Here is a 144179-nt window from a genome sequence, read left to right on the forward strand (position 1 = left end):
ATCACTAGTCTATAGTTATCGTCACTAACGTAATTTCTGCTGTTGAGGGTTTGTACAAGACTCATTTCTCTGAGACTGACTCCGAGCTTGCCTCAACAATTCCCATACACCATTCCATCTAGAGATTCAATGACCTTGTGATCTCGAGTCACTGAAATCAGTAAAGATCCACATCCCAAGGAGTTGACTGGCAGAGATGTGTACAATCTGCCAGAACTCAAGAGTTGTAGCAGGGTCATTTAAAATAATTTTGACTATATGAGAAGTAGATGTATGGAAGGCAGTCGTATCTCCTTCCTCACTATGTAAGCTGCTACTTTTTTGGGCTAACTGACACTTAAGCTCTTCCTTATGTTCCAAATCTTTGTGCGTAAGATAACAGGAATTAATCTGTTTCTGATGTATGGCACTTAATGCTGTTTCAGAAAATGAATCATCTTTCCTTATGCCCAGTGAAGGATTCACTTCCTGACTTGCCAACTGAACAACATCCTTAAAAAAAAAAAATCAGAAGAATGATTATGTACATTTACTGAGTATAGAGAACAATAAAGACTGCAAGTTGCTAACTCATAAATACGCAATTCTACATTCAGAAGAATTATAGAGGAGATAAATATAGCTTAATTCAGAGCTTGATCACACAATCTCACTATTCCTAAGCTAGAAATAAAGATACTTCTTTGTTTCAGAGTGATGCATTCTCAAGTAACTATGACATTTCTCCTTTCTGTCTAATTCATCTAACTAATTCATCTACCTAACTACAATTGCATCAGAAAACATTTATTGATTGATTACCTCATCAAACCAGTGTTATTTACAACTGAAAAGTTATTAGGGTTTCGTAGATGAGTATATTTTATTTAGAGTTTAGCTCATCAAATTCATACGAGGGCAGCTCCAAAAGTGATGCCTCCTACGTTACTCGTTGACACACAACATCAGAGGTGGATTGTGATGGTGTGGCAGTAGAGGTTGAACCTTCTCACTAATGTCCCATTACATTGTGTGGCCATGTGAGAAAGAATGGCATCTGACATGGAAGTGTGAATGAAGCAAAGGGGTGGAACTGAATTCCTCCACACAGAAAAAAATGGCACCCATTGACATTATCAAGGATTGCTGAACGTTGATGGAGACCAAACAGTGGATGTGAGCACAGTGAGGGCTGGGTGGTACATTTCAGTAGTGGTGACAATGACATGAAAGACAAGCCATATTCTGGATGGTCATGCACAGCTGTCATACCACAAAATAATAAACGTCTCAATCAGCTCATCTGCATGTATCAGCTCATGGACTATGTCGAAAAACAGTAATTTGTCACTGAAAATATGCTCCATAAAATAGTACTATTGTGCCCTTTGTGTCTTCTGTAGCTCCCATGGAAATAAATAGGAGACATTACTTTCTGAGCAACCTACGTAATTAAGAACGTCAAAATCAAATTCTATGGAGCCCTAAAACACACAGAATGGCAAAGGTAGCCTCTAACTCCAACTGTTAGTGAATGGGAGTCCTTTAGAAATCCTAAACATTAAGAACTGGGGAAAAATATACTTGCTAAAAGCCATGAGCTCATTTTTACGTAGCAAATGATGAAAACAATGTCACCCCTCAGATTTCAAACGTTTTCACCCCAAAGCAGTAAAATAAGCCTCCAAACACAAATTTCTGTGGAAAACACTCCAATTTGTCTCACTCTGCTGACTTTCTCAATCAAATCAAGCTAAGCCAATCAAATAAAACTCATAGCTTAGTGCTGGCCATAACATGGAAGCTATTAGAAATGAAATCAGCATAATCCATAAGAACTTCATTATTTCAGTTGCAGACCTAAGACCAAATGTCATCCTTTGCATTCCCACCCCTCATTTCCCTGTTTGTAATGTTGGATCAAGTCTTAATAGAGTTGGTGCATTCCATTTCCAGCCGTATTTTGACATAATAATGACAAGACTTCAAAGTATCAAAGAATCACACTACCTTTTCTCCAAGGACAGACTGTCACCAGATTTAGACCTCAGGCCTTCTTAGTGTTCAGTCATTCCCAAGACATTCTTTTGAACAGTGTTAAGACACCAAATGTCAGCCAAATTATTCAAGCTCTAACAAACATCCTTCAAATTTTAAAATACATTTTAAAATATTCTTACTTTCAGTTGGTTTAACAGCACTGTGAGCAATCTGATAGACTGCTCCTCTCTGAGCTTGTGGGGATTTTCTTTCTTCCTATTCAGGCACATTCTCTGGCCACTGATGTTCTTCAGCAGGTACTTCGTGATGCTTTTGGGGCTGCTTTTCATCTCCATCTGCCTTCTCTCCTCTTGAGCTTAGTTTTCTTTTCTCTCTTGACCTTTTTGTTCATCATCACATTTTTTCCTACGTAACTATCACAGAATCACAGCATGTCAGAGATTGGAAGGGACCTCGAAAGATCATCCAGTCCAATCTCCCTGCTGGAGCAGGAACACTTAGATTAGGTCACCCAGGAACATGTCCAGGCATGTTTTGAATGCCTTCAGTAAAGGAGATCTCACAAGCTCTCTGGGCAGCCTGTTCCAGTGTTTTGTTACCCTTACTATATGAGACAAATTAGATGACACTTGTTTTACACTTTGAGTCCTGGGAGATTGGATGTCAATCTCTGAACTGATAATAACATGCTGGATTCACATTTGACAAATAAGAAGTGATGGTTGTTACAATAACATGTTTAAAGAAACATCACATATCGATGACATGTATCTAACTGATGCACGCATTCAGAATACATTAATTCTGTATTTACCTCTTCTAATGGTTTGTATTCTAGAGTTTTCTTTATACACACTCCCAAGAAGACAGACTTGCATTATCTTTTGTCTCCAGGGACACAAACAGAGACTGAGCATATGGATCTAATTCACTGACATTCGGTGTCATTAACAAGTCAGTATTTCCTTCTAACCACTCTGTAATGCTCAAAACATCAGGAAAACCTTTTCCCTTGCACTGTTGTTTACTAGGAAAACTGCAGACTTAAATGCCCCTTGCTACCTGCATACCTTTTTTCTGTGATCACACATTGGAAATCTTGGGAAAAGAAAAAAAAAAAAAAGCATTATTTAAATATATAAAAAGCAACAAGGGACTCCAAGGATCTGTGGCCAACTCTGTTGATGAGTTCCTGTGAAACCCAATGAGTTCCTATCCCTCAGGATCTTAAAATAATAAATACTACAGAACCCAGCTAATCGGGATCATAATAAACCACCAGGTCACTGCATTCCACCTCAGCTGTACTCAGTGACAAGGCACAAAACCTGGCCAACACTTTTGACTGAAAGCACTCTTCCAGGAAGAGGCCTAGTCTTAATTTGGAAATGCCAATCAACTATTTTGTTTGTTCTGTTGTTCTATTCTTTACTCGTCCACCACAGAATTGGAAGCCATTTAAAGATACTGATTTTTTGTAAGCCTTCCTCCCCAAGGCTTACAACCTTTCAGCATCAAGACCTTTTTCATTTTTTGCTTTCTTTTCCCCTTACATGGTATAATTCAGGTGTCTGTAAATGACCTTCTATTAAAAAATATGTAGAGCTCTCTAAGAGCTTGCAGCCTCTCAGCATGGAGCAGTTTTTCCAGCCTCTGAGCAACTCACTGCACTGTTCTACCAGTCTATAACTTAAATTGTACAAATCCCCAAACTGCATGCAATACTGAGTTGGCCATACGCAGAGAAGAAAGTCAGTCCTTTACACCTGCCTGCCATCACCACTGAAACACACTCTCCCACAACACTGCAATGTGTAATTATAATGTTATTGCTGATGTACTATAATAACCCTTTCTCACCATTAAAGAAAACCACAAGGGTACATCAGCAACTCTGAAACTGATTAGATATTGATATGGTTCTTTTCACATTGACTTAACTACCTTTGAACACACAAAAACGTGTCATGTAAGTTCATCCTCCAAACAGAATCAAACTGTAGGGAAACTCAGTCTGGCAATATTCAATTTGTAACGTTCATAGCTCGTATGAGCCAAGTGCAAGCTGTACGGATGATTTCAGGTGAAGGTAGACCTGAGATGTGCTCAGAAGACTGCTATCCTCAGCAGCTCTTACCATCCCATCTCCCAGCTGGCCGCTTGCTCCAGGCCCTAGGCCATCACAACTGTTTTTGAGTCCATGCCATCAGCTAGGCAATGAATCTAGCCTGGGAGAAAGAGAAAAGGATGTTTGGCAGCTCACTTTTCAGACAGTTCCCTGCTCCTGTTACATCACCACTTCATGAGCAATCCATCTGAAAGAGAGTGAGGCAGAGGAAATACAGTTTATTCAGCTCTCTCTGCATAAAATGAAGCATAGAGATGACCAGAAGTACCGGTTGCTGCTGCAGTATTGATGCACTCACTGCAGAAGGAGTGCTTAAAAGCAAATGGTCCTGGTGTGCTTGATGCTGGGTGCCATAAAGCCAGGACCAGACAAACCCAAACCACCCTTGTGGTGAATGTGCCCATGGTATGGCCACAGCCCTGCCTGGCAGGATGTGCTTCATGTCCCAGCAGGCACTCCCACCTCTTTGTCCCCTCCTCTGGTCCACGGGGTGATGCCTGTGTGATGTTGGGGGAGTGGCTTGCAAAATTTGGGGCTGTAGTGGGCCCCAAAAGCTGTGCCCACCCAGGTCACCTGATGGATTGTACAATCACAGAATGGCTTGGGTTGGAAGGGACCTTAAAGATCATCCATTCCCATTCTCCTGCCATGAGTAGGTTATCCCATACAGCTCAGACTGCCCAGGGCACAACCAGCCCGGCCTTGGACACCTCCAGGAATGGGGCACACACATCTCTGGGCGGCAGCAGCAGAGCCTCACTGCCCTCTGAGTAAAGAGTTTCCTCCTTACATCTGACCTGTATTTCCCCTCTTTTAGTTTAAACTCATTCTCCCTTGTCCTATCAGACCATTTAAACAGACCCCTTCCTGCTTATAAGCACCCTTCACGTACTGGAAGGCTGCAATGAGATCTCCCTTCTCTTCTCCAGGCTGGACAAACCCAGCTCCCTCACCCTTTCTTAGAGGAGAGTTGCTCCAGCTCTCTGAGCATCTTCACGGCATCCTCTGGACACACTCCACATCCTTCTTGTGCTGGGTCCCCATGCCTGGACACAGTACTACAGATCGGGCCTCACAAGGGCAGAGTGGAGAAGGACAATCCTCTCCCTGATTTTCACGCAGGTTGTGGGGGCCATGCACTTCCTCCATGACCACAACACTGTGCACTGTGACCTCAAGTGTGAAAACATACTGCTCAGTGCCGATATCCACCAGGCCAAGAACCCTGACTTTGGCTTCAGAAAGAAGATAAGCAGCTACCCAGAACTGAGCACAGAAACTTACATGGCCCCAGAGATGTGGCTGCAGTACCCCCACAACGCCAAGAAAATGAAGATGGTTGGACTGGGTGATCCTGTGGGTCTTTTCCAACCCTGGTGATTCTGTGATTCTACGACCATCCCCCCACTTCAGATTGTTTTAGTGGAGGGATGATACGCCACCGCTCATCACTTGCTCAGGTTATCCTTGCTGGACCTATCTGTATTCCAGGCATCTTCAGGAATGGGATATTTTCCTTCCTGAACAGAACTCTAATCCAGTGAAGTGACCACTGTCTCTTCTGAGATTCAGAAATACAAGACGAGCAGATTTTCAAATGGAATCTAGATGGTTGCAACTAGGTACTGAACTCAAGCCTAAGACAATTCCTCTTCAGTTGGTGTGGGTCCAGGCAAGCCAAAAGGTTGGGTGCCTTGGTTAGTGCTTCAGAAATGTCCTGCTCTGCTCTGTACCTCCAGCCAAGGTTCTCTTCTCAACTCCTTTTGCTTGCTGCCTGCTGCCTCCATGATGCTTCTCACCGACTTCAAATGCTCAGCGTACCTAGCAGTGTCCTTCTGTGTGCCACAGAGGTGTCAGCTGGAGGACAGCCTTTAAAACTGCTTCAATTTCAGAATATCCAATTCAACATTTAACCTCCTGAGTAGTGCTCGGGCATGAGCTTTCCTGTGGCCCTCCCTGTGCCAAGCTAAGCAGCAGATGCAGGCGTGGGGCTTCTCAGTAAGCCCTGTGATGAATGCCTTCTGAGAAGAGCTGGAGACCCACGTCTCTGACTTACAGCTGATGGCAGAGCTTTTCTTGCAGGAGGCTTCTCCATTACAGTGATTTTCAGCCTGTAGATAAACAGACTTCAGTGGACAAAAAGGACTTGGGAAGTCTATTGCCACGTGAGTAAGTGAACTGAGGGAACAGCACAGAAGAGGTTCAGCCAACTCATACTCCAATCTTTCCTATTCCCAGATCTCCCTTAGGAAGTCCCACAGGCCTGCCCACTTTGTCCAAGAGCTGTTCCTTTATTCTCCTCAAGAGACCTTTGCCAGGCAATCTGCTGCTTCAGGATCTGGTGAGCATTGCAGTCAGCCTCCAAGCAGCCAAAGCTGGCCTTTTTCCCCCTGAAGTGACTCTGAAAGAAAAGATAATGAATCAGTTCTGTATGGAGACTTAAGACAAGCTGCATACTGTCCTGTTCCCCAAATCTGGTTTCTTTCCCATTCCCCTCTGCTCAACTCAGCATCCTACCACACAGGTCAGTCTGTTGGCTAATGTTGACCACTTGGAGAAGAGCTCAAGTGATTTATGAGACCCCTAAGTGGAAACTAGCCCTTCCCAAAGAGACCCAGCCAACATAACAGAAGTTAAGCAGAAGAAACATACCTTCAGCCAATTGATCTGAAGAAGAGCTGACAGTTCCTGGACACATCCTACAAGCATCTAGATGCCAGAGTTGAGGGATGCAGCGTAAGAATTTCAACGGAGTCCTGCATTACAAGGAGCACATTCTACCAAACATGCCTTCACCAGGCAACAAAGTTCTGCTTTGGAAAAGCCAGTGGAGGTTAAGACCCACAGTGAAATACAGCTGACCTTATATTGGTACCACCTATTTTTGATTTATATGGAAAACAAAAACAAAAAACAAGAAAAAAAGAAACTCCTTGGAGATCTTCTAAAGACGCCTAGATGTGATCCTGGGCTACCTGCTCTAGTAGGCCCTGCTTGACTCCCAAAGATCTCTTCCAACCTCAACCACACTATGATCGTGGTAGCCTTGAAAATCTTTTCTACTTATAAATAAGGATGTTTCTGTTCTCCAAGCCCCCTCATCAGTTAGCTAGGGTACAATAACATGGGAGGTGTACAGTATGGACAAGCAATAGGTAGGAACTGGCCTGCTTCTGCTGAGAAGCACCATTCACTTGCATGTACCATCTCTCTGTAGCCTGCTCTAAGGACAATAATATTCCCTCAGAGGTGGACTGAGGACCTGAGATGGGAGGTGGCATCCCAGTTACCTTGCAGTGCAGTTGGTGTGTGACATCCTCTTGTTTTCACTTTGTAGTGCTTTCATAGCAACATAGGGGTGATGTATTAGTCATAACAGGTTACCCTCACTGATCATGCTGGACCTGCTATGAAAGATATTTCACTAAATACTCTGACTCCAGAAGCTGATATCAAGTAGGTGGTGAGCAGCAGCTCTAAAGATCCTTAAGACCTGAGTAAAACTGTTCTCCATCTGCAGTACTGGTAATCTGTCCACGTTCCAGTCAACTTTATACCAAGAAGCAGCCAACCTCCATCTCCCAAACTTCAAGAAAGAGCTCAGAAATCTTCATTACCTTTGTTGGGATGACCAGCACCACTGCTCTAAGTTATTTTTCACATCTGGCAGCACTGTGTCAAGCAGAAGCAGATATTTCCTGTGGTGGTAGGCACTAAGGATGCCCTCTGCCTTAGTGAATCTGAGGACTGAATGAAGGAACAGACAAGAAATTTGCATCTACTTCTTCAAAATTGGCACAAGAAATACCAGATATTTTTATAAATTGTACAGAAGTGTCTCCCTGCTTCACTAGGAACCATCCAAGAAGCTTGAAATTCCACTTTCTAGGAATAAAAAGGATAAAAAGACAAAAGAGCAAGGTGCTGATGTTCAGTTCTTCCCATCAAACACCGCATCCTGTTGATGGTAGACCTACAAGAAAATCCCACTGCAGTTCTTGGGCCACATCAGAGTTATCATCTTGCTGAGCTGACCTTCAGGATGTTCTTCCAAGAGTAAGAAAGTATTTTCCAGTTCAAGCTTCAATCGTATTCAATTGTATATCACTGTTGATCATTATCTTTTAGTAGAGCTAGAGTTGTCACACGCCCCTACTTTCTAACTGCTGCCTCTAAGTGATGCTTGCAGGTTCACAGCGTGAAATAAGAAACCTTTGCTGCCCCTATAAATGCTTTGCTATAGAGTTGCTGCTGGTGGAGGATGTGGACATGAATACGTGAACATTTGTGGGCAGTGAAGAGATGACACTGAGGGACACAGCGGCCTCGTAAAAGCCATCTTTTGTCTGTACCTCAAGGTCTACAATTAAGAAACTAAGTTGATTCCCAGAGCAGCTGGGATTCTTATACAAAACTTTAGCAATTGCAACACAAAAGCATCAATATTTATGGTAAGAATACCTAGGCAGTCACAAAGGCTGTGTACTTGATGTCTAACATTAGGACATTGCAAAACAGAGGAGGAGGGAACTGCAAAGCTCCTTTTCTGTCACCATGCCACTGCTCCCAATCCTCAGCATCACTGAATAAACTGTACTACTACCTTGCCTTCAAAGACACTTCCAGGGGTAACTATGATGAAAGCTAAAACAGAAGACACTGATGTAAGGTCTTAAAAGAGTGCTTTGCTGCATGAAAATAAAAAAATAAGGAAAAAAAAAACAGAACTATGGTAATAACAGTGCATACAATTACAGTGTTACGGAACATGATCTGTTCAATTAACACAATTTCACAAAGTAAGGGCAGCTTGTAAGTACACACACATTTTGGAACTGCTGCAGAACTGTCTACAATTCCCAATTACCTTTTCTGCTGATGCCTCACTGCTTACACGTATGTGAAATGGTGGGTTTAACAAAACGATTCTTTGTAAGAAACTTTATTTTTTTTTTCCTTAGGGAAACAAGGGAGAATTAGAGGTCTGAAAATTACTGAATATTAAGCCTACTTTGGGATAACACCTATTGTTATTCTAAATTAGGAACTGCTGCCAGAAACAAATCCAGCAAAGAGATTTATTTTCATCCTTTCAGATTAATTTGGATGTTTCTGGTGTCTCTCGAGATTTACAGTGTTTCACAGAAACAGAGTGCATGGGATCACGATAACTGCACCCAGAATCATTAAGTGGTTCTGGTCCTCTACTTCCTTACAGCAGAACTTTGGCAGATGGACAAGCAGTTAAAACATTTCTACATCCAGACAGAAAAAGTACTACAGGAGACAGAAAGCTACTTTTGAAAGGAGCAGTTGAGCACTCTAACAAGAATTCTGTGCATGGGAAGAGGAAAGAATTTGTATATGCTTAAGACAAGTGCTGCTTACACAAAATACTATTGATTGAGGAAAGTCCACTTTCACTAAAATATGAGTATCTCAGCAGGGACACTTAAAACTATTGAAACAGACACATTGCTCTGTTACACAGAGTATTCCAAAAGCCACATCAAAGCAAGTTAAATTCTTCAGCTGCATCTTGGGAATACATACTGCCCTGTATTGGTAGGATATTTAAGACGATAATTCCCTCTGTTCAAAAAATCTCTTAAAGAGGAACCAAAGTTTATTCTCAGTGAATATTTGTCTCAGATTCAGTTACTTCTCTATCAATTTCTGCCCTGCTCTAGCAGTAATACTCTCTTTGATACTGTAGCACTGGATTTTCCTTCAGTTGCCTCCTTTGTCTGCACCCCCAGCAGATGGGAATCACCACGTTTTCAGTAGATGGTTTCTTCCACACAGTCCTCCTAAGTTAGAGGGCCACCCATCTGCTACTTCTTTGCTCCTGTGTATCCTGCAAAGCCATCACTGCTCAGACTTTCTGCTAGAGGTTCTGCAGTGATGGACTGACACACCTGAAGAACGAAAGGAGGCATTCTGCAGCAAAGGGCAATTCAAATAGCCTTTGTAGGGAGCTTTTGATTGACTACAGCCTAGGTAGCACTGTGAAAGGCAGTGCAATGATCAAGCACAACTAGCACTCAAGGCACTTGAAGCCAGCTGATTAGCAAAGCTAGTCAGAATTTGGCTCCAGAAGACGCTGTAGTAGCAAACTGGGCCTTTTACTGCATTCCCCTTCTTCCATTTGTCTCTGTACATCAGTCAAAAAGATCTCTTTTACATAGTCAGAATGAGCCTTCAGCTGTTTTGGTCAATCATATGGCACTGGGGATCAGTTTTCCTCCTGACTATGCACGTAAACCTGCACTCGAGCAACAGATCTTAGCAACAGCTCAAGTACAGTTTTTATGGTCTCTGTCTCATTAGTAATGAAAAGCAGACAAACAGTAGCAGCTCCCTGGTGTACCTACCCAGCTTCTCTAGATAGCAATTTGAGCTTGTAGCAGTTATTACAGCTCAGAAACAGAAGTTAGGTGGAACCAATTTGCTTCACAAGGCATTACACCTTGCCTGATGTCACTAGAATCAGGGAGTTCAACCAGACTGCTACACAGTGAAGATTCCAACCATCACAATAAGTCACCTGGCTGTGGTTTGGTTTTTTTTTTGTTGTTATGGGACTGGTACAAAGCTCACCTTGTATGCATTTACTGGCTGAGACAACAACTGCATCAACAGGAAAGCAAGCCAGATATCAGAGAGAAATAGCAGCAGAAGAAACTATAACACTTTTAAGGAGTAATTCTTAGCTACTCCAATATGAATATACGCTTCTGAAAACATTTAAGATGTACATAACCATTTTAATAACTAGGTTTACTAAAACTGAAGAGTTGTAAGGTTTGGTTTTCTTCCAAATTTATTCTTATTGTTTGCCTGTGGTAACACTGGGAATTGTATTTATCACCGTCTCTACAGTCAATTTTCTGTTGCTGGGGTTTTCCTCCACTGGAAAGAAAATACATGAAAGCACAACTGTAAGTTAAAAATCTGGCATGCATCAGGATAGCTACAGAACCTTTCATCCATTCAGGTTAAAGCTATTTCCACCTGCCACTGCTGCACTTAGACAATTAAGAGTGCTGTGTTTAAAACCATGCCAAAATGCTTTAGAAAACCTTCAGCAGAATATACAGATCATGCAGTACCACACAATTCTTTCTTATGACAATGTTACTCACTAGGATCACAAAACAAAAATAGCCCACAACCAAACTAAAAGGCAGCTTACAAAAGCATATACATTCTCAAAGAGGCATTGCTCTACTAATAAATTCAATACTATGTAAAAAGCAATTCACATTTTATTTTAAATTGCAATAAACTGTACAAAATGTTTTATTCTTGCCAAAAATAACAGCAATATTTTCAGTCTTACTTCTAGACAAACGACGAACTCTTATTTTAATCTTTCCTGGGTGAGTTCACAAGTAAACAGACAATAAGATTCACTTTTTTTTTTTTTGTCAAACAGACTTACATCATTCTGGAATAGATCTTAGTTGTTTAGTGTCTGCAGGAAATTTCAGTACTCCTGCCATGCCTATTAAAAGCCTAACGTTGTGTCTCACACAAAGGAATGTAAACAGCCAAGAGATTAAAGAGGTTGACTCTTCCAGTGAAGCCTTAAATGTATCTCTGTACCACGAACATTCACTTTACACCAAGAACAGTCAAGAGCATGAGGCCTGTGCAACTGCTGAATTCATCTCCAAAATGCCATCTGAATGAACACCAAAGACAAATTCAAAAAGCATGAAGTCAAATTCTAAGTAACAGAACAGAAATGGATTATACCCTTTTGAACACTTTCAGTTTTTTTCTTAACCTATTTCATGATCAAATATTGTAACATCCCCATCAGATCTACAATCATCACAACATACTTTTTCCAAGATGCAATAAGCAAGCACCCAGTTAAGTCAATCAGATGCAGAAAGCATCTCTGCCAAGACCATGGGCTTATTTTCAGGCTTGTTTTTGTTCACATATGATATTTAATACAGGCTAACAGAACATAATGTGGGTTACTGATCACAGCTTCTTCAATCTGAGACCTAAGATGGAAATACAGTTGTGGTGATTATTTATTTCAGATTTTCAAGTCTTTTTTTTTTTTCCCCTCACTGAAAGTCAACTAGCAAAAAACTGTTTAATCAGACTGGTAAGAGCTTAAAAAATTAAGCGCTTTCTCTTACTTCAGAGTTGTTTGAGGGAAGAAAGTCTGCTTGAAATTCCACTTTACCTGGATAGAGTTTAATGTAGGTGTCCACCATTAAGTCTAAGTCATGTTTTATATCAATGTTTATGTTCAGCAAAGCTAGGTTGCTTGACCTTTGCTCTGTCAACGTGTTTTTCAGGTATGCCTTTAAGCGCTTCCGTCCCATTTCATATTTCTCATTCTCCACTTTCATCACTGGAAGAATGCACAAGACTTTAAGCAACGCATATACATTAGGGAAATACTTTATGTCTGGCAAGTGAAGTGCTTCATAAATAGTAGCTGGAAGTTCAATATCTTTTCCTCTGTGCTTCCACTTGATTCTCCAACAGTGAAGCTCAGCAGAAAGCGTGTCTGGATTGGGTAAGTCATTTTTGTACATGTCAGCATGATGCTCCTCAGACGTATTGAATTTGAGCTGACCCATGACTGAGGGCACTAATGATAAACACTTCAGAGCTTTTAAATGTTGTTCCGAGAATATATCTTTTAATTCTTGAATTATATGTTCCACTGTAGGGACACTAAGCATTTCCTTGTAGTAATTCTCGGATGTTAACTCGGAGTCCAAGTTACCCTGTTGCGACCTCCGAAATTTTCCAGGGAGTTTAATTTGTACATCCAGTTTTGCAGCCAAATTTGTTGCTTCCTCAAACCAAAATTCGTGGTAAACTTCAATATTCTCCATCACTTCATTCAGAGAATGCAACACTGCCGTTAAGCTGCTAGCTGCAAAGAATACATCTGACGTTTGTCCCTGGAGATTTTTTCCGAATGCTCTCGTAAAAGACAGAACATTTTTCAGAATTACAATAGTGACAATGAAGTCAAAATCTGTTAGTGCACTTGAAAGTACAAATGCTCGACCAGCGATGAAGTTGTTCCACCTGACAGTGGAATCGTTGCTTACCGCGTCCAAGCACAGTACCAACGCTTGGATGAGATCCACCAAAACCTCAAAAGTATCATGCCTGCCTGTCCACTGAGAACGGCAGATCTCCTTCAGCTCGTTACCCTTCTCCTCGTTGTTCTGAAATAGAGCAGAAATTGTGTTGTCCAGTTCTACCAGTAACTGTGGAGATCGACTAAAAAGACAGCGAACTTCTTCCATTGTTCCTAGGGCCATGGAAACACCAACAAGAGGAACTGACTTTGCCAACCATACGTTTAAGGCACAAGAAGAACACAGCGTGTACACAGCTTGTGGATACTTCTCCAAGAGTCTCGTAGCCACAACTTTCATTTTAGAAGCAAACCCACTGGAGACGATGTAGGCTTGTCCCCGACAGTATTCCATGTTCAGACCCCACTTTTCAGTAATAGTCGTATGGAACTTAACTGCTAATATTTCAGGATCTGCCTCATATGGTAAAAACCCTATGAATTCTTCTCTCAGGTTATGGGAATCATCAACAAATCTCACCAGGACTGGCAAATGCTCCTCTCCTGCTATGTCTACTACTTCATCAGTGACAAGAGAAAAGAAGTGTGAGTCTCTTACTTCCCTCAGTGTTTCTTCTCTAATGCAGCTCTCACAGATCTCGAGCATTTGTTTCTGCTGTGTTTTCGAACAATACTCGAGATTGACTGCAGTCATCTCAAATCGTTTCCTCAGAACTTCATCTCCAGCATTGATTCTATATTCCAGCAGGGCCTGAAAGTTATCTGAAGTAAAAATACCTTCTGGAAGCTCATCGACATTATGGCTATCCAAGGGAATATTTTGTTTACCCATTAGGATCAAAATTTCAAACAATGACTTAAGATAATCCTTGTTTTCTCTTTCTTCCAGAGTTAAAGGAACAGATTTTTCCTCCTGCTGCTCCCCACCTTCCTCTGCGACAGTGTTTTGTGCATTGCTCTCATTCAGTTCTTGAGTTGCCTGCTCCCGTTCAAAAGCTTCATTAACTAAGAAACACAAAACATGGTGTTAACATATCTAAAACATATACTTTTCCCCTACTATCTCTATTATCTTTAAGAAATAGAAGGGAATGTAAGAAGTAATGGAATCCAAAGAAGAATGATTCCAGTTTAAAAGCAACTGACTACTTTGGAATGAGCTTAGATGAGCTATCTGAATCAAGTAGCAACTAAATTATCCCCCTGAATAAATAAATACATTTACAGTTATGTGCCTTACTGTTCCTTATCAGCCTCAGTAAACAAAGTTTTTATGATTTCATCATTTTGCCTACTTACTCTTTTGCTGCTTCAGTGTTCTTATTTCATCTTCACTCTTAAAAATAAAAAAAAGATACACTGATGTTACTGTCTACCAAATGACCCCTTAAAATACTGAAATATATCAGGTCAGATGTAAATATTGCAGATGAGACCATTTTCAATGTGTTAATACCTACCAAAAAGGTGGTAGAAGGTCTAAGAGGAGGTTCTTCAGGTAGTTTATTGCTGTCACAACATATATCTACTAATTACAGAAGAATGGTTTGCTACTACTGCTAGGGTTCCCATACTTGCATCAGGAGTTTGTTCAATCTGCATTCTACAATTATGAGTAAATCAATTACATTAAAGAATTCAATTCTAGTACAAACATGTACTGAGTAACTAGACAGCACTGCCTTCAATTATTTTCTAATTTTCAGTTAATAAACAGATTTATCAAATGCATTTAGAAATTGACTTTAGTGCTCTGATGTATAAACAGAGTTTAGGAGTTGAATTCCTCTTCATTCTCAGTACACTGAAATCCACAGAGACCTAAAGACACTAAGTGTCACAAAAGAGCCATTGACAAGTTACAGTTCCATGAGAAATTGCTTGACCTTGCTTTTACACGTGGATTTCCAGATTACCTCATTAGGCTTTTCTTAGCAGATAAAACTTCAATCAGTGCAGCATTTGGGTTTTAAATTAATCAAAAACATACGAGACTAGCAGTACAGAAACAGAAAACACTATGCATTATTAGACATTTCATATAAAATTTCACAGACTTAATTGTTTTCACAGTTTTAACATTAAAAAACCAAACTTACTTTAAAAACTTACCAGCTCTTTTATCCGTTTTCTATGTCTGCTGTGGGGATTGTTCAAGTGACTTGTAAGATCAAATATAGTTGGCACAGCATTATCTCTTAAAACTGTTCTGTAAGGGCTCTGTAAGAAGACATGTAGATTAGTGATGCCTCTGGGAAGTGAGCATGGTCTCTGAAATTTTGTGAGTTTTGTGTTGTGTGTACGAAGAGCATCACTTACGAATTTCTGTGAGTTTTGTGCATGATATTTTATCACTAACTAGAAAATAAAACTGCAAAAGATTATCAGAGCAGACACAAAGTTCTACTATGCAATTCCCATTTCAAAGATGTCTGGAGAAGACTGGAAATGAGATTTTTGAGATAACAAGTACAGTCACTTTTTCCTCTCCTTTGTCCTCATGATACAGATTCCTGGCACAGCAATTTTAAGTTACCTGAATGTTATGTTTGTTGGTTTGTTTTTAATAAATATTCTGGACATACAGACACCTACACATCAGACAGGAAACACTTCGATGGTATTGAAGGAAAACGTGTGAAATGAAGAGGAGGAAGAACTCTAGATGGTCATATAAACATTTCCAGCAGTTGAAGTGTTTTAAATAGAAATTTAAGTTCACAGTATATGCAAATATATGTTGCCTAAATTGAAGTCTTTCCATTAAGAACAGACCTTTAACTGACTGTATTTGAACGTATCATTGGACTGAAGTAGATTTCAAAGACAGTTTCATAAAGCTTCACTGCAGATCCAGAATTATTTCCAAAATGCATTTATTGGTTTGTTTTTGGGTTGCTTGCTAAATAAATGCCCTGTCATGTGCACTACCACTAGGAGCTCATAGTCTGAGCTGCATGTTTTAATTATTCTACATAACGAGAAGATGAACTTTGCCTATTTCAGTCTAGAATCAGAAGTTGGTACAAAGCCACCAATCTATTGTTTCCTACTGCTAAGCAAGCTGTTAAAAAAATGGCATCATCTTAATGAAGTAAGTCTTCAATTCTTCTTGCTAACAGGAAACAGTACCATGATTTTTGCTGGATAAAAAATGGCAGGAAGCAAAAGCCTGATAGATAGAATGTTGAAACCTCTTGGCCACAGCTGAGTGCAACTGAACTGAATTGCACCACACACACTTCAGTAACAGCACATTAATGATTTTAAATAATTAGAGGTATGCAAACATGCATTCTTACACCAAATAAATGTAAATAATGTTGTAACATCCAGCGACAGTAAACAAAATCAATACTGTTTTGCATGAGGAAAGAACTGCAATGAAGACCAGACCTACACAAACATTAAGCCAGCAGAAGCAGCTCTTCATTTCTTATCCCAAACTGCTCATTTCCACCTCATCCTTTGTGCCAGTACAAACATCTGCAAGTTTGTGCAGGACCCTGGGCCATGACAACAACGTCAGTTAAAATTAAGATAATAATTTTCCCAGAGAGCACTTGTGAGATCAAAGATGAAAATGCAGCCATTCAAATTAAAAATAATCTTAATCCTGTTGTGCAAAGCACAGTAAACAAATGCTTGGTTTTACTTACACTTCTACATATCATAGAGGTCTCAAAATGCTTAGCGCACAGTCTGTAGTGCTTGTTGAGTTGATCTGGAGTTTTATCTTCTAAATCTGCCCTTCGACAGTTCTCTACCCATCTCTGACACCTGCATGGAAGCAGACAAAAGTTAGCCAGTTTTAAGTTTAAACAAAACACCCTACGGTTTCAAACCCTGCTCATAACCAGTGTGTGTTGAGCCTCACTGTTCATGAAAGGCGGTAAAGAATCACAAGCTCTATCAAAAATCTGCTTTTATACACTTGCTTACCATTCCGTATCACCCAGGCAGTCACTAATTGATGTAAACTGGCCAGCTTGTACTTTCCCCAATGGGGTCTATGCAACCACACTTGAGCAGCACGCAGCATCCAGTAAAATTCATCTACTATTTCATCTGTGCAGTAAATTAAATGTATAGATAAGCAGATTTCAGCAGTCATGAGTATCTCAGTATTTGGAAGATCTAAATAAAACCAAGTCATCTTGTTTCCTCAGGGACAATTATCTGTTATAGTGCACACGCACCTTGAGGCACCACAGACCCACCATATACAATAACTATAATCTGATGGAAGATTTATTGATAACTGTGACTATGTAATGCACAAGCTCCTATACCTCCTAGGCCAAAACCTTCCCCAAACAAACTGAAGAAAGCCAGAAACAGCTACATTACCAATAACTACAATGCTATCAACAATAATCCTACAGTAAAAACAAGAAGGAACTTTCACTATATTCTCAATTATTTCTTTTACAACACTTTGCTGCATACTTCTCAGCTTTTCAACTCGGATTTCTTTCTCTCTTTTTTTTTTTTTAATTGGTACTTGCTGGCAATGCCCACGAAGTTCCAGGAAACTACTTGAAGAAGTTTTATGAAGAGTCTACTGTTTCAGCAAGGTGAAGTGAGGCAGATCTCCCTACAGCCCCAGCCATCACTGAAATTCACGAAAGAGCACAAGTTAATGGATTCACATAAAAGCAAAAATTACTCCCAAAAGAAGAGTCCTTCACCACAAAAAACCAACCAAACAAAAAAACCTGCTAGAAGCTGTGAGGAAACAATATTAGAATCCTTTCTCATTGCAAACATGGGATTAGGAACAAGGAGGAAGAACAATAATTACCAACTATTCAGTGATTTAGGGAGGAAGGTTGTTTCTCCAAATGTGTCAGTGAGCAGCTCACGTTAGGAAATCCACAGCTCTGAGTGGATTCACAATCACCTCTGCTTTAACTGAGGGCAATAAAGAATAACCACGAAGGTGAAAGAGAAGGACTTGGATTCTGATTTCTGAAGCCTGAACTGTGGGTGCATTTTAACTTCAGTTCATACAAAACATAAAAATAACAACAGCAGCAAGTACCATAAAACATGAATCATTTCTCACAGGTTATTCTCTTAGATTCACAGACAACATCCTTAGGAATGGATTAAAATAAAAAGACTTTTCTTGCTCAGTCTTTTGGCAGCACAGGTCTTGCACTCCTGCCTGGAAAATGCAAACACCCCAACAAGAGAACAGGAGAGCATTCTTCATTTAACCACGAAGCATAAATATGGCTTTTCACATTGGAGAGCTTTGATGTGCAGACTATGTTCAGCCTGGCTCTAATACTAAGCAGGTGCTCCAATTACCAAACAATTAAGGGCAATCATACTGACTGCCACAAGAGCTATGAGCCTCCCAACAGTCAATGCAGAAGGCTTCAGTCCAGAGAGGGATTCAGAACAAGAGCCTGACCTTACCTGCCTCTCTCCACTGACTCAGAGAAGTTGAGGAGGACCACCAAAGGGCAAAGTCAAAGCTCCTTGCTTTATAATAGCCACTCTGAAACACCTCCTGGCAAACACAGGAACAAATTCATGGTAGCAATGGCTCATCTACAGCACATACATTGGAACTGGGATACTTACATATATACTCCAAGGCTAAGTCAGCCCAAAGACCTCCATCTCCAATGTTGCTGCCATCCAGAGAACAAGTTGAGGACATACTAGTGGAAGCTAGGCCCCAGACTCTTCAGCAATATCAAAAAGACACTATAAGCTTTTCAGTGCAGTCATGCTGGTGAAAAGTTTCACAAAGTTATAAATACCAAATGCTCCTCTCCTTTCCTGTTTTCTCCCCTGGTTACACAAAGGCAGCTGTGGCTGCCACCTTCTGTGCTGAAGTCCTCTCCTGAGTGCATGATCTGAAAGAAGCCTTGGCACAAAGAGCCTGAGTTTTTGGATGCTGATCAGGCATGGCTACCAAGTTCCTCACCCCACTGGATCATAAGATCTGTAACTGGAGCCCTAGAATCTACAGCACTTTACTGGCAAAGGCTGGAGTAGCAGTGTTTTGTTGGGTATCACATGACTAAAGGGAGATGTTATGTGATTGGACTAGATACGCCAACACTGAATTCCAGTTTGGCACCTTAGCCTGAACAAGACTATGGCTTCAAAACAAACACTCTCTGAAGAATGAGGAATAGAAGAAGTTAAGAAAAAGGAGGTCATACCTCTAGAAACACCCAGCATAGCAGTACTTGGTATTATCCAAGTAGCAATTAAAAAGATTTTAGAATAAAATTAGGTACAAAAATTTCTTTAAGAGGTCAGTTAATGCCCACTGTATAATGCCGCTTTAGGTGCAAAATATTTGGCAAAAATTAAAAGCCTCTTTCAATGCAATATTTTACACCACTACTTAGTATCATACAATAGGCTTTAAGGAGGTTTTCCTCAGTCACAAATTAAATATATTCAGGGACCTGCTGACATCTGATGGAAGCTCAAACAACATTTATGCCACCTCAATATTGGGCAACTGCAGAAGAATAGCATCTCTGTCCCTTTGAAAAGCATTTTACATTTTGTTTCAAATACATCTTACAGTAATGAAAAGTCAGAAACACAGATGATGGTTAAGCAGGTGGATCTTACTGTGAGGATCACTGCCTAGACTGCACAGAACTGTGAAATACATCTTTATTGCCACAAGAGGCATTCGTGTATGATTGGAAAATACTACATACCATCCACTAAATGCAGTCAGGTCTTTCGCAAAGCCTCATCTGTGCACTGGTTCTTGATTTCCACAGGTAGCAACCATAAATTAAACCAGCCTTAAAGCATCTGGTTAGCTACCTCAGACTTGCTAACACTTGAAAGATCCATAATGGAATGTCCAATCAGAGGTACTTAGCACTGAACTGGGAAGAAGTAAAGGCAATGACTCAATTACTGTGGAAAAACTGAAAGCAGTACTGCAATTTATGAAATTGTTTGGTCACCATACCACTTTGACCTACAGTGAGGTCTCTATGATAGCAAGCAGGGCTGGAAAGCCATTTCCTGACATTTACAATCACAGATCACTGGGTTGCTCAAATAGGAGAATAAATCACTACCTTCCCTCAGCATACAAGACAGAATGTTCAAAGGATTTAATCAATCTTTAAATACCAACAGTTGCTAAATGGAATAGATGATAATTTTGGAGAGTTTACCATGAGTTTGAGCAAAAAATATAAGATACTGGGGAAAAAAACAAACGAGAGCAGTGAAAGAGCATCACGTTTGCCACTTTTGCCACTAGACCAGATTGCTCAAAGCCCCATCCAGCCTGGTCTTGAAACATTAGGTGCAGCTTACCATTCCTTTGGAAAGAAAGGTCTAGACCATAGAATCCTTTGAGTCGGAAAGGGATCTTTAAAGGCCAACTGGTCCCACTCCACAGGGACATCTGTAGCTCAACCAGGTTGCTTACAAGTCACCCATCAGGGTCAATTTTAACATTACGTTCTACTATTTTGTTACAGGAACGTTAATCTTATCCTGATCTACTTCAAGGGGATTATAATGCAGTCATGCTTACAGAATGCATGCATATTCACATCAATGCCAGTGTAGAAATGTAAGACAATAAGCCACTCCTACAACCACGACTGAGATCCAATCCCATGGGCATTTCTTTGGCAAACATTAATTTATGCTGTTCAACTCACTGTACCTGATATACACTGTTTTCTCAAAAGTCCTTTAACTCTAAACTTCCACAAATGATGGATGACAGTAATATGGTGCTAATTCTTAAATACATTAAGAAGTCTTAAAACAAAGTGTTAGTTATTCTATTAACTGCACATTTCTGGACATCGTTCTGTTGTGCTACCATGAAAACATTAAATCAAAGTCCCTTTCAATACAGAAGTTATGAACTGAAGAGGGTTTTTTCTTGGTACAATAAACCATCATTCAGTGATCAGTTTCCCACAAATTGACAAGTCAGATTTTCCAGCAAGGACTCCTTACAAATTAAGCCTGAAGCTCAGAGAGCACCAAAACTCAATTTTGCAGAAAACACTTCTTCCTTATATTCAATCTAAATCTGTTCTTCTTTAGAACAAAACCATTTCCCTTAGTCCTATCCCTGAGAAAAGTCTGTTCCCTTCTTTCTTACAGCCCCCCTTTAGATAAAGAAGACCACTCTCAGGTATCCCTGGAACTTTCTCTTCTCCAGTCTCAACAGTCCCAGCTCTCTCAGTCTGTCCTCTTAGACAGATGTTCTATTCTTTGGATCATTTCTGTGGCCATTCTCTTCAGCAGGTCCATGTCTCTCCTGCACTGAGGACTCCACATCCAGATAGAGTACTCCAGGTGAGATCTCACAGTGCAGAGCAGAGGGGCAGGATCACCCCCTCACCATGCTGACACTGTGTTAGACACAGCCCAGGATACAGTAGGCTTTCTGGGTTGTGTGACCACACTGGATCATGTGTAGCTGCCACCCACCAGGTCCTTTCCAGCAGAGTTGAGCTCCATCCTTACATCCCCCAGCTTGCACTGATAGTGAGGGTTGCCACAATGCAGGTGCAGACTTGTGTGTGGATTCTTGGAGAAGCCATGCTGGTTATCTCATATCACCTCTCTGCCTTCCATGAGCCTTAGCATAGCTTCCAGGAGAATCTTCTCCATGACCTACACTGGCACAGAGGTGAAGCTGACAGGTTGATTTCTACATTTAAACATGTGACTTATTTCTCACAGCATTTTCCATGGCACAAATCACTCATGCAACTGTTGCTTTATTAGTGCACTGACTCTGCTTTTCACTGGGAACTTGAGTACCTCATCACTTCTGCTGTTGCTTGGGATGCTCTACCAGTGACCACCAACTCACTGACAGCTGCTTGTCACAGAGTTTGCAAGAGACCTTAAAGCTCACCCAGTTCCAACTTCCATGCCATGGGCTGGTTGCCACCCACTAGCTCAGGCTGCACAGGGTCCAGGGATGGGGCACTTCCAGCCTTTCTGAGCAGCCTGTGCCAGGGCCTAACCACCCTCTGGGTAAAGAATTTCCTGCTAACATGTAACCTAAATCTGCCCCCATCTAGTTTAAAACCCTTTGTCCTGTCACTATCAGACCATGTAAGAAGTTGCTCTCCCTCCTGTTTATAAGTTCATTTCAAGTACTGGAAGGCTGTAATGAGGTCACCCCAGAGCCTTCTCTTCTCCAGGCTGAACAAGCCCCTCATCTTTCCTTCTTAGGAGAGGTTCTCCAGCTCTTTGAGCATCTTAATGGCCTCCTCTGGACCCACTCCAACAGCTCTGCATCCTTCCTGTGCAGGAGACCCTAGACACGGATGCAGTACTCCAGATGGGCCTCGCAAGGGCAGAGTAGAAAGAGACAATGACTTTCCTTGCTCTGCTGCCAGCCCTCTCTTTATGCAGTCTAGGGTATGGTTGGCCTCCTGGACTGCAAGCCACATTCTGTTTAATGTGACCCAGGGTACTGTTGGCCCTCTTGGCAACAAGAGCACACTGTTGGCTCATAGACTACCTGTCATCCACTACGATCCCTTCTCTGAAGGGCTGCTCTCAGTGAGTACTTCTCCCAGTCTGCATCCATACGTGGGATTGCACAGACTCAATTGCACCACCTTGCACTTGGTTGAACCTCACTTGGTTCATGTGGGCCTACTTTTCGAGTCCGTCCAGGTCCCTTCCTTCTGCTGTGCCACTCAGTTCGGTGTCACCAGCAAACTTCTTGAGGGTGCACACAAACCTATCATCTATGTCACTGAGAAAGATGTTAAACCTGTCCCAAGACAGACCCCTGGAGGCCTCCACCTGGACACAGAACCATTTACAAGAACCTTTTGATTGTGGCCATCCAACCAATTCTTTAACCATCTGGGCACTGAGCCCATTTATCAAATGGGGGAGACTGGAGACACCCCAGGGTCCCCCTGGCCCAACCCTGCCCCAGCAAAGCCACCCACAGCACAGTACAGAGGGCTTTCGAAGGAAGACACTCCAGAACCTCCTTAATCCCTGTGCCCATGCTCCAGCACCTCACAGCACAGAAATGCTACTGATGAGCATGAGACACCTGTCAAATCAAGGCACCCTCAGAGCCAAGCAACCCTTCACTCCCCCACGCACCAGCAGCCTTTCACAGTCCCTCATGGCCTCTCAGATCCTTCCTCTTGCATCCCCATCGCCCACTCCTCGTGTTCCCACTCTCACACAACCACCCCGCATAGAGGGGCGCAGTGGGAGCAACGAGCGGCCCCTTCGACGCATGCGCAGCAGCGCGCCCGCCTCCCGCCGCGGGCCGGAGGGTCCCGCAGAGCCCCGCCCCTCGGGCACCACAGAGCGGGCGGCCGCCGCCGGGAGGAGAAGCGGGCGGCTCCTCACAGCGGAGTACTTCCCGCCTAGGTGAGGAGGAGCACGGAAAAAGGAGGAGGAAGGGAGGGAGAGAGCGAGCCGCCTCCCTGCCGGGGTGACCGAGGCCGGGTACTGAGAGGAGAAGGCGAGGCCCACTGCCCGCTCGTCCCCTCCCCGCTTGTCTTTCCCGATCTGGGCTCTCACCTGACCGGGTCCCGGGGGAAGCGGAAGAAGGCCAGGTCGGACTGCGTGCTCTTGCGGGTGCAGTTGGGGGCCGCGCAGAAGTTCGGCATGGCCCCCCCCCGATCGGAGGGGCTGCCCCTTTAAATCCGCCGGGCCGCAGGGGGGGGATGTGGGGTGGAGGAGGAGGTGGAGGAGGTGGAGGCCGGGGGGGGAGGGAGGGAGGGAGGAGGGGTAGGGGGGGGAAGCGGCTCCACACTGCTGTGAGCGGCCGGGAGGATTCACCGCCACCCTCCGCCGGGAGCAAGGGCCGCCTCCTTCCCGCGGTGCACTGGGCCCGGCCGTTCGCAGCGCGCATGCGCCATGCGGAACCCGGATGCATTTTGCGCATGCGAACTGCTCGCAGGGCCGTCTCGCGTCCCGTGCGCGGGAGGGCGGTGCGCCTGCGCAGTAGGGCAGCCGCAGGGAGCGTTATGCGCATGCGCAAAACAGCGTCGAGGGCGCATGTTATCCGCGGTGTCCGTAGAGATTACGTGAAAGCGGCGGCTCGTAAGGAGGAAATAAACCATTAATAAAAAATTCATTAGTAAGGCACTACAGCCACGAAGCTGAATCTCCACAGGTTCCGATGTGAGAGTGCGTGGGTCAAAGGAGAAAGGACATCAAGCTGAAGAATAAAGGGCTATAGTGTGTTACTCCATCATAAAGAGTTGTGCACCGAGGAGGTGAAGCATCACACCCTGACATTTACCTTTTGAACACAAATGAGCTGTTAGGATCACCAAAGAGACAGTGTGAATTGTACAGCCTATATAAATAATGTCTGTATGATACCGAGCTTATTTACTGTAAAAACAATCCTCAGTTACAGAATAAGGTCATAACCTTTTTCTCTCGCATATTCTGTTTAGCTCTTCAGGAAGATACTAATCCACAGCCTGGATGGATATCGAGACAAACCAAAAGCTGGGCAGTGAGTGTTGAGAAGTCATCAAAATGAGGAGCCTACCTGCTCTGAAGACCTCATCTCTTTCACTGGCCAAAATAGAATTGAGTTTAGGAAAAAAAATAAAAAACAGATTAGAAATTGGAATAGCTAGAGGAAGGGTTCATTCATGAAATATGGCCTGTTCACAGCAAGAGAATAAATCTTGGCCATTCTGAAATGTATAAATGTTGTCAAACAGGAATTGTTCAAGTAGGGTAGCGCTGTACTTTACGAGTTCACCTTTGCTGTGGATGTCTCTTACATTGCTGTAAAGTCACACAGAATTCTGACAAATAAATGTGATGGAATTTTGGAAGCGTAATTTAGATTATGAGAAATGAGATTGGCAAAGTAAATGTCTTTTCAAAACAATTTATGAACTTAAAAAAAATCATTTGGTTCCTTTTGGATGGGCTTTACACTTTTCCAGCTTTTTGTGCTTGGTGTGAGTAGGAGAAAAATTGTCTGTTTGAAAAGGAAGCCTTATTATCAAGTGCCATTCAAACTGGGAATTTCAAAGCCTATCTCATTTGGACTAATTTAAATAGCATGAGTTTATGTGATGTTAATTCTTTACCAGAATTTTGGCTCTGCCATTTAGCTCTATTCATTCTTTTTGAGTAATTTGAGTCATCAGTTTCAGCTGATGCTGAAGATGTGTTTAGCTATACCTAATTATTGTCACTGTCTAGACAATCACCAACATTCATATCCAGTGAAATGTATACGGGAATTGATCAGATCAGAAATAGCTTTTTCTGGTTCTTAAATATACAGATTTATCTTGGATAGTTTAGTTTTAATTCAGGTGAGTTTATTGTTTGATTTGCTTTGCAGATTGCATAAATGTTCATGCTAATGTAGGGAAATGCACAGAACAGGATCATTTTCAATCACAGTAGCAGTTTAGCAGCATGATTGTATGGCATTAACTTGAAGCTTCCTATTTTAAAAATACAATTAAAACCTGTTTCATTATGGAAAAAATACCTCTTCTCCCTTAACTAGTAACAGCAGTGCTCGTACATATTGCGCAGGATTGAAGGGCCTTTTTTCCCTTCAAATTCTATTCATCAAACAAAGGAATTGTGTGCAGAACTTTTTAAGACTCTGTAAAGACAGCAGAAGACTACAACAGTATTAAAAATTTATTAACCATAGCTTATTTCCCAATGACTACTGAAGTATCACCATACCAGCATGGTACAGCTGTTATTTTATTAAACAGAGGTCACGTGCTGTATTAGTAGTGTTATGCAGGTGATCTGTATCATCCAGAGAAATTATTAAAGGAATTATGTGTGTTCGTATGTGTTTGTGTGGATTTTTAATCGCTTTATTCCAGCTGAACTCTAGGATTTTATTCAACATTATTGTAGTTGCAAAATGGTCTCTTTAATGTGCTTCTGGAAATGAATGGGATGTCTCTCTCACAGGGTGCAGCTTGAAGGATGAGCTGCTGGAGAGGAACTCTGAAGAGAGGGATCTGGGTGTCCTGGTGGATGACAGGTTGGCCATGAGCACTGTGCCCTGGTGGCCAAGAAGGACAATGGGATCCTGGGCTGCATTCAGAAGAGCGTGGCCAGCAGGTCGAGGGAGGGGATCCTCCCCCCTCTGCTCTGCCCTGGTGAGGCCTCACCTGGAGCACTGTGTCCACTTCTGGGCTCTCTGGTACAAAAAAGACAGGGATCTCCTGGAAAGAGTCCAGTGGAGGGCCACAAAGATGATAAAGGGCGTGGAACAGCTCCCTTATGAGGAAAGGCTGAGAGAGCTGGGGCTGTTCAGCCTTGGGAAAAGAAGACTCAAGGGGGATCTGATCCACATCTATACATATCTAAGAAGCAGGCAGTAGAGGGATGAGACCGGACCCTTCTCAGCAGTGTGTGGTGATAGGATGAGGGGAAATGGCCACAAACGGATGCCTAGGAAGTTCAGCACAAATGCGTGTGGGAACTTCTTCCCAGTGCAGTGACTGAACACTGGAGCTGCACAGAGAGGTGGTGGAGTCTCCTCTGGAGACATTCAGGACCCACCTGGACTCCTACCTGTGCAACCTGGGCTAGGGAGCTGCTGTGGCAGTGGGGTTGGACCCAATGATCTCTGGAGGTCCCTTCCAACCCCTTCAGTTCTGTGATTCTGTGTGATTAGTATGCCTTTATTTTCTAATAGCATTCCAACTGTGGTGTTCTACATGTTTCCTGTTAGCAAAATTTAGAAGTTTATTTGCAAGAGAATATTTGAAGTCTAATATCCTTTAATGAATTTCTGTTACATGCTCTTTTGCAAGTCATAAAGGCTGTGCTGTTAGGATAACTAACAACTAAAATGATGTCAAGTTAATCCTATAGATGTCTCTGTACAGTTGTATCTGCGTCCCTGTTGAAACATGATGAAATTTGGATTTCAGGACTCACCTGCAGTTCTGGAGGATTGAAGGGCAAAGGTAGGGAATAACATTCTTATACACTTACATGAGAGGACCTGAAGTATGCAGTACTGGTGACCATTGTACAACTTAACTAACTGTAAGTTGGAGTAATACTGCATTCTAGCTCCGTCCTCATGGTTATCTTATCGCAAACAAAAATGTTGAGGGTCATCACACCAACTCCCATTTTGTTGTCTGTGTTTTTCTGGGATCTTTTATTTCACGGAAGTCATGGCTGATTCAAAGAATGCTGGTTTTTGCAGGTTTTGTATCAAGAATGCACTATGAGAAAACAGGATGGCTGGCTTTGTGCCACTCAACTTTTATGCAAGGGTGCAATCTGTGTCAGTCAAGGTCTGCCCAGATAATGTTATTTATACACTGGCATGGCTTTCCAAATGACCTATACTAAGCTAAAAATTGCCTTCTGGACTACCACTATTCCTCCCTGCATAGGAAGCAGCTTTCTTAATTATAAGCAGTTGCTGCAGTTTCTGAAAAGTTCCTCCAGCCAAAGCACATGATTACAACCTCCTGTGCTGCTCTGCGGGCAGCACATTCTAGCAGAGCCATCTCTAGCTCTGGCAGAGATTCACAAAAGCAGCAACCTAACAAATTCCTGTCCGTCTGCCCATTTGAAGGCATTCAATTTTAGTTGGTGATGCTAACCTTAATTTACAGTCCTTGTTTCCTCAATCCACTGCCTTGATTGTATAATACTTTGATATGAGTATTCAGAGACAAAAACCTTTCAAAATACAGACATGAGCTAATCAGGCACTGCCAGACGTGTATTGAATACGTGTACAGTAAGCTATGTTCCCATTTCGACATGTTCTTTCTTTTCAATATCACCACGAAGGACTTCTGTATATACATTTTCCTTTTTTGCTTATATGATTGTCATTTACATCAGCGCAGAGTGAGAGAATGCAAGACATCTTTTATTTTCCCTGTTAGTGTGCCCCAGCCCAGGAGCAGCAGGCAGTCTGTACAGCTGTGTGCTTGGTACCTGGTTGTGTTAAGAGAATCCTCCTTAAAAGTACGTGCTTTTCCCAGAATTTCAGGGATGACTGCACAGTGACAGAGATGTTGCTCATTACTCCGGTTTGCAGACACAGCTCCAACTTGCTTTTCTTTTCCATTGGCGCTTTTATCCTGCAACAATACAGTAAGTGTTCAGAAAAATAAGGACAGTGGACATCCAGAGTAGTTGCACTGTCCATTAGGTATTGCAGTCTTTAATTATTTCTCCTATTATCAACATAGCTGTTTTTATTGTCCAATCTCTGTGTAGTGATTACAGTTGATACAATCCCTTGCTGCTCCAGCATGCATTTTTAGCAAGTTACAGTGTAAAGACATCCTTGATACTTTTCCCAGGTTTTCCATTTTGGGAAGTGCCTTTGTTTCCTTCTCAGCACGTTGTTAACCAATGTTATACATTACAAAGAGAATGGAGGTATGCATCAGTCTCCGTGAATAGCAGAGGCCTCTGACTTTAAGCTGCTCTTTGACACGCCTCGGAATGACACAGCATGACAACAATTATATTGTTTGAGGTTATATAATCAAGTTTGGTTTCTTTTTGCCTCCCTGTGGCGTTTAAATGGGTGCTTAACTCCAGTGCCGTTTCCGTGCATTAGGTTTTGCTGAATTTAACTACATTCGGCACTGAAATTCTTAATATTTTGCAAAATATATACGGGTTTTGAAATAATATGCTTTACCCGAAACAGGGGAAAAAAAAAAAACAAAACCTAACTGGCAACGCAAAGTTCTCTCTAATGAAATAAGTTGAAATATTGTTGTGGATTCAAGTACAAATAGTTCTGAGCCCACAGTGACAATCCCTGCTTCTGACAAGGCTGTACATAAAAAAGGCTCCCCTGGCTGAATGTTACTGAGGCTTCTGTTCCTATCTTAGCCAGGAGGGAAATGTGATGGGAAAGGATTTGAGGAAGGAGAGAGTTTAGAAGTTGTCCGAGGGTGATGAAATAAAATTAAAATGGAGATGCTCTTGTCGGGAAAATGTATGGAGACACTGAATAATCTCTTAAGAGAAGCAGAAACTCAGTTAGGCCATTGAACATGGAAACAACAACAAGAAAAAAAAGGCCAAGAAAGGATTTAGCTCTTGTTAGCATCTAGGCTATTTCTCTCCTGTGCAATACATGGAATATATTTTAAATCATCTTTAAATTCCATAAAATTTTAAATTATCTACAAAGTTGCATTTCCCGTAGTATAGGAGTGCTGTGGATTTCTTGACTGCTGACAAAATAATACTGTCCTGATTTTGCAATTCTACTTTCTGAATTATCAGCACGAAACTCTTGAATGCTGAAAATCCACCATTTACAGAAAAGAAGTCGCTGTGCACGTTACTCATGTAGCACCAAGCCAATGTGCCTCAATTCCACCTTCAAAAGGCTGCTCTGAAGAAAAAGGGCATTTCAGAGTTTGTATCAATCCAGCTGTAGCTTGGATGAATGCAGGCCTGTCAGCTGTGTGCCACAAGGAGAATGGAGTTCGTAGCGGCGTGAGTGGAGATGTAGTTAATAATCCAGCAAGAACAGCAGAGAGGCTGCTGTGCTCATTCTGTATGAGCCCCCAAAGAGCTGCGAGGAATGGCTTTGTCGCTGGTGACCTGGGCTGCATACAAATCACATTTTCCAAGTGAAAATCACTTCTCCCTTGTGCCGTGCCATCTCACTGCTGGTGCCTCGAAACTGCAGCGTGTTGCCTTCTCCCTTCCGTTGTCTTATGTGGTAAAGGCACGTACAGTGAGACATAGATTACTCTGTACACTCCCAGAGAACTTTTACATAATTAGTCCAGTGCCTTTTATTGATGAGAATTACATTATTATATCCAGTCCTAGAGAACATGAAACAATATGGGAGTCCTTGATGGTAACTGTATTTCTTAACGGAAATGGGAATGGATTTTGCTTAAATGCATATAACTGAGACACTTCTTTGTAAGCCTAGCAATATTCTGTTATAAATGATTATGCATGGCTTTTGTATATCATTCTGCCATTCATTTTTTAAATTCTTTATAAAAAACGGAGGTGAAGGCACAAGAAAGGTGAATCAATTTGCCCAGGTCTGCTCAATGGGTTACCATCAGATGAAGGATACTGCAAGATCCAATGAGCTCTAATTTCATCTGTGTCCGCTGGCTGTAATAGGGAAGCTAACAGTAATGCATTGTTAACACATTTAGACCCAAGGTAACCATCTTATAAGACCAATTCTTGAATTACCTGTTGACATCAGTTGGATGTTCAATAGATTTACTGGTTACCATGAGTCAGAACTGGAAGACAACACAGCTGTAATAGCCTTGCATCCTTAGGAATCAAGATGAAACTGAGCTCCTCTCAACAAGCTCCTTTGTGGTTTTACTTTTGGAAAAGTCAGAGTGCTCTGTAATTTTAGGCCTCTGTAACTGATGACTCAGTCAGAAACTGAGGATGTAGGTAATGAGAACTAAGAAAGTGGAAGGCAATATAAAGAATATAAAAAAGAATATAAGGCAACTAAAAATATTAAAATAATAATAATAATAAAAGCTGTCATTTTCACACTCTGCATTTTCTTCTAGAATCCACAGTGAATCAGTCTATCTTACATGAATGCACTGAGAAAATGTCACCCATGGAATGTTTAGCCGTGGTTCCTTATTAATGAAGTAAGTCTGAACCACCCTGCTCTTATTTTCATTTTTTAGGATATAACTGGAACACTCTTGACATTCTGTTCATCACACATTAAAAAATGTTGTCAAGTCTTGATCTCCTTTGGGTGGCCTCCCTGGATTACGCTAAATTATCTGAGCAGGCTCCATGCAATCATTCTGAGTCCAGATAACCTCTTATGCTTTTCAGAATTCATTCTTTATGAGGTTTTATTGTGTGTCTTTTTTTCTTTTTTGTCTGCAATCTCAGACATCCCATTGGTATGGGTAATACAGAATTGATTGTAGCTAAGTAGGTGGCTCTGAACAACTGTACTGTTGTAACTACAGGCAGACTTTGGCCTTCAGACCTTCTGGACCTTCTCCCACATATTTCCAAGTCTGAGTTTACATCCTTAATGAAAATAAGAAGTATTCTTGGAAAATGTCTTAGGACATCTGCAGAAATCCAGCAGCCACTGCTTCACACAGTTCATACATAATGGCTTCATGTTTTACATCTTTTTTTTTATTCTGTGGGTAGAAATAAATGTAGTGTATATGATTTGCTTGAGCACGTGCATACATACTCATGAGAGTGTTGGTGAGTGTCAATCTGCTTTGCTTGTAATAACTTGACCCTGCTGTTGATTCTGAAAGAAAATTAGAAATCTTCAAAAAACAAACAAATAAAAACCTAGCCAATCTCATTAAGTCTACTGAAGCTGCTGCGCCAGGTTGAGAGAACATACTATTTGTGCTTTCTCTGAGAAAAGGTACCAGCATGAGCTGCATTGTTAGCAAGTAGCACAGAATTCACTGTATGAGGGCAGAGAGAGTACATAAATAAATACAAAAAACTTCAAGAAAATGTTCAGCTAACACCTACACCTTATCAGATAAAATTTGTTTAAAAAAAATGAAGCAGTTTCTTGCTCAGGGCATGATTTACTTACCTCATGCAATAAAAATGATTCTCTGCTAGAGCATCACAGTTACTACTGATGAATAAATCTCAAACAGGCTGTCTTATTCTGGTAAGTAGCACTCCTACTGAACTGCCTAACTGAACTAGAAGTCACATTTCAAGGCAGGTTTGCAGTGGAACCTCTGAGCTGCAAAGAAGAGCTGCAACTTCTAGCACCATCCTTGCCTGCCTGCATCTTCCTTAGGTTTCTGCAAAGCTTAGGGCATTTCATTTTGTTAGGTAACATTATGCAAAGATGATGCTATTTGCCTTCAGCTGGTTCTTGTTTAAGAAGGCATTAAAAGAAAAAGGAGAGGGAAAACTGTTTGAGCTCTCCTGTACCGTGCAGCGTAATCGTTTTCAAGAGCTTGAGATTTATACTGCTGTGGAGAACAACAGGAAATTGCATGTGAGAAAACGTTCATCTGCAATCACAAGGAATAAACAACTTTCTGTAGTTAGGTGGAAACAATAGCACTCTCAGATCTGGAAATAGGCGTTGCCATTCAAAGCACACCATCCACCTTGTCTTCGCCTCAAAAAGCTTCCAGCTGTGTCTGCTCCTCTGCAAGCAAGCTATAAAATAAGATTTTTAGAAGTTGGACTCAGTGACTTTTGTGGGTCTCTTCCAACATGGGATATTCTCTGAATCTATTTTCTTGTTTTCTCGCTAAAAAAAAAAAGAAAAAGAAAAAGAAAAAAAATGCAGGCAGAATCCAAAATTGAGCTTAGCACAGAGACTGCTCATTTCTAAGGTTACCTTTTTTTTTTTTCTTTTTTCCTGGAGAACTATAGGAAACACCCAAGCCAGCATTTTCCTTTTGGCCTCTGACAGGGAGAGCTGCTCCTTGCACTCGAGCCACCACCTTCCCCAGTACCACACCACACATACTTCCCCAGTAAAATGTCTAGACAGGAATAGAGGGAGTTTCTCCTGCTGGCATTTCCAGCAACAGCCTCTGCAGGCTGGAGATTTTAAGCTATGTAGGGAAGAAAAAAAAAAATTAATTCCTTTCATTTTATATGATTTCATGCTAAAAGACCTGCTGCAGGTTACAGATGGTAACAAATTTCTGCAAAAAAAAAATTAAAATAAAATAAAAGGTTTATTTAGCTTAGGTGTGGGCCCAAAACCACCAGCTCCTCACAATCTGAAACACCCATTACAGGACAAGAGGGAGTCACTGTAAGTTGCACTAGGGGAGGTTCAGGTTGGATATTAGGAAGTTTCTTCACAGGGACAGGCTGCCCAGGGAGGTAGTGGAGTCACTGTCCCTGGAGGCACTGAAGGAACGTACTATATTTTTGCAAAACAGGGAAATGCACGCAATGAAGAGCAGAAAAACAAACTCATTAAGCAAAACTAAAGCCCCATAAGGGGAAAGCCCGCTGCTTACAGCTCGTAGATACAGATCTATGGTTTTCTGCCAATGGTTTTACATGCAGCCTTAAATATTGGCCTTTTTATTGTTGTTGTTTGTTTGGGTTGCAATTTTTTTGTCAGCAGCCTTTCTTGCTGTCACACCACAGCCACAAACCGCCGTGCGTTCTTTCTTTTCTCATTTCTTGCACGACCTGAGGACTTTCCAGAGGCTATAATCGACTGTATTGCGACAAAAACGGCATTAACGACTAAACTTTGTGAAGTGCGAAGGGCGTAAAACTCGCATCGTTACGCCTGTGGCTGTTTCACGGTGTAGCTGTGGGGTGCTACACGCCTTGCAGCTCCCCCACCCTGGAGAGCAACGCACAATGGTTTTTGGACCTTCCCGCTTCCCGTACCCGCCCTCAGGGCTATGGCGGGACGGCCGGCTCTCCCTTTCCCACCGCGTAGACAAACGCGCATCGGACTACAACTCCTAGGAGTGCCCCGCGGCGTTGCGCATGCGCGACGCACTTTCCCCGCGCCATCTTGGCGCCCGCTTCTTCCATCTCTTCGTTCGCTGAGAGCGGCTGATTGAAGGGATGCGGACGGGCGGACTACAACTCCCATCGTGCCCAGCGGAGCCCGCGCATGGGCAATGCGCTCCGCCGCCATCTTGGCCCGGGGAAGCGCTGCCGCCACAGCCGCCAAACAAACCCGAGAGCGGCACCGCGGGGGGAGGAGGGGTCGTGTTGCTGAGGAGTCTTTCCATGTGCCGGGCACGGCCGGGCAGGTGGGTCCCGCTCCCCGGCAGCACCTCCCTGCCTTCTCCGGGGCTCTCCCCTGTGCGAAACGGGGCTGCTCTCCTTCCCCGGGGCGCCGGGGACCCGCCGCCCCCTCACGGGCCCGGCGCCCGCTCCCTGTCTGCGCGGCCTTCTCCTCCTTTCCGCCTTTGGGGCCCTTCTCTGAGGTACCGGAGGAACACCGCGAAGGGCGGGCGGGAGCCCCGGGTGGCTGCAGCCTGAGGGTTCCCTCCTGGGGAGCAATGGGGCCGGGGCTTTTGTTCCCTGTGCTCCCCTCAGGCCCTTTTTCCCGGTCCTCCTCGGTGGCGATGCTCCCTCCCTTCCCCCCGTCCCCCAGGTCTTCGCCTCGTAGAGGTTTTCCCCGTGCTTGGGTGTTTTTTATTTTATTATTTTATTTTAGCAGGACGTAGAAAGCAGATTTTTTTTTTTCGCCGTTCTGTCATAGATCAGTGTTAAATGCGTTCTGCGGGGGGGGGGGGGGGGGGGGGGGAAGAGTTCTTATAATAGGTGCTCTGTGCATAAAGAGAGGGAGGAGACTCGAGCATCAATTCGGAGAGTGTTTCGGCGTGAAAAAAAGGCTTGTGCAGGAGGTTGGAAACTCAGGAGGAGAAAGGCTTTGGCTGGTGGGAGAGAGAGCATAGGAAGCCCTACGCCTTTGTGAAGCTGCTGAATTCCTGCATGGTAACGCATGCCATGTGGTTGGGGCAGGTTTGGGAGGGAATGTGGTGTTGTGAGCAGCCGGGGGACTTCGCTTTGGGAGATCAATAGATGGTGAGCTCGAGCTTACTGCATTTGTGTTCCTTTTCAGCGAGGCTGAGCTCTGCGGGAGCACAGAGACAAGATGCCTGTGGTGTGGCCGACGCTTCTGGATCTCAGCAGAGATGAGTGCAAGAGGATCCTTCGCAAACTGGGTACAGTAAGATGCAATTTGTGGGTCTGTATGTTAGCCCTTGTAAGATGTGCCTGCCTGCTGCTTCCATGAAATACTTTATTACATCTACAGGCAACTTAAAAGTGATTTCCTGCTTTTTCCATGTGTCATTAGTGTGACAGCCGAGGCTTAAAATGATGTTGGGCAGACACTCTGCCTGAGCAAAAGGGATAGAACAGAATTGTTTCTGTTGGATTGAATCTCTAGTAGTTATTCTTGTCCATCTTTGCTTTGATGTTGCAGCATTTATGGCTATAGAGCTGCACTGTCATGTCTGGGCAAGAGGAGGGTCTTCATTTGTTCTTCAGTTTTGTGTTAAGATACCTATTTGTACCAAAAAGCCATAGCATTCTGATTTGATTGATACCGTGGAGTTTCAGTAGTAAAGACTTACAGAATCATAGAATATACCGTATTGGAAGGGACCTGTAAGACTCATGGGGTTTGACTTCTGGTGCTGCACAGACTTAAAACATAATAAAAAAACCCAACAAAACAGTGTGGTAGTGTGTGACTTTCAGCCTTCACTTATGTGAGTTGTCAGAGAAATGTGGGAAGTGTTTGCACTTTACTTTACAGCGGGAGATTTTTGTGTTGTTTCAAACCTGGCTTAATATCTGTGTACCTTGCCCAGCAAATTTGTGTGTATATACTGAGATTTTTCATGCTCTGTAATTGTAAATATGTGAGCAAGGAGACGTCCTATTGCATTTTGGAAGCAAATAAATATATTTAGTCTTTCTTCACATACAAGCTTTAGGCTGCCATAGGAGAGGGGATCCTTTGTTAGACCACTGATCTGATCTGACAGTGTGGATTTGCGTACTTAAGAAACTGTTGTGTTGTTTTTTTTTAAAACGGGCTTTTTTCTGAATTAATGGTGCTTAGTATTAGAAAGAAAGAAATGTAAATTTGTTTTCAGACCCTCCTCTGAGGAGTGTGATGTCAGGAAAAAAGCTGAGCCTGCCACAAACTTCCTGTGGTGGTGGAGTTAGTCGCTCCAGATTTTCTTGCTCAAGTTTTGAGAGCTAAAATGTGTGTTGTATTCCTTAGCTGTGCGAATGTTCTCATACATTGTGAAGCCATCACTGTTGTTTTCTGAGAAGTGTGATTTTTTTTTTTCCTTGCTCTTTTCTGACTTTGCTTCTTGAGAATCTGGGATTTGCATTCTGTTGGAGTGGAGGCGCAGTTGTTGCACACAGCATCAAAAAGAAGCTGTGCATCCATTAAGGTGATAGCTCTAGGTCTGAGGCGAGGCTCAGGGGGCACAGAACTAGGAAAAAAGTGCAGGATGCCAAAAAATGTGCACCGGATCTGTGCTACTAAATTATGCTAACGTAGCTCTTGCTGGCTGGAAGCTTGGAAAAAAAAAACAACTTCCAGCCCAGCTGATGGCGGTGTGCTGGCAGAACCCTGCTGGTGCAGCTGAGCCAAACAGAACTGCAGCTACACCTCCTCCAGTGACATAACCTAGGCTGACAGGAAAAAAAATAAAAGAAATAATTCTTTTTTTTTTTTTTTGCTGGCATGAGCTGCGTCCCCACCAGAGGGCCCTGTCAGCATAACAGAGATTAGAGCTTGTAGCAGCCGTGTCTCTTCTGGGGTAGAGGAGCTCTCCATTTGTTCAGACACACCAGAAGCCTGGAGGGGGAGGAAGCACATCAGTCGAGCTGGATGCAGCATGAGCTGGATGTAGCATTCCACTTGGTCAGCTTTCAGCCCAGCATCTCATTTGGTTGCCTGTTGAAGGCAAAATGTAGTGGTGCAAGGGAAGCTGAAATGTACCCTGAGGTGTGCAATGCCTACTGTTGTCTTACAGCCCTCGTGGCTTGTAACTAAATCACCTTGCACTTGAAATAATGATGTTTATTTTTGAAACTCGATTTTCCAAGTTTTTATAAGCTTGTTGTTGGTTTCATCTTGAAAAGAGAGTACACCAGTTAGTAATGCTGTATAGACAGAAGGGTGAGGAAGCTAGTTATGGCTTCTGTGCAATCTCTTTTAAGTTCTAAAACGCCAGAACGTGCATTTTTAAAGCCTTAGCCTTAGTGTAGAGCATCTGTATTGAAAATGAAAAAAGGGGAAAAAAAAAGCAAAGAGATAAAACTGTACAACTACTTATCTGAGGATTATTTTATGTTGTTAACAGAAGAAAATAATTAGTATCTTAAATATTGTAACATGGTTGTCTAAATAAATGTTGGTATTAGTAATAACCATTGCATTAATTAGTGAATGTTTTGTAACCAAAGCTGCAAAGACTTCTGTAGGTCTCTCAGCATCCCTGTGCAGGCGGTGGAGTTAACCAAGGCGATTCTGCTTTGTGTCTTGCCTACTTAATCAGGGCAGGAGAGCAGGGCTTCTTTTCAGCACAGCTCCTTGATTTGATTTGTTAATTGGCTTTTTGGAATCTCAGTCTGTGCAGCTTCAGTCTTCTTTAATTGCAGGAAAATTCAGATGTGTTTTGAGGCTCTTGTTAGGTTTTGGCCTGCCCCTTTTATTTGTGCTTTTGACTAACTGGGATCTGTTGTGGGGGTGGGTTAGCTGGTTGCTGAAATAGAGCTCTGAATGAAAGTCATCTGCAGAAACAGCAAAAGAATTTGTATTGTTGGTTCAAAGCATGGCTCTCAGTAACGTGTTTTCTTAAATGCTTAGTGCTAAGCTTAGAACAGGAGCTAGCAGACTCCAACTGTATGTGCACTATGCCTTTTTCACCCTGCTTAGTTGGACAAAATCCACTATTTCAGTAGCCTTTAGCTATTATATTATTCTGAAAGCTCTGGTGGAATGATGTTCTCATGAGTCACCTGGTATTGCATGTTTGTTATGTCAGAGTTGCACTTTTGCATGCTAATGTTCATGGTGGCTCTACGTTTAAGACTAGCTGGATTGTTTGGTGTGCTGTGTGAGTTGAATTCATTGCAGTGCATTGTTTTCAGATTTGAGCAGTTGTACATATCAGGTGAATGGGCATGAAAGATAATGATGATCCTGTTTAACAAAATGGGGCTTATGTCTTCCGTGCTAATTAAGGAGCAGTGCTAGGAAAAAAAAAATCAGTTATTTTTCTGATAGTGTATTTCTTCTCCAAGCCTTGGAACTTTTAATAGTGATGTGTATTAAATATTTTTCTCTTTTTCTAGAGAATTCTGAGCTACTACACAAATTTCTATACTGTTTTTTCAAGGTTTCTGTGTTGAACTGTCAGCTCGGAGAGTGCTTGTAATATTCAATTGGGTTTATAAAACTAGATAATCCTCTGTGATGATACAGTTGTTTCACAGAAAAGCTGTAGGCTGCAGAATAATTGACGGAGAGAGTTCTAAACCATCAATCTCTTCTGAAAAGCACTAAATAATTGAAAGACACGTTCCTTTTAATAACTTTGAAAATTAATAGAATACTGTCAGTAATACTGAAAATAACATTTTTTTCCTTTGCTGTGAGCATTAAATAGAATTACTGTTTGCTCTAATTCCTCAGAACTGGAGGCATATGCAGGTGTCATCAGTGCCTTACGTGCACAAGGAGATCTTACGAAAGAGAAGAAGGATCTTCTTGGAGAACTTTCTAAAGTGCTTAGGTAATCCAGACCTTTTTAAAGTAAGAACTGGTGGCCTCTTTTACTTTCAGAACTCAACATGCTTTTTCTGTCGCTCACATTGTAAAGCAAATCATAATGTGGAGAAAAAATTGTCTGTCTAGTGGATATTTGATTCTTGTTTGGCTTTGAGTTTTGAGCTTCTGTGGGTAAAGATTTACTGTTCTACTGGTGGCTTTTGAGGTATCTAGTGATTGTAACTGTCTCATGAATGCTTGCTAGCTCCAAGTTCCATCAAGGTAGGATTTTGAGGTCTTTGGGCCTATGTTGCAGCAAGGAAGAATGCTGTATGTTCCATATGAATTTTTCTACCTTAAAAATTCAGTCTTTCATTAGGAAATGGGAAACTAGCTGCTTTGCAGTGGTACCCAGCAAACAGCAATGTTCTCTTTATTCTTCAGTAGCACTTTCTGAGCAATGATACATTCATTCTTTCTCACTGTGATAGCAAAAATTAAGTGACAATCTCTTAAACGTAAATGCCTGTCCCCTTTTGTCTCCTGAGTGGATTATTCATAAGTTTCATTTTAGCTGAAAACTTTAGATAAATGTTCATGTCTCCTGCTGACTAAAATATATTGGTATTTTTTAAACAGTATTTCAACAGAGAGACATCGTGCTGAAGTTCGAAGAGCAGTAAATGATGAACGGCTAACGACTATTGCACACAAGTAAGTTATAGGTCATTTTCTACATGATTTCCAAAGGCTCCCTTTGTAAAATCCATTATGCCTTAACGGAATGATAGAACTTTCAGGATTGATGGTGGTTTAAAGAACGACGTTTGAAAGAATTACTGTATTGGATTTAAAATGTAAACTTGATGAGTGGCTTGTGCGGTTTTCATCTTTGTTTTATAATTGTTTTTAAATTTATATTTTGTTTAAATCCATTTGTTAGGGTTATATGAAGAGATACTTAGCTATGCAGAAATACAAAAGGAAGGAAAGTGATGAGAGAGACTAGTGGAAAACAATGTATCAGCAGCGAGGTGGAAAAAAAAGAACTGCAGCAAGCTGTCTGATGACATCAGCGTCCACTGTTCCCTGTTTGATGCAGCTGCTGTGCTGGTATCAACTGGGTTGATTTCTCCTTGTGTTTGCTTTCCCAAGCTCTGCATGATTTTGAGAGGTGGAAAAGAGCAAGAGAACAAGTTGCTTGTGTATCTCTGATAGTTACTAGTCTTAAGTGTGCTTAAAAGAGGATGGATTGTGAGAGTGTCTCTTTTTCCCTATTTTCTTCTGTATTATAACCATTGATTTTTTTAGTTTGCCTCCTGTAACCTAGGTGTTATGGTGAGGAAAAACAAGTGGAAGCCTTGTGAGTAGCAAGCTGCTTGGAGTTAGCAATTGTCTGATCATAGACTTGCCAAGATATGCATACTGTTTTAGTGCTGCAGAATATTTAACATTTTAGTGGTTTAGTGCTCATGTTTAAAGAATTACAAATGTGCTGTTTACTGAACAAAAACCCACCAACTTCTTTACGCTGATTTAGAGGAAAAGAACAAATAGTGAAAACAAAAAAAACATTATATTGTCAAAACTGGCCTATTTCCTTGAATTAAGTATCCTTTTTAAGTAGTAGTTCTGTTTTTAACGTTTTCCAGAGCAAGCATACAATTTGTCCCAAGGTAGCAAACTTCAAATGGATGAGATATTATAATCCAGACAAGGTGAAATTGTAAAGTGCTGCATCTCTTTATTTTTCCTCTGGTTAATTCTTTGTAGGTGATAGTTGGTAATATAGTGTTTGACTTAAATTATCTAACTTGTTAGGAAAGCAGACTTTGCTAGCTTTGCTATGTGTAACATTTGTAATCTTATTTTTGATTTAAAAAGCGTGTTTTTATCTCAGCTGATGCACCTCTGCTTGGACTATGTGAATATGTATGAAGAATGCTGAAGCATATAAAAATTTAACAGCAGAGTAGATTGTCTGCATTTTGTGAACTAATTTGTTGTAGCTTTTGCTGCAACTTGCTTGCAGTAGTTTATGTGGGAAGTTGTTTTTCAGAATATATTAATACATTAAACAGGTTGGTTTGTATAAGAACAGCATAACAGAATTGGAAAATGATCTGTTATTCAGATTTTACTGATTTCTCAAATGAGAACTGTAAAACAGTCATAAACAGGAACAACGCTCTATGTAGGCAAGAACAGCATTTTTTGAAGCTTTCCAGTTTTTGTATAAGTACTAAGGTTGGGAGAAAAATGAGAGGAGCAGACTGGATTCTGTGGAGAAAGATGCACGTACCTCAATCATGTTGTGTTGCATCACCTTGTTTGGGACTACTTCAGTCAGTCTGAGAAATTTCTACTGAGGTAACACAAGAGTTGCATTAGAAGCTGAGGTTTTTCTCTTGTAACTTAATTGGTTTTGGTAATCTTTCATGGAGTCTCTAGGTATTTTGGTCATCCAGAACTGGAGGGTAAACAAACTCTACCTGTGTGATAATCTGATTTGTTCTGCAGCCCTTTACAGGCTTTGTGAAACATAATGTTAAAGGAAGCAGCAACTCTTATATATGCCATGGGAGGATTTCTGCATCAGTTAGGAAAGATGTAAGGGCTTTCATGAAAGGAGAAGACTGGAGATATTTCTCTAGTGTGTCTTTAGAAAAAAAAAAACCTTTTAAATTTCCACTGTTGAAAAGAGAAACTTAAATAAGAGTACTAAGTGTTTAGGAAAGTCAGCAGGAAACTTACAGATTTTCCTTTCTGTTTAGTATGTCTGGACCAAATAGCTCTTCAGAGTGGTCTATAGAAGGTCGTCGTCTGGTGCCGCTGATGCCACGGCTTGTTCCACAAACAGCTTTCACTGTTACAGCTAATGCTGTTGCCAATGCAGCTGTTCAGCACAATGCATCACTTCCAGTCCCTGCAGAAACTGGAAACAAGGAAGGTGAGAGAATGCTGAGATTCTGTGTTAACTATTCACAGTTTGAAATGTTCTCTTAGTTTTAGATGCTTTAAAAATCCTAATCAATGTTACTGCGCAGTATTTATAGACATAAGTGGGATTTCTTTGATATAACTTGATATCTGCAGCATAAATCTGACAGCATTGTGAGCACACAAGGAACTAGAATAAAAAGGAAAAAAAAAGTGCCACAAAGTGAGAGAGAAATGCATTGGTTAACTTGTTAAGCTCTGTGAAGTATAAAAAGTTAGGTTGATGGGTTAAGATTTTGTGGAGTTCTATAAGTGGTGAGAAATCCTTCAGGACGGTTTGTTTTGAGAACATGAAGGTAAGCCCCTGTAAGTTTTGGTCAAAGTCAAATAAAGCTTGTTGAGTTTTCCTTTTTTTTTTTTTCTTTTTTGAAAACATACCAAGTTAAGTTAAAAAATTGATTTCTACTTTTCTTTTGCCTTTTAAATAATGCTGTCGCGTATCCAGCCAAGTTAAATGACCTTCAATTATGCTTCATGCAACTGCAGAATGTGTAGCATCTCTTCACAGATGCTGTTGTTTTTTTTTTTCTTCTGGTTTTCTAAGAACTGTTGGACTGATACACTGTGACTTGTAAGTAAAGTTGAAAAAAGAAAATTACCAGAAAGATTTTTTCATTACTCAAGGAATGTTTTATTTCCTTCAAGTGATGTACCTTTGAGAAGATGCACAAACTGTCTTTGGTCAGTTACTAATAAACATTTACAGAAAAGAAAAAGATCAAGATATTGGATTAATACTAAAGTTAAAGATAAATGAACAATGTGTAATGTAAAACGTCTGATTGTTATAAGGAGGATGAGAAGACAAACCCTGGAAGTGGCAGCTCAAGTTACTGAGTATGGGGGGAAGGGAGGTTAGACTTTGAAGGCAGTTAATTCCATGGCTATGCTGAAGTTAAACTGGGGGGTATTCAACAATATAAGGACTGCAGAGGCAAATATGTGGATATGCCCCACGGTAAATCTTCAGCTTCCATTCCAGTTGCTGAGATAGTGGTAGGATAATTTTCAATTTTCTATTCCTACACAAGTACTACTTTAACCCCAACATCTGCCCCTGTTCTAAGTAGCAGTGTAGCTGTCCCAACTAGCAGTGAGGTCCCCTAGACCCAGCAGTCCGGCCTTCAATGTAGTCCTCATGCCAAGTGGAAGTACTGTTTACATCAAAAGTAAGTGATAACAGTAGTTGATTAACAAAAGGCAAAGAAGTGGCCAATCTTGTGGCTGAGGCATGGTCTGAATTAGACACTCTAGCCTTGGGCAAGCCATTGAATGCCTTTATGCCTTAGTTTAGGCTAAAGAATGAGTATATTGCTTCACTTTTCCAGGAATAGCTGCAGGGAGCAGTAACTGACAAGGACAAGACTGTAAACTACTTCGAAAGTTAAATATAGGCATTGCTTTATTTCAGTCGATTTCTAATCCAGCCTGATCAGAAGTTGTCTTTAAGGTGGCCCTGCAGGTTGCTTCCGCAGAGCACTTCCCACTTCCTGCTTAACTGTGCACGTAGTTGCTTATTTGAGTGAGAAAGATCTCTCCTTCCCACTTTCACTTTTGATCTATACGTTATTTTGGAAATATTTTGGTGCCCTTATTTCAAGGCCAGTCTGGACAGGGCTTTGAGCATCCCAGTCTAGTGGGAGGTGTCCCTGCCTATAGTGGGGTGGAGGTTTGGAGCTAGGTGATCTTAAAGGTCCCTTCCAACCCAAACCATTTTGTGATTCTGTGATTTCAGTTAGAGTTATTCAGATACTTGTGCTGGTGCCCACTGGACCAAACTAGCTTTGCCTTGGTTAAGGATTTGGCTTTTGGCATACTTTGTTCAAATAATAGAAGCTTGAGAGAATGTGGAGATTTCTACTGTGTTTGGTAAGGTGTAACTCAATATTTGAACAAATCACAGTGTTCACTATGTCTAGTAATTTTATGATTCGTTTGGTAGTGAATGTTTTGTGAATCATGCATACCTAAGCAACTATGAAAATCCCATTGGATATAAGATCTCAATTGATTGTCATCTTCATGTATTTAAATTGGCAATGCAGCACATGATGTCCAGAAGCAGTTCTTCATGTTGTTCTGTTGGTTTTTTTGTTCATTCTTCACTAATAAATCAGCTGGTTCCAAAAGCAGAGTATGTCCTCATAAATATGTCCAAATCATGCAAGCTCATTTTTATGTGAAATTAAAACTGCTTTATTTAAATCTTACTGAATTTTGATGACTATCAAAATGCAGGTGACAAATAGAGACTAATAATGTAGTTAGAAGTGCTGTTAGCTATTTTTATTCTAGCTATGGATAACTTCATCAATGACATTGACTGGGGGATAGAGTCCCACCCTCAGCAAGTTTGCTTATGATAAAAAGCTGGGAGGAATGGCTGACACTCTGGAAGGCTGTGCTGCCATTAAGTGAGACCTGGACAGGATGGAGAGTTGGGCAGAACCAGATGAGATTTAACAAGAGCAAGAGTAGAGTCTTGCACCTAGGGAGGAATAACTATGCAGCAGTGCAGGTTGGGGGATGAGCTGCTGGACAGGAGCTCTGAGGTGAGGTACCTGGGTGTCCTGGTGGATGACAGGTTGACCATGAGCAGTGTGCCCTGGTGGCCAGGAAGGACAATGGCATCCTGGGGTGCATTAAATTAAAAGAGCAGGGCCAGCAGGTTGAGTGAGGCAATCCTTCCCCTCTACTCTGCCCTGTTGAGGCCTCACCTGGAATATTGTGCCCAGTTCTGGGCACCCCGGTACAAAAAAAACAAACAGGATCTCCTGGAAAGAGTCCAGCAGAGGGCCATAAAGGGCTTGGAACAGCTCCCTTATGAGGAAAGGCTGAGAGAGCTGGGGCTGTTCAGCCTTGGGAAAAGAAGACTCAGGGGAGATCTGATCCACGACTATAAATAGCTAAGGAGCAGGAGGTAGAGTGATGAGGCCGGACTATTCTCAGCGGTGTGTGGTGATAGGATGAGGGGAAATGGCCACAAACTGATGCCTAGGAAGTTCAGCACAAATGTGTGTGGGAACTTCTTCCCAGTGCAGAGATGGAGCACTGGCACAGGCTGCACAGAGAGGTGGTGGAGTCTCCTTCTCTGGAGACATTCAAGACTCACCTGGTCACCTACCTGTGCAACCTGGGCTGGGAGCTGCTTTGGCAGGGGGGTTGGACCCAATGATCTCTGGAGGTCCCTTCCAACCCCTGCAATTCTGTGAACTGACATTTTGAAAGTTGATCTTAATGCAGTAGGTACCTTTGTGTAACAGCTGCTAGTGGGAAGCAGCAAATTGTACATAACAACGTTACCTGTGAACAATCATCTGTATTTACAAAACCCGTTATGTTAAGGCTTTTTCCATTTTTTTTTTCTGGTTAATTGCACTTATCACTGAGGTTTAGTTGAAAGATTGAGGGGAAAATATTCTTAACCTCTTAAAAATTTAGTTTAGTCTTACTGAATTATTACATGGTAATGAGTATAAAGCCAGTCTAGCCACACAATAGATGATAGTAAGTTCTCATTTTTATTCAAAGCATACTTAGATTTTTTTTCCTTCCCATCTCACCTGCTTTATTTTATTCTATCTTTTAGAAGAGTCATCCATCCTTCAGAATGTGTTGCCTCAGTCACAGCAGTTATAACAATCTTGAATAAGAGTAAACTTGGGCGTGCTGAGTTATAGTCCTGACTTTGCCTCTGATCTGTTGTGACCTCACCCGAGTCACAGTCTGATTGAGCCATTAACTCCTCTGTCCTCTGCTGCTTGCCTGTCGCTTGTGAGTTACAGTCGAGCTGCATTACTTGTGTGCTAAGTGCTTCTGGAACACTTGCCACAAGTGCTGCTTCTAGCATGAAATTACAGGAATAGCATTCTTACAAAATGCCAGCAGTGAAAACAAGGAATGAAATGAGCTGTACATGAGAAGAGGAGATAATATTCAGCTAGCTTAATCTGTTCTGTCTTTAGTTGCTGTTGTTGTTCTGTGGAAGAGGATGGATAAAAATACGTTTTTTTTTATCTTCAGTATTTCTTTGTAACACATCAAAGTAACAGTTGTGTCCTAACATGCAGGCTGTGTGTTTTTTTGTTTGTTTTTTATGGAGGTGAATACTTGGGTTCTGAATCCCCTGCCTGCTTTCAGTGTGATCAGTGACGTTGCATTACAAGTTTACTAAGTTTACCTTGTGTAGTTCCTAGAGCCTGTCCCTAAAAGATATTCATGGTGTTCTAGGGATGGGGTTCACCTCTAGGCTTGTTAAGGACCATAAAGGGGATTGTTTAGAGCTTTAATTTGTAGATCCGTGCTTAATCATGGTGTTGCAATGAGCTAAGGCTAGATTTTGAAGTTGCAAGCTCTTCTTTAGTTTCCCATCTGTGTATGGGGGGGGGAACCATCAGTTCTTTGCATGGCTCTGATGTGTACCTGCCAGTGATCTGGTTATGAGCTAATACAAAATGTCATCTTCAAGAAACCATTTACTGTGCCACTAGGCTCTTTGTTGTCCATGTTGATTTCTGCATCTTTACTTTTTGAATACCCGAATGTTTAGTTTGTTTTAATTAAAGATTGAGTGAAGTTAGATCCTGACCCTGGTTAGGGATTGTCTGCCAACCTTGTTTCCTTGGGTTACCAGCAAGATTGCTTTTTACCAAGGCAGCATTTTTTGTCTATAAGCCACTGGCATACGAAACAAGATCTTTAGTCTTGTTCTGTTGAGGAGCACTGAGTGGTCTCTGTGTATCTTTTCATTTAATTTGTTTATCCCTGACTATTTTGGTAAACTTACATGTTACCTAGTAACTAAAGAGATTTACAAGGTAGTTGCAATATGTCTTTCTGCAGTGCACAACAATTTATGAACCTCTTGCCTACTTAGGGAGGTTTCATATGAATTTAAGATCCCTTGGTCACGCTGTATAACAAAGTTATACATGTTGCTCGGTTGAATATTGCAGTAATTTGTTTCTACTTGTGTAGCACGCAATTGTGGGGGTGAATGAAATTCTTTGAGGCCAGACTTGTCCTGTTTTCTATAATTGCACACTAGATGATGCCTTACTGCTGCACAAAATGCACCAGACAAGGCATAAACTTGCAACATGAGGTTTAGCCATCGCAGCTGAAGTATGTTATGAATAAAAGTGGAACTTGAGATGCTATGTTGATGTGAAAAGGAGAAAGGTACTGTAACAAAAAGCATGTTGTGACAAAAAGAACACGCAGAAGTTGAAATCAGAAAATATATGGGAGGATAAAGTTCAGTTTTCTGGTGAAATACCAGCTGACAATATGAAGTTTTAAACTGATGCTATCCTAACTCCTGTGTACAGGCAGTCATGTTGGACAAACTTCTGGAGACAGAATGAAACTCCAGCACTGGCTCTGCATTCTTTCTGTCTCTTAAATGGGGTGAAGTAACCCAGTGGCTGAGCAGCTTGGGTTTTGGGGGGGTTTGTTTCTTTTCTTTCTGGCACTATAGGTGTGGCCTTCATTAAGGGCTAAGAACATCTGTAATGTGTTATGGGTTAGTTGTGACCATAAGATATACCTTATTCTCAGTGTCTTTCTTTTATTTGAAAACGTGTGCAAGACTCAGGAAGTTTGAAGTGTTCTAGAAGGCACTGAGCACCACAGATGGGTGGAGAATATTAATTTAGAAAAGCACTTCTCTTCCAGGTGTAAGCTGCTCAGATGATGATGAAAAGCCCCGCAAAAGACGGCGAACTAATTCTTCAAGTTCTTCCCCTGTTCTCCTGAAAGAAGTCCCGAAGGCAGTGACTCCAGTCACTAAAACTATCACGGTGCCTGTAAGTGGCAGCCCCAAGATGAGTAATATAATGCAGAGCATTGCCAACTCCTTACCACCACACATGTCGCCAGTGAAAATAACCTTCACTAAGCCCTCAACGCAGACAACAAACACAACAACACAGAAGGTATGTGGGGGAAGCTGCCAAATGTTACTTTATTTTGGTTTTATCAATGAATAAGATGTGATGTTTGACCCTTCCTGTGAACTGTCTAGCTGTTTTTTTAAGGATTATGATTGGGATAAGGTAATCCCTCTTTAAAACAAAGAGAAAACCAAACTCGTGTATGAATTTAGTTCACCTGTGTGTGAAAGGACCTGGATTGACGGCTGTGGAGACTGAAGCCCTCTTTTTATCCACAGAACAGGTACAGCACAGGCAGCGGGAGTGCAAGCTTCCCCCAGACTGCCCCACCAATGTGCCTCAACCCTGACCTGAAGGGACCACTTCTAGGGATGAGAGGGGATTCAGTCTCCATGCTCATTCAATTCTTGGCCTCTCTGGTGAGACTGCCAACAAGGTTGCCAGTTAGTACCATTTGTGGTGTTGGGTTTTGTGATATGGACACTGATCCACTGAGAACTGGATCACATAGGCCACTGAACAGCCTTCAGATGGTAACAACTATTGGTCAAAGGTAATCTTTCTTATTTCTATTTTCCTTACTTATAATTATTCTTTGCAGTAGTAGATTTCCAGGAGAGGTGCCACAGGCTTTCCCTTGCTGTGCCTTTTGTGTAGAGACTTCGTTCTGGGTGTCTGTAAGATTTGCTCTTGGAGCTGATAGAGACTGGGGAGGGCTTTATTTTCCTTTCAGTTCTAGTGTGCAGTTTCTCATTCTACATTAACAGCATTATGGTGGTCAAATCAGTTTCATTCTCTCAGCTGAGTATGCCCAGGTTTTGTGAGAATGCAGCATGTGGATTTATCCATATTGAAACATGTTATTGGACTTGGATTTTGTGTGGCTGATCTGTTGCATGACTACTTTCCCATGCTTACCAGTGCATTTCAGATCTGTCTGCTTTTTTGTCCTTAAGGTTTAAAAAAGATTAATGCCTCAGACTGAGTTAATTCTTTGTGCAGTTACTAATTAAGGCTTGTGAGAGGAAAAAAAAAAAGAATTTGGCCTTGATTCTGACAGTAGCCAGCCTACAATCAGCCTAACAAGCTTTTATTTTATTTTAGTTTTTTCCAACTGTGAGAGTTTGATACTTGAACTCAAACCTTCACATGGTGTTTCTTCTTTAGTCTTGTTATTCGTTTTATCACTGGTTTAGCAAAGTTCCCATGTCCTGATTTTGGAAACTTTAAAAACAAGGACCATTTCACTGAAGCAATGTGTTATAAAGAACTTGCTTTCTGGCCTTTTTCCATTTCCAAGTTCTTTGTTTTTGTTTTCACTTGATTTACTGTTCTTTGACAGCATCCTTAATCAATCTTCACCTCAGAAGACATGCATAGAAATCTGTGAGTGAGCATACATCACTGAACAAAGCCTTCTACATTCACTGAAGCAAACACACAGCTAACTTAGAGCCTGACTAACCTACCTAGCCTGCTGCTCTTTGACTCACCTTTGTGCAGGAAGAATTTTCTTTACCCTAAGCATCTATAGTGTTATATTAAATATGAATGGTAGTTAAAGCTAGAGTGTGCTAAACCTGCAAAAGGAAAAAACTGTTGGTAGAATCTTTTCATTCAGACCGGGAAATTTTAGGTCTTAGTTTGCATAGTGTATCTTGCTTGTCTGCAGTGATGATGGGAAAATCATTTGTCTCACTGGAGAGCCATAGCAGTGTTGGTGTCTGAACTTGTTGTGCTGCCCTCTTTCGTTGGCTTTAGGTATACTAAAATATGTCACCGGATAAATTTGGTGGGAGAAATCCCTCTTAGTAGTTTTAAATTAAATGACAGACTTGTTAGACTCAAATTGGAACTGCAACGTTTTAAACAAGTGCAGCTGGGTATGAGTTCTTGGATATGAATGAAATTTTTAGTTTCTACATGCCAGCTTTCAGAATTGTTTTGACATTTCAGTGGGTTGGAGAAAGACTTGCCGTAACAACTAATAATGTCACAGCTCCAATTTCTGGCTTCTCTTCCTATAATAAAATCCTCTGTCTGGGACACAGAGGGAATCTAGCTTCAGCTTCTGACAGTTTGGTTCATTTATTTCTTCAGGAACTAGGTTTGATGTTTCTCAAAATAGAGCTGATAGGACTAATTTCAGTGAATGTAAGGAATTTATATCTCAACCCTAACAAAATCAGAAAAGGCTACTTGTCACTTGTCAGTCTTTCTGCTGTAGAAAGATGTGGTACAGTTCTGCTACCTGTGATGAGTTAACATGTAATCACAGGATATCCAGAGTTGGAAGAGACCCACAAGATCATTGAGTCTAGCTTCTGGCTCCACACAACCACCCAAAACCCAAACCCTGTGTCCTTGAGCTCCAGCAGCTCGAGACCATGGCCATTGTTCTGGGCAGGCTGTTCTATGCCCACCACCCACTGGAGCAGAACCTTTTCCTCACATCCAGCCTGGCCTTCCCCTGGCACACCTCCATGCCATTGAATGTTTGAATGTGTGAAAATAATAGTATTTCATTGTTGTGATTTAAGTTTCAAAATATGTATTTTTTTTAATCAAAAAATTCTGCTTTCTGGTTATATTTCATGCAGTAAGATCACTAATCATCATTGCATTTCTTCTCCCAGATTTAACACAGCAGAACATAGAGATACAAACCTGCTTAGTCACAATTAGCAATTGATTTTGAACTGTGATACTTGACAGGAGTTTTTCCCGCATGATTAAACAAAGTGTTATTACGTGATAACCTCAAACTGTTGGTTTTACCTCTTGCTTTGAATGAAGAACAACACTGTTCAGGAGTTGCAATTATATCCAGATGCATCCTACATGCCTGTACTTAGCTGAGGTGCTGAAGTTCTCTTATTGCACTAGGAATTGTGTAGGAAGTTTAACGTGAATAATTTTCCTTTATTAGCTGCAACTTGTCCTGTCTGCTCCTAAATTAGTTATCCTGTATGGAATGGAGCAGGCCCTAATATTCAAAAACTTAAATTAGTTTTAGTGCTGTCTGACTGCGTAAGAAACAAAATTAAACTCCAGAGTCATACCTTAGGATCTTTTCATTTTTAAGATTAGTACCAAAGTTGGGCTTGTGTAGTGTTCAGCATGTGTGTTTGGCCACAGCCCAGGAGCAGTTTCAGAAGTGTTTGATTAAACTGAGGATAGGCTGAAGGCAAAAATAAGGGTGGCACAGCAAAAAAAGTTCTTCCTGGAGTAAGAAATAAGGAGGCAAAGCTGTAGTTTGGAAAATGTGTCCTTTAGGTGGTGGTGAGGTATGGTTAATGTGCTATCATTGGTGGAGGTAGTAAAGTTTTGGTTTTCCTCAGGTCAGAATGTTTAAAAACTGAGTTAAGTAGCAGGGATCATAAAAGTAGATGTAGTGGTGGGGAAAGGAGAGGCAGAGGCAACCATGGTGGTGAAATTTGCTGTCTTGATTCCATCCATTCCATCAATTCTGAGCAAGGTTTCAGTAGCACTGGGAAGTAGTATGAGACTTGAAATTTGCTCTGGCCAAGATTTTATTTCCTCCTTATGTACCATTTTTTTTTCTATTTGATTTTGTTCTATGAAATCATCACTAGGTTTTAAACGTCTAGATTTATGATAAATGATGTGGGGATAATTGGATTATTGAAACCTTTTCTTGAAGTACTTGCATGACAAACTGAATGTGTTAAATTTCTGTCCTGTATGTTTCTATTATTACTGTGTGTTTGTAAATACAAGGAGGTAGGAGTAAACAGAGCAACACAAACCTCCTTACATAAGTAGTTCCTGTGTTAAAAAAAAATAAGAGATGGGTAGTTTTCTAGGTCAGTTGCATAAGGACAGACCTCTTTCTATGTACATCAATGTCAAATCAGATCATGGGCTTGTAAGTGAAGATGGGTACTGGGGTAATGCTTACCATCTTCAGACAAATTGTTTTCAGGCAGATATGAAAGAACCTCTTGTTGCTGAAGACTCTAATTAAAACAGAAATTGTTTCTGAACCTAGGACAGGTTTTTCACTGATGAAATATTGATTGCTTGCATCCTGTGGATCAAAAATATTTCTCATTAGAGACTCAGCAACTGTTAGTTGTTGAAGAGAAAAATACATTTTTTGTTCTCTTCATTGCCATTTCTTGATATTTGCACTAGATTAGGGAGAATAATGTTTAAAACTTGCTTGAACTCCCTGCTGCTTTGTTCAGAATGGGCTTCAGGCTCCCTAGCTTGGTCAACTGAACCCAAGCACTTTATTTAATTCCTGTCTGTTTGCCTTCAAACAAGCAATTGCTATCTAATTAATGTAGAATCATCTTAAAAAAAAAAAAAAGGAAAAAACCAACAAAAGAACAAAAAACCTTCTAAGGAAATGTTGTAACTGTTTTTTCAAACTAAGGGAAACTTTTAATTGCCAACAGACATGACTGACACTCTCAAAGGGTCTTGATAAACATGTATAACAGAACTAAACACTCATGCACCAATACGTTACTGAAGTTTTATACTCTTTATAAGTGCAAAGAACACATGAATTTCTTCTTTTTTTTCTTTTTTCTCTTTCCAGGTGATAATAGTAACCACATCTCCAAGCTCTACTTTTGTACCCAACATTCTTTCCAAGTCCCACAACTATGCAGCAGTTACAAAACTTGTTCCGACATCAGTCATCGCCTCAACTACTCAGAAACAACCAGTGGTCATTACTGCTTCTCAGTCCTCTTTGGTCAGCAGTAGCACCAGCAGCAGTAGCTGTTCCACTCCCTCCTGTACTGCAAGTACAATTGCTGTGACAGCTGTGGTATCGTCAACGCCCTCTGTGGTCATGTCAACAGTAGCACAAGGTATGCTGGAAACACTGTGTGTAAGAGCTTTTTCACTCACAAGTTAGGCTTTGCTTTGACTACGGCATAGAGATGTGCTTTATGTTTACATGTGCTGAGTTCAAAAGAGGAGAACAACAAAAACTCCACTGATGAAACTAATCCAAGGTACAACAGAGGAATTTTTGCTGGGCACAGCTCTTTTTCTCTTCAACCACTGATGTGTAAATTCAGTTCTTAAAGAGAATGTGGTGAGGCAGTGTGGCAGAACTCTTGGTTTGGAAAAAACATTTCGGTATTAAAACAGTGCCCCAGAATGAGTGTCTTTAGAGAGCTCTATCTGATTCATGAAGAATGGGTATTTCCAATATCATTTGAATATCATATTGATTGCTTCTCTTAATGACTTTACAGAAGCATGCAAAATTAACACCAAGTAAGTTAAGTTTATTCTTGACATACCCAGTATTGTAAAACTGCTGAAGTATTAAAAAGTATTCTAAAAAAGGCTTATATATTTTTATCTACGTGTTTTATTGTCAGCTTAACTTTCAGGTCCTTAATATCTGATTGGGCCTGAATTTAAAATCTAAGTTGCTGATTTCTAGTTGTGTCTATGCCTGCTAGCATGATTGATTCAACTCTATGCCCATTGGCTGACTCTTTGGGTGGGTAGCTATGAGTGAATGGAAGGACCTCAGCAATCATTTACTGTTTCTGACAGCAACAAATGTTGTGTAGCATTTTTCCTGGTCTCTGTTTTCTATTCTTTCTCCATTCCACACCAAGTTGTACTGCCAAATCAGGGTTCAGGAGTCCATATTGCTTCTGTTATTCTGCTCCTCGAGGTAGATCAGTAATCTACAGAGCGTAAGAGTTTACAGCAGAATTTCATATTGAACTGTGGATTTTAATTTGATTTGATCTTGGAAGTGGCAGCTACAATTCTAAAGTAACTTATACTGGTTAAAGATTCAATGTAATTACAGAAGGAACTGATGAAACATTGTGATAAACTGATAGTGGCTCCCACTGAGGAGAAATGAAATCAGTGAACAAGAACAGTTGACTGAGAAAAGGGAGAAGCTCATAGGTGAGAAGAGGGTTGCTGATTTAGATTGATTGCAGGTTGTTACGACTGTTAGTATAATTGCTGTCTATAGTTGTAGAGAAAAATTAGAGATATTAAAGCCTTCCACTTCAGCAGGGACGTGGTTGAAAATTGCCAATGTAAGGCACAGAATTTGTCTGCTTATGGATGTGCAGTACAGAATTTGAGATAAAGCCCAAATTTGCTGGAAATGTTTTGACAGCTATGCTAGCTGTGCAAGGAAATAATCTAAATGCTTATGTATTTGGAAGATTTTTTTATCAGTCTGCATCACTTTATTACTTGTAAGATTGTTTAACCTTTCATCAGAAAAAAACATTCCACAGTTTTCTAAATCACATACCATTCCTTGATTCATTTTTGTAAGATAGTGGTTTTTTTTTCACTAGCAGATACTGCCTTATAATGGTAGTCATTCCCATATCCCTAGCTTGTTCCAGTCTTGATTTTTTTTTCCCACTATAAATATTTTGCTTTATTGATCTGGCTCTGAATAGATTTGTGAAGCTATTTGTACTACAAAAGGTGCAGGAAATAGGCTAGTATTGTGGTCTCTGTGTTACCTGCCTGAAGATATTCTACTGTCACATTGAAAATCTGTTTAAAGTTCCTGTGACACTGAACAGCATTTCTCGCACAAGTGGTATTTATTTTTAACTGCTCTGTATTTATTAGCATCTTTCAGAAGTAAAGGCAGTTCAAACAGAAGAGTATTATATATAAAGAAATCATATTTTTCTTTCATATTGCACTGCTAAATCTCAAAACATTTATTCTTTTGCAGGTGTATCTACTTCGGCGATTAAAGTAGCCTCTACCAGACTACCTTCCCCAAAAGGTTTGGTTGGGAATCCAACACAGATCTTAGCACAGTTTCCCAAACAGCATCAGCAGTCCCCCAAGCAGCAACTACACCAAATGCAGCAGGCCCAGCAGCAGCAGCAGCCACAGCAGCAGCAACAACAGCAGCAGCCACAGCAACAGCAGCAACAGCAGCAGCCACAGCAGCAACAGCTGGCACAGTCTTCTGTAGCTCAACAGCAGCCACAGCAATCTCAATTTCCACCTGGCATCAAGCCCACCATTCAGATCAAACAGGAATCAGGTAGTTGGAGTTAATCTTGAGTCATATTGCCTACTGTGGTCTAACCCCGAACCTCAAGAAAGCAGGGCCAGATTCTGTCCCAGATGTAGAGAGGGAGCTGTGAAGGCATAATTGCTTAAGGACAGTATTTCAAAATTAAGTAGTAGAGAAGGATGTTATAATGTTGTCAGCTAATAATAGTTGAATTCGATTCTGTCATACTTCTTGTTTGGTTCAGGTATTGCAGACCGTGCTTTAGGAGTAACTGTTGTATCATTACTCTTTGAAAGGTAGGTAATTATCTTGAAAAGTATCTTAGTTGAAACATGAAGACACTGGTTTTCTGAAGAGCCAAGAGCTGTTCTGCTGTATCAGCTGGAGAAAAAACAAAAGTTAATCTGTGCTTCCATTCTTTTTTGTGGTCCAGAAATTGAAATCTATTTTTGAGGTACTTGTCACAGCAAAAATACAATTAGATCTGAGTCTGGGAGTTGATCTTAATTATTTTTGTAACGTTGATTCATTCAGTTGACTTTGGGCAAGTTGCATAATCTTTCTTCCTTGGCTTTACTCTACTGTAAAATACAGTTCTTAGTGAGACATGGTAAGAATTAATGCTTGCAAAATTACCAATTTAAAATAAACAAGAAGTGCTATAAAAGTGCAAAGTATTTTTAAAACCATATCTCAATAATGCGATTGGTAAAATTATTATTTTGTTTGTACTATTTAGTTAAAAAAGAAAAAATTAAAACAAGCTATGGAATGAAGAAACAATCTCTCCTACCCCTGCTATTTAGTAAACTTCTTGGATTAAAACACCATTGCCCTGGGGAAAAAAATGGAGACAAATAGGACATCTCCATCCTCCAGTTACTAAACAACACCTCAGTAAGAGCTTTGCTCTGTGCCTTTTACTATGGTTTTGGGCTCAGAGTGCTTTTTAGTTGAAATTTCTTTAGAAATGCCGTTTGATGCCTCTTCTCCCTGGTAGCTGTGAATTGATTTTCATGAGGGCTTGGCTTATTATCCAGTGTTGTGTCTGGATGATGCAAAGGCTTCAGTTTTTCTTTCCTGACTGACAAAGCTTACTTGCTTTGTACTGTGCTTATAGTCAACAAAGAAGAAGCACACATCTTTGGAGGATGTTTCTTGGCCTGAAAATTGCTCACCTACAAACATTTGTGTAGAAATACAAATGCCTGGATTCTCTTGGGATTAACTCAGGCTGGGTGTTGTGTAGCATTTGACCAACGCAGTGGAATCTCAACGTGGAACTTGACCACCTGAGATACAAGCAGTCTGGATGTACTTTTGAACAGACGACAGTGATCTTTTGGTTTGCAGCTGAGAAGTGAATCTTGCAGATCCCATTCCTCTACAGTAACTGAGTGAAAGTGAGCAAAATCACTGTCATAATGAGGTGTCCCCATCCTTGCTACTTCTACTCCCGAGTTTATTTCAGCCCAAATCCTCTCAGTGTCAAGATAACCACTCAAGAGGAGAGACAATAGTTTACTTACACCCATCCATACTGATTGTGCAGGAAACTTTTTTGTGTATTCGTAAGGATGAAATTCAACTGGGCTGTTTAAGACATTAAAGCTTACAGTCTAAATTCATGAAGAACTTTCCCTTTTAGATACTTCATGGTAGATGGAACAATTTGGTATCGGTTGTAACCTGTTGGCCTGGGAAATGTGTTGTATTTGAGTCATGAATCTGAGAAGTTTAAAAATCAGTGAAATAAATCAGGGGTGGAATGCAATCCCGTGACTCAGTGGGAGTCACTAGGAACTGAAACAGGCACATGAAAGCGAAAATGATGACTATCTTATTTGCAAAGAAATCTTAAAAAGAACAAAAAAACTGAACCATCAACCTCCCCCCCCCCCCCCCCCAAAAAAAAAATCACCCACAGAACAGTGAACAAACAATTAAAAAATAAACAGGCCAAGAAAAAGGAAAACCACTTTCATAATCATATACGGGCTCAGAATAGAAGCCTTGTGAGGCTACCTGCCCACTAGGGCTCGGTCTGAGAAAGCATTTCAGAAAGCAACTTTTCGTGCCTGTATTTTAACAGTAACCTTTCTCCTTTCCTAGGTGTTAAAATAATCACTCAACAGGTGCAGCTCAGTAAAATCCTTCCCAAACCAGTTACAGCGGCATTGCCCAGCAGTAGCAATTCACCTATTATGGTGGTTAGCAGTAATGGGACTGTCATGACAACTAAACTGGTCACTACTCCCACTGGTAAGTTACGATTCTGAGAAGGGAAGGGAGGGTAAACCCAGGCATGCAGGTAGCAAAACATGATTTACCAGGGGGAAAAAACACTTCCCTCTTGTAAACAGTGAGCACATCATCACATTCACAGACCTGGATAATCATGCTAGATAAGGATTTTAGCTGAGTGCTTTTATTCCTCTTTGAATGAATGCAGGAAACAATGAAAATTCCATCCTCATTGAGTTGATTTCAAAAAGTGTTTTATTTTTTTATTTTATTGCAATTTACACTGATACTTTGCACTTCTGTAGCACCATACATTAGACAGTTTACATTTGTTGTTTGTTTTTTTTTAGGTGCCTCTGGTAGGTAGGTCATTATCATTTCTATTTCACATTCATGGACTTTAAAAGACAGATGACTTGCTCATAGTCTTGCAGTGAATTTATAAAAAGGGCAATAAAGTGAATTTTAAAATCCCTTTTTTTTCTGGAGATCTAATTGTATTTGTGTTCTCTTATTTATTGAAGATCAGGAATAATACAGATGGTGCAAATTATAAGCTTGTATGGGGGAAATGTGCAAAGCAGCTTTATCCCAGTTTTCTGTACTTTTAGCACGAGTTGGGAATATCAGCTTATGTTAATGTTTAATGATAGCTAAAAGAAACCAACAATCTTTAGCTTTGCACAGACAGTTCCAAGCATATAAAAAAGAATAAGTTTTGCAGTTCTTTTAATTGGTATTAACCTTGTTCTGCTCTCTTAGATTTGAACCTAGGGCTTTCTTGGTGCAGCAAGTTGGTTTTCTCTGTGATGTTTAGCAGTTAATGTCTGTAGCTCGTTATTGGCAGCAGTACAAGCAGGGCGAAATTGTGTTTTTAGTGTAGCTATTGACTCCTGTTATTATTTTGAGCATGTTGTTCTGTGTACTCACATCTTATTCTGTTCTGAGCACGAAGAATAAAATAGGTTTTAGCTGAATGCTTAGTCTATACAATTGTGGTATCATTGTAAATTACACTGGGGTCTAAATGTATCTCTAAGGGAAGTAATTGCTAGTGTTTCTACATTATTTGTCTCATGGGCAAAATGGGAGTCTAGGCCTCTTCAAGAGGAACCACAGAATTGTAGGGGTTGGAAAAGGTATCAGTTCTCATAGTTTCATCAGAGAACTAATTTTGGGCTTGTAGTGGAGTAAGTGGCAAATGTTCAGGTTGGATCTATGTGTCTGTTAGAAAGTAAAATCTTGGGGATGAGGATGTGAATTAAAATGTGTCAGTCACAGAACATGTGGTACAATATTTCACAGAACTCTTTACTAATTTAAGGACAGCATATACTTGAACATTGCTCTGCGTGTTTAGGAACTACCTGTAGGTTCACAAGGGGTAGTAATAAGTTGCAGTATAGGGTCTCTTTAAATACAATCTAGTGCTTTTCTTCTAACATAACTGCTTTTTCCCCCAACCTTATAAATCATAGGGAATTGTGTTTTAACAGCAAACTTCTGTTGCTTTTCTTTCTTTAACACAGGAACTCAAGCAACATACACACGGCCAACAGTTAGCCCCTCAATAGGTGCTCGGATGGCTGGAACACCAGGGGCTGCAACTTACGTGAAAACCACAAGTGGTAGCATCATTACAGTAGTACCAAAATCACTGGCTACGCTGGGAGGCAAGATTATCAGCAGTAATATTGTTTCTGGTAGGCATATGAGTTGTTTTGTTTTTATTACGACTTAATTCACAAGCAAGTCTACACTTGCTCAGACTGTTCAGGGCTTTTCTGTGCGTTGCATGCTTAAGTAATATTTAGGACTTTTATTGGAGAGGTCAACTCAGAAGAAAAACAGCTGAAAGTGAAGATAAATAGTGGATAGAAGGTATGGATTCTTTTATCCCTAGGTAACTCAGAGCTCAAGCTGCTGGTTCTTAGTAGAGACCCAAAGTATCACCAGCCAGATCCTGGCACTAAATGGCACAGCAGAGACTGTGGTAAAGCCACCCTGGAGCATGATCTGGTAGAGATACCTCAATTTTTCCAATCCCAATTTCTTATTTTGGGCTAATACAATAGCTTCTTTATCCTGTTGCAGGTATGATGAGTTCCTGAGGAGATTTCTAGATAGACTAATGAGTTTATAAGCATAAGTGAGTATTATTGTTCTGCTGAGCAGCAGCTATTGCAGGGAAGCCCTTACTTGGTCTCGATAATGGTTTACAAAGTTTATAATGAAGCATCTGTAGGCATGACTAGTGGGTAGAAAGTAATTAGGGGAATTCTTGGGATTGTAGCTGTGATGCCTGAGTAGTGCTTTCTGCAAAAGGAAAGTGGTGGAGGTGGTAAAAAAAAAAATCAACAACAACAAAAAAAACAGCTGTCTGAGTAGATATTGAAGTGGCAGTCTGATAACATTAATGACATAAATATCAGTGTGTGTACTGTTGCAGATTGTAGAGGGTGGTCCAGCATTGCCCATTACTTCAGGTTGGATTACCTGATGCAGGGAATGGATCTTACTACATACAGGGAGAGGAAGAGAAATAGCCAACACAGCTCTTTAAAATAATTAACAATAAAAATGATTAGGAACTCAACTTCGAAGATCTGATTTTAACAGTAACACAATAGCATATCTTTCTTCATTTTCTTTTCTTTCTTCAGTCCATTATTAGTCATTTATATTGCAGCAGCTCAATTCTAGGAAGTGATGGCCTTTCTCTTGGCTAGAGAGCTATTACTGATAAAATATAGGTTCTTCTGCTGAAGTCATCTAAGTCAACCCTTATCTGTACAGGTAGGACCTTGACTTGAGTGTTAGTGTTGCACTTATCTCCCCTAACTCTTGCTTTTGAGAAGTTAGATGTATTATCCTAAGAAACCTGCGTTAGTCTGTTCTGTAATTCATGAGAAGAAGCTGTCTCTTCTAATACAGAATGAATTGCTCTTGTCCTGTACATGCCTGTATTGACTGTGGTTAAAAGATTTGTAGAGCAAGCAGTTGATCTTTATGTATTGAGTTGGGTGACAGAAGTTCCCATTCCAGATGCTTTCTTGTGCACTAGGATGTAAATACAGTGATCCCTATGCAGCCAACTTCTCAAGTGAAAGGAAATATAAATGGTTTAAACTTCACATTCTTTCTTTTCTCATTAAAATTTAGGGACTACAACCAAAATCACTACAATTCCAATGACATCCAAACCCAATGTGATTGTTGTGCAAAAGACTACTGGAAAAGGAACTACAATTCAAGGACTTCCTGGCAAAAATGTTGTCACAACGTTGTTGAATGCTGGGGTAAGTAAGACTTTCAACTCTAAAGATCTGTTGCCAAATGACAGATTGTGCTAGCTGCTGTGCTCTTTCTGCTAAAGTCCCAATTAAAAGCAAATTTTGCATGAGCTTTCTAGCGTATACAGCACGCCTTAATGTCAGGGATATTAGAAGAACAAATATATTTTTCAGATTATTAAAGATCTTCAAAACAAGCTGGGATTGTTCCCAGAATTAAATGATGTTGCCCTTTTTTTCCAGTTACATGGTTAGTAACCCTGAAGATTTAAGCAGGAGTAGAATCTTAACCTTTTAGTGCTCTAATGAGAACCTTAGGCCTTTACAAGCTTGCATTTCCATATGTGTGTCCTTTGGGCAGAAATAAGCTGTTCCTTTGCAGTAAAGGTACCATGTTTAATTTCCTGCTCCTGAGTGTTGTGTAGTGATGTAGTTCTTGAATAACATGATGAGTAGTAAAAACAGAATCAAGTTTCTAGATGCAGCTGGATTTTCCTTTGCATGTGACGAATCTGCTTTCTGTTCTTAGCTAGAACTGTGAGATTTAATCCTTTAATCTTGCAGCCTTGTTAAGTTTACTTGTGTAGTTCAGCAGGAGTCTTTTTAAAACCTCTCAGGAAATTTTTTTTTGAAGATTTCAACTTTTCTATATTAAGTTTAAGAACAAAACCTAAAGCTATATGTACATGCAAATAGGAATCTCATGATGTTACACAGCAGGAGACACCAGAATGTGATGATAATTCTGGAAATACATATATGTAGTTGTTGGAATTTCCATCTTCTTGATGGGAATGGGTAGAAGTACTGAGAGAACTGGCAACTAACATGGTTCCTCGTGTAGTTGTTACTGTGCAGAACTAAAAAAGCATGCTCAATTTCATGCTGTTCTTAAGCTATCAGGAGTCTAGTTATATTTTCAAAATAAATGAACTTTTAATTATGACTTTTTAAACTAATATCTTGGGCATGAGGATAACACAGTTCTGTATTTATATCATTTATTTTTAGCATCTCAATTTGAGTTTCATAGATGTTTTGCCAAAGTGTTGACAGAAATAAGAGGCTTTAAAAAAAAACATTTGCAAAAGATGCGAGGAAGGTTTCGACTTAGATAAATTCTTTGGAGCAACTTCAAGAAACTTCAGTGTTGTTTAGTTACTCTTTATTCAAACCTTCAGAGCAGCTCAAAAAATAAAGTAATGGAACAGAGGATTTTGGTAGTTTTTCCATTTAAAGCCATAGTTTTTTTTTTAATTATTTTTGGATGTTCTTTGTATTAAATACATCTAGTTCTAACAGCAATAGGTTGATATTGTGGTACACACACTCACCAATAACTGTGTATTTTTTTAGAGAAGTGGGTCTCTTTGAAGAACTTCACTCAGTTAACCTGTAAACTTTGACTTCTCTACAGGGGGAGAAAACTGTTCAGGCAGTGCCAGCAGGAGCAAAACCTGCTATCATCACTGCCACGAGACCCATCACAAAAATGATTGTTACACAGCCAAAAGGAATAGGGTCCACGGTCCAGCCAGCCACCAAAATCATCCCAACTAAAATTGTTTATGGTCAGCAAGGGAAAACGCAGGTACAGTGAGGACCCATTTCTGTTTTGAAATGTACCCCTAAATTTTAACGGGAAATAGATCATTTTTCACTGTGTTGCCACAACTATTGTGAGATTTAATATATGCAGAATGTGTCTATGGGGAATGAGACGTAAGGAGTAATGAGGTGGCCTTGATTCTGGCTTCTTGAGCACAGTGTTGGCACTTGTTAGCTATTCATGGAGGCATTAGAGCAAGTTGAATTATTAAGCCTGTTACATAGCTGAAACTTAAAATGTCTGGTCATGGCTCTGGAGGGCTCTTTTTAGTCTCAGAGCTAATGACTAGATCATCTAAAAGATGTGGAAACTGAACACAGGTCATGTGTCAGATTCGAGAGTCTTACTGAAGTTGTTCTATCATTGATGTATTTTCAGATTTCCCCTGCAGCCTTGTGTTGTTGGCAGGGCTGTAGACAGAGAATCTGGCTTTTGTCTGGATACTCCCAGTTTCAACTTTTTTCTCTGGTTGCTATTTGCATATGGAAGAACTAATAGCAGGTGTAATATTTTGTGTGTCTTGAGCATTCAAGACATGGGCCAAGGAAGAGAGGTGTTTGTCCTTACCAATGCAGTGCATGTTCCAGCTCACTTATCTAGCTTTCTCTTGTCCACACCGTTGTAACCAGCTGCAAAGAATGACTGCTTAGTGCTTTATTATGTTAAGTGCTCAAAATTACTGAGAAATACATTCCTGTGCAGTGCCATTTACTGGGACTTCATGGTTTAACACTCAGTGTTGCTGAATTTACAGGTAGACTTCTTATAGCAAGTTATCAATGTTGTCTAAGTCTTGTACGTAGATCTCTTTTAGTGGCACACTGTTCTCTTATTGCTCAGATCTGTTTTCATGAGTGCTCTTACTGTGTGCAATCTGTCTTTCTAACTAGGTCCTCATAAAGCCAAAGCCAGTGACATTTCAAGCAACAGTTGTGAGTGAACAAACTAGGCAGTTGGTAACTGAAACATTACAGCAGGCATCAAGGGTAGCAGAGACAGGAAATTCATCTCTTCCAGAAGTGAAAGAAGAACCACAAAGCTACACTGATAGCAGCTCTTCTTCTACAGAGTCCTCTCAGAGCTCCCAAGGTACATATCAGTGTTTCCTAAAATATGAGTGGAGTTTCTCCCAAACTTGCTAATTAGCTTCATATAGCTCAGTGTATTCCTTCAGCACAGTTCTTCACTTGGTCTGTAGTCACTGAGTGTCACTGTCATTTTCCTTATGGGTTTATTCATCTTTTGTGTGCTATTTAATAGAAATATTGTTATATTTTGTGAAAAGTATAAATAATATTTCCTTACTGGGCTCTGACTTGCTCTTATACTGATTGTGTAGGGTACAGCCACTGTGGCTTCAAATTCTGATTCAGATGCAGCTTCTCATGTGAAAGAAGAGGATAAATAATAACTAAAACTCAACCTTTCTTCTGAAGTGACCATAGGGTGTATCACTGCATTAAATAAAAGGAAATGTCTCCTAGTAAAACACATTTATTTATCAACCAGTAACTTTTTTTGTATAATACCATAACTTCTGGTTTATACTGTCATTTTCAATAAAGTTAAAAAAAAAAAAAAAAAAAAAAGGATTGAAGTTTCAAAACCTCACCAAAATAAAGGCAGTGCAAATTCAGAATACTGTATGCATGTTGATAATCAGAACTGCTAAAAACCTTCAAGGTAAATTCACCATACAAAGAGACATGCTGAACTTTGATTTATTAAAGCTTTAATAATGAACTAAGAAATATGAGAACTTGATAACATCAGTTGTGTTTTACTTTGAGTCCCTTGTAATTAAAAACTAAACAAAAGCATTGAAGTGTGAGACTTTACGTCCTTGTCAAAGTATTGATAGCTAAAGAATAATGGCTAATGTAGTTTAATTTTGAACCCAACTGTTGCTTCAAGCAAGATGTTGTGCAAGAGACCTCCAACCCACTTGGTTCCATGATGACTCCATGTGCCTTGTGTTCTTTGTCAGCAGATTCTCAGCCTGTAGTCCATGTAATTGCTTCAAGAAGTCAAGATTGGTCAGAACATGAAATAGCTGTGGACACCAGCCCTACAATAATTTACCAGGATGTATCCAGTGAATCTCAATCAGCTACTTCCACGATAAAAGCTTTGCTAGAACTTCAGCAGACAACAGGTGTGGTTGGTTAGGATTACTTTATACACATGTGGTTGGTTAGGATTACTTCAGAGCACTCAGCTGCTACTTGCTTAAACAGCAGTTTGCAATAAGTCTTGGAATTGAAAAGCACTTACCTCAAATCAACTTCTGTTTCTTTTTTACTCTATAAAAGCTCTTTTGAAACAGTTATATTATGTACAAAATCTATTAAATTAAACGGCTCCATTTATACTGGAGATCTGTTTTAATGCATCCTGCTTTTCTTTTCTTTTCAAGCAGTGAAGGAGAAGTTGGAATCGAAGCCTAGGCAGCCTACCATTGACTTGAGCCAAATGGCTGTCCCAATACAGATGACCCAAGAAAAGAGACATTCTCCAGAAAGCCCTTCAATTGCTGTAGTAGAATCAGAATTAGTTGCTGAATACATCACAACTGGTAAGTGGCTAAGACAGTCGATTGTAGTTTTGTAATTGAATTCTGGAGAGTTTATTTTTGGAATTTTCTTATGCTGGAGTTTTCTTTCACTTGTTTCACTGCAATTCTTCAGAGAGGAAATGATTGTTTTCGTCCACTACTGAGACCCTTTGCAGAGAGGGCAGAAAATGCATCCACTGGAGAGTGTTTTTAGTTGAAACAAATGATTTTTGCTTCAAGATGTTATACTCAAACAGATATTCTGTCCTCTGATTAGATGGTGAGGACAGGCTGCCCTTCTTGTCTTTAGGGAAAATGTCGAGTAAGGAAGAATTAGAAAATGAAGTTACAGAAACTACACTTTCTTTTTTTTTTAACTTCATTCTTATTGGCAAATTTTTACTTGCTTACAAGCACAAACTATGTTTTTCGCCAGGTGTGCGTTTGAGTTCCTACTGTAGTCCTCCTTCGTGTGCTGGAATGATTTGAACTGCTAGATTTGCACTTCTTAAACAAATTGTTTGAACTGAAATTATATTTGGGGGTGCAACCCTTATCTTCTATATAATTTTCTTTTTTTAAACACTTCAATCCTCCTATCTGGATGTCCTTTTTGTCTCAGCCCATGACTCCTTTCCACTGGACAGCTCCCTAATGGTGTCATGTCTCTCTGGATGCTGTCTGCTACCCCTAGAATCCTAGTTTTGAGCCACCTCCATGCAAGGGGATCCAATTATTTGTTTCCTGATTTAATTTCTTAAGTCGACATTGTTGATCTACCTACTTTCTTTATTTGGAAAATGAAAACAAGAATGTATTGAGGAAGTGAAATAAGTATGTGTCTGTAACTTCAGTGTTTGTACCATTAAATATCCAATCTAATTTCTTTTTATTTTCCATTTTCCTGCCCTAAACTCTCTCCCTTGCTTCCATCCCTTCTGTGGTCTAAATTTAAGGTGTGTGAAATTGGGGGTGGAGGGGCTTATTGTTACTTTTAAACAACACTTGTTGTATGTAGCTTTGGTTTTGAATGTTTGAGTCATGCTCCCTTGGATCCTTTTTAAATAGAGCTCTGAAGCACAGTAAATCATGTGCTTCTCTCGATTTACCAAGTCAGTTGTGTTCACTGACATAGATACCATGTATAGTTGTTTTTTATTCAAACTTCAGTTTGTTACTGGGTCTTACTGCAAAACCTGATGTAAACTTAGGACCCTTTGGGTGCTTGGGGGAGAGGAATGAAGTTCAGTATCTCTGTAGATTCTTCATCATATGGAGTACTAAAGACAAAAGTTTTCCTGAATGATTAATGCTTAAAATAGTGGGTTTTTTTGGTGAAACTTGAGATGATTTACAGGTATCTGCCAGGGAAATGCAGGCTGCTGTGGGCTGACTGACAGCAGTCTCCACTGCAGCACAAAAGCTCTTAAATTTTTGTCCCTTTCCCTTCACCCAGTTTAACTGAACACTGCCAGGGAACGCAGGTAATTCAGAGTTTCCTTTTGTTTTAATTTCTGCTTCTTGGGGTTTGTCATCATCCATGCAGTTGTATTTTCTGCTAGAAAATTCAGTAGCATGATAGTCTACAACTGGTAATTGATTGTGGAATCTCCTGCATGTGCTTCCATGGAAGGATTAGGTGCACTTTAATCTTTATGGGAGCTGGGATTCAGAGTGTACTTCCTGGTGAAGAGAGGGGAGCAGTTCATGCATCTTAGTGTCACCGTTTTTTGTCTGTCTGCAGACTCAGGAAGACAACACTGTCTTGGTTCACATTCGGAAGAATATCTACACAACCACATAGGTTAGAAACTTTACTTTTAAATGAAGCTTTGAATTGTGCAGGAGCTGTTGGGTGATATCCATGATGGATCTAGCACAGCATGCAAGCTGGTATTGATATCATCCAACTCCTTTCCTGGAATGGGAAAGCAAAATTGTCGTGTGAATTCAAAACTTGGCCTTTTAACTTTCAGCAAGGTCACTGGTGTCTTTTAACTTTCAGTTATACTATAACTGAATATAAACTTTGCTTTTTTTTCCTTCAGTTATTCGGTATTGTATGACCAAAAAGTTAATGAAAGCAGATATTTACGTGTTGGTATGGATAGGCATGGAATTCAGATTGATGTCTTTTCAGTGACTGCGATACAGAATTATTTGTTTTTGCTTTTTTTTAATCGACAGATCGTTTCTCTGTCAGTCCACTATTTAATTATGGAGCCATAACCATTGCTCCATAACTTACAGTTGTATCTGTTCTAACAGACCAATGACAAGGTCTCTAATTTTTGTCTGCTATTACTGATCAACCTTGCTTGTTTTCTTAATAGCTGAGCATTTTCTAATTGCTGTTCTTGCAAATGTAGCTTGTGCTCGAGAGAGTATTTCTTGTGATTTAACAGTGTTAGAAACTCACTGTGCAAGGGTTGCTGTTCTTAATTGCAGTCAGTTGTGCAGGTGCTTTTGGCACCTGTAAAGACAGAATAATTTGTGTAGTATTGTGTGGGTTATATAAAAACAACCCAACTGAGAACAGTACAAATTCTGTTTGCGAATGGTGTATTGGGAAAAGGAGACCAGAGGAGATGTGGACAAACTGTGATGACTTAGGAATCAGAGACAAAAGCAGAGCCCCTGAGATGCTATTTTAAGAGGCTTCTCAGAACAGATCTGCACTTAAAAAGCTGGAGCTATCGTACAGTAAAACATATTTCGTACTCAGCTCTTTATTTCGCTCATGCTTTCAGCTGAAGGATAAATGCAAAGCAAATAGTTGAAGTTACTGCAGTTAGTTCTGGAGAAGTGCCACTGACCTCTTTGCTTTCAGTTAGTCATCGGTCCCAACCCCACCAGCAGTCATCCCAGCCCCAGAGGACTCTGCTGCAGCACGTGGCTCAGTCACAGACAGCAACGCAGACTTCTGTTGTGGTGAAATCTATCCCTGCATCCTCCACAGGCGCAATTACCCATATCATGCAGCAGGTTGTACCCTTTCTTTTGCAAACAGTCTGTAAAACCAGCAGTAGGTTATGTGAATGATGCAGGAGAAGGGTTTGTTCTGAACGTGTTGCTGTCACTGGAAATGTTAAGTGCGAGGGCAAAGGAGTAACACAGTTCAACGTTGCCTGTTTTTGATGGGGGAGGATGGTGGGTTAAAAAGGAAGACTTGAGAGTGGTAAAAGAGGTATTCACAGCCACTATGGAAAGTCATTCCCACATTACTTCTTGCTGTCTACACATCATCTTCTTGAGAGCAACAAGGTGCTTTTTTCTGCATTGTTGTGTTGTAGGGGTCAATGTTCCAGGTTATTTTGGCATTAGTGTAGAAGAATCAGCAACTTCAGCTGTGGAACAGGGCAGTGCTGTATTGGGATTATAAATCCACTGCAAAGTGCATATTTTTGACTGATGTTTGAGTCGGCTGCTTTGTCCTTCTGAAGTCACTTAATAGTATGTTTATACTATGGTACACGAAGTATAGTAATATAAATCTCTTGCTCCCTCAAATAAAACCGATCGATCAATAAAAATTGTAATAAAATTTTGAGGAAGGAAGGAAAAGAGAGAATCTGTGCTGCATTGGGATGGTTAGTAGGTAGAGAGAATTACAGAGTCATGGAACTGTTTGAGTTGGAAGGGACCCTTAAAGGCCATCTAGTCCAATTCTCCTGCAGTGAACAGGGGCACCCACAGCACCATCAGCTGCTCAGAGCCTCATCCAGTCTGACCTTGAACATCTCCAAGGGACGGGGTACAGCCACCACTTCTTTGGGCATCTCCAGGAGCTGCAGCACAAACCATGGAGAGGATGACTAGGCTTCCAAGAGGCACAATGAAAAGTTGTAGAGATGGACTCTGATTTTAATGAGAAGCTAGTGATTGAACCACCTCTCAATCCCTGCTTTCTTGTGTCTATCTGCCGTGCTGGTTTAATGGTTTTGAACCCTAGTGTGATGCAAGCCAGGGCTGCGTGCTCTCCCCTGAAGAGCAGCTAACACAGTTAATGTTCTTGCATGGAGACTTGCCATATTTTAATGTGGAGACAGTAGTATTAATTACATAGGTACTGTGAATTCTGTGTAAGGGTGTATATGAGTTGGGAGTCAGTAAAATCAGTTGTAGAAAGATTGGAGTGCCAAAATTACGTTTAAGATTATGCGTTATTTTAAATTAGATTTCACCTTACTAACTTGCTCCAACTTCTTCTTCCTAAGGCCTTAAGCAGTCACACTGCGTTCACGAAACACAGTGAACAGCTTGGAACTGAGGAGGGAGAAGTGGAAGAGATGGACACCTTAGATCCTCAGACTGGCCTGTTCTACAGATCTGCCCTGACACAATCGCAGGCACAAAAACAGCAAAAACTGAGTCAGCCGCAGCTGGAACAGACTCAACTGCAAGTGAAAACTCTGCAATGTTTCCAGACTAAGCAGAAGCAGACAATCCACCTGCAGGCCGACCAAATCCAGCACAAACTCCCACAAATGCCCCAGCTTTCTATAAGGCATCAAAAGCTAACCCCCCTGCAGCAAGAGCAAGCACAGACCAAACCAGATGCACAGCACTCCCCACACCACATGATGGCCAAAGAAAGGCAGCTCCCTACCTTAGTGGCGCAGCCACAGCAAACTGTAGTACAGGTGCTTGCAGTAAAAACCACGCAGCAGCTGCCCAAACTGCAACAGGCACCAACGGCACAAAAAATCTACATGCAACCCCAGCCCCCCCAGAGTCAAATGCAGCTACCTGCCTCTTCAGAGAAACAGCCAGCAAGCCAGGTAACGGAATATTGATAGCATGCAAAAATACACGTCGCTGTTCAAGGAAAAAATCTAAACACCAACCCTGTCGCTGTAGCAGTGTTTTGTCCTGGCAAGAGAGAACTCCTCATTCTGCTGGTATTAATTACCCCCCTCAGAAGGTTGACAGTAGGAAAGAGAAGCACATGTTATAGGGGAAAGATCTGTAGAGCTCACAAACGTGTTTTGTTGGACAGTTTTTATGAATTTCTGCCACCACCGGTGCATGGAATTTGTCCCTAATTATTCTTTCTTTTTTTTTTTTTTTTTTTTTTAGGTATGACACATTATTAATTTACATTCCCATAGCACTTTTTATTTCTGTGGAAATAAAGATGAATACACTGCAGTCTCCTAAGGCTCTCCATTGTACATCTTCCTTTGTAGTTTACATCTTCCTGAAGTTCAGTGGCTTTCATGTACAGGAGTAACTTCATTTTCCTTGGGAGAGGAAAATGAAATGACTAAGGAACATGGGAAAAAAAAGTATTTTAACTCCAGAAAAGTACAAATTCTTTGTCCCTTTCAGGAGTTTGTGTGAAAATGAGAGTTAACAAATACCACATGGGGATGTAAATCCCAAAGGAAAACGAGGCTGCTGTGGTATTACACTGCTACAAATCTAGCAGCCCAGAGAGCTGCATTTCCCCAGGCTTCAATTAACTGTTGCCATCTCATTGCTAATTCCTTTGTTAAAACAGAGTTTCAGCTGTCTTCTTAATAGCAAGTATGTTGTTTGTGCCAATACTGTCCCTGGAAATATTGATTAGATTTTCAATAATAATAATAAAAAAATAATCTAGTGTAACGTGAACAACAAAAATTTGATTTTCAGGTTCAGCAAGCATCCAATTATAACTCAAGGATCCACTGTTACAAAGATAACTTTTGAGGGGCATCAACCTCCTGTTTCAAAGGTAGCAGGTGGCAGTTGTGTGCCCAAACTGGTACTGCCAGTTACTATTTCCCATGCAGGCATCCATGAAGAGAGCACTAGCAGACATTTTGAGAATGTCTATGGTGGTGGAAGCTCAGATTGATACAAATGTAGGAACTGTGATAGTGGATCCACAAATCAAGGCTATGTCCACTAGTAAACCTGCTAGCGAAGCAGAGTCGTCACCTTGTACCCAGGTGCCGAGGGTGGCTGCAGTAGGGATGACAGCAACTTCCATCCCCCAGCAACAGACATGTAAAGAATCCAGTCCAAGTCCTCCTGCTGTTGGTCCTACTATAACAGAGAGGAAACTCGATGCACAAGGAATGCCTACAACAAACCAGTTTATACACATTCAGAATGTATCACAAAAGAAAGCTGAAGAGAGTTCATCAGAAATTGTTACCCAGGTAAGAGAAGACCAGAGGCAAATAAGGCAAAGGTTGAGCAGAGCAAACTAGCTTTGTCTAATGTGATGATAGCAACTGAACAATGTTCAAATATATATTTTTTTCTTCAGTTTTTGCTTTTTGTACTCTTAGGCTTGCAATGGATTACTGCTTCAAAGTGTGTTGCTCTTGTTAAAATGAGCTCAAGTTTCTCCAGCACTGTCATTCATGGTGTTCTCAGTGTCTTCCGTTGTTTTTCTGTTAAGAAAATGAATGCATCTGTTACAAAGTCCTTCACTTTGAATTGGTTAAAACTTGACCATCGCTGCTTACCATGGAACTATGATCTAGATTTTTTTTTATGCTGTTTAACATGTATAAAATTAATTTGGGCAAAAAATGAAGTGGCGGGGTTCTGCTCACTGGATGGGAGAGTTCAGCAAATGAGATCTGGATTCACAAGGAAGTTTGTTGGCTGTGTATAAACAGTCTTTTCACTTAGAAGACAAAGTTACTTTAAATCTTTAAATGCTTGGAAAAATTGCCTATCTGATGGTTGATTCTTTCTTTGATTCTGCTGTCTTAAATGTGGTATTTTATGATGTAATACATGGTCAGAAAGTCAACTGGTAAAGTATTTCAGTTATCTGAGGTCTCAGTGCTATAGCGTGAATTGTTGTAGACAAGTTGGTAGTGTATATGTTTACAGAACTGGTAGTGTGTAATGAAATGGTTTTATTGTGTGTTATGTTTCAGTGAAATAATTTTGATGGGGAAAAATGCATACAGAGAGTTCAAATTTTTCTTGTTAGTTTGTATAACTTCCATTGCACTTAACTTGGCTTTTGTGGAAATCATTTTTATTATAATCCCTATTCCTCATTTTCCTGAACAGACAAAAGGAAATTTCTACTTTGTTTTCTATAATTTGAGAATCTGTGTTGGTTATATTCATGGCATGCTACTTACTTTTTTGAAGTTAAATCACCACCCAGGTCTTGAATTATTTAAAGATTTAGACTGAATTTCTTGGACCAGGAAGAAACGTAAGGATAGATAGCATGGATCCATAGATCCCAAAGTAGGGAGCCTGCTTTGGCAGGGGGGTTGGACTAGATGTTTTCTAGTGGTCCCTTCCAACCCCTACAATTCTGTGATTCTGTTTCCTTAGCCTCTGCTACTGCAGCTCTGAACAGGGTCAGAGCTTGTATCATATACCAGAAATAGAGCTATTCTATATATTTCAATGCCCAGTCTTGGATAAAAATGTAAGAAGTTAAGGCTGAAGAGTATTCTCTCTTGCTTTGCATTTGGAGAGTAATGGGTGGTGGAAAGCAGTGTTTTTGCTGTTGTGCTGGAGTTCTGTCGCAGACCTTTAGTGAAGGTCTGGGCCCACGATCAGTGCCTAAACAGAGCATATTCCCATGTTATCTTTCACAACCTAACCTTGTGAAAGAGTCTTCTGAAGCTTTGACAAATGTTTGCAACAGGCGTGCTAGGAAAAATTGCTTTTGGAAAACTGAATAGCCCTTTTCCATGAGTTCCTGCATTTGCTCGGATGCCTTAGCCTGCCAAAGCTGTGCATGTTAGAGCTTAAATCTTTCTCTTTCTTTCAGACTACCCCTCGATATTCCATCCCTTGTCACTCCAGCTCCAACGTGGTAGTGGAACCCAGCGGGCTCCTGGAGCTCAACAACTTCACCAGTCAGCGCCTCGATGACGAGGAGACTGCAGTGGAGCAAGACGTGGACAGTAGCACTGAGGATGGCACTGAGCCCAGCCCCTCTCAGAGTTCTGCTGAACAGTCCTAAGGAATGGGAACACTGGAGTGCACTTTAACCTATCTGGGGATTTGAGTATCCCAGATGCCCTTGTTTTGTGATGTCTTAGAGCACTTTGCCTATTAGAGTTGTTCATTGGACCCTTGAAGCATCGGTGTGTTTTAACGAGACAGTATTGCAAAAGCTGCATCTTAGAAATGGTTTCCAAAAAAAAAAAGAGATGTAGTTACCGAGATACAGTAATCCTGTGCCAGTGGAATGTACTGTTAACAAGCAAATCTGCAGCAAATTCTACAGCCCGTGCTGTTGAAGCCCTTGCCCAGATACTGAAAGAGCTTTCAGTGAAAAGGGATCTTTATTTTGCTGCGTCTTTTTGTTAGCTGCTGAGCAAAACACCATCAAAGAAGAGAATGTGTAACGAATATTTGTATTTTTAAATAGCATGTGAGAGAAACAGTCTCTGACAGTGCTGGAAGAGCCCCAGGAATTTTGGAATTGGTTAGCTTTCTTGCACTTGTGCTCACTTAGAGTTAAGATTTTTTCATAAGACGGAAAAATATAGTTTATTTTTTTAAAATTCTTGTTGTTGAATGTTTGGAAATAAGCAAAATCACTAATGGTAGCAGTGTGGATTTGCTCGTGGATTTTTGTTTTCATGCTTTACAGGAGTTAGGGTGATGGTGTATGAGCTGTTCCTTTGTGCCATAAGCACATGAAACTCTCATTGGCTCCAGTTAATCTCTGATTATTTATTTAAACCTTAAAGTGAGTCCAAGTTGTTAAAAAAGTTCCTGTTAAACAGGCAGGTGTGTAAATTCTAGTACAGAAGGGTGGTGGGGGATGTATTTTGCTATCTGTCCGTTTTTCAAAACTGGGGGATAAGTGGTTCCACGTCTTTAAAAGCTGAGCCTCAGAGATTAGAAATGAGCTTAAGGCTTTTAAAAAAATCTTTTAGTGCCGTTTTTAAAGTGACCACTTGGGGAGTTTCAGTGCTGAGATCAGTATACAGCAGTGGGTTTTGGAAATCAGCCTTATGACTTGGCTTGTTGAAGCAATACATTGGGTTTCTGTGATAGTTACAAGCCACAGAGTGGGGGTGTGGGTTCGGATGGGATAAGAGAACCAGTTTTAATACGTTCTGCTAATGAAGACAATACTTTTTTTTTTCTCAAATGTATATAAAAACACGTTTTTAACTGTTTTGTATAGATTTCATTATAAATAACTAAGCATTTTAAGACTTTGACATATCATTTAATTGTATATACATCTATCAGCCTAACTGCCCACTTTTTGGTGCTGAAGTACTACTGTAAGTAGATTTCATCCAAAGTCTAATACAGTTTTTTGCGTCAGTCTTTTTTTTAAGCTGTGATTTTACTGTTGATACTGTAGTTAAGATTAACTTCAAACTAGAGTAACTCTCAAATGAAAAATACAAAACCTTAAAACATCAATTTTTTCCTTGTCCTGAATCTACGTGTATGTCAGAACGTGCAGTATCCCCTAGATGGTGCTGTTGCTTTTTTATCTGACCTCGGTTGTTTTCTGTAGTTGATTTTCATACAGGCTTTTTTCCTCTGTGATCTCTTCCGATGCCATTGATTCTGAAATCACACGTGCTTAATTTCTTTTTTTTTTTTTTTTTTTGAGTTATCTTGGAATATCATTGGGAACTGTCTGGGAGCTGTCACTCTTGGGGAATAATTCTGACCAACTAGAGTGTCTTTGAGTTACAACCTCAGGCCTCCAGAATTTCGGGATGCTGTTTAATACAGGTTTTACTGCCAGTGAGACTGGACAGGTTCTCTGTTGTGCCTTGTAGATGCAGCATAAGGCAGTATATGACAGTATTCCCCACACAGTTACAAAGTCTTCAGCAGGTGACTGGCTTGGATCACATTTTCATTGTCTCCTGGGGTCTTGTTGCATTCTGAGCATCCCCGGCGTATCAAGATCTGTAAGGCCGTGAGAAGAAAAAGCAGAGCAAGGTTTTTCTTAAGCACTTCTGTGCAGGAATGTTGCTATAAGTTCTGGTTTCATGTTCAGGTTTGCCCAGGGTGGTGGTGAGAAATGGTATGAGTTCACCACCGTTCATGTATTACATATATTGTTAAGCCCTGATTTGATCTGATATTTTATGTGAGAACTTTGGCTGCACCGTTAGTGATGACTTTGCAGTAAAGGTGTGAGCAGATCTGTGGTGACATATTTGAAGGCAGCAATATCTTGAGAAACACGAAAGCTTTTAGCACTGCTCTAAGAGGCAGTTGTTTTGTAGGCTGGCAAATGGAAGTTCGTGGGGAGCTACCTGGGGGTCGTGTAAGAAATTGAGAAAGAAAAGACCATTGAAATCACTTAACTTGAAGCTTCCCATTCTTTCCCAAATGAGCTGTGTTAGCTTCCCTTAATTAATCGTGTGGCCTTTAAGCCACGTAAATACCTTTAGCAATAAGAAACGTACAAGATGAGATAAATCTTGGGGTCAAGTTGTTGGTTTTTTCCCTAGCCATTTGATTTCTGAGCACAGATGTGTGGGGGCATTTGGCCTTCTCTCCCTTTTCTGCCCTACAGATGAGCATCTACCCCTGGAGTGCTGTCTCCATCCTGCTGTAGCCCTGTGCCCATTCCTCGCAGCTTTACAAAGGTCCCTGAGCTCCTAAAAATAAACCATCAGCGTGTGCAGTAACATTTGCATATCCCTAATGAGCTGCATCATCTTTCCTGAAATAAACGTGATGATTCTCCTTGGAACAGAATAAAGGTGAGCTACGATGATGATAATCTACGCTCCTAGGAATAGGCAGCTAATAGGGTTTGTAACACAGCAAGAAGCTGTGGATGAATCGAAGAGCAAGCAGGAAAGGATTGGAGTGGCTTTGGATTCAGCATTTCAGTAAATGTGCTCTGCATTAGTGTGCGTATGGATTTTCAACATCTGATACAAAGCTGGGAGCAAGTACTGAAGTAAAGGAGAAGTCGGGAATACTTTAAGGATGCTCACAGTCCCAGAGGGCAGCACAGTTCCTGGAGAGATTCAACCATTTGGAGAAATGCCTTCTTAGTCTCTTGTCTTTCTACCAGTAACAAAATGCGCTGCTGAAAACAGAAAGCGGGAAGCTGCTTGGGGAGTTACACATCTCATCTTATGTGCGAAGGACCCTTTGAACAGAGCTCACGACTAAATGGGAATAAAAGAGAAAAAGCCTGAGACCTCTAAAAAAAATCAAAGTCAGGAAAATGTGAGACTCTATGCGTGGTTTTTCCCCTGGTATAGAAACAGTTCCTAAAGGCTAAGAAGCATTTCACAGGCAAAGGTGGTTACGAATCCCTCATGGACACGCTGTGAAAGCTCAATCCAGAAAGGAATGTTTGTAATTAAGATAATGAACAAGAAAAATCACACTGCTTACAGGCTTTCCTGTATTGCCCATACAGCATATTCAGTGCCTTTATAGGCGTACTGGGCTCAGGACTCGCTCCCTTAAGCCATTAAGAATGGTAGTGAATAATCCACGTGAAGCTTCCTTTCATGCTATGGGATTGAAGAATTCTTTCCCTCATCCAAAGTCTGTCCCAAAGCTGTAGTGCAATTTGTGAATCTGATCTCTTCCTATAGCCATGTAAAATGTCAGGGCAAGTTTAGAGGTCACCATGATGAATGTAACAAGGAGAAAGTGAGGGAAGAATTGCTTTTAAATGTATTTGTGGATTCCTATGCAAGAAGAAATTCAACAGCAGTGGCTTTTTAACTTCATATTGCCTAACTTGGGCAGGTATTGAGGATCTCAGGGTCCTGGCATTATCAGGGAACCCTTAGAGGGCAGTAGGAACATCTCTTACGGACTATGTGTGGGAAGCCTAAGAGGTTTTGTCAGTTGAATGCCTGAAATACATACAGCATCCTCTCTGATGGTTGTTTTGCTAAAACTTGGACAACTCAATGTGAGAACACATCTACTTCATCACTCATTACGGCACGTTCTGTGTCATTTAACAAACTCAGCTTTCTGCAGCAGTTGGCCAGAACTATCTTGGAGGACTGTAGGACTTCTGGACTTTGGGACTTCTTCCACGTTGTTCTCCACCAGAAATCAACGAAAGGCTCTGAAGGCCTCTTTGCTTCTTGTTGTTTGTTTTAAATGTACACACAAAGTAATAGATTGGTTGTCTCTACGTATAGCAGTGGTGTTCCTAGATATCTGCTTTCCCCATAAGTTTATTTCAGACCTGTCATCTGATCTGTTTCCTTTTCTTACTAGAAGATTAACATAACCCAATTTCAATTGGAAAATGGGCATGTTCACATCTCTTACAATTAGACAAGATGATCTTAGTGATCGTTTCTGACCTTAATGACCATATGCTTCTTCCCTGCAATGAACTTCTCAGTGCCTGAGACCTTTCTTTGAATGTACAGTGGGGCTGGGAAGGGCTCTTCAGTGGGGTTGGAAGGGACCTTCGGAGAATGTCTGGTCCAACCCCCTGCCCAAAGCAGGGCCAGCTGGGGCAGGTTGCTCTGAACAGTGTCCAGCTGGGTTTTGAAAATATTTAAGGAGGAAAGCTTGACAGTCTACTCCAGTGTTCAACCACCCTCGTGTGGAATTTGGACTTGCGACCCTTGGCCCAACTGTGCCCCAGCAGGGACACCCAGAGCAGAGTGCCCAGCAACATGTCCAAGTGGCTTTTGGAGATGTCTGAGGTGGGTGCCCCACATCCACTCTACACCCACATCGGGTATTTGTACATGTGAAGGAGATCACCTTTCATCTGTACTCCAAGAAACCTAACTGGTTGCCAAACTAGCAATGTAAAATACTTGGAGAAGTCACTTCTGTCTCAAGCTTTCAATAACCTGCTCTATGGCAAGATGCACATCTTGAGACTTCTGTCTTCTGATTCGAGTGCCTGTCGATGGGAGGGCTTCAGCAACACATGATGCAACAGCCACTGCTTTCAGGGCTCTGGGAAATAAAGGCAGATATAATTTGGAGGTGTGACGACCATGGGCTTTCAGGAGTGTGAAAATTATTACCAGGAAATTCTTTGAAATTATATTCAGAATTATATGCTGGAAGAAATTTTTTCTGTTGTGTGCCACGTGAAGAAGATTTGCGTCTTCCAGAATGAGGATCAGGCATCTTCTATGGGGTGGGTATAATTCTCAAGGATTGGAAACTAGGATAATGTTCAAGGTTATGACATTATCCAGAAATGAATTTCTCCCAGAGATTTAAGAACTCGTTTTCTTGTGTATTTTTTTCCCCTTGTATCTTTTTTTGTTTGTTTGTTTCCTGTCAAGGTTTCTTTCTTTGTTTGAACTTAAATGTCACAGTGAGATGTCATAGTGAGCCAAGGCTATTTATAGTGGAAAGCAGCAGTCTCTCGACTTTCAAAGTCTCTAGCACAGAATTAAAAGCACAGCTTTTCTGGCCAGGAAATGGCAAAGGTTTGTTTTGAAATAAGCAATAAAAGCAGAGCCCTTATTATAAACAGCTCCTTTGGGGTACTGTGAGGGAGTGAGTGCCTTTTGGGACAGTGGGACCGTGTAAAGCAGCACTAATCCTGAGCCAAAAGTGAAGTTTTTCTCTTGTAATTGCCCTTCTCCTTGTCCTGGCAGGTGAATGAATGTTCTTCCTTCTGCAGTTCCACCTTATGACCTCCTTTTATCAATTCTAAGCCTTTTTTGTGTTCATATCTCCTGATATGAATAAAAAACAATTTTTATTTCCTCTCTACCATCCCAGCAAAGACTTGGTCATGTCTTACTCTTGCAGCTGGGAATGTGGCTGTTGTTGCCAGTGTTGCTTTTGGATGGAAATGCCCAACAATTGCCACAACAGTAGGAGGTACCACCCTGTATTCCTATCCCTATTCTTAGATTTAGACAGTCCTTTTGCCTCGTCCAAGCAGTGTGCTCTCAAAAATGAGAGATCATGAATGAGCATCCCAGCGTAGAAAGGAAGGAACACAAAGGGGCTTTCTTTGGAGCACTTATGGTGCGTGCAAGAGCAGGATCTCACTGTGGATGATATGAGTGCCTAATGCTTTAACTGGGGTCAAATGTGCTGAAAGGGTCAAGAAAAAGCTCTTCTATTGCTCTTAAAGAAGTCTTTGCTCTCTGCATGCCTCAGTTTCCCAAGTTCTCAAAGCACATAGAGTATATCTGGCTGTAGATTACCCCTGTTCACTGTAGGGGAGGTGAATCAGATGACTCTTCCAACTCAAACAATTCTGTGATTCCATGATATCTCCTTTCTCATTACACCCGGCTGTTTTCTTAATAAAAGGATGTAGTAATAAGACAGGGAAAATCGCCTTTAAACCAAATGGTCTAGCTGGAAATTTAGGTGATTTTTTTGTTATTTAATGGGAAAATAGAGCCTATATTTCATTTAGAGACACACTTCAGTGCTGCTTTTGTAATAAGCTAAAATAGTAACGTGAACTCCTTAGGAGAAAAGAGGAGGAAAAATAGAACTGACCTAAATTGTGGCTAAAATCCTTTTGGGAATGATTTTGTTTCTGCTCAATTGTTTTTCATATGCACTGTGTCTTCTGTTTTTTCCTTGGTTTGTTTTGGACATGAAATGGAAATACTGTATTGGTTTGAGAAGAGGTTAAAAACAGCATGAGAACAAACCACAAGAAGTAGGAAGTAGCACAAGTTTAGTGAGAACAAAGTTTTGTAGCTCCAGGGTTACCAGAAATAGGGATATTTGTTTTCCTTTCCAGACTCTTACTTGTATATACTCCCTCCATTTGGACTAGGGTGACACTGGGAACTAAGAAAGCATTGTGATGATCTCTCACTTACTAGTATTTCTTAATATTGAAAATAATGTCTGGAGAAGGATTTGGATGTTTGGAAATGTTTTATCAATTGCTTTTGTCTACGCAGTTGTTGTTAGCCTTCCACATTTGGATCAACAGGGGACAGCAGCATGGTTTTTGCTCTGATTTAAGGCTTTTGCTAGCCTTTATCCACTAGATATTGGCAGTTTTTAGGCTGACTTCTCTGTGAAGCAGTGATTTTGGTCTACATGCCTTGAGGATGTACGAACTCATTTGGTGGTTCATATTGCATTTGGCCTCAGGGACGAACAAGTTCTGCTGCAGTAGATGGGGCTGAGGAGACCAAAACAACACCAGAAATCTGCAAAAACTTTTCAGGACAAAGAGGCCGCAAACCAGAGTTGGCTGAGTACAAACAGCTCAGAACAGGGCTTTATTACAAATAATGATTATCAGATTAGGCTGATGGTAGTGCGTGGATTCATAGAGCAATTTCCTGGCACTCTGTATGTACCGTGGTGCTCAGAGTTTCTTCTGTTACCGTGTTAGCACACTTTTCTATATAGAAGGGTACTGTGGATGTGTCTTGAAATAAAACAGGCCAAAATCCCCACCCAAGAGCTGGAGCCCCTATTATAGTGATACATGGCTGGCCCCATTTTGTACCCAGATGGTTGATTTGGTGGTGGCACACTTGTTTGCAAAGCTTGCAATGGCTCTAAGTAAAGCAAAGATATCAAATTCCTGACAAGGTGGACCCCATTACCTCGTTCCTTCTCACCTTCCACCCCTAGAAAATAATTTTTTTGAAGTTCTTAGAGCCACTGAAAATGACTTTTCCTGTCTAACAACTTTCTTAAGAGGGTGAGGTTTGTTTTCATCATGAATCACACCCTCATTCTTGGTTCTGGCAGAAAGGATGTCCTTTATGTGCTTGCCAAAGGACTTCATTGTTACCTTTTCCTTTCTCCTTTTCTTCACAGTCATGTTGCAGTAATGTCTACAGAGATTAGCTCTAATCTGGGTGAGATTCCCCATGGAAATCATGAAGAAGTTCCCCAGTTGATTAGAATGGCTTCAGAAAAGCGTGAAGTCACCTCCTGACTTAAGGACCCCTTTCAGACCAGGGCTGGTGAACTCTACAGGTCAGGTACAGAACCAATACACACAATTTGCAAATTGCAGGTTGTCAATACGCCATCAAAAGCTGTGTGACATCAACCATAAAATAATGATTTCCAAGTCTGGGGCTCCCAGTATAGGAGGGATGAGGAGCTATTGGAGCAGGTTCAGAGGAGGCCATGAAGATGCTCAGGAGGCTGGAGCTCCTATGAGGAAAGGCTGAGGGATAAGGGCTTGTTCAGGCTCTGGGGACATCTCATTACGACCTTCCAATACTTGAAGGGAGCTTATAAGCAGGAGAGAGACTGACTTTTTACATGGATAAATAGTGATAGGACAAAGGGGAATGGCTGTTAACTAGAAGAGGGGTGATTCTGATTATATGTTAGGAAGACATTTTTTATTCAGAGGGTGGTGAGGCCCTGGCTGATGGCCACAGAAGCTGTGGATGTCCCACGTCTGGAGGCATTCAATATGAGGTTGGATGGGATCTTGGGCAGTCGGATCTGGTATGTGGCAATCAGCCCATGGCAGGGGGGTTGGAACTGGATGGGCTTTAAGGTCCCATCCAACTTAAGCCATTCTATGATTTCTGGCACAATAGCGATGATAAATGTGATGCAATTCCCCAGGGTCTTATGGAGTCTCCTGCAAGGATTCCAGTGTGCTCTCTTCCTTTGTTTCACATTTTTGTGGCTTTTTGATTACACTACATTGTTCTCCACAGATGAATGAGTCTGCCTTACAAAAACATTCACTGGACTGCCCTTTTGTTACAGCAGTGTTCTATGTGAATATCCATTACAGAATCACAAAACTGTAGGGGTTGGAAGGGACCTCTAGAGATCATCGAGTCCAACCCTCGTTTAAGTCATGATAGCTCCTTCACTGTTTTCTGAATCACTTGTGAGACCTAGAAGATAATAAGCAATTGAAATGTAGGGATGCACCTGGATAGCCTGGGTTTTATTTCTGTAGAACGTGATGATTTTTTCTCCTGGACATTTACGGTGTCTTTCATTTGGATGAGGGAATTGAGTGCACCTTCAGTAAGTTTGCAAATGCCACCAAGTTGTGGGGGAGTGTCTATCTGCCTGAGTGTAGGAAGGCCCTACAGAGGGAGCTGGACACGATGGATCAATGTGCTGAGGCCAATGGGATGCGCTTCAACGAGACCAAGAGACAGATCACTTTGGTCACAACAAACCCAGGCAACGCTACAGGCCTGGGGCAGAGGAAAAAGATTTGGGAGTGCTTGTTGACACTCAGCTGAACATGAGCCAGCAGTGTGCAGGTGGCAAAGAACACTGGTGGAATCCTGGTTTGTATCAGAAATGGTGAGGTCAGCAGGAGGTGATGGTTGGGTTTGGCACTCAAGGCTGCACCTCAAGTTCTGCATTCAGCTTTGGGCCCCTTACTTCAGGGAGGACACTGGAGAAGGGTAGAAAAGCTGTAAGGAGTCTCAAGTGGTGAGTAGCTGAAGTGGGATTGTTCAGACATGAGAAGAGGAGGCATGGAGGAGACGTTATGGCTCTCTACAATGACCTGAAAAGAGGTTGCGGTGAGGTGGGAGTTGACCTCTTCTCCCAGGTAACAGGGATAAGATGAGAAGGAATGGCCTCAATTTGTGCCAGGGGAAGTTCAGGTTGGATATCAGGAAAAATTTCTTCTCTGGAAGAATGGTTAGACATCTGAACAGGCTGCCCAAGGAAGTGGTTGAGTCACCATCCTTGGTGATATTCAGGAAGTGTGTAGTTGTGGTACTTAGCAGCATAGTTTAGTGGGTGATATTGGTAATAGGGGGCTGGTTGAACTAGATGATCTTAGTGGTCTTTTTCAACCTTCAGGATTCTAAGATTCTTCTTACCTATTCCCAACATTCAGCATTTTTCCCTCGTTGTCACCAAAATACGGCAAAAAGCCAAATGAAACAGGGCAGTCCTGTTAGTGCAGTTCATGCTGTCCGGTTGGCCTCGTCTAGCAGACTTGTCTTCTGCTTCCTTTGGCCAGGCAAGTTGTGCATTGCAGTGCAGTAAGCAGTAACTTGTTCTAACACTACATTCGCTCTTGCTGCTGTTGGAGCCTTGCCAAAAATATTGCTCGGTTTATTTATCCGATTTGAACACCAACATGTAAATAATCCAAGCCAAGAGGGTTTAGCGTGGATACCTTCTGGTTGGCTTGGCAGGGACCCAGCCTCGCTGTGTGCTGACACAACGTGCTATGTGCTGAACGTGGTGGCTTGGCTACAGCCTTACTGCTCTCGGGTTGACAGTGAACTTTGCTGTCATGGTGTGTACAAATTCAACCTGTTCTCCCACAGATTATCAGTTTTGGTAAAGTCTTTGAAAAGTATCTCTGAATGATAGGGCCTTGTGTTGATCCATCTCCTCCTAACCAGAGAGGACATAAAGCTATTAGGGAGTGTCCAAAGGAGGCCTACAGAAATGGGGAAGGGTCTGGAGGGGGAAGAGGTATGTGAGGAGGAGCTGAAGTCCTTTGGGTTGTTTGGACCAGAGAAGAGGAGGCTGAGGGGAGTCCTCGTGGTGGCCTGGAGCCTCTCACAGGGAGCAGAGAGGGAGCACTGATCTCTGCTGTCTGTGACAATGACAGGACCTGAGGGAACGATGTGGAGCTGATCCATGCAAATTGTCCAGAGTACATCAAAGAGTGGTGACTTGAGAAATGGTCAGAGGCTGCGTTGCAGGGAAAATCAGCTCTGTGTGTAATTAGCTGTGGCACGCAGTGCAATGATGAGGAATTCTGGGGGAGAACTCGTGCTGTCTGAGCAGATTTCAAGGGTCTTAGATGATGTCTGAAGGATATTTCTGGTAGAAGGCAATCAACGTCTTTTGAAGTAATCCAGTTTCTTCTTCACCCATTGGTGAAGCAGTGAGGAGGGATGAAAAAGGACCATAGAATCATGGAATACAGAATGCCTAAGGTTGGAAAAGACTTCCAAGTCCAACCCCAACCCTCCTCCACCATGCCCACTGACCATGTCCCTAAGTGTTTATCTCCACAGTTCTTGAACACCTCCATGGCTGGTGACCCCACCACTTCCCTGGGCAACTTGTTGCAGTCCCCAGTCACTCTTCCAGAGAAGAAATATATTCTAATATCCAACCTAAATGATGAGGTCAAGTAAGAGAGGCCTGAGACTTGTTCCTACTGCTTCCTCCCTACAGCGTAATATTATCATACAATTTTTTTTCCATTCTCTTCTGAAGTGTGTGGGATATTTCTGGTTTGTGGTAATACAAAAGCGAGAAGATGGTGAGATTTCTGATGCTGGTGACAGTGAGGAGCTCGTGTAGTGTGAATGGGACAAGCTGAGAAACCAAAGACCATTGTTATTTAGATTTACATGGGTTTCTGTGCTTCAACTCTGTTTGCTTTTCGAATCAGCTCTGTGAGTTTGTTTCACCAAACAAACGTTTTGTCAAAATAATAGACCTTGACTATAATGGAAAAGGAGAAAGATTGCTGCTTGGGAAAGACTGATGTGTTTAATTGGGTTCTTCAGTTTTCAAACAGGAGCTTATAACACTGTGTTTATCTTCTATGGCCTCATGTTTGGATGCTGGAGGGCTGAGCTGGCAGGTGAATTTCATGAGCTTTGTCTTAAATGTGTAATTTTTTTTTGTCCCAATAACATATGCTTATTGATGTGAAGAACAAATCAAAGGCTCAGGTGTCTTTTCAGATACCACCTGCATGAAGTCCTGTAGGATTAAAGCCAGGTTTCGCCAGCCATGCTGCAAGCTCCCTCTTGTTTTGCAGGAGCATAAACAATCCTATGCAGATGTTTCACGGGGAACTCAAACCAGAACAGCACAAACTGTTTACAGTGGGATGTGTTGTTTCCTGTGAAGAACAATAATACTTAATTACTGTTTTATGTTGAAGTTTGAGTTTGGTAGCAGGCTGGTCTCCTTTGTGATCACTTGACAAAGGAAATAGCTGAACAATCCACAACAAATTACTACCAGAAAACCCCTAAATCCTTTAGTCTTGCCACACCATGTACCATGACATTACAAACACGAATTCTTTACTTCTTTCCCAGACACAACTGTAAGAGAGAAATAATGCTATTCATCAACTTCCATTTAGTTTCTTCTTCAGCTCCTCATTTCTTGACATTTGAAGTGATGTCCAAAAGTGAACAGAAAGATGCAGGCCCTGTTTAGTTCTTTAAATTTGTTCTGCAGTCCTGAAGGGGAAACATTTTATAAGTGACATAGGAACAGAAAAGCCATTATTTGAAAATAAGTGTCTTGAAAAAAATATTTCAGAAGCCCACAACTGAAGAAACTGTGATGGGTTAAAATATTTGTGGGAAATCCTCTGCTATTTTTCCCTATGAGAATGAGGAAGGATAGTTGCATTCTGTAATGGAATAAAGTGCTTGTGGCGAGGGCAAAACTGGAGAATCTTGGGGAGATTTAGACTAGATATATGGAAAAAAATATGTATTTATAAGGGTAGTGAAGCATTGCCATGGGTTACCCAGAGAGACAGTGGATGTCCCGTCCTTGGAGACACCCTAGGTCAGGTTGGTTGGGGCTCTGAGCACCTGATGGAGCTGTGGGCGTCCCTGGTAATTGTAGGGGAATTGGACCAGATGGTCTTTAAAGGTCTCTTCAAACTCAACGGATTCCATGATTCTATATACCATCTGATAGCGGTGCCATCACCAAGTTGTCCAGCTAGTAGAAGAGCCTCCATGCTAGAAAAGACACAAGAATCATCTTCATAAAACTTCTGGAAAAAGCACGAGGTTGTCCTTAGAGGATCTCTATCACCCTTCACCACAATTGCCCCATTTCACTACCCTCTTTCACAAGCTGACCCAGCAGATCTATGCATGGTGAGCTTTGCTCCATTGTGTGGGCATAGACAGAAAAAGTGTTTAAGTATTCTCTTTTCAGTGGAAAACTTCTTTAACTCATCTTCTGTAACTCAACTTCTGTAACAACAAGGTGATCTATGTGTGTGAGGGAGAAATCTCTGTCCCTTCTGTATTAATGCTTTTCTTGCGCTCGGGCCTCTCTTCTCAAATAAACACTGGCAAGTTGCTGACCAGCTTCCCTCCTTCAGGGGGAGCATGCCTTTGTGAAAAGGCAGAACTGGTGTTACACAATCCCTCTGACCTCAGGCAAATACATCACTCACTCTGCTCTTTGCCTTGGTCTCCTTGCTTTGCAGGGTAGCGTGAGGGTAAAATCCATGCATGATTCTAGGTTGCTTGGATACTGTGTGCACTTAGGGCAAAATAAAAGAAAGAAAGAAAGAGAAAAATGCATCTTCTAGAGTCTTCCCTCTGGTCCCCACTTCTCCTCATGTAATTAACCAACTGCTGTGTCTTTCCTTGGGGACAGTTTGCCATCCTGAGCTGCCATTCTTGCTTCTCATCTGGTGTCCTCACTTCTCTCAGGTCTCTGCAACTTCTTTTCTTATCTGGGAACTTATAATTGACAAATCATCACCTTCTTCCAGCACGCTTCCTCCCTACTCTGTAACATCCCTGGGTGATGCCTGACCAATAAAACACACCTGCTGTCCTCATCTGGAGCTCTCTCTGCATTATATGTTCCCCAGAAGAAGCCTGTGCCACCAAGGAACAGCGGTGCACATTTTTGGTCTTACTGCTTTCAATTTTTTCAGTCTATTATATGTATGTCTCATTTATTTCCTACTAAGTCCATAGATATGTCATCTTTATTAACTAATTCCAAGCCAAGATTAAGATTTAGACTGCAGAAGACTACACACCCTCAAATCAATGGCACTACCAAAATTAACTGCTTAAAGTATGTGGGCAAATTCTGGACTGCAGTGTCCAAATCACCATCTCCACAGCTGGTTTCAGATGTGGAGGTAGCTCTGCATGCTGTAAATGTCGTCTTTTGAGCACTGCATAGCTTGTCCAGTGAAAGGTATTTTTTCTCCCAGAGAGAGCTTGTGCCTCATAGAATCACCAAGGTTGGAAAAGAGCTACAAGATCATCCAATCCAACTGTCCACCTATCTCCAACCGTTCTCACTAACCCATGTTCCTCAACACAGTGTCTAAACATTCCTTGAATGCCTCCAGGGTTGGTGACTCCACCACCTCCTTAGGCAGCCCATTCCAGCACCTGACCACTCTTTTGGAGAAGTATTTCCTAGCATCCAGTCTGAATTTCCCCTGGAGCAACTTAAAGCCATTTCCTCTCATCCTATCACTAGTTACACGAGAGAAGAGGCTGACCCCAGCTCACTACAACCTCCCTTCAGTCACTTTTTGGGAGCAGTAAGGTCTCCCCTGAGCCTCCTCTTCTCCAGACTGAACAATCCCAGTTTTCTCAGCCGTTCCTCATAAAGCCTGTGTTTCAGAACCCTCACAGCTTCACTGCCCTTCTCTGGACACACTCTAGGGCCTCAATGTCTTGCAGTGAGAGCCCCATACATCCTTAGAAGTCACAGCTAGAACTGTGGCAACCTGTTCTAGCGGATGGCAACTCTGCCCATGGAACCAGATCCAGCCCAAACCATTCTGTGGTTCTATTCAAATATACCCATGTAGTGATATTCATGATATTCAAGGCTGGTTTGGTGTTTGAGGTTCTGACGTGAGTTGAAATGACTTGCAGGGCTCAGTGAAAAGCGTGTGGCTGGGTTCAAATGGAGTGCTCATCAGTCAGCCCACCAGAAAGTAGTAGAGCTACAGTAGTTCATACCTGCTCACAAGCCTCAATTCCAATCAATTTTATCATGCATCTGTGTGCTCTACAGGATGTCCTGGACTTTCCAAGGCCGTTAGCTAGATATGCAGTACTTTTAACAAAAATTATATGTATGTAATTTTATATATACATGTGCAGGAATATGTGTATGTATGTATAGTGATGTACATCACTGGCAACGCATACCACTTTCTGAAAGCAAATGACAACAATTCCTTTCTTCTATACTGGGACACCTCAGTGGCACAGCCCAGTAACAGATGATGCTGAGTTGCTCTGGGGGATGCTTGCAGCAATTGGACTTGGTTAATTACCCTAAACACTCATTTTCTTTTCTCCTGTCCCCAGCATCAAGGCCACCTTTGCAAAGGCAACATATCAGCCAGAGTCATTCTGCTGAGCCACCTCACTCAGGGTGGAATATAAGAACATTAGGAACAGCCACTCATAAGTTTAATTTATAAGACTACAGCTATCTAGGTGTTGAGTCTGTGTGCAAGATACTGCAGCTGATGCAGTGTGTCCTGCCAAGCTTTGTACTGCTGGTGGCTGGGCAACTTCTGAAGTTTGTTTGCAGTGATGTTAGAGCTCAAGCATGATTTATTAGGGGTCTAATACTCTAAGCTGCCTTTCCCTCTATTCCCAAATGATCTTCTTGCTGTGTAGGTCGGGAAGTACCACTTCGCTGAGTATAACAGAGCTGAAGGTCACCCTGTGCTGTTCTTAGTTATCAAAAAGCACTTCTATCTTCTTTGCACATTTCCATTCTGTCTTGACCTTTGGCAGTCTGAATGCCTTGTTTCACTGCTTATAAGTCTCTCAGAAAGCCACACAGGGTCACAGCATGGTCCTCAGTGTGGTCCCATGGTTGTCCAGGCCTTATCTGCTAGCATGGGAATTGCCATCAGAATAAAGCAACGTGGGATACCTATTAACAGACCTGAGCTTCAGAGGAAATTCCTGCTGGATGGGAGCAGTGAAGCAAAAAATCACCAACCCAGCTTTTTGCTGAAATGTAGCTGCGAATGAAACTTTCTTTACAATACCAAGCCAAACCTTCTGTGAAATGCATCTCTTCATGACAGGACAAGGGGAACTGGCCACAAGTTGTGCCAGAGGTGGTTTAGGTTGGATACCAGGGAACACTTCTCTAACTTCTCTACAGAAAGTGCTGCTAAGCACTGGAATAGGCTCCCCAGGGAGGTATTTGAGTCACCATCCCTGAACGTGTTTAAAAACCATCTGTTTGAGGTGCCCAGGGACATGATGTAGCAGTGGGTTGTTGGAGTTAGGGCACTATGGTTGAGGTTTGACTTGGTGATCTTGAGGATCTTTTCCAACCTGAGCAATTCTATGATTCTGTGTTGTTGGGTGCTTTGCTTTAGGCTTTAAATGGTTAACTTCCACATCACAGTTTGTCTCCCTCATCCTTTCGTGGCTGATCAGAAATACACTGCAGTGAAATCCAGGTATTAGTTAAGATTTGTAAAGAAGCATAGATGCAAACGGTACCTTATAGATTACAGATAAGACATACTCCCTGTCTAAGAGGCTTTGAGATCTAAAGCAGCAAAGTTAAACACATGGCAGCACACTGGAAAATATTCCATGGTGAGGATTATCTGGGGTTAATGGTGATTAGGAGAGGAGTGCTGCTTGGAGGGCTGAATTTTAAGTAGCGCTTTGAAGAACAGAGAATGTTTGACACATGAACATGGTGAAGAGGCAAAGGCACAAGGCGAAAGAATGTGAAGAGGACGAAAAGAGAAATTAGATGGGAAGATAGAGATAAGGCAGTGTGCTCTGGAAAGAGGGTCTTGATCTTAGGCTTTACAGAAAAAACACAGGTTTTCACAATCATTGAAGGTAGAGAAGGAGTGATCCTAGCATGGCTGTGTTGGTGACTTCAAGTGTATGGTTGCATACCATGTAGTGTCCTGGTCTCAAAGAGAAAAGTGTGGACTTGAGAACCAAAGAAAAGACCGAATAACAAAGACTGGAAGAGTCAAAAGTCAATGGGAGTCAATGAGGGATGGAGAGGTGTGTTCTGGAAGAAATATGAACTTTTTCTGGGGGAAAAAATAGTGTTTGAGATGCAGATTCTGGGGTTGTTGTGCAGTGGAGGGGGACCCAGGAGCAGAGTGGTCAGTGCCCACTGCTGAGATTTGGCATTGTGGCTGTGTTGACAGCCACTGAAACACAGAAGAAATGCATAAGGAGAGAGTGTGGATGTAAACAAATATAGAGGTCCATCTAGTGATCCAGGTGAGCACCAACACACATAAAATGGGTCAGAAGAGCTCTTGTAGAGAGTGTGAGAGGAAAGGGTAGGAAGATTCAGAAGAGAATATCTATTCCACGACACCTCCATCTCTGTCCTACAGGGTTTGTTCTCTGTCTTCTCACACCCAATGTGGACAGACCAACTTCTTCTGTCTGGATGTGACTGAACATATCTATCTATTACGTTTCCAAAGACATATTGGTGCTTTTCCAGGCTGTGCCTCATTGTTGGGAAAAATCCCATGTAGGCAGACCTACATCACCAGTGAAGCTGAAACCTTGATGACTTCGATTGATGGTTGATTGCTCTCAGTGCTTCTCCATCTGTTCACCTGTCTGCCCATTGCTTTATGCTTTGCCTGTGAGCAAGGTGGACCCCTATTAGACCTTCAGTGTGTTGCAGTGGTGTGGGAAAGTCATGTTTTAGGCTAGATATTTCTCTCTTATAGCTGATGCTGTGTGAGCTGTCATCCTTCTCCTGGCCAATCTGCTGGTGGTGTCTCCTTTAGATGAATTTGTGTCGAGACATGCTCCATCTTCACATTGCTGTAATTTACTCAAGAACCAGAGGAAAATGAGATTGTTTCTCTTTTCCACTTGTACCTCTAAGAATTCTCTGTGGACCTCTTGTAACAAATATAATGACTCTCCCAAATATTGACCTACCAGCCATGCAATGACAGACGTGTTTACTATTGCTGCAATGTAGGTTTGCTCCAGACTTTCCTTTGTAGGGAAGTCATAATATGTAGAAAATCTGATGCACAGTCCAGTTTCACAATGATAAAGATCCAGAAAAAAGTCTGGGGCACCCACCCAGATGTGGCAGCTTGAAAACACCCCCCATGCAGAAGACACAGACTCGATGAGCCATTTTCAGGAGCACAAAAGCAGCAGAGGAAAGCAATCAACAGGGAAGTAGGTGGGTGGATCAAACACACACACACACACACAAAAGAAATTCATAAAAAAAAAAAAAAAGATTTCTTTTTTTTTCTATTTGTCTGTGCTTGTTGCAAAAATTCCCAGAAAAAGAATAGGGGTAGTAAATAGCATCATTTCACAAGCCAAAATTTGATTATGAGTGGAAAAACAAACTTGTCCAACAGCAGCTGCTGGTTTATATGTTGGCCATAAAACACTTGGTATTATGAAACAGCTAATAATATTTAGCAACTGCAGCAATCTAGTTAATTTTTTAATACATGTTCACTTACATCCTGTTTATCAGATGTTCCTGAACATCTGCAATATTGCAAATATGTATTGTCATGACAATGTGATTAGAAGAGATGTCTGCTTGGGGTGATGGTCATTAATTAAGGTTGTTTGATTTATAGACTGGAAAAACATGATGCAGGATAAAGCTATGGGTGAAATTAAGACAAGTCTTCAGCTACTCCAAATTGGTCTGGGTCATTCAGTCGAAATTCTGGTCCAAATTTCTATTCTGTTTTAATCAAAATCGTGCCATCTTGTAATTTGTTTGCCTATGTGCTTTAAAATTGTTACCATTGTTTCAAAAAAAGGTAGATGCGGCACTGAGGGATATGGTTTAGTGGGCATGGTGGTGGGTGGATGGTTGGACTAGATGATCTTAGAGGTCTTTTCCAACCTCAATGATTCCACGATTCTAAGATGGTATTTCTCTGATGTTACCCAAGACATGTAGATCAGGTTTGGGAGAGAATTGTAGCTTTACTGCAAAAGCAAGTATTAACCCTCAGAGATTTTCACCCAAGAAGTCTGAACAAAATTGGGTGTCAAATAAAATTTGCCCCCCAAATCCCAATTTCAGTGTTAGTTTTCCATTTTATAAATACAAGAGTTCCCACACAAGGATGCCCTAGGAGACATTAGTGCATGTTAGAGGAATCTCATGCTGCCAGTGGGATTTGGGGTGACTGGAGCAACTGCTTACACAACTACTGGATGGAATGCAGATTTAACATGCAAGCAGATGAAGAAGGAATCAATTAGGGGGATTGAACTCCGTGATCTCTAGAGGTCCCTTCCAACCCTTACAATTCTGTGATTCTCACTGTCCTGAGCCCTGATCATCTTCACTGAACTATTACACATGATGTGATGTAAGGCATCAACAGATTTTTCAGAGTGAGCCAAGCTCATAGCCATTTTTGGTGCAGGTACCACTGGTCTTATGAGGTTGGACTAGACAATCCCCAGAGGTCCTCTCCAAACCCTCCAATTCCATGATTCTGTGATTCTTGCAGCAAAAGAAGTAAATACAGAGGAAGAACAGGGGCTGAGTCCATTGGTCATCTGCATGTCTTAGTGGCTGCATTTTCCAGGTGTAATGTGGGTAATGTAAAGTGCATATTTAATGCCTGTCCTCTGCAGATAAGCAGGAGGCTTCCCTCCCAGGATCTTTTGGGAAGCTTTGAATCAGGGAGGAATAACTGCACCCTGATCAGTTTGTACAGTAGTAGCAAGAAGCGTTTGTGATAGCAGCCAAACAACTTATTTCCCCTTCTGGTGTGTAGGGATGTGCAGGAGTGAGTCCAAAATCAATACTACTCAGAAACACAACAACAGTGTGCACACATACATAATTAAATCTTCCTGCCTAAAATATCAGCTCAGAGCACATATTTACCTACTCGTGTTTCCCACTAAAAATAAACAGATTGAAGTCACAAGCCTATTGTGGGAGTAGGTGGGGGAAAAGCACCACAAAGTGAAGCACAGTGTGCTGACAGCAGTTCCTCAGTGCAATGCTTGCAGGCTCCCTTCCCATCTCACCCTCCCTTCAGCAGACTGGATGGAGCTGCTGGGCAATTCTTGCCAACAAATACTAGGACAGCACGCTTACTTTGTGTCTGTGTTTTTATCAGTTACTCACAGCTTCTGCAGCCACATTTCCATGTAGGAGTTATCAAAAGTTATCCTTTTTTTTTCTTGTTTTTTGATTTTTTTTTCCCCTAGCTTTTTGACTTTCTTTTATTCTTCATCAGGACACACTGAAGTGCCAGGCTAGGACTCAAATCCTAAGTTTGTTTTCTGGCTTTAACAGTGGCTCATTGGTTCCTTGGAAATGTGTTACACGCATAATGTGTGGGGTAGCATCCATCTATGCCCGTGCAAGGTTTTGTTTTTGTTCCGAGTAAAATTACTTTAAAAGCTCATTTGGATCATTTGCTGTTGGCTTTATGCAGCCAGGGTGAATCTCTGATGGGAAAAGAAGCAGCGATTGCAGAGAAAAAGAAAGGGAAAATTGGGATGCTGATTGACCTCATGATGTTCATTCTGTTTGATGTAAGAAGCAGTAAGCCACTCAACATCTTTTGATGTAACATCCATATTCAACCCAAATAGCTAAGCACATTGCATTTTCTGCAAGTCATAAATTGTAGAATCATTAAGGTTGCAAAGAACCTCTAAGATCATCAAGTCATCCAACCCCAACCCATCCCCACCATACCCACTAAACTGTGTCTCTCAGTACCACCTCTAAATTGTTCTTGAATGCCCCAGGGATGATGACCCAACCACCTCCCTGGGAAGCCTGTGCCAATGCCTCACCACTCTTTCAGAGAACAAATTTTTCCTAATATCCAATCTGAACCTCTCCTGGTGCAGCTTAAGGTCATTACCTCCTGTTCTATCACTTGCTGCCTTCCCCCAAAGGGCAGGTATTGTTTCTTGAGCTCAGAAAATGAACTTGGACCCTCCCTTTGCTTTGAGTTAAGTTGCACAAGAACTGCTCCTACCAAATGGTGTCTGAATTCCCTGTGCATTTTCCCTAAATGTAGCATTTAAGGGAGGGATGGATTGTCTAGGGTAGAGGTATAACAGGGATAACTCAGTAATGCTGTCACTGATATCCAGAGTATGGGCCCTGTTTCAGTTTAGCTTACTAAATTCTACGACTCCATGGTTATTAGAAATAATACCTTGGTGCATCTCTACAACCTGCCCAGATGGATGGAAGCCTAAATTGTGGAACTGGACTTACTGGACTCAGAACCTCCTGGATGAAGTTTACGGATCTCTCCATTTGCCTTGAACATTTTGTAGTTGTTATGTGCTGTTTTCCTGAGTGATCCACACAAGACCACTATTACAGTATTATTATTATTTTTAAGAGAGATTCTTTGTGGATTATGTCACTCACAGCTGGAAAATAGGTAACAGATCTCTTAGTTAAAAACTAAAATGAAAAATGCACCGTGCAACAAAATGAGTTTTGGATGAAATGTTCCAGACTAACTCTGAGAAAGGCATACTCCTATTTCTCAATGATCTTCATCCCTTAATGTTCCGTAGCCCTAAACATCTGTCCCAGAATATTCAGGCTTGAGGGTGCCAGAAAAAGGACTGGAGATTAAGGGCTTGAACTTCCTGGAGAAGCTACACTTGGCCAATAAAGGCTTTGGCTAAAAGATATAATGGGAGATGGATGAAGATCCATCTCAGAGCAGGAAGTGATGCCAGTAGTTTGCTCAGATGTAATGTTTTCAGTGGAGATTTATGGAGATGTTTTCTTGTTGTTGGCTTTTTTGGATGGGGAAAGGGGAAAATTGCTTCTTTTTGCAAAGTTAATCACCCTTCAGAAGTAATCTATCAGTAACAAAAGGAGAAGGACTGGGAGACCTCTTTGACTTTCAGCCGAGACCTTGGCAGAGCAGAAAATAAGGAGTTGCTTCCTTTTTTTCCTGCTAGCACTTGTAATATCTCCTCCAGTTCCACTGGGCATCAAACAGACACCAAATTTGGGAAAGACGATTTCCAGCACAAAGCATGATGCATGACCCCTTTGACAAGCAGCATTGGTGGGAAGTGCTGCACCTCGTGGTCTTTAACTAAACACAGGTGAAGCTCTGAGTTTATTCCTGAAGGCCGGGATTACTTCAGACGTCATGGATCAGAAAGATAAACAGAAGTCATAAAGTAACAAAGCTTTAAAAATAGTCCCATCTGTAAATTGCTCAGGGACTGCACATGGAGAGGAAGAGGACTACGTGACTCTGTAACTGGTGCTTTGTATGATTTTTGAAGGGTGGGTAGAACTCCTGCCATTGGTAGTTGCTGAGCTTATGTCTACGTGGTTCTGGTCTGTAGAAAACAGAGTGTCAGAGGGCTCAGGATCAGGATTGGGTGGCCTCTGGGTTACTATGATTCCATAGATCTAAGCTGTTTTTATTTCTCTGTCTAGCCCAGACGTAATCAAGTGCAGCCTGCATCTCTGACCTTATGAAATGTCCACTATTTATATCTCGTGGGATTAATTTCCCATGCCTAGCTCCTCCCTCCCTAGACTAAATTTTATAAATTTCATCCTTTCACCCTACCCCAGTGGAAGAAATGGGTTTCCTTTCCCAAATCCCATTCGAGATGATGGCAGCTTGGTGGCAACCCTTTTCATGACAGGGGGTTGAATCTGGAAGATTTTTAAGGTCCCTTTCAACCTAAGCTATTCTTTGGTTCCATTATGATCCCATGATACCTTTTATTCTCATCCCTGCTCAACAACAGCAAGGGGGAACTTGCTCAGGGATTTCAGTGCATGAAACTATCCAACCTTTTGCCTTTATTAAGGTCCAGAGGGGCTGAAAAATAATAGCAAGACAACAGTTCCTTTAGCACAATGGCTATCTTTCCCTCACTCAAAGATGCTGAGAAGGATGAAAACTGTTTTTCTTTTCCAAGGGAAATTGCCAGCCAGAGGTTTAAAAGTAGATAGGGTTGGCTCACAGATACAAATTGAAGGGCTTTTAGAGCCTAAAGCAAAATAATAATAAAAATAATTGACTTCTCTGTAAGAGGACAGTGAATTCCTGGCTCAGAGTGACTGGAAAGAAAAGGGTTGGAATAATCATAAAATATGACTGTTAATTATATTAATCAGAGTATGGGAGCAGTCTGGAAAGACCAGGCTGCTTTTCAATGACATAAATGGTACAGATTACTTCAGGGTTCTTGTTAACTAGCTGAGGGATACAGTCACTGATGTGTCATCTCTCCAGTCCTGCACACCAGTAAGATTAATTGGAAGGGTAAGTGACCATTATCGAGCCAAGCCAAATCCCAGTGCTCTCTGCTTTTATTGCAGGGCAGTTGTTAATCTTCCTTTTTTTTTTTTCCCCTCACATTCACACCAGTACAACCAGGAAAGCTTCCATTGGATTAATTATGAAAAATCAGAGAGAACTAGTACTCATCCCAGCTGCTCCATGGAAGGAATGCAGTAGTTATGGCTTCATGCCGTGTATGAACCAGGGTGGATCTGTGGATAGAAACAACTGCCTCACTAATGACTAAGCAGATTGATTTCTTCCACTGCTTCACTCAGCACCACACAAGGATCATTGGCATTTACAGAAATCTTACTGCCCCTGGAGTATTCTTTCCCAGAGCAATCTCAGTGTATCTGCTTGTAGCATCACTATGACTGTTAACAGTGCTTTGGGGTTTTGCTCAGTGCTATGCATCCCTGTCTCTTATTGCACAGTGCAGAACAAAGCTACAGATTACCATTGCACACAGGCTTAATCCAGACGTGTGCTACCTATCTCTTTCCTTATCACTGTTTCATTGGCTGTCTAATAAAAGTGCTGTGTGCATCTCATGGCAAATGACACAGAGGTCTTTGTACCCAGTTATATATACATATTGACTGACTACAGAAGAAGCCCTTTAGTCCTATCTTACTGCAGTAAAGCCTCACCAGTCTCTTCCTCTCTCTCTCTCAACATTTACTTTTGAACTGGAATAGCAGATGAATTGTGATTAAATTATTATTTATCAGGCAGCCTACACTGTATGAAGTTTTGTAAATGTCACTGTCTTTTAATCTGAAAGACAAATCTCATCTAGTGGGTGGGAATAACGTGTAGGAGGAGTTGCTGGTCAGCTTGATATTTTTGTCCTTTATCAAAGTAGCCTGAGGCTCCAAGGCTATATGTAAATCATTTTTCACCACACGAGCTCACTCCATTAAAAAACAAGTAGGAGGCTCAAATGGAGGCCTTCAGGGACTGGATTTTGATATTTTTCTGCCCCAAAGGGTACCAGGACAATATTGCTTCTGGATGCTGTGGAGCAGAAGGACTTGGAACAGTTTTTCAGCTCTCCATGCCAAGGCACTGTGAGCATTTTGAGTTGCCCTTGTGCTGCGCCATGGATGAGTTGTGCTTCAGCAGGATTCAGAGCTGAGCACTTCCTCGGTGTTTTCACTGCTGCCAGTACTTTCCAGGCTGTTCATCAGCATGTGTTTGGACAGAGCTTCCAAACCGTAACTTGGGGATGTCCCCATCTTGCACATATTGAAACTGTGGAGCATTTGTCTGGAGGGGGATCTGTAAGGGCAACAAAACTGTAGCCAAAAGCATGGCTGGGGCAAACTCTACCTAATCCTCAGCTTGTGCAGGTCAATGGAGCTACAAATGATGGAAAAGTATGAGCACTACCAAGCCAAGCATCCAAGCTGGTTAAAAATATCCAAAGTATTCAGGTTTCACTTCACCTATCACTGCAGTGCTGTTGCTGTTTTGCTGTTTTATGGTGTGCCACTTGGGTGGGAGAGGGCTAGAACGAAGACGTGGCAAAGATTAGGTTTGCAAGCAGCAAAGGTGATATGTACTGTGGACACAACTTTCTAGTGGTTTTCAGGGTGGTCTCAATTGTGGTTGACCAAGAGGACTTGAAGCTGACCAAAGTTTGTTGGGATTTCAGTGCGTCTTCCCCTGATAGAATCATAGAACCTTAGAATGGCTTAGTTTGGAAGGGATCTTCAAGATCATTGAGCTCCAACCCTCCATGCCATGGGTAGGGTTGCCACCCAACAGATCAAGCTGCCCAGGGCCCCAGCCAAGCTGGCCTTGAACGCCTCCAGAATCATAGCTTAGTTTAATTCTGAGAAGGTCAAGATGTATTTGCCAAACCGCTGCCGCCTTCACACACGGTGAGGGCTCATTGTGAGTCTTGCAAAGCCAGTTGTGGTTGGCACATCCCGTGTCAGCAGAGGCAGAGGGGGAAAACATCCCCCAAACCTGCTGCCCCCACTGCAGTGCTCTGAGATGAATGACACAGGTGCCAAAATTCCGTGTGAGCAACCAGAGGTATGACATGGAGTTTCCTTCAGCAGAGAGATTCTCATTGCATAGGCTGCTTCCATTTCTTCATTTCCTCTGCTGTGATGGTGCATTCTACTTTCAGTCTTATCTGGAGATCTTTGAGGCTGTGGAGGAGCTTTCGATTTAGTTGTATTTATCAGCACCTCATTTCAAGCCATAGCTGATGTCATCTCACATCTGTGCCTGATGGTACCTTGGTCTTCATTTACAGAAAAGGGGCTGAAGCATGATATTGCAGTATTAAATCATAGAATTATTGAGACTGCAAAAGACCACTAAGTTCATCAAGTCTATTATTGCCAAATCTAAATTAACCACTTCTGACCTCACAGAGTACCAGGAGAGTCCTGAAAGTAATGAGCACTTGAATTCTTCATTCTGAAGGCATCTAAAGAATAATTTGCAGCCTCTAGAATGGGATGGATCCATGTCAGGCTTTTCTGAGAACTCCAGTGTCCTCCTGTCCCCCTCCAAACTATGAGGAGGTTGGAATGTGTCAGCAGTGAATGGTCTTTTCTTTCTGTGAAATTGTGGCTGCCAAGAGGAATCATCTTGTGCAAGTCTTTGTTTTCTTAGTATTGCTCCTTCTTACCACACTTCCCTGGGCTGTGCTCCCACTGAGACCAGAAGAGAGCAAGCCACCTAAGCAAACCATTGACTCACACTTTCACCTCAAATTGGCAAAGACTGTCAAAGGCTGAGCCAGATATACTAGTTACACAAACCGAAAGAACTGCCAGCTAAATTTCTGCATGCTTTTCCTGTCTTCCATGAATTCTTCCCATACTTCAGATTCATTTGCTTAGGACTCATCTCATTGCTTGCTGTTCTGAGGTCATTACAACTCTTCGGAGATGTGAGAGGAGTATGTGCCTTGGTGCAAAGGCAGCTGGATCTGTAGGACTTGGTTTAGTCCTTACTTTGTCTTCCTTTGATAGGATGAGAGGGAATACCCTCAAGTTGTGCAAGGAAAGGTTCAGTTTGGATATTAGGAAAAAATTATTCTCGGGAAGAGTAATGATGCATTGACACAAGCTGCCCAGAAAGGTGGTGGAGTCACCGTCCCTGGAGGTGTTCAAGAACCATGGGGATGTGGCACTGAGTGGGCAACACTGGTGGTAGGTGGACAGTTGGGCTGGATGACCATAGAGATCTTTTGCATCTTTAATGATTCTACAATTCAAAGACGTCTACTGGAAACGCACCTCATGCCACCATCTCTTAGCGGTAGACAAGGAATCTCAATAGTTCACCTGGGTGCGTGTCCTTCCAGAGGGGAAGAAACAGGAGGCTGCTTTGGGTCAAACCATCTGGCCCAAAGACATGAGCAGTCACAGAAGAGCATGGAGCACGTCTTTCTATCAGCGCTAGCTTCTGTTGGATCAGGCCCAGGATGCATCATCGCGGCTGTGACGTGTGGTAGTATTCTTTTGTATACACAACTGTGTTACCAAGTAAGGTTTCTTTTCAGAATAGAACTGGTTGTACAGCAAGACTGTAGGCTTACAGGGAGGGGCAACATAAGGCAGACAGTGTTTTTGAAGCTAGAAACCCCCGCCCCTTTCCCCTTGAGTTTAATTTTTACAATGGTCTGTTGGGTTTGTTGCCAAATACCGGTTCATCACTTCTTTTGTGTGTGAAACCTTTGCAGCTGGGGACTTTCCATGGGACAGTTTGTTTGGAAAAAGTGATGTAAATTGTAAATTGAGTCTTAGTGTGTCTTAAAATATCTGAGCCTGGGAAAACATGTCATTTTACTGAAGGTAGTACAGATGCTCAGCAGGTATCTGTTGAAAAATCACACCTGTAATGAAAGCCATGGTTATTTCTAAAAATGGTTGTTAACAAGTGTAGCTGATCCTAAAACGAGATAATTAAGTTAATGTGTGAGATAAATTTTTTTTAAATTTCTTTTTTAACTTCCTATCAGTAAGTAGACTGTATAAAAGAATAATTGAGTGGAAATGAATGACAACTGGTAAATCAATAAGCGACTGGTAAAGTCCCCACATTTCTTTCAGTGTATTGCTCAAATACAGAAGAAAGCACTGTCTGGAGTTGAAAACCTGTGTCTTGAGCTGAACATTCTCTTGTGTTGCTATTTAGCAGAGGGATGAAGTTTGAGAGATGAATGGTTGGACTAGATGATCTTAGTGTTATTTTCCAACCTTAATCATTCTATGATTCTATGATCTTTAATTTGTCACCCAAGATGATCTTGCTGAATACTTTCCAATGAAAATAGACAAAATATTAAACTAAATTCAGAAGATAAATGTATATCATGCAGTGAAACTCTTGGTTAAATGACATCTTCCCAAACTAACGTTCTATGGTATTGAACGAACTGCATATATTTTTATATATATTCTTTTTTTTTTCCAGACTTATTATCCAATAACAGTAAAACCACAGTTGTTTGCATCTTGAAGGAATTTACATATGTGGATATTTAAAAATGTAATTCCTTTTAATTATTTAGATGCTCTCTTCTCAAGGGAAATTGGACATCATCTAACTGACATCTGATAAATTCAAACAAATGCCTCTGCTGTCTCTACTACAAATTCCCCACTGAAATGTAACTGCTTGGGAGTTGTAATATTCACCAGTATTTCAAAGTTCATTGCACCAGACCTTTTACATTCTGTAGAAAAGGGAAGAAAACTTAAACCACAGTATTTTTTAGACTGACATTTTAAAACCATGTTCTTAAATTAGGCTTTAAAATCTATATTTAGAAACTTCAAATTTGACAGTATTTCAAAGATGCTGAGCACCTCTGCTTTCTATTGGCACAGAAAAAAGCCTTGACACTTCTTTGAATGACATCACATTTCTCAGAATACCTAAATAATGCTGTCGGCACCAAATTTTGACTCATTTGCCTGAATTTTTGATGGTAAAATGGAGTTTCCAAAGCAGAGACTGTAAACTTACTGAAGCAAACCTCAGAGCTCGTGAAACAAATGCATCGTGGTTGTGACCACTTACAGGGGAATGTGGGTTTACCAAGGGATTTGACCACAAAAACTGTGGCAAAACATCTCCAGGAAAGGTAACTGACAAGAATTAAGACTGAAAAGAGAATTATATTAATTGATTCTCTGTTTATCAGTGATTTAGGGGTTGGTATAGTCTTTACAAAACATAGAGAAAGACATGCATCACTGGAACTTTTCTCCTGCTCTTCGTTTGAATGCAGCTGGGACCTTTCCAGCAAAGAGCAGATCTCACATCAGGGTGCAGAGAAAGCCTCTTTTGTGGTCTTTTCCAACTCTTTATTTCAGTCAAATGCTCCACTCCACTGTTTCAAGCTTTCTGATGTTTTCACTCCAGAGGCCTTGTGAATTCCCTCAGCTCCTGCAGCTTTCCTTGCTGTGCTTGCTGAAGCCATCCATACAACAAAGAGTAAAAAAAAAAGCAGTCTTTGAGATAAGGACATGAGAACAACTACCGCAGATGAACAACTCCTGGGGTAATTATTTTTCTCACAGGCACCTGACCACGGCTGAAATGTCCTGAGACAACCAACATCATCCGCAGTTCATAGAATCATAGAATCATTTGAGCTGGAAGAGACCTTTAAAAGCCATCTGGTCCAACTCTCCTGCAATGAGCAGGGATGCCTACAGCTCCATCAGAGCCTCATCCAGCCTGACCTTGGAGGTCTTCAGGGGTGGGGCTTCTACCTCTCTGGACAACCAGTTCCAGTGCTTCAACACCCTTGTTGTAAAAAGCTTTTTTCCTTATATCCAGTGTAAATCTCCCCTCTTTTTGTTTGAAACCATTTCCCCTTGTCCTATCACAGCAGACCCTGGCAAAGAGTCTGTTCCCTGCTTTCTGATAGACCCCCTACAGATGCCAAAAAGCTGAAATGATGACCGTACAGATGACCTTACCCTCTTGCTGCCACCAAGAGCAGCAGTTTTCTTCTAAAACTCACAGCTTTTGCCACTGGTACAGTTGGGTATGTTTGTGTTCAGGCCCTGGAGCTCACACCATTTGTCCCAAATCTCAAATCCTTTGAGAATTTGTCAGATTTCCATTCACCCTGCCAGAAGGAAGCATGAAGAGCCATCCAGCTGCTCCATTGCTGTTTTCAACTCAGAAGGGCAGCATCCACTGTGAGAATGAAAAGTAAAACAAAAGGCAAATTCCAGGATATTTTGGGTCAAGTTTTCCAGTCATGGTATTTCAGGCTTCCATGCTTTGTGTAACATATTGTGGGATGTGAAATCACTTGCACCTCCTGTATGCCGGGTACACAAAACATGAGGCACATCCCCAGAGGTCTCTCAGAGCTTTCATTGTGGCTGGCAATCTTATTGCAGCAGAAAGTTTCTACATATCCTGTAGTTCACAATGTTTAGACTTCCCGTTGCTACAGAGATTTAAGAACGATGAATAACAAGGTCTGACTCAGTTAAAGTACTCACAATTCAGACTGGAGTACCAGCTATAGCTTGTGTTATTTTATTATTTCTTCTCCCCTTCTTCTTCCCTTCCCTTCCCTTCCCTTCCCTTCCCTTCCCTTCCCTTCCCTTCCCTTCCCTTCCCTTCCCTTCCCTTCCCTTCCCTTCCCTTCCCTTCCCTTCCCTTCCCTTCCCTTCCCTTCCCTTCCCTTCCCTTCCCTTCCCTTCCCTTCCCTTCCCTTCCCTTCCCTTCCCTTCCCTTCCCTTCCCTTCCCTTCCCTTCCCTTCCCTTCCCTGTCGTTATTAATTAATTATTATTCTGCCAGATGAATTCATATCTTTCAAATGAGCCTCAGATTTTGCTGCAGAAGTGAACATTGGATTTGTACTCTACCACTGTCTGTGGGTAATCCAGTCACCCGTGAATCCTTTCATAGTGGAGAGAAATGAGTGCCTTTAGGTTACAGTTCATCTGAAATCTGCTTCCATGGAAGATGAATCGCATCCCAGGAGTTCAAGTTTCTCTGCTTTGGTTACAAGGAGAATCCAAGGTGACTCAAACCCTAGATAGATTCTGCCTTTGGCCAGACTAATCCCAGCTCTGTTTGTACTTCTATCTGTAAAATGGCTCTATGGGTCAACATGGTCACTCCGTGGATGTCCATGTTCTTTAAATGCTAGCAGTTACTTGTAGGTGGCAGCTGCTGTTTTTCACTATTAAGGACTCTGGGTGTCCAGAAGTGATGAAATGTAATGTGGGATGTAATGATTTACATACAGTTGTGTATTCATTAATTCGTGGTGGTGTTTAAAAAAATCAGAAGGATGAAAAATGAAACCACAGGAACCCACATCTAAGAGTGTTTGCACATTGATTTCTACCCTTAATAGGTGTTGAGAAAGATTTAGGAAGCCCCACTTATTATGGTTCATTCAATAAATATGACCTCAAGTTTTCCTAAAGGAGATGTGTAAGGGTGTATTTGCTGTTTTGTTGAGCAGCAGACATACAAAGATCAAAGATGGGACATTGAACCTTTTGCAGTTCCCTGATGATAATTCAAAACCTGCATTATTTTCTAGGTTTTTCTGGAATGTATTTAAATAACTTTAAACCTTTCTTCCTATGGAGAAGAGCATACCGAGGCTCAATATTTATTTTGGCCAAATTTCTTTGTGATGCTAAGATGTGAATTCAGGTTAATTACAATTAAATCCAACCCCCACCTGAATCAGGAACCTGACAAGTGAAGATTTCACCACATCAGGAGGTTCTGTATCATTTTCTTCTGATACTAATTGGGGTTGGGAGGAGAGGGAAATCTCGATCTTTTTCTGCTCCCAGTAAAAATACCCCTGGTCCCGACAGTGAACAGGAAAGGTGAGTACATGCTGCACAGCAGAATGTGAATGTGAAGTAGTGACTTCAGATTAAAATGATGACAAATCACTGAAAAAGGTTGAGCAGACGTTTCTTGTAGAGCGCTCAGAAAAAAAAAAATAGACGTAGAGATATTGCTGTGTTCATTCACTCCCCGGGAATTTCCCTTCATGCGGCATTAGTTTCATGACTAAGAATTATTTTCTGACTCGTCTGTGCTGTAATGGAGTAAATGAAAACAATCTTGACTGTGTGGGGCAGTAATTGTTTGCACCAGGTTTTTTTTTTATCGGAACGCTGAGATGATCTGATTATGAGTGGAAAGAAATTATGTAAGTTAAAAAATAAAAGCCCCAGGAGTCTTAGCTCTTCTGCTCCAGCCTTATACAGAAACTAGGCCTCCATACTCTATTTACTATAGCTTAACTACCATAACATGCAGCTTTGGAAAGTACCTTCGCACACTTTTCAGCAGCACAGGAGCTCACGTTATTGGTCATCTAGAACAGATTTCCCCCAAAATATCACTATTTCTAGGTTCCAAGAGTCTGAAGACTTAATCTATGGGCTGCCCAGAGAGGTTGTGGATGCCCCAACCCTGGGGGCATTCAAGGCAAGGCTGGATGTGGCTCTGTGCAGCCTGCTCTGGTGGTTGGTGACCTTGCCCACAGCAGGGGGGTTGAAACTAGATGATCTTGGAGGTCCTTTTCAACCCAGACTATTGTATGATTCTGTGATTCTATGAACTAAGGTCAGTGAAAGGCTTTGCTGTATGAGACATTGTACAAACATGGACTGGATAGGCGTAACTAATTATAGTTGTTACTGATAGTGGGGTTATATTCTTTATATTGTTGGGGAACTGATGTGTGGAGTAAAATCACACAGTAAATGTGGAGGTCTATTCCAACATTGGTGAGTCAATGATTCTAAACAGAAACTGAACCAGATCTTCCAAATGCATATATTATAATTTGCTTGAAGGTGTAGGGCATAACGAATAGATCCCATATAGATGGTAGGTGAACATTTAGTCCCAAAAGGTGAGAGAAATGAGACGTAAACATAGCTTGAGAAGAGCCCTGTTGCAAGAAAATCAGCTTGATCTTGAGCTAAAAAAAAAAAAAAAAGAACTCCATGGAGGGATATAAAGTAAGGAAGAAGGTTAAAATGATTTAATGAATAACAAGGAATCTTTGCTTTTTATTTGCCAAAGTGAGAGTAAAGGATGTGGCAATAATTGAAGCACCTGTATGGATGCTGTAAGAAAAGAATGTGTGCATATGTAACAGGAGAATCTGCAAAATGGAGTATAGCCTGGATGGAAAACTCAGAGCAAGTCTGAAGCTGAAGACTATACTATGGTAAAATTCTGATGTTTTCCAGGCTTTCAGGTCATCTTGACCTTAGCCTTTTTACAACCTTAAGCATCTTCATTTCCTTTAATGGAGTAAAAGCCTTTTATGTCTTTTGGCCACATTACTGAGCTGGTAGCATTGTTAATTTGCAGAACAGCAGAACAGGATCTCTGGGTCTCTTATATAAACTAAATGGCATCCTAATACATGGAGATTAGTGTGTGTCCCATGCTAATGCTTACTCGGCCATTCCCAATATAATGTGGTTTCTCCAAAGGGACAAATAATTCTGTTCATTCTCACAGCTCTGAATAATGTGCCTATCTCACAACCTAGACCAGCAGTGGCATTGGCTGTAATCAAGAAGAGAAAGCATGAAGGAAAGCTCAAGCTGCAGCTTGCTCCACAAAATCTATGAGGAAACCTTTTGTTTGCCATATTCCAATGCAAAGTTTGGTTATCGCTTAGATAAGCAACCTGAAACCAATTGCTATACTAAGGGCCAATCCAAAGCCAGGGCTTGAGTACAAGATGATTTTTCTTCAGTAGTAGGCTTCTTCTGATGTTCATACCAATCCCTTTAATGGGACTGCTGCAATTAAGTTTTGCCATTAGGAAGAAGTCCCCAGTTCGAGTTCTTTTGCTGCCTCTTTTGTTTTCACTGTGAAATAATAGACCACACATCTGGCAACTGGCATGATACCCAGTGCCTAGTAACGTGGACTGATTCCTGTGTGTTCTTCTCTCACTGATGAATTTATTTAACTCATCTTAAATGCTTTCCATAAAAGCATTTCTCTTGACACTAAACAGTTTGGTGCATAACACTAAATATTAGAATTTCTGTGTATCAGTGAGATACATCAGTGGTGGAGTTATCTTCACACAACACATTTAGAATCTGTAATTAATAGTCTATTGTTCAGTAGTCCTCATTTGGCTCTCTTGTAAAAGAAATGGAGACAGAGTCAGCAGCAAGAAATATCACAGTCACATTTTCCTCAAAATGATGGGAGTAAACATCTAGATTAGTTTGTAATTAATTAGTCATCACTTGAGCAGACTCCTAGAAGCTTTTTCTCATTGAGGTCACCAAAATACTGAGTACATGCTCGGTCCACTGACAAAACTAGCAAAGCAGGGAAGGGCACATTAAACCCTCCACACTTCAAATGGAAATTAAGATATTTGCTTACTCATACTGGACTCATCAAACATGATGTGCCTCACAATTCTGGAATAGATAATCAGAAATTAGACAAATATTCCTTCCTTGCTTGAGATTCTCATTCAAAATCCCATCAGCTTTTGTCCAAAAGCTCAAAATGCATGGCCATATTTATGTGTTAGGCCATTTCTTCCAGGGTATCCTCAGAGAATGATCCAGCATAACCAATTCACAGTGGCAAGGCTATTTCAGTAAGTTAATTTTCTGATTACTAGATGATTTGGAGCAAGGCTATGCCCTTCCACCCCAACCAAGCATTGCAATATCTTTGCATAGCTAACAACTGCATTTCAGAAGCTGCCCATAGCAAAAGCCAAATATTTATCTGGAGTTTGAAATACAGAAGATCATAAAGGCCCAGTTTAATGCTTTAATGGTCATTCCAAATTCCCAGCAAACCAAGTCTGTAGACCATAGAGGTGATGTGTGTTTGCTATGTAACACATTCAGTTACCACATTGAACACAAAAAAATATTGTGTGTGTGCGGATATATATATTTATATATCTATATATATATATCTTCTAGGAAAGAGACACATGACTCTCAGAAGGCTTTTCTGGCCTGTTTTGTCCATACTTTTGTCTCTGACTTCAGCACACTGTTGATATAGAACCATAACAGCTCTCTTGAGTTTTTCCAGACCCACTGCCCTGATCATCCACACCAAAGAAAATGTAATTTATACTTAAGAATGAGCCAACTCTAAAGCTTTGCTTCATGGAATGCTTCGTTTGAATCACTTCCTTTACTTGAATCACTGTATGGCTGAGGCTTCAGGCATCTCTGGGTCCATCTGGCCCAACACCCAGAGCATGGTGCCCAGAACCAAATCCAGGTGGCTTTTGGAGCTCCCCAAGGAGCAGTCCTCAGCCCTTCTGTGGTCCCCTTGACTTGCTTCAGTAAAGTAGCTGTGGCTTTTGAAGCATGCCTGGGGCTTCAAAAGTCAGGCAAATGTCCTACTTAAGCCTGAGGCCTAATTTCAAGACAACCTGTTGTTATCACTATGCTTTTGTGAGTTTGCATCTTACAAATTTCTAGAGATAAAAGCTATGAATGTGGCTATTCCTTGCCCCTGGAACTGGCTTTAGCCTCTGGGAATAACAACCCATACGTTCATCAGAGACAATGATGGGAAAGGCATCTGGATCACAGAATCATAGAATCATTGAGGCTGGATAAAGCAACATCATCATCTACTCTGTCAACTCATGCTACCGACAGCTCTAGACCATGTCACTCAGTGTGACATCCACTCTTTTCTTGAAAACCTCCAGGGACAGTGACTCCACCACCTCCCTGTGCAGCCCATTTCAGTGCATTACCACTCTTTCAGGGAAGAAATCTTTCCTAATGTCCAACCTTAACCTCCCCTAGTGCAATTGAGGCCACCACCTCTCATCCTATCACTGCTACCTGGGAGGAGAAGCCAACCCCTACCTTGCCACGACCTCCTTTCAGGGAGCTGTAGGGAGTGATAAGATCTCCCTTGAAACCACCTGAGTTCCCTCAGCCTCTCACTGTCAGATTTGTGCTTCAGACCCTTCACAGCTTCGTTGCCCTTCTCTGGACATGCCCCAGTGCCTCACTGTCTTTTCTGTAGTGACGTGGATCATGGTCCACTGAATGATAACTGCAGCAGGTTTTAAAACATGCTGACATTTGAGCATGTGTGTGGTTAGTATATTTCTGTCTGGATAATGGCAGCAGAAAGAAGATCAGGGTGGAAATGTCTCTCTAGGAACACAGAGCATTTTCTTGCATACTCTTTCAGGATCTGTTTATTATTTGATGCTGCCATGAAACCTCTCTGCACACCAGATTCTTAAGATAAGCTCATCCCAAGACCTATGTGTCAAGACAGCTGTGAAGTGGAGAATTTTCTGTCTTGAGAGGGCATGGTGAAATAAGCCATTGCAATGAATTACTCTCTTCCGTGGGAGAGAAAGGAATTCATGGAATGATTGAGCTGAGCTGTGTACAACCCAAGGCTGTGTGCCAAGGGACAGAGGATAGTCAGATCCCTTTTATAATTCATCCCCACTGGACTGGAAATACACACATCAGAGCAGCTGAAATAGCACAGATGGAAAACGCCAAGAGTCAGACACTAAGAACAACGTGAAAGGAGGCCACCTAAAACTGTACTCATGAGGTTTGCTTCCAAGAGAAGGCAAAAGATGCTCTGAGTTTGAACAGCAAGGTTTGTGTGGGTAGGACTCCACCAGGCAGGAGAGTGTCGGCATGTGAAACAGCAACATGCACACTTGGTGCTCCAGAGTCTCTAGTTCTGTAAAGACACAAAGGACATGGGCACAAAGGAGATGAAGAGCATCATCTCCCCTTTTTAGCTTGCTGATTTTTGTAGGCAAATTATTTTAACCTTTGGGTGAAGGAGGGATTTAAGGAGGGCCTCGAGGGAAGTCATAGGAAAGGATATCACAGTGCTCCTTCCCCATGGAAGGGTGAAAATGCAAGAATGAACATGATGACAGGCACCACGGTAGCGACAAAAATTTTATATCAATGACTATATCATGTATATGAAGGTATTTAGCTTCACCAACAACTAATAAACTGTGTCTTTATGCAAGGGCTGGGGTAGTGAACAGCACAACAAGTCCAGACTGTGGAACTGTATCTTCACTAAGGTTTGACTGGCCATAGCTTTCCACTTCTCCAGATCACACTTTAATCTCTGTCTTACCTCGTTCTACCTAATTTCTCACAGCCATCTGCTTAATTTGAGGGATCTGTTAGTCCTCAGCTAGTCACAACAACTTCACAGCCAACCTGCAGTCCCTTGGTGCCCAAACTGCAGTGTTTCTGGACCATTTGCCTCCTCTTTGCCTCTTTGTGTTTGGAGTAGATGATCTTAATGGTTTTTCCAACCTTAATGATTCTATGATTCTATAATTCCATGGCCAATGGAAACACATCGCACCAGGTATCACATTCACTGCCTTATCACTGAAGACACTGAAGTCTTGACTTGTTCCTCTTGTCTCAGAAAACTTTTACTGTAATCTAATGGTATAAAAACCCTGCTTGGCTGAAATCCTCGGCGCCATGATTTAACTGAACAGATTTATTGCTATACTTAAAATTCCCATCTCACAATCTTTGTAATTAATGGACACCCAAAGAACATATTTCATAGAAGTTTAGTACAGGAAAGGCTTTAAGGTTCTTAGATCATGAATCTGTTTTTTGTTTGGTGCAATATGAATTTGAAAAGGGGTGCTTTTTTCCCCTATGATCAAAAACAAAGTAGGTATGAGAAATACAATGAAGCAGAGTTCAAGAAAAGGGGGTGCGGATGACACAATATGTTTATTTATGTGATTAAAGAACCAGACTGAATCTCAAAGGATCAGATTTTCTTCCCAGCTCTGACAAAGACTAGTCTATGATCTTGGCTGAGATGCTTTGCCATATCTGGACTATGTTAGTAATTGTCTGGTGGGCATAGCAGTCAGAACTGCTTCTCAGGCACCGTCTAGACCTGAGGGTGCTCCATTTCTGCTGGTTGGCACCAACACATTCATATCAATAATTTGATCAGACTTCATGCCAGAGACTTAAGAAGGAGCCTTAGTTTGGTCGGTTCCTTGTGGTACCTGTCTAAAAAGCTCTGAATCCCAGGCAGATGCATCCTATTAGATGTCTCCAAGACATAACAGATGACAATGTGTATTTTTGTACTGGTTCTTCTTCATGGAGGTGACCTGGGATCTCATTACCAGTTATTAATAAGAGACTTGCTCTCTATTTCCCTTCAATTGCTCTTCCTTAGGACACAAACTGGCAAGCTCTTTACTATCATGGGACAAGAAGTGTTCTCTGAGCAGAAATATTAAGCAATTAAATCTAGCAACATGGAAACAAATGCTGATGTTGAAGCAGAAGGAGCAGATGTCCATGGTTAAGGCATGCTCCCTTCTTCCAGCCTGACTAGTGGAAGGTGTATGCTCCTTTGGAGATCTTTTCTCTAGTGAGTTACTTCTGCACATTCATCCTGTAGGCACCTAACACTTTGCAGACCTGATTTCACCATGTGGTAAAGGAGAAAAACAACAACAAAGCAACAACTCATCAACCCAAGTCTGAAGTTCTCAGTACACAGCTGCTCAGATCCTACTGATCTCCATAGGATTCTGGGGATAGCCTCATATCCAGTGTAACCAGTGATAGGACTAGAGGGAATAGCTCCAAGTTGCAGCAGTGGAGGTTGGATATTTGGAAAAATTTCTTCTGTGAAAGAGTGGTCAGATTCTGGAATGAGCTCCACCAGGGAGGAGGAGGAGTTCAAGAAAAGTAATAAGGGTCAGGGAAATACTGGTGGTAGGTCGATGGTTGTACTGGATGATCTTGAAGGTCTCTTCCAACCTTGATGATTCTGTGATTCTATGCTTTTAGTGCGCTTTTGCCCTCTTATATCTTCTCAACTCTTGCCCTACAAAATGGAAGTGATGACACATCCTTTCTTGTGTTGATGTTCATGGGATGCTCTTTGGAAATGGGAAATCTCTTACTAAATATTTTCATAGAATCCTTAAGGTTGGAAGAGATCACAAGGTCACAATTCCAACTGTCAACCCATTCCCACCATGCCCAGCAGATGTGTCACTCACTGCAACATCTACCATTCTCTTGAATTCCCCCAGGGACGATGACTCCACCACTTCCCTGGGCAGTCTGTTTCAATGCATCACCACTCTTTCTGAGAAGCAGTTTTTCCTAATATCCAATCTGATATTTACTCAGTGTTTGGAGCAGGCTTTTGTAGTACCACCTTGTATTTCTTGTGAATGCTGTTGACAGTGTTGCCCATAGTCTGGTATGTGAATGTCACAAGACCTTATAAAGTTCTGTCAGAGCAACCAGAGGTGTTTTCTGAAGAACTTGGTCTGGCCAACATATCATTTTCATCTCTCCCATTCCAATTTTTACTGAGCATTCCTACCCTGAGATCAACTTGAGTGCAAATTTTGTGTTTTCTCTTAGCCTTGAGATATTCACAACATATGAGGGTCTGCAAAGTCAGTGGTAGGAGACGGGTCTTCACCCTAACAGCAGCTTTCACACACACCATGATGAGTATTTCTCAGGAACCCTCACTTACATTCCTGAACCACAATAAAAATATGATCATTACGCGGCTCCAGAGATGACTGTAAGATATAAAAGGAGATAGGGTGGGGTTGGGGGATATCCCAGAGGACAGAGAAGTAGCCCGTTCCCACAGAAGGACTAGAGGGTGTGTGGCTGATCCCAGCCATTTTCGAGGGTAAACTGAGGGCATGTTAACAGAAGTCAATGACATGAACTAAACTGGGTGGCTGGGAGGAGACCTTTCCAGAGATGGTACCAGATGCAGATGGAATCCTAATGGGACCAATATGTTGAGAACTTCATAGACTGCAAATCCCATCCCAGTGATCCAAGTGCTGGGATCAAGTATGAAAATCCCACCAAAATCATAAGCTGAAATGTTAGTCATTGTCTGAATAATTGAAACCTGACAATGTAACAGCTGCTTTGGTCAGAGATGTTTCATATTTGAAAGGCCCCATATGGAGAAAGTTTGAATCAGAAATACAGTGAAGCCAAAAGGGAATGAGACATTAAGCCATGACAAGGGATGAAAGAGAATATTTCAATATGTAAACAAGAGGAAATCTCCTGGGTTGCAGAGACAAATATCAAAAGGACAATGGCCAACAATGACATGGGGAAAGAGAGGTTGAAGCAGAGTTAATTTCACTGTCTGCTGTAAGTTTTATGTGCAAATGCATCAGAATGTCAATGAATAGGCATTTCCTGGCCAAGTCTGCATTGTTCATTTATTTCTGGTTTTAGTTTAATGTATAATTGGCACTTATTACTTGCACGATAGATGTATCATGGGGTTGCTAGCAGCAAGAAATGGGACAAAAAAGTGGAAAATTGAGACCAAACTCCTTTCTGTCATGTCCCACCTCAAAATATTTTTGACCACACAGCTTAACTGGGCCTAGGACTTTGTTCCAATACAACCAGGACATTGGTGTCCTCATGGACAACAGGGTGACCATGAGCCAGCAGTGACCAAGAAGGCCTATGATACTTCAGGGTGCATTAGAAAGAGAATGGCCAACGGGGTGAGGGATGTGATCCTACCCCTAGGAACTGAAACTAGGTGATTCCCAGAGTTTCCTCCCAGCCCCTATGATTCTCCCTCAACTTGCTGTGTTTGCCTGAGTTCTTCACGCCAACAGTGACAAAGTACCTTGGGTTTCTCTGATTTGCCTGGGAAGCCTTTGATTTTGCTGGGGCTAAATGTGCAGAATGGAAGTGGAGGTTTGGGTCACTTCACAGATTGTGCAGGTGGTTTGGAGTTGACCAGAAAACTTTTCAAGCTGTTTTACAGGCATGTAAGAACATAAAATGACTGTGCTTACCTAGACTAACTCTGTAACATTTCCACATTGCTCCTGAGGTGGAAGCTTAGCAAAGGAGCATAAAAACAAACCCAGAGAGTAGTAGTACTGCCCCAATACATCCTTACAGACTTGAGAGCTGTGCCTCAGGGACATGCCAAGCTACAGATTGTATTGAAGAGCCTCTGATGAGCACTTCTTCCCTTCAATGCAGCTGTCTTGGGAATCTGTATAAATATGTGGTATTTGTAATGTCTCCTGAAAAAAAGTTCCTTCACTGAACCACAAATTTTGTGAAAAAGCAGAAGTTTGAGGTTTTTCTCATCCTTCTGCCTAATAACACCATTTAGTGGCTCCAATTCTGTCATTATAGGAAAGAATAAACAATTATGCTCTATGCCATGGTGTATCTGTAAATACAGTTACTATGTGTATCTTCAGTAATCTTTAATCAGGAAACGGTTGCATTCCTTCTATTGACAAAAACATTTTACACTTCTAATCCTTTTAATACTTTTTTTCTGTTACTGATGATGAGTAAAACTCAGAAAGCTAAGGAGTTTTCAAGGTTTGGGTATTCTGTTTTTTTTTTTTCAGTCACATATTCTGTAGTTTTCTCTCTCTTCTCCAGCAATAACTTCCTTGTAATAGATTTTCCTAAATGTTTTTTAACCATAACAGAACATTCAGGTGATTTTTTTTTGTAGATATTACACTTAGGGCATCAACTTCTCCTTTATAAGTGCCAAGGGGTAGTTCTGGGAGATTCACTCTGTAGGAAAAATGGTTTTTATGTCAAGTTGCTTAATATAGCATTTAGTGCCTTTGATTTTTATCCCTCAACCACTCTTCAAGATGAGCTCTTTCTGTGACTTTTCTCAGTCTCTTTCCTCTTTAGGATTCCTAATAACTGAATGTCCTTCACGTAAATGTCACCTCATTTTTCACTTTCTTTCTTTTCCAGATGATTTATAGATGTACTTCTTGTTCCAGACTGTATCCTACATCCTGTGGATGTCCCCTGGTGATACACCTCCACTGAGAGAAAACAGTCATATATCTCAACCCCTCAAGCTGTATCAATCTCTGAAATTTTTGCCTTCTATCTCATGCCTTCTTCTGAAAGTACTGTACAACTAAAGGATTGTGTGAGTTAAGATTCTTTTTAAGACCTTTTTCTGTTCTTTTCTCCCCATTTCCTTAAGAAGAGACCCCAGAAAAAATATTCTTAAGGTGTTTTTGATGCAGGAAATTCCATTAGACTCAATACACCCATCATGAAAGTTATGTGTAACTTACATATGCTTAGGCAAGTATTCAGTTGAACACAACCTTAGAATCTTCCTACATACTCTGAGGGGTCTCTTTGGGTCTTCTGTTGATGTAGCTGTATTTGGCTGTTACCATGGACAAGTTTTTGTTGATGGGAAGAAAGGCTATGTTAGCAGGCTAGACATGAAATGTGTGCGTGTATAAAGTACCAGACAACACGAATTATTTTTTGACGTGGTACAGCTTCTGTTTGAGCAAACCATACTGCTCTTGTGACCCCTTGTGAATCATCAGTATGCTGGCCAAATCTTTCTCTGTTCTTTCAGGCATTGCTATGTCTCTTGTCTTTTTATCTTTTTCAAAGCTGGGAAGCTATTGCTTGTCTAGCTCTCTTCAGCAGGATCCAGAGATAGGGCTGTGCATCTTCCTGACTCTGTTTGGTACTGTCTCAGCTCTGGTGGTGCTGTTTCTCCCTAGCAGAGTTAAGCAGAGTTAACAATCACCTGGGGATGCTTCTGCTGGAACATGCATCTTTCCTTGGGTATATCCTAGGGAAGGAAGAATAAGGTCTCTATAGGTTCATAGGTTCATAGGTTCATAAGGTTGGAAAGGACCTACAAGATCATCTAGTCCAACCATCCTCCTATCACTATCCCTACCCAACTACTAAATCAAATCCCTTAGCAATGGGGAATGGGACACAGAATTGTGGAATAGCTTGGGTTGCCATTCTCAAAGCTCACCCAGTTCCAACCCCCTGCCACGGGCTTGTTGCCACTCACCATATCAGGCTGCCCAGCCTTGCCTTGAGTGCCTCCAGGGATGGGGCATCCGCAACCTCTCTGGACAACCTGTTCCAGTGTGTCACTGCCCTCTGAGAGAAAAACCACCTCCTAACATCAAACCTAAATATCCCCTGTCTTAGTTTAAAGCCATTCCCTCTTGTCCTATCACCATCAGGCCGTGTAAAATGTCACCCTCCCTCATGCTTTTGAGCACCCTTCAAGTACTGGAAGGTTGCAATGAAGTCATGCAGTACTTCAGATGGGGCCTTACAAGGGCAGAGCAGAGGGGGACTATCCCCTCCCTGCCTGCTTTCACTCTAAATTATGTCAAAGTATGGTGAAATATGTATCTGCTCCTGTTATAGTTAACAGTTTTCTAAGTCTTTACTTTTTATCTAATTCATTTCTTTTTAAGGGTATGTTTCACCAAGGTCCAGACGTCTGCCTTTGAAGTATCCCACTGACTTCAAACTTTCTCCTCTGTGTGAGTAAGAGGAAAATGCATTCCTGAAATAGCTTTATTTCTCATGGACACAGTTTCAAGCCCTCCCTTTGTACAGAGATGCATGAAGCACTGATGGGGAACACATGATGCACTGTATTTTTCTCATTGAACTTACTGTCCCTATTACACATCAGCCTGCAAGGTATCCCTTTAGTGTTTTTATTCCTAGTCATCTCTGCGATGTAAAATGAAACATCCATTGGAATAATTCATACCATAATATGATTCACAGCATTTTTTGTCTACAGGAGACACTAAGTTTTGAAGCAGCATCAGACAAACACAAGGAAATCAGGGAGCATATTGATGGATATTATACCAAAGGCAAGGGCTGCAGGCAAGGTGTTTGAAGGCCCATTATTTTCATTAATAGATCTATAGCCTTCAGAAAAAAATAAAAATAAAGCAGGATTAGATTCAGTTATCCTGCCTGGAATGAAAACTGTGAGTAGTACAAGGATTTTCCTGGGCTCCTGTGAGCTGTGGTTTGCAGATATTGTACAGAGGGCACAATAGCTCTGCAAGCATCAGTTGTTCAGAGTGTGTACTTTCAAGACAGAAAAGAGGCTGAATTTGATGGATAGGCCAAGTCCAGTTTTCTGGCAGTTTCCTTTAGAGGACTGCAAGCACAAACTGTAGAAATCCCAGTTTATGTGATACCTGACATTCCCTCTATTACATTCTCCTGCCTCTGGCAGTGGTCTGCATTGAGCACTTAGAGAAGGGGATTGAAAGGGATTTCTCCCCCAACAAACTCATATCTGCTAGTGACTGGGACTAGAGCAATTCCACATCTGTAACAGACATTTCGGTCTTGTTTATCTGTCCTGCTCAGGACTTAAACTTTGTCTTCTTCATGTGCATCAGAAGAAACCTTATCCCCTTTATGACTGCTTCAAACCATGGCCAAATCACAAAGAAAGCTTACCCAACACAAAGGACCCTGATCATTTCTAAATTACATCTCTGGGAAGAGTTCAATTATAACTGTTTCCTAAGTGTGGAAACAAACACTTTGTGTGGGTAGCCTCAGTGGTTAAGAACCTCCTACCACATCCTGATTTACAGTCCAAGAAAATTGTCTTCCTGCTAGGTGGGACTAGAACAAAAGGAAAATCTCCTTTTAGATCTCCTAGATATAAAAACTTTCCTCAGAAAAAAAAAGAAAAAAACAATAAGCAAACATAAATACCAACCATCCCAAACTCTGTCTCTTCTTGTACATTCTCCTATGTAAAACAGCTGGGAGCAGCTTGTTAGGAGACTCCAATTGCCTTATCTGCTTTTGGTCAGCCTGTCCACTGTCACAAAAAGTGAATAATAACTGAAAAAGTACTTTTCATGACAGCCACCAGATAGCTAACATGGGGAACACTGGATAAGAAAACTGCTCCCCACTCTTTTCTTCATAGAAACCCTCCTCACCTAAATGGAGCTGACAAAGCTGATAGCAGATATCTTGACAGGATGATTTATTACTGTCCTTTTCCTAGAAAAAGGAACAAAGGAAAAATACATAACATTTTTTTTTTTGGTCTGGGCTGAACCACGTATCCAGGGATTTAGTGCATTTTATCTTTCCCCTCTCTTCAATGTATGTGACATGGGTTTATCACTTCTTTGTCATTCCCAGTTTATTTTTGGAGTGTCAAAACAAATTCATCGTAGCCGTAGGAAATGTTTCATCAGCTTAACTTAAGTCACTTTAAAATGAAGAATTCAAGTTGCATCAAGGGTCAGTTCATGTTTTCCTGCACCAGGACTGCTCTGGGAGCCCTTTCAGGTGCAAATCACCACATAGCAGTGGGGTGGGTTGTGCTAGAATGTGGGGAAAATTGATCTACCCATCCTATCAAGGTAAATATATAACTATCGTGACATAAAGCACCATGGACATTTGGATTACACGGGGTGCACAACCAAGTGAGGCAAAGCTCTGGCTGCAGGACAGATGTCCCAGCCTATCTGAAATCAATATCAGGGGTGAAAAGCAAAAAACCAGGTCTATATCTATCTTCAAACTGAGTAATTGGACTGAGTCTTTGCCGAACATCAAATGGTTTCTCATCTACAGCCAGATTCTGTTATCACACTTGACAGATATTAAAAATGAGTGGTGATATGACAGACTCCTCTCTGGAAGAGAAATGGTTTATAGTGTAGAAGATGCATCTCAAACTTCTTGAAACCTGTCCTACTGAGCTGTGTGGTTCCTGGTTGATTACCTTTGGTGCCTGTGGAGTCCAAGTTATATTTTTGAGTCATTTATAAAATCTCTTTCTCTTCTTCTCATCCCTGTGTGGGGTCTCAGACCTGCATTTGTATTGGCTCTCTCTTGCCCATCTCTCTGTCTTCATGCAGTTAGTGGGAACAGAACATGGCTGAGACACAGGGCAGACACAAAAACCCACTCATGGTTCAGTAAAATCTGCTTTGGGAGGATTAGACAGAGACAAAATGGATTATACCTAATAACAAAGGAATTAGAAAAGTTACCATTTCCAAGGTTTTGTGGCTAACTTTGTGATAATCTTATCTGAGTTGTAAGCTCAGACCAGAAAACTGCAATAACAGCTCCCACGTAAAGCCCTTATCTTCTTTCTGTTAGGTATCAGATATCATCTAACAGATGAAACAGTAAACTGAGAGTCAAGAAATCAACATTCAGTATCTAATTCGCTATTTCACTTTGTGTTACTTAACACAGAATTACTCTGTGCTTTAGCTCCCTTTGGGCAAAATGTAAATATCAATACTGTTTCACAAGAGGATTATAGCTGTTAAATGCTTGTAGAGTCATTCAGATACCATAGCCATGAGAGCTATGGAAAAATCTATACATAAATCAGCACTGTTTACATTTCTACTGATAGCAGAGATATTACAGTCTTTCTTGTATGTTTTTTTTAATACCCAAGTGTGGAGAAGATATCGCCTCTGTAAAAAAAAAATCATTTCATCATCATAATAGCACAAAAAAAAAAGGAGAATAAATACTTCGTAGCAATGTTATTATTTGCATCTTCAAAGCACTGTTCAAATTTCTGCCAGGAAGATGACTTTCCAGTCTGACATTCAGATTCCCAGGGTATTGTTTCTATTTTGGTGAGATGTTTATTATGACAGCATGACCTTCCTAAAAGAATAAACTCAACATTTGAGAACCCATTCCTGGGCAGAACTGCATCAAAAACTTTGTTTTTAAGTAACTCTTTTAAAATATGTCTAAATGTGTTTATGAATAATCTCATTCTTTAATATGAATTGACCAGGAGATGTCTTTGCATGTCATAGAATCATAGAATGGTTAGGGTTGGAAGGAGCATCAAAGATCATCTAGATCCAACCCCCCCCCCATATAAGAATGATGCAAGTCTTTCTCCTCTGGTGCATCAGTTGGAGGGATGCCTTTGTTGGAGGGGTTGAATTTTAACCTCGTAAATGTAGTTTTGGAGAAAAAATCTGAAAAGATATGTGCTAAGGAGGTCATCTTCTGCCATTCCCTTTTTCAGAGGTGAAGAAGAGCACAGAGAGTAGTGTGGCTGTGCCTGGAATAGTGAACTATTGCTTGTTTATACAGGTAGAGATCTGAGCTTTGGATGAGTCACCCTGTGGGGATGTCCCTCATTCTGAGCATGTAGAGCCAATGGCCACAGGAAAGGATCCTCTGCAAAGTCATTACCTTCAGAGAGCTCAGAACTGGTTTTCAGAAAACTAAGTCTCCAAAATTCAGACTGGATGCCCTGAAAATAATTGCTAAGGACCCCACGGTGTTGCTCCTCTGAACTCTTGGGTGGGAATGTTCTCCCTTCACTGTGAAGGAGCCATGTAGCTTGGTCAACCTCAGGTTTGGTCAACCTCGAATTCCTAGGAGAGTGTGGCTCTGTCAGTTGGCATCTACAAGCAGTGAGAAGGATCTGGCAAAGGGTCTGTTTGCCAGACCCTTCTTTATAAACATAATAACGAATGTCAACCAGAGGTCTTCAAGACAGTCATGAAAATAAACTGCTAAGAGGAAGGTTAGGGACCTGATGAGACCTCACTTCATCCTTCCAGTACTTAGAAAGAGCTTATAAGCAGGAAAGGGAACAATTTTTTACGCAGTCTGATAGTGATAGGACAAGGGGGAATAGATTTTAACTAATAGAGTGGAAATTTAGGTTAGAAGTTAGGAAAAAAATCTTTACACAGAGAGCAGTGAGGAACAAGAACAAGATCCTTAGAGAATCTGTGGATGCTTCATAATTGGAGGTGTTCAAAGTCAGGCTGGATTGAGCCTTGAGCAGCCTGATCTGGTGGGTGGCTACCAACTCATGTCAGTGGTTGGAACTTGAATGACCTTTGAAGTCCTCTGCAACCCAAGTTATCCTACAATTCTATGATTCTACGGCTGTAGCTGAGAGAAAGGTTGTAGCCTGACATCAGGAATCACCTGCATAACCTCAGTTTGGAAAAGACCAGGTGCTTGTTTGGTCATGGATCTGAGATTCAAGGTCTAATTTATGCATTGGGAATGAGGGAGCAGAATGGAGAACAGTCTGCTCAGCAGAGATATCATATTTAACATTTCATATCATTTTCTTTGTTCCATAGAAACACAGTCTCAGAATACTGATTTGGAAGGGACCCACAAGGGTCAGCTCCCACAAGAGAGCTGGAGACCACCATGATGAGATGTGGGCAATCATAAGGAGCTGTAGGGCCATATGGAACTGCAGGACGCCATGAGCCCTCCCCTCAGCTTCCTATTCTCTGTGCCAAACAACTCAAGGGAGCTCAGCCACTCCTCACACACCCTTTGCCCTCCATACCCTCCCCATCTTTGTAGCCCTTGTATGGATGCTCTTTAATAGCTTTATGTCCTTCCAATATCATGGCACCCAAACTGGCACCTGGTGCTTGAGGTGAGGCTGCAGCAGCAGAGCAGAACTGGACAGAGCCATCCCTCACCTGGTGGCAGTGCTGGACTGTGCAGTGCACCCCAGGTCATGCTTGGCCCTCTTTAGCTCCAGGACATGCTGCTGACTCAGATCCAACTCGCTGTCAAACAGAACCCACAGATCCCTTTCAAGGGCTGCTCTCTGGCCTCCCATCCCCTGGTCTGTACACGGAGACAGGGTTGTCTCATCCCAAACATCGCCCTCCCCACCTAAGCAACAGATTGAACTTTTTCAAGAGGGAGATGTCTTCCAGCTGCAGCACTGAAACCAGCCACGTTGCAGGAACGGCCTCACTGTGGCTTCCCATTGTGCTGACAGGGCGCAGAGCAGCAACAAGCAGTGTAAACAGTTCAGTCCGGAGAAATAAACATTAGACTAAAGATTATTTAATGACTGCTTTTAATTAAGTAATTCACTAACCAAGGTTGGCAGCATGGTGTCCCGCCTCCTAAGAGGAGCCTGCGGATTTTACAGCCCGCAAGAGGTGTAAAACAGGAGAATTTCTATGAAGTGCAGAGGTTGTGTAAATTTACACCAAGATAAGGGTCTGGTACTGTCAATTTTCCACTCAATTCCATTGGAGCTAGTGCAGACCCAGCTTTAGCAAGACTAAAAGCTTTCAAAGAGGTGCAGTCTCTTGGAAATAGAAGAGAGAAGATCAGTCCTTCAAGATTTCCTGCACCTTCTGTAGCAGAAATGACCAAAGAGACAAACAGAAAAACACATCGGCACAGTTCCTGGTATAGCCAAGCATCCCTTTAAACATCTTTCTCCATCTGGAATATACATAATTGCTATCTTCCGGTTCAAACCACAAATAAAAGGCACTGTAAACATTTCAGAAGGGCCTGGATTCATCCTACCTAAATATAAGCAATGAGCTGTGCTTTCCATGTTACGAGGACAACACCCTAGGCTCACTCTATAATTAATAGAGCGTATATATTTTCTATGTCACCAAGCCAAAGAAAGACAAAGACAAAAGACCTGATCTAAGGCTGACGTTCACTGTGTACAGTTACAGATCTCTAGAGTCAGTGGTTTGTGTTGAATTTACAGCAGGCTGCCCAGGGAGTCTCCATCCCTGGAGGTTTTCAAGTAAAGAGTAGAATGACACGACCTGAAGCTGTCACAGGCATGGGTTGACGGTTGGACTAGATGATCTTAGTGGTCTTTCCAGCCTTAATGATTCTGCAATTCTTGGATTCTACATAGCCTGGGCTCTGAGGCACCAAGACAATGTGGACAGTGCTCATCCACCAGTATGGTGTGATGGTGGGATGAACCCACAAAGATGCTGACTGCTCTAGGTGGTGAATCAAGATACATGGAGGAGTTTGGAGGTGCGAAGCTTGCTGAATCAGTGTTGGAAGGATGCATGACTGGCTCTTATTTTGGACTGAGCTCCAGCCTGAACAGGGTCAGCGAGCTTGGGAACATTGAACACAGGTGGACATGCAAACGTTGAAGTTTCAAGCTCATCTCTGAGATGATTTTACTCAGTAAAGTGTGTAGTAAGTATTTATTTAGGAGTCCATTACTACTTTGTCAGATAGATAATGTGAGGTTTGATGTCCAAAGGGGTGTATACACATTCATAACTATGATAGCACAAAATATACACGTGATTTAGTAGTGAGTTTCCTACATAGCATCAGTGTCTCCTCCCCTTCTGATTATTCAAGTGGTCATCCTTCCAGCATGAGTGTGGCATAGAGGAGGTCCCACTAGAATACTACAGCAAAGGGAGGCTGTTTGCTGTCTGCCAGAAAAGGAGCCCTCACATGGGAGATTAATAGAAGTTAAGGCTGTGTTCGGACTGTGAGAGCTTATTTTAACAAGTTATATTCTGTCATGCTCCAAATTCTTACGTGTTTTCTTGCATCAGACTTCAATAGTCCCATCTCCTGACATGGTTATCCTGCCCTGCTGGATTCTCCAGGTGCAAGAAAGGAAATAATTCTTTATCCTTGGCAGAAAATAACAAACTATGTTTTAATGTCATGTCCATAGAGACAAAATCTAAGATGACAGAAATTAAGATTTATTGGAGACAGGGAATCAAAGAAGATGATGTATCAGTAGATCATGCTCTAGACCTGACAGTTTCGACGGCCTGGATTTATTTTCAAGCAGCTTGCTGATTCATGATCTGCACTCCTTGGAGGTTGCATTTGTGATTGGACCCAGATGTTCGTCACAGGGAATGAACGATGTAATCTCTGTGATAAAAATGGAGAAAATGTTGGTAGTTTTGTTGGCTGCAACCAAAAAGTGAAAGGGTTCTTGAAGCATGTATACAGCAGGGTGAGTTCTTGGAGGAAATGACTAAAAGGTGATGTGTTCTGTCTTGTTTCTTTGTGTTTGTTTCCTAGAGACCTATTCAGTTCTCTGGGAGAAAATTTGAATTAGCAAGAATTTTACTTCTTGGCTGTTACTGTTCATGTTGCCCTCTACATATGCTGGCATTGAAATCCTGTAAAATTCCCAAGGGATATGAAATATCTTCTTTTCATCAATTTTGTTCTGAATTTTTCTATCCAGATCTTCAAATCTTACACCTGGGTATCAGCAGGAATGGCTGAAGCATAATCTGAGAAGACGAAGGTACTTGTTGTATAATATGATGTCCTTCTACCTGAGACTTATCAATACACATAAATTGTGCAGTTTGTAGATATAAGGAAAGAGCAGAGCTTCCTCTTAGAGATAGAAGAGCACTCAGATTAATTTTAGTACAGTATATTTACTGTAAGTAAAAGAAGGGGGTCTAATGTGACCTACAGAGCTTTTTTACCAACTCAAATCTTGGTGGCAGGAGTTATATCAGTTTAATTTTTGGAAAAGAAAATTGCCCTCTAATCCAGAAACAAAACAAAACAGAACAAAAAAAACCTCACCTCCAATAATAACTGTAAGAAACTTTAAGATAGTTCAAGACTAGATCAATAGATGTCCTCTAGAATCACAAGTTGCCATGCAAGGGTGTGCAGGAAATGTAACTGGTGGGACATAGCAGTGGTTGAAACAGCAATATCAGCAGCTCTTATATCTTACTAGACAGACCGTATGCAGAGAAAAAGAAACCTGATATTTTCCCTTCACAGTGGTTACCAAAAGAGAACAGGTGTTGAACTAATCTTTGTTGCTGCCACTGTCAGGTGAGTTAGAGAGGTAGGGTGTAATTTTTCACCACATCATTTTTATGCCCTACTGATCAGTCTCATAATATTTTTATGAACCTGGAGGATTAATCTCAAGCAAAGTTATCCCTCCATACTATACTGCAAAGTGCTGTGCCTTGAAAAAATCCCCCATACTAAAAATCACAAAAAACTCTCCCAGACATTTGTTGTAACTGTCAAAAATTACATCAATGCTGGTTGATCTGTGAACCCAAGCATAGGTCCTTGATTCTTAGAAAATTGTTTGTGGACTGTAGGAGTTTGATAAATCTTTTGGTGGGTGATTCATTATCCAAAAGTTCACCGTGCTGATAAGGATAGCTTGAAAATAACTGCAGCCTCCGCCTGTATTTCCTTGAGAAATTTGCCCTTGTGTAGGGGCACAGAAAATATGTAGTAATTCTTAGCTGTAATGTCTCAAACTTCGGTGCTAGAATTTCAGAGGGTTCAAGCTGAGTTGAAGGAGAAATTAATATACTTGGCTAATGGAGCCAGGAAGGGTAGACTGGTCAATTGAAAGTAGTTTTAAATCAGGGAACATAGATTACCCCCTCTATATTTTTGTCTTGAAGAGGCATGTAGTGTGAGCTGTATGTGTAATGTAAGCAACTACAGGAAATACAGTCAGCCATCAATGCAATGGAAGGAAGATTAGCTTTATTTCATGAAGCAAAACCAAACAGCAGTGACAACAAAATTGCCAGGAATGGGACCTCACCAATACTTAAAGAAAGGTCTTCTAGATTGTTGGTGGGTTCATCTACGAGGATGGAGGACTCCTACAATCTTCAATTTGAGTTATTGGTTGTTTTTATTTTTTGACAGAGAGGAAATACACAATAGTTTTTGATCTGGGAAGAAGTTATGGTACCACATTTGTTTTGTTGTCCCAATTCTGTTATTATCACAGACTTCTGTTTCTCACCTGGTTGGGTCTGGTACATCTGCAAGTCACCTCCTGTTCATTGCCCAGTTTATTCCATTACAAATTTCAGTTGCTCAAGTCCCAGTTCTGCTTTGTGTCTCACTGTCCCAGGAGCTGAACAAGCAGAATGGGTCTAGTTTGAGTCATTATTAGCAACTGGTAGATAGATAATTATCTATTAGCCTCTTGTCTCTGAATATCTTTGCATTTATCACGGAGAAAAAAAAAGTGGAGAAAGAAAGTAGGGTGTTACTGCTGGCCCATTACTTTTTCTTGCCTTGCTTTCCAGGCCAGTGTAAGGATTGCTATTGTATTTTGCCAGGTTTTGGGGGGATTCCCCTAGGAAAAAGGCATTATCATGTTCAGAAACTACATCGTTTTTCCTTATTGCTTTCCCACTGTGTTTTCTCATGGGGTTAGCTGATCACCCCACGGGTGTGGTAGGAGAAGCAAGACAGATAACTATGCATACCAGAACACATATTCAGAATGATATTCTAATACTTGGACAGATGAATTGGAACCATATGCATCTTGCAGAACTGAAAGCCAAAGGAGAGAATTTATCTTCTGGGTTTTATGTACTTCCACTGGCCAATAACGAATATTTGCAATTGAAAAAAAATGAAATGCTACATCAGAGCTGTCCTTAAAAGCATTCTTTCTTCTCTAATGGAATTATCCCAGTGTTGTGGACATGTGGACTTCCAAGGATGCAGATGGTGAGATTTCTTTGTTCATGTGTATTTGTGGTTGGCCAGTGAGTGTGTGAAAGTCTTGGTAGGAAATGCCAGTGTAATCACAGCCACATTCCCTGGAGGGGATGCATTTGGGATGCCTCAAGCTTTAAGCACCCAGACAGAGATATTGCCCACAGGAAGAGTGAAACTGTCATCTATGAAGTAAGAGTTTATCATGATGGAGACTTGGCACTCCAAATCAAAGGCAGCTTTGATCCCCAGTTTGAAATTCTTAGCACATAGAGGCGGAATGATTAAAGAAAGGATCGTATATTGTGCATGAGAAATTGTGCCAGGTTTTACATGCCTCCATGGTCATCAGTTCACACTTAGAGGAGGTCTCAGTGATCATGATGTTAGGACCTTTAGGCATGACCTGACCCAACATAAAGCAGCCGAAGCAGAAAGAAAAGCAACAAGCAGGTGATTTTTCACAAATGCTCCCATTTTCATCAGTTACTTCTTCAGAACATAATAAATGGGATACTAAGTGGTGTCAGGACATTTGGATTTTGTGTCTCATTCTTCTCTGTATGGAAGTGTTGTCTCCTGGCTGAGCTGAACGCTCTGTTATAAAGACAGAGTTTTCAATTCAGCTGGTGGGGGAACGGGTCCTGCCCCTGGGCAAGCTTTCAGAAAGTGTTATGAGCACTCATGAACACAAGCGTCCCATTTGCAGAGCTGAGATACACCTTGAAGTTTTTGTTGGTGATGGGGAATACAGGAGAGCTCCCTGCTAGCTCCTGCTGATGATCCTCTTTTTGTCCACACAGGCCATGACCAGAAGACATTTACAGTGGAAGCTGTGATTTGTCCAACAATCTCCATATATGTGGAGTAAATCCAGAATCAAAGATACAAAGTGTATGCAGCCTACAGGCCACCAGCAGTGGCTCCATGCCAGTGTTTATTTCAGACCTGTGTAAGCCATGTCTGGACATTTATGTAAAAGTTGCTGAGGCTGGAAAGCTTTTTCTTCTAAGCACTAAGTTCATAGACTCATGTCCTCTTGATAAAGCTGATAATCATCTGTAGCAAAGGGGCGTCCACTAGGAAACAGCCCAGCTAGCTGGGGGACCTCTAAGAAAGGGGCAGCCATAGTTTAGATAACATTTCTTAACCCTCTGAAACAAGTCTTCTGCTGGAAAATACACTCCAAATTTGACATCTTTTGAAGATGGAAAATTTATGCCTATGACTAACTTCGTGATTATCTCATTTCTTCTCCTTTGCTGATACTATTAGAATGTTTTTCAGAGGAAACCTGTGAGAAACTGAGGTCTAGTTCTCAGCAAAGTGTTGAGATCACAGGACATGTGATATTTTTCCTTTTTTTTTGCCTTCTGATTTCAAAGCAGAGGGAGAAGACAAGCGATGGAGGGGGAGGTTAGTAATGAAGTTATTTTGCACACATGCATACAGACACTTAAGATCTCAGTGATGCGAACCAGATGTTCACTGTCTGACTCTTAGGAAGATGCTAATTTAACTCATAGAGAGTTGCAGAAAATATGGAGGTTTCTATCTAAGTTTTGCCAACAAGAGGGTTTAGATATTTCTACTAGGATCTACTAATTTATATCAAAAACAATTGTTGGAAATTAGTATTAATTTGGTTGAAAAATTGCTCCTTAGTTGGTCAAAATTTCTGAGACTCCATTAGTATTTGTAAGAAGAATTCCATTGAAAATTTTTCATTCTGTGGTAACAGTTCCCATTTTCTACTTTTGTGGCTCCAGTTCTGAAATTTAACACCATTTTAATCAGCCTGATGTCCTCTGCATAAAACTAATGACATTTCCACCAGTCTCATGGCACTGCTCATAACTTGAGTGACCTCTTAGCTGGAAGCTGCTGATGTGTGCTTAGTTGTTCTTATACTGTTCATTTGGGTCCCTACTACCCTCTACTTCTGGGTTTGGTGGTTTATTTTTGACACGTAACTCATGTGATATCTGTTAAGCTGCTTGGCTGAACACAATTTAACCAGGAGGATGACAGCTCCAAATTACAATTTCAGTGATAAATTTTAAGTGAATAAATGTCACAATTCATTTCAGGACTCCCATATTTGCTCTCATGATCCTCCAATAACTGATAACAAAATCATGTCAGTTGAAGTGAGCCAAAAGCTGAGTTTCAGTTTAAGAACATGTCTACAACTCTGGTTTTAAATTAGTTTTCTTCTCTCTGATTACCAGCAGTCATCATGTTGCTCTTCAGAAACACATCTCCATCTGTTTAATGTTTTGGTGTTGCTGAGACATTTTTCAAGTGAGATTTGTCTCACCTAGTTTTCACGTATGTGTAGTATAGATGTCTTTAGGAGTTCTAATTGTCCAAATCAATTTATAGTACATAGAAACAAAGAGAAAGTTTGAAGACTCAATTTCTTGTTTTCTGTATCTTCTTGAAGGTGATTTTTACTATACCATTGTGTATTCTTTTTATATAATTAGCTTGGATGATAACTCTGATATCGGCATTGGATCTCACCCTTTCTACATCTAGGAAAAATCCAATTAAATTCAGAGTTCAAATGAATTACTTCAGGATTGAGTGGCATCCTCTCTGCTCTTTGAGGAACAGCTAGTGATCACCATTTGTCTTCCCATTCTAGCTGAAGGATCTATTATGTTTTAAGCAATTGCAATTGCTATCTTGAATTACAACTCCCTACCTAGTGGCAGGGGTACAACCTTTGTGCCACTAGTTTTATGAAATGGCTCTAAAATCTGCCTGTAAATTCAAGGGAAGTTTCATTCTCTTCCTGCCTGTGAGGGAAGGTTGGAAGGAGGCATTTCCAGGTGGCCTTCATCCTTGGAGTGGTGTAATGAAGACTGGATAAAAATGACTTCAGAAGAACTTGGCTTGCACTCCGTTCCCAAGTATGCAGGTATGCTGCCACTGTGGGTGTGCTGTACAGTGCTTATACATCTCCACACGAGCATATCATTCATTTGTGGGAAACATATTCCTGGATAGCTAGAGACATGCAAAGGATTAAAGAGATTTATACATAAAGGCTGGCATGGAGAGGATTAAGGAGGATCATAAGATAGGGGTCAGTTGAGATGAGAACATGAAAGGAAATGAGGGTTTATTTACTGAGACAAGAGGAAAAATACAAATGGGATAAGGCCCAAAAGAAAAAGTCAACCTGGCTTTTGGGAATGCATTTTTTGGATGCCCAATGTGAGGATTAAATGAGCAGTTCATTTTTAGATATGATGCCGAATCATGCAGGATAATCTCGATAAAACATTGAAGAGAGCCTTGGTCCTCTCCCTCTACCTTTTCATCTGTTTGACAACCTTGGAAATCCTTCTTGTCTTTATCTTTTTCACTTGTCATCTCATTAAGCTATAATGACTTCAGAAAGAGACTTCTGGAAGCTGTTTTATTTTACAGTGCCTACCTACATGGACTTGCTTTAAGAGTAATGTTTCAATGGCACTAGTTAATAGTCTCCACCGTGGGTCAGGTTTGCTTAGTGTAATGCAGTTTTAGGTATTGAAAGTCTCCTGGGTGGCTTATGCAGGATTCAGAAGACATGAGATGTTGCTCTAAGGATAGAGGTTACACTACTACCCAAATTAGAAAACAGAAAATGTAGTGGGAGGACATGGCTTTATCTGCAAGCTCTGAAGAGGATCAGGCCACACAGTGCTGACCCAGTGGAAGGCTCTTCTCAGAGCTGATCAGCTTTCTCCTTGTGCTCTTTGAACCCATCCTCATACAATGTGCTCAAAGAAAATGTTCTCCCTTTTAACTCAAGTTGTCCTTAAAACATTCATGGAAGACATGAAAGAGTCATAGTATCATAGAATCATTCAAGTTGGAAAGGACCTTAAAAAGCCATATGGTCCAAATCCTCTTCTGTGAACAGGGTTACCCTACAGTCTGACCTTGATTGTCTGCAGGGACAGGGCATCAACCACATCTCTGGGCAACCTGTCCCAGCACTTTTTCATCCTTATCATAAATATGTATTTCCTTATAGCCAGTCTAAATCTCTCTTCTTTAAATTTGAAATCATTTCCCCTTGTCCCATCACAACAGACTCTGCTTGTCTTCTCCTTCTTTCTTATAGCCACCATTTAGGTACTAAAAAGATGGATGCAAGTTCCGATTTGCTCTAAGGTGACTTGAAGACACAGCTCCTCCCCCCGCATAAGAGTGTCCTTACAGCATACTAAAGGACATCCCAGCACCACATCCCCTACTGCTATTATGTGGGGAAGAATAGCATCTGGGTGTATTTACCAGACCAGATGGAGAGATCTGGAGGTTTGGGAAGTCCAATTTTGAAGTAAGATGGATGTTGAAAAGCTGATACAAAGACTTGGGCTGTATTTTTCACACCACTATCATAAGCCACTATGGTGTGCTACTACTGGGAACACAGTCAAATTTGATTTTAGAGTCCTTTAGTGCTAGTGAGAAGCTAATGCCAGATGTAACAATAAGATACTTAAGCATGATGTGGAATTTAGTGTGTAAACCTTGAAAGCTTTTTTTCTTTTTAGTATTTCTTTGAGACCTACAAGTGTACTGAGCTTTCAGCACATTAACAGTAAATTCCTGTTGAACTGAGAAATTTTAGAAACAAATTCAAACTGAAATCACAGAAAGATGCATTAATAGCAGAAAATATGACAATATTTTATTCCTCTCACAGCAGCACTCCTCTGCCGGGAACTTTGCCTTCAAAATACCTGCTGAGAAGTTCCCTGGCAGGGATGGAGAAGGCAAAATGTTTCCAAGCTAATGAGCTCCAAGAGATAAGCCAGGAACTTGTTTGGCAAGGAGGCAACTCCTTTCTTTTTCCTTTCCAAGGAGGATTCAGAGTAGCACTATTGGGTAACTGCAAATCACAGAAAATATTTGCTCTTTGGGAAATGAAGCTGAGAGTCTCAAGTCTGGCAGAAAATCCCAATAATCCTCAGAGAATATGGAACACAAAAGGGAAATACCATTGGCTCCACACTTTGAAGCAAAAATAAAAACATCCTGCACTATGGTTTTGCTTTCAACAGCATTTGTGGGCTTAAACATAAAATTTGTGTACATTCTCTCTGCTCTGAATTTCTCCTCTACATGTTATTTCTGACTTTTCACAGTCCTCAAAGAGCAGATAGGACAAAAGTCACTTTTTTCTTGGATTTCTGCACATGTATAATCTGCTGGCAGAACTGCAATGATATTGAGCACAGTGTTGCATAGAGATGTGTTTATATTGAGTCCTGATATGCTAGCTGCTGCAGAAAGATGTAAGCAGTGATGGTCTTTCTCCTATGAAAATTACAAATGATTTAATACACCAGTAAGCCAAATAAATACATGTATTATGGAGTGAGAGGGGATAAGTTGACTACAAAATATAATAGGGTGTATATCAACTACTGAAAGGCCATCCAATGCTAAATGCATTTCTTGTTGACCTGTAGGACATCTGTTCCATAGACCAAACTGGAATCTGGACTTAGAGTCCTGAGATTGGTTCATAATGGAAAGACACAGGGTGAGGTATTGCCTATTAAAATTAAGCTATTATCAATAATATTAAGCACAAGACAAAATTATCTGTTAATCTCCAAACTTATCCTGAATTTTGGAAGAATTTTCTAGGTAGTTTCAGTAGGAAACTTGGGGCGGGGATGAAGGCAATAATGAGAAGGCAATCACACAACTGCCCTGACAGGATGTGATGGCCTGATGCTTTGGTCAGGACATAAAATGAAGTTTTAGTTTAGTTGTGATATCAGATAGAGATGCATTCTCGGCTTCGTCCAGGGGTCGCAAGACCCTATACCACTATATTACGTTTTGTGCTAGAACTGTCCCTGGGTGCTCCAGCCCTTCAAGGGGATGCCCTTCCCTTGCTCTGTGAATTTAATTACAGCAGATTTTATTTTCTTTGACATTTAGAATTAAATATGTCACCTCTAGATGAAATGCATGATACAAAGTACGAAGAAAATGTCTGAAGCTAATAAAAACAGCACATAACCCTCCCAGTTCTTCTGTCCCAAGGACTTCAAAATACACTGGTTGGCTTACACTGACCTCACAGAAATAACTAGGACAAAGAAATGTGCAGCACAAACATCTTGCATTGGGAATAACATTAATAATGCAGGGAAAGGAAGCTGAATCCATTCCGATCTTCATGCTGGTTTTGGAGGAAGGTCACTACAAACTCAAGAATGAGATGGAGCAGCGTGTCCTTGCTTCTGAAATTCTTGAGTTCTCTAGGGTTTAAAACAGGATAAACATTTTGGCCCAGGGCATGAACTAACAGCATGTTTTTCCCCAGAAGGAACAATTTGTAAGTTGTAATCTTAAATCTGAACATTCCTTATTAAATTTCTTTTTTTTAAATAATCATATTACTAATTAAAGTATCCATTATTAACATCTACAATAAAACAAGAAAAAACATTTATTACGTGTAACTTGCTCCATCAAGGCCCCATCTACATCAAAACTGAATGTTTTCTTCTCATGCAAATAAAAAATTTTCCACATGAGCCTCTTCCCTGCATGATACTGGCAGTCAAGCTGAAAATCCAAACTGGTCCACACTAGACAAATAATTTGTGAATCAAACTTAATTTTGCTAGTGTGACTGAGGACAGAGTGGGGAGTATGCATTACTAGTCTTTAAGCAGACAATTGTCCTTTTTTTGCAGCTTGTCCTGTTCCTCCTCGATGAGCAAGCAGAGAAATGCTCTTCCAGGCAAAGTAGAGATGCCCCAGTTGTTTGAAACTTTTGTTTGGTAGAGTTAATAAAACTCTCACAAAAAGTAGGCCAATGATTTAAAGGTGAAATTCTATAAAAATATCAGCTCCTGGCATTGCCAGTGAAGTCCATGTTCTAACAGTAGGTGTCTTCCAAGTATAACTTCCACAAGAACACATTGTCCTACATGGAACAGAGGAGAACAAGCTGTGATAGCAAAGACAAGTAGATCTGAAGAAGAGCACTACACAATGGGCTTCCTCTTGGCAGTAGGCAGAGTGTCTGGGATTTCAGGGAACTAAAGAGGCAAGTGAGTCAGACAAGTCTGGGCTGTTGGGGTCAATTTGTGCTCAACATCCCTATTCTTGGCAAGACCACGGAACAGCTTCTGGAGGGTTCTGATGACCTCTTTGGGGCTGAACTGGTATAAATGGGAGTTAAGTTTGACTTGCTTGTTTCTGATGTCCTCTCTTGTAATGAGGCAAATTAGGACTCAATGCCAAGAATAATTAAATATTCTGGATTGAGTTCTACAGCCATCTGGTTTCCAAATGTGAAAGCACAGCCTCTACCTCGGCTCACAGAAGCAATTCACATGCTAAACCCTTACGACCACCATTCAAACTCCCTGTTATTATTGGGTTTTTTTGTCAAGTAGGAGCCACCGATCAGTTTTATCAGAATTATTGCCTTGGTTATTTATATGTATACATGTGTACCACATCCTCAGTTAACTAGCTTATAGCCACCAAGGAATGCAGAGCAGCGTGCCACTGTTGGAACACGTAGATAATTTTTTAGCATTTTGTCCTCTTTTTGAAAGCTAGGACATTGTTCTCAAAATAAGATTTGAATGTGTGTCTATTTCAGAAAGGCTGGTATTTTGGGTCCTGTTCAGCTTCTCTGCTGTGTCATATCCCAAACTCATGAGTATGAAAGACTTTGGGGACATTCCCATGTGACTGTCAGCTTGATGGGGTTAATGTTAGTTGTCTCTTTACTGACCAAGCTAGTGGGTTGGTTTCGAGGTCAGAGCTATGTGTGTACAAGAGGGCTATGTGGTAGGACACCTCATATCAAGATGTGAAGTGTTTTGAGATCAAAGAAAATGGTGTTGCTTGTAGTAACTTGGAGAAGGATCTGAGGATTTTGCTGGAACTGAGCCTGCGAGGAGTACGAGTCTCATGTATTTGGCTTCCTCTTTATTTCTGCTTCCTCCTAATCAGTGCTGTAAGTGTTAATAGATTGCTTTGTGCCAGCTGAACTTGATAAACCCCTTAAATAAGACTGCAGGATGATAAAACCGTGTGCCTGGAATATCTGAGTCAGATCCCATAACAGGGAGAGGTAATTGTTCTGCTTTGGGTGGGGCTAGCAGCTGCTGCTGTGACTGTTGAAGAAGATCTGGGACATTGGTAACCATCTAAATGCTTTAGAGACGTGGAGAAGACCTGACTTCTGATACCATGTGGCTAAGACACTATAGAAGAGCATTATGGATCTGAAAGGCTGCCCCTTCCCATCGATGATGGGATACTGAAGTTGTGTTCCCATGTGAGACAGGGTGAGCCAAAGTTATCAGGGGCTGATGGTCTGTGCCCTGATGGTTTTGCCTGGGTGCCTGCAGACTCAGGCTTCTAGTGGTGCTCCCACAGTGACTGAGGCTGTGCTCCTGGACATGTACTCCTTATGACTGTCCTCTTTCACTTTCCAGAAGACAAGATTGGTTTAGGCAACCTTGGGCTCACAGCTCAGCCTATTAAGTCTTGCTCATCTGTAGGAAGAAATCAGCAGGGAATGAAGGACAGTACTATATCATCTTTGACACCTTTGCACAGTCAGCTGGAGAGCTGCCCTTGGTGCTTTTTCCAAGGGGAACCAGACCTGTAGGACTAGCACAAGGGTTGTCTCTTGTGCAGAGTGGACTATGAACAAGCCATCGAGATTTTGCATAGAGAAAAAATATTTTATGTCTCAGGTGACTGTCCACCCAAGATTAAAACAAGATACTGTCGATGTAAGATTGACATGAGAATGTACTGATACTAAACAATACATACATTCCACAGAAAGCAAATTTAAATGTTGAAACCCTATCTGCACATGAACATAATCAGTTTCCAGAGATAATGTTCAAAATTAAATGAAGAGTAGAAACAAGCCTTTCCATATTCTTCCACTTCTGTTCTCATTCCATGGTTATTTTCACAGAATGTCACAGAATCACAGAGTGTCAGGGGTTGGAAAGGACCTCAAAAGGTCATCTAGTCCAATCCCAATTTTCTTGATGAACACCAGGTTCACCAGGGAGAGATGTTTATGAATACGTACACTTGGACAATCTTATCACAGAGCTCTAAAAACCACAATCAGTATTTTACAGATAGCTCAAAGACTGTGAAAAAGGCAAAAATAGAAGAGGATAATTTGTAATGTAGGAAAACATAAAATCCTACACAAATGATCAGAATTCAAAGTTGTGATTACAAAGATGAGGATGATTATGGAAAGCAGAAAACCTTGAGGTGTCTGCTCAAATGAATGTGACAACATGATGACATTTCAGAGTGCATAATATGGGGGGATCTTTGCTCTGTTTGTGTTCTCAGAGATTTTCACACAGAATGGGTAAGAATAGAAAGCATGTCTGGAGCTCACATTGTCCAAATTATTCTCAAGCAGGACCACCCAGAGCCAGTTGCTCATTTGAGATGTTCAGAAGTCCAGATGGCTTTTGAATGTCCTCAGTGATGGAAGTTCCACAGTCTGTCCAAGTACCAAGTTTGCTACACAGAATCATAAAATCATAGAATCATTAAGGTTGGAAAAACCACAAAGATCATCTAGTCCAACCATCAACCCACCACCACCATGCTGACTAACGACGTCCCTATACCAGTTGACATTCAAAAATGACTCTCACTAGAATGAGGTACCAATTTTCAGTGCATACATTAAAAAACAAAAGTGGAAAGTTTCAGAGGAAAGAATAATTGAGATATCGAAGAACTTGCTTTGTAACAAACAAGGTGCTCAGGCTGTGTAGCGGTCAAAGCTACAGGAAAAAAAATGACTCAATTAGATTCTTACAGTACTTATTTCAGAAGGTGATTAGGAAGATCTTCAGTCTCAGAGGCAAAAGCAGAACGAGCCCTGTAAGCTAGAGGTTGCAGTTAAGTAAATTCAGATTTAAAACAGGCATTGCAATAGCTAGGAGTAGGGATTGTGGTTGAATTTCCATTGCCAGCAATTCTCTAAATCACCCAAGTACATTTTTCTCTATTTTAAACATGAACTAATTTTCAGAAGCTCAACAACCTCTTACGCAAGAAGTCAGACAAGACAATCACCAGGGTCTCCTCTGGTCTTCCAGTCTATGACTAATGTGTCAGGTGTTTGTTCTCTCATTCTCTCTGGGGATGAAAGGGATGCAGTGCAGTGTTTTGTTTTGGAAGGATTATTGGTTGCTTTTCTCTTTTTTCTTTCTTTCTTTCTTTCTTTCTTTCTTTCTTTCTTTCTTTCTTTCTTTCTTTCTTTCTTTCTTTCTTTCTTTCTTTCTTTCTTTCTTTCTTTCTTTCTTTCTTTCTTTCTTTCTTTCTTTCTTTCTTTCTTTCTTTCTTTCCTTCTTTCTTTCCTCTTTCTTTCTTTCTTTTCTTCTTTCTTTCTTTCTTTCTTTCTTTCTTTCTTTCTTTCTTTCTTTCTTTCTTTCTTTCTTTCTTTCTTCTTTCTTCTTTCTTTCTTTTTTTCTTTCTTTCTTTCTTTCTTTCCTTCTTTCTTCTTTCCTTCTTTCCTTCTTTCCTTCTTTCCTTCTTTCCTTCTTCTTTCTTTCTTTCTTTCCTTCTTTCCTTCTTTCTTCTTTCTTTCTTTCTTCTTTCTTTCTTTCTTTCTTTCTTTCTTTCTTTCTTTCTTTCTTTCTTCTTTCTTTCTTTCTTTCTTTCTTTCTTTCTTTCTTTCTTTCTTTCTTTCTTTCTTTCTTTCTCTTTCCTTCTTCCTTCTTTCTTTCTTTCTTTCTTTCCTTCTTTCCTTCTTTCTTCTTTCCTTCTTTCTTTCTTTCTTCTTTCCTTCTTTCCTTCTTTCTTTCTTTCTTTCTTTCTTTCTTTCTTTCTTTCTTTCTTTCTTTCTTTCTTTCTTTCTTTCTTTCTTTCTTTCTTTCTTTCTTTCTTTCTTTCTTTCTTTCTTTCTTTCTTTCTTTCTTTCTTTCTTTCTTTCTTTCTTTCTTTCTTTCTTTCTTTCTTTCTTTCTTTCTTTCTTTCTTTCTTTCTTTCTTTCTTTCTTTTCTTGTATACATTTTCCTCTGTGCTTGAAAAGGGAGTAGAAATGCATGTTGCATTTGGAACAAGATGTGCAGTATTAGTGGAGGCTCTTTGTTCCTGTGGGAGCTTTTTCCCATTCAAGTCCCTGAGAACACTCTGTGTTTTGTCACTCTTTTGGTAGAAAATGCCACAGAGCCAGAGAGTTTTTCCAGGCTTAGAGCTGTGGATGATCTTTTGCCAAAGCTTTTAAACTCTTATGGATCAAGGTGATGACACTGAGCTGCAAGAAACGACTGAGCACAGGACAGGCAGTGCATCTGGGTCTAATGTGACTTGCTGTGGTGCTTTGGGCTCTGAGGACAGATAATTGACTGCTCATTTGGAAGATCTGTGTGGATCCTCTGCTCATCCACAGCTTTCCTTTCACAGAAAATATGTGACATTTGACTCAGTAATGCTAGCCAAGGGGATAGTGTTGGCCCTACCAACTATGTCAAAGGTTGAAAGATGGGTGTCCAGGGCTTCTGAGTCACTTTTAAAACATTAAGATCGCTCATAATATCACTTGAAATCAGCCAAAGATAACTATTGCACCCTCCAACATCCAAGATGTGACTAATCAAAATTATTTCTAAGAGGAAAAATATTTATCTCGGACAACAGCTCTTATTCTGATTTAAAAATGTAATCTCTGGATGATGTGAAAGTGAGAGAGCAATACCAGCTCTGCTGTTGGTTTCTTCTGCAAACTAGTTAATTCATACCCAGTTAATGAAACACTAAGAAGGAGGGATATATAGCCTTGTAAATATGCAGCTGTATACTAAATACACTGTGTATTGACCAAAACATTGTCTTCATTTTACTTGTCAGCAGAATAGAACACTGAAGAACAGAGAGAATCTGTTAATTGATGTAAAAAGAGACAGGCTGAGAGAGCTGGGTCCGTGCATCATGGAGAAGGCCCGTGCATCATGGAGAAGGCTCCAAGGTGACCTTCCAGCATCTAAAAGGGAGGCAATGATGTAAGAAAGAAGGAGACTAAATCTTTAGTAGAATCAGCTGTGATAGGACAGAGAAAATTGTTTCAACCTAAAAGAGGGGAGGTGTAGTTTGGATATAACAATTTACTTATTTCTTTATTTTATGTTAAGAGTTGTGAAGCACTGGCACAGGTTACTTAGAGACGTGGTGGATGTCCCATCCCTTGGGACATTCAAAGTCTGGCTAGACCGGGCTCTGAGCACCTGATGGAGCTGTGGAAATTCCTGTTCACTGCAGGGGAGTTGGACCAGATGGCCTTTAAATGTCCTTTCCAACTCAAACGATTCTACATGATTCTGAGACCCTATGAACTTAACACTCAAGGCCACAAATAGGCTGAATTTGCACATCAAGCAACATGGCACTGTTTTACTATATCTCTGCTATTGCAAAACCATCATTTTCATGCACACAATAGAAGACTTTCTCTGAAAAGATCACACTCTACATTAGTAGGGAATATAGAAACTGAGAGTGTAGATAGGGTGAAATGAATTATTCAAATGAGGAGCAGGAATCAGGATTAGAACTGAGATTTTTTGAGCTTTATCTCTATGAAGCTGCAGAAGAAAGAGGAAATCTTGTTTCCTGCAATTCAGTGGCAAGGTAACAACCTATTCCCAGAGAATATGTGTTGATGAACTCATTCCTGACAAATACTTTTACCCTCCTTACCAGAAACACCTGGTTCTTGAAGCACAGTTTTGTTTCTAAGAATGATCAATGAAAAAGTGCAAGCACCCAACTCCATTTTGTAATTCATTAAGATGTTGGTTTCAGGCTATAGAATCTCTTCTTTGACCCAATTCTGCTGAAGACAGCTGTAGCTCAGCTCTGTGTGGTTGCATTTTGAGAGTTCTCAGCCATTCATGATTTTACATCTTGAAGAAACACGTCGAGTTAGAAAACTGATTCCAGTGAGTTTCAGTAGGAATCTAGACCGAGACACCAGATCTATGCTTAGACCATCACATCCTCATTTGAACTAAACCATTTTATTTTACTGGATCAATCCAGACCAAGTAAGTTCTTACCCTGATCCATTACAAGGCCTTGGAACTCAATATTCTTAAAGAATCCTTCCAGCTTAAGACATTCATGACTCTACAAGCATTCTGGTGAAACCTCTTCCCAATTCTGTCCTTTGCAATGCTCTTTTACAGAAATGTTATTAAATTTAACCTGAAAAGGAATGGTTTGTGCTTCCCAGTCTTGCTGAGTACTGTAAGTGATTCTTGTTTCCCTTCTGCCCATGTTTCTGACAAACGAGCTATTGCAATTAACGTGACTCAGGTTTATTCAGCATGCTGTCAGGATTGTTTATTGGTTTTATGCCCTTCTAGAATGTTTATAGGAAATCACAGAATGTTGCTATTTCACCACATACACCTCTCGTATCAACAAACTGCTGAGTAACACAGTTATCCTTCCCCTGTGTGACAGCCTATCTTACAAAGAGCCACAGGATTTGCTCTGGTTTTGAAGCTAGCTGGCTTTATCCTCAGAGATGGAGGAGACCCAGACAAGCTGGCATATTTTTGTAACATGCCTTGTACTCTGATTTGATATTTTTCCTGTTATTTCTCAAATTTTGGAACTGTGACAAAAAACTGATTTATGAAGATTTTCTTAAGGCATTGCTTTCAGATTTTCCTGTTGGTAAAGGAGCACTGTGTTTGGGGTAAATGCTTCTGAGCAGTGTCAAAGAGTGACTTAGATTGCAAATCTTCTCCTTCTTGAATGAGATAGTGCTAAGATAAAGCAAAGATTTACTTTTTTAAATGGGGAATGTTTTCACTTGTACAGTTCACCTCCATGAACTTATGGGAAGACTTGTGCAACTCCTTGAGCTCTGTTGCAAGTGCATCTCATCCCCTTCCCCTTACTCTATCAGGAGCTGACCTTTGTGAAACAGCTTTAAGGAAGGGTGGCTCAGAGTTTTGGCTGCACATTTCTGTTGACCTTTACTGAAACACTGCTCACTGCCATTGCTTTGTGTATTGCACAGTGTGCTTACACCTCTCCTCCACCACCCGTGTCCAAACTGGGTCCTTTCATCTGAATGCATTAAGGACATGCACAAGCCAAGAGTCAGAGCTGAGCTGACAAGCCATAACTCCTTAATCAGCCTCTTAATGATATTTAACTCTGCCTCAGGGCTTTCTTTTACATTTTGACCCCCACTCTGATGGTATTTGTACACACATTTAGCTTTATGTATTCAAGTTTGATATCAGTTAGCCCACTCTGATAAATTAATATTTGGTTGTGTGTAAATGTTTTCAGGAAGGAAGCTTTGATCCTACTTATATCTTTTGTATCTCTAAAGTAAAAAATATTTGTGGTTTGTAAATCCAAGCTCTATGAAAAGCTCATCTTGTCACATCATTCTGCTATTGGCCAATCGTATTATTGCTCCTATGGGACACAAATGCTGCTGGAGGACTCTGTGTGAGGGCTTGAACCAGCCAGTCCTAAGTAAAGTTCCAGACACAGCCTCTAAATCTGGATCAAAACTATGCAGAGTGAGGGAGAAATGTCCAGAATTCAGACATTTGACGCATTCAAATAAAAATCCCTTGCCTTTATTCATGCCAGAATTTTGCCACTTTGTACGGCCACTTTGGCTTTGGGCTTTCTGAAAAAAATAAATAAATAAATAAAAGAAATATATATCCAAGACACCAATTTCTCTTTCAGAGTAGTTAGCAAGGCATTAATCTTAAAAGTGTGGTTGGATAGCAGCTACATTTCCATTGAGCTGTGTTGAAGCGTAGGGTGCTGTTCCCAGAAATGGCTGATATTTGTAACCCTCAAGGCACCAGAAATTGGCAGAGCAGTCATGCAGTTTCTGAAGAGATGGGCTGGAGAGCCCCATTTAACCTAACATTGTAGAGCAAAGAGAGAGAAGAGGCATTCTGTATTAATCCCCAGTCCAATATTTTGATGAATGGATAGCCTGATGTTTAACTCCTTTCAGTATACGAAGGAATAAATATTTGCCCTCTCCAAAGAATAATTCTACGGCTTGCATTGAATACAACATGCTGTACCCATTGTAACAATATAACAGAAGTTGATTTTCAATTAATTTTTTAATTCATGCTACCTTGAAATGCAAATACATTTGCTTTCATCTCACATCTTGATTAACTCCTGTGTGTTCAAAGGCAGACTGTAGCTATTCTCTCTGCTATAAATTTCAATTTTGCTGGAGGGCATAATTGGAATTTGGCTCCTGATGCAGCTTGAAGTAGACCAGCATGATTTATTGTCACATGAGATTCTGGAGAGTGTGCCATTTCTTTCTAACTCTACATCATCCAGTCCTCAAACCTTCTGCCCACTCAGTATTCATCATCCTCTTGCTAAAACATCTGGTCTTTAGAGACTCAGAATGCGTACTGAATTATAAACTGTGAGGATGCTCTTCAACCTTGCACATTATTACTCAATAGCAGATTTCATAGATGCTTTACTTCTAATAAACATCACATGCACTGAAATGGCTTTGGAGATATCTCTACTTTGCTAGTAAGTAGGAGATATTCAACTGCATCATTAAAGCTGTAACTTTTACTAATATTTTAGACTGAACTTCACAAGGTATGTTTCCTATCTACATTACACTGATGGGATTTGCTGGATTAAATGTAGATCTATATAATGTAGATGCTTACATCTGAGCTCCTTTTATAGTTAACAGAGAGAAACAGACACTCCTAAGGACTGGTTGTAGAGATACAGAAGAAATTCTTTTTGAAAGAGCCTGATTCAACAACTGATGATAATTCTATACAATCTTACAGAGATATGGGTTGGGATGGTACTGAAAAGGGCCAGTATGTCCTCACCCAATCTCCAAGGGTGGATCAAGCATTTCCTTAGCAAGTGTTTGTCTGAGCTATTTCCAATCAAAGGAAAAGACCAGGTATGCTGTTGAATTCAGTAGAAAAGACACACATAGGTGGTTTAATCCAGTGCTAACTGATGAAACAAACTAATTGCTCATATCTGGAGTGCATATAAGGTATCTTCTTAGGGCACCTGCTTTATTTTTTTTATTATTTTTTTCCATATCTAATCTACATTAAAAACAGTCAAGTGTAAACCAATTTTTTTTTGAGACTTCTTTATTCATGAGGGAAAGGCAATGATCAAGGCAAAACACAATACCACTGTCTAAGTTGGTTATAGCTCATTAATTGGTCATCCTCACTACCTCAGGATAGTAGGAGGAGAAGAAAAAACAGTCTCTACAAAAATGAAGCCTTTATAAACATTAAAAGTGCTTTTGAAAAATGTGAGCCTTAGGTAGAAAAGACATTACACACATATATATATATACGCCAGTGACAATCTGACCTCATTGAATACAGAATTTGATTCAGAGGTGACACAAAGATTACTGCAAAACTGAAACCAAATGGGAAGAGGGAAATGACCATCGCTCTTTCTCCCATCTGCTGTTTTTATCCTTCCATCAGGGCTTGATGGGTAAAGTGCATCTTAAAATGTCAGCACTCCGTTTTGATTGTAATAGAGGAGTGTTTCTGTCATTTGCAGTTGACATCAGAATATTTTCTAGGTGCTGGAGGATTAAAAGTACTGCTGTTGTCATACTTCTACCTTTAATGGGCATTTAAAGGGACTACTTGGGTAGGCTTGATTGTCTGCTTTCAAATAACATTTCTGAGTTCTGGTAAAAAGTGAAGAATGGGAAAAGGCAAACCAAAACAAAACAAAGAAAAAAACACATTTCCACAATAATCAAATAGTGAGTGCTACTTCCTAGAAATTGTTGGGCTTGTTTGCTCTCTACCAGTACTGTAAATGCTTCAGTCTGCTTTCAGAGTTCCCAGGTCAAAACATAAACCCTTTTTTACATGACTTTTCAATAACAGAGGTACACAGAAACGTGATGTTCAGTCCAAAATCTTCAAGTTTCGTCATTTACTTGGAAAAGTGCATATGAAAGTAGGAAAGTAAATATTATGGAAAGGAAAAAGAGGAGAACTGCTACACAAATAAATTGAATTACTTAAGTGTCTAAGACAGGATTTCAGATGACTCTTTGTTAATCATTAGATTATTATGTGTTTTCTGTATATCATTAACAGTCTCCCTTTGTAATCTGCATAGTTTTCTAATATACAATTCCTTTGATGCTAGTCCATTTTGTTACTCTTGGCAGTGTTTCTAATTACCAGTGTCAGTACATCATTACTCTTGTTGGTATTGCACTCACTAATGACACACGTAGTTTTTTCCTTTTTGATGTCTTTCCCAGCTCAACACATGATGTAACAGACAATGCTTGTAATGAGAAGTATAATTTTGAGAATCAAACTAATTTTCCCAATAATATTTCTGATACTTTCCCATTTTCTATTGAATCCCCAACACATGTTTATAATCTCCCTTGATGTCAGAATGCCATCCACGTGTTCTGAAAACTCTGAGACCCAGTTTTCCAATAGTGATGATGCAATGGTTTACTCTGGATGCTTTTAAGGCTCAGTGCTTTTGATGTGATCAATCAGATGTACTTACACTATATCTGGACTTATGTAGACCCCAGATCTTTCAATCTCTCAAGTAATGCTATGGAAGTAAATGAAATATTTCAAGTGTCAAATGGCACATCTTGAGACTGGAATCCCAGGCTTAGAACGTAATAAATCTGAAATCATTTAGTACAGTCTTGAAGACAAATCTGCTAAGAGTCAAAAGTGGGAACAAACATTTCTAAACAGACAACATGCCAAATACAGGAAAGAGATTATAGGGAAAAATGACTAAGTTTTATTAAATTGTTTATAAGAGAAAAAAAAACATTAAATATGATTATTTTTTAAGTGGACAAATCCTTTAAGAGGAAAGAAAAAACAAAATTTCTGTCTTTGAAATGTGGATCAAAGTTGTTTGCAACACAGAGACATCAGTCAGCTCAGGTCTGTTTCTGCTTCTTACAGGCATCTGTTTTATATTTCAGTGGGACTACTGCAAATTGCTTTCAGCTATAAATTCACAGTGACATTTTTTTCAGAAAATGAAACACAGAAGTGGCAGCTTATGAGCTAATGAACAGTTCTCAGGCCCAGTTAAGGCTCTGTGTACTGCTCTGAATGGTGACTGTCTTTGTGTAGAGCTGGTGGAGCTATGGTTTGTGAAGGTTAAACTCTTCAACATATTTCTGTTGCAGCCACCAAAAATGGGACTAACCAGATAGGTCAGATCAATCTGAAATGTAATATTCAAGCTATTTTCTATTGGGGCATTTAAATAAAACAAATTGAGCAATATAATGTATCATATTTGGATTAAAAACAAATGAAAATTGAGGTTAGATTTACAAGCTCTTCATGAGACAAAGAGTAGGAATCTTTCAGTATTCCCCCTATGCAAAAAGATCTTTTCTGAAATAAAGATCAAGTATTTGGATCTCTTTGAGTGTCTTCTAAAGGAGGCTGCCCCACTCCAAAGGTTTAGAGTTGCTGTAGGTGGTAAGAGACGTTCAGCATTGATGAGTTGGACAGAGAACCCAGGCAGCATCATGACCTCTTCCCCATTGGATAAGATACCCATGTGCTGTTCATGGTGAATGATGGGTTGACTGACAGTTGGGCTAGATGATCTTTGTTGTCTTTTCTAACTTCAATGATTCTATGATTCAAGATAATTCAGGGCCATGTATATCTCAAAAATGTATGACATCTTGTTCAAAAATGTCCTACACACTAATGATTTGCGTCCCACTGAAAATTGCCTTTTGCAGTGGAGGTTCAGGCTAATAATCCACAGAAACTGGATTTTCTTTTCTCTCAGATGGAAAGGTCTAGAAATATCTACCTGTCCTACTTGGTCCATAACAATTTGTCAGATATTTTCATGCTGTAGCAGCATGAACACCTTGAGAAATCCTAAATAAATATTGTGCATATGCAAGAACATTTCTATAGTTTTCTGCACACAGTGTCCTATTGTCTGGTTTTAATTTATAGTTCCCCTCATGCTCCTTTAGCTTCCTTAGCAGGTTCTCAGATTTCCCGTCTGACTTGGCAGCAATGCCCTGGAAACTCCTGACAGGAGTTTCACCACCCTCTGTTTGGATATGCAACTGAAACCTCCCAGTGGCCCTTTTTCAGTTATGCCATCAATTAACCTCACTGAGAAGAGCAACTTCTCCAACATGTGCAACCTTTCATTCTCAGGGTGGTGGATGACTGTTATTTGAATGTACTGGTTAATCTTTATGGTGTTTATTTCTCTGATGTTAATTCCATACTGTTGTTTATTTCGACTGGGCTAGTTAAAGCTGCCAGCTTTCAGAAATTGGAGCTCTACAAACAGTACCAGCAATGCAAACAATACTGGGATACGAGCAAGTGACAGTGAGTCACAACTTCTACATTCAATCTCCACCTACACATCTACACTCAATTAACCCTCTAAGGCGTGTTTTCAATACTTAACAGGAGTCCAGCAATTACATAGGAGGGCAGTGTTTTGGGCCACCTTAGGTGACAGGGGCTTAGAAGTTCATATAGTGGTAATCAATTCAAACACTGTAAATCATGAATAATAAGGATGAATTTACTGTGATTTCCGTTATTACCTAGTGATGAAAACTACTAGTTCTCCTTCGGACCTCTGCTCTCCTGACCATTCAGTTCCTGTGAACTCTGACTGAAGGCAGAGTTTGTGTCATAACTGAACAACAGAAATCTCTAATTGCAGCAAGCGAGAGTCACCTGTATGGGGAGAGAGGACACAGCCAATGGGAAGCTGTACCAAGAGGAAATTTGTTTATTTTCCCTGTAAACTGACATTGATAACTGGGTAGAAAAAAAACAAACAAACCAAAAACAGTGACAACAGAAATGAGTAAAACCACTGTTTGAATCCCACGTGTTCCCCAGGCTGATGAGATTGTCCTTGTGCTACCTGAGACCTCACAAGTGGAGACCGAGACCTCAAAATACCACAGGAAAAGAATGC

The 144179-nt window shown here is 41.0% G+C and overlaps 2 protein-coding genes across 3 annotated transcripts; one reads left to right on the plus strand and one right to left on the minus strand.

The window, feature by feature from the left end:
• Positions 1–10852: 10852 nt before the first annotated feature.
• THAP12 (THAP domain containing 12) lies at positions 10853–24041 on the minus strand. Of its 2 annotated transcripts, none has more exons than XM_065729906.1 (5): positions 23739–24041; positions 16856–16976; positions 15309–15416; positions 14496–14532; positions 10853–14201 (listed from the first exon to the last, which is right to left on the minus strand). In XM_065729906.1, exons 1-5 carry the CDS (start codon positions 23825–23827, stop codon positions 12253–12255), a joined length of 2304 nt encoding a protein of 767 aa, XP_065585978.1. In that variant the 5' UTR covers positions 23828–24041; the 3' UTR covers positions 10853–12252. The 2 variants fall into 2 exon arrangements, with proteins under 2 accessions (XP_065585978.1, XP_065585979.1); XM_065729907.1 differs by lacking the exon at positions 23739–24041 and adding an exon at positions 17646–17663 and having other exon boundaries at positions 10854–14201.
• Positions 24042–33838: 9797 nt separating this feature from the next.
• EMSY (EMSY transcriptional repressor, BRCA2 interacting) lies at positions 33839–72171 on the plus strand. Its single transcript, XM_065729908.1, is given in 20 exon segments — positions 33839–33937; positions 34756–34858; positions 38362–38461; positions 39076–39150; positions 41211–41386; positions 47113–47372; positions 51901–52177; positions 54052–54372; positions 56458–56607; positions 58119–58292; positions 59752–59888; positions 61300–61473; positions 62382–62580; positions 63482–63646; positions 63911–64066; positions 66876–67030; positions 68263–68826; positions 69693–69808; positions 69810–70194; positions 71790–72171. Coding segments are annotated over 19 exon segments (3849 nt in total). The 5' UTR covers positions 33839–33937; positions 34756–34788; the 3' UTR covers positions 71985–72171.
• The last annotated feature ends 72008 nt before the right edge of the window (positions 72172–144179 follow it).

The sequence above is a fragment of the Cyrtonyx montezumae genome, unplaced genomic scaffold, assembly GCF_038088225.1.
Source record: "Cyrtonyx montezumae isolate F1298 unplaced genomic scaffold, pur_monq_1.0 scaffold_12, whole genome shotgun sequence".
In the NCBI taxonomy this organism is placed as follows: domain Eukaryota; kingdom Metazoa; phylum Chordata; class Aves; order Galliformes; family Odontophoridae; genus Cyrtonyx; species Cyrtonyx montezumae.

Coding starts and splice junctions, on each gene's coding strand:
- THAP12 (XM_065729906.1), bottom strand. CDS start 23,827: ATGCCGAACTTCTGCGCGGCCCCCAACTGCACCCGCAAGAGCACGCAG. Junction 16,977..23,738: donor TTCCCCCGGGACCCGGTCAG/GTGAGAGCCCAG, acceptor GCTTCCATGCAG/GTGTCAGAGATGGGTAGAGA. Junction 14,533..15,308: donor GAAAACGGATAAAAGAGCTG/GTAAGTTTTTAA, acceptor TTTATTTTTAAG/AGTGAAGATGAAATAAGAAC.